This window comes from Natator depressus, chromosome 11 (genome assembly GCF_965152275.1).
Source record: "Natator depressus isolate rNatDep1 chromosome 11, rNatDep2.hap1, whole genome shotgun sequence".
Lineage (NCBI taxonomy): Eukaryota > Metazoa > Chordata > Testudines > Cheloniidae > Natator > Natator depressus.
This window is the reverse complement of record NC_134244.1, coordinates 39971231-40104523: the sequence shown is the minus strand read 5'-3', so window position 1 is coordinate 40104523 and position 133293 is coordinate 39971231. Positions and strand designations below refer to the sequence as shown.

Sequence of the window (133293 nt, the reverse complement as noted above, 5' to 3'; positions counted from 1 at the left end):
AAGCTTTAACTTTTTTGGGGTAATATTTATAAAGCTATAGTGCAACCAAGTGGACACATTTAGAAAATACATACATTAACAACTACAATACCCACCTGCTGAAGTGAAGAAACAGATTGACAGAGCCAGAAGAGTACCCAGAAGTCGCCTACTACAGGACAGGCTCAACAAAGAAAGTAACAGAACGCCACTAGCCGTCACCTTCAGCCCCCAACTAAACCTCTCCAATGCATCATCAAGGATCTACAACTTATCCTGAAGGACGACCCATCACTCTCCCAGATCTTGGGAAACAGGCTAGTCCTAGCTTACAGACAGCCCCCCCAACCTGAAGCAAATACTGACCAGCAACCACACAACACATACCAAAACCACTAACCCAGGAACCTATCCTTGCAACAAAGCCCATTGCCAACTGTGTCCACATATCTATTCAGGGGACACCATCATAGGGCCTAATCACATCAGCCACACCATCAGAGCCTCGTTCACCTGCACATCTACCAATGTAATATATGCCATCATGTGCCAGCAATGCCCCTGTGCCATGTACATTGGCCAAACTGGACAGTCTCTATATAAAAGAATAAATGGACACAAATCAGACGTCAAGAATCATAACATTCAAAAACCAGTCGGAGAACACTTCAATCTCTTTGGTCACTCGATTACAGACCTAAAAGTGGCAATTCTTCAACAAAAAAAAACTTCAAAAGCAGACTCCAACGAGAGACTGCTGAATTGGAATTAATTTGCAAACTGGATACAATTAACTTAGGCTTGAATAAAGACTGGGAGTGGATGGGTCATTACACAAAGTAAAACTATTTCCCCATGTTTATTTCCCTCCCCCCTACTGTTCCTCACATGTTCTTGTCAACTGCTGGAAATGGCCCACCTTGATTATCACTACAAAGGTTCCCCCACGCCCCCGCTGGTAATAGCTCACCTTACCTGATCACTCTTGTTACAGTGTGTATGGTAACACCCATTCTTTCATGTTCTGTGTGTATATAAAATCTCCCCACTGCATTTTCGGCTATATGCATCCGATGAAGTGAGCTGTAGCTCATGAAAGCTTATGCTCAAATAAAGTTGTTAGTCTCAAAAGTGCCACAAGTATTCCTTTTCTTTTTGTGGATACAGACTAACACGGTTGCTACTCTGAAACCATACGTTAATCAGACCAACATAACAGTGATGGCTGTAGGCAAGAGGCATTGTCAGACTCCAGAACTCTGGAACAGGGGGTCCCAAACCCTCCCTCCCCCCCCGAGGCCCACCTGTGCAGCTGCAGTAGGCACTGTGGCTCACTGTTAACAAGCGTCCATCAGGGAGATGGGCAGCTCCAAGCACGTGTGGCCCCTTACCTCAGCAGGGACCAGGACCAGCGAGAGGGCAAAGGGGCCAGGCAGGTGCCACAGCCAGCCCCTGCCAACACCCTCCACTTAGCAGCTTGGTGAGTGCCTTGAGCTTGTCACTTGGCAGCCCTGCCCCAATAACCCACCCAGCCACGCCTCACAGGCACCCCTGCCTGGGAATGAGGGAGGAACTCGGGGGCTACCAGTGCCGGACAGAGGCAGGTGCTTGGCACATCACCTAACAGTCCCGATCACAGCGTTGTCCAGGCAGAAATAAGGTGGCACTGCCCAACCCCAGTCCCTGATGGGGGGTGGGGGGGTTGCAAGGCCGATACTCCAGGGGGCCCAACAGCCATGGATCACAGGGCGCGGTGTCTCACAGCGGAAATGGCCACAAATGGACCAGCCTCATCCAGCCACCATGGGAGCTGCTGCCTCTCAGGGCCAGCCCCTTCTCCCCACCCTCTGACTACAGCCCAGTTGCTCCACTTCACCCTCTGCTGCCTGCCAGGGGTGCTGGGCTCCCCTAGCCCTGGGCAGTGGCCACCACCAGCCATCACTCCACCAGCAACACCCCTTCCCCCCAAACTCTGCCCATGGTGGACTACCCAGGACTGCTTCATGGCCCACCTTTGGGCCGTGGCCCACAGTTTAGGAACCCCTGCTCTAGAGCAGAGGTTCTCAAACTGTGGTCCGCAGACTACCAGTGGTCCGCGAGCTCTATTCAGGTGGTCCGCAGATAGTTCCCTCAAAGGTGCGCGCCTGGACGACCGCACCCGACAGAATGAAGGGCCACCCACCTAATTAATGGAGCCACACCTGCCTGGACCGTGGAGAAGATGTACATGTAAGATGAGGTGGTAGCCTCGGGGGGGGGGGGGAGAGGGGAAATATGGGGTAGGTGGGAGGGGGCAGCAGGGGCAATTTGGGATGTGCAGGGCTGCAACGGCCAGAGAAAGAAAGAGGCAACTCCCCAGCACCTGCAGCTCTTGAGCTGGGGAAAGAGACCCCCCCTCCTTCCTAGCCACAGCTGCCACGGCGGGAGAAAGGGCACATTTATCGCCTTAGAAAGGTAAAACTACTGGATTAAACAAAAATATGAGTTGTGTGCTATTTGTAGAACAAAAAAGTTTAAGGTTTTTTATAAATATTGTGCTTTTTATCCAAAGTGCTTTACAATAGTTAGCTAATGGTACAAACAACATTTGGAAAGATCAGTAAGTGGTCTGCCGAGACCTTCAGCAATTTGCAAGTGGTCCACGGGGAAAAAAAAGTTTGAGAACTACTGCTCTGGAGGATGATATGGAAGCATCCACTAGGTGTATTTGGAAAATAAAACCTGCTTTTAGGAGGAAAGCTTTCACCCAAGTAAAAGCTCAGACATTGTTTTTCACTTGTAAAAAGTGTGTTAATACCAGTCTACTGTATTAATGTTATTACTCTGATGCATACTCGCACACATATTGGCTACAGATGAAATTACACACACACACACACCCTTCAGTGGGTGTGTAACTGGAGGCAAACTAAGCCACATGTGTGTTGTAGCACATACTCTTTTTTTTTTAAACCCCTCACACACACAAACAAACCTGAAGTTCATGGTACTGTATAGTTCACTTTATTTATGAACCCTGAGGTCCTTCAGGGAATCTCCTTTGTATGCTCTACAGGGAAATTGGACTTTTCAACTATATCCAACGTGTGTTGAGGAAAACAATTGTGACAACTGAAAGTTTTCCACTAAGACTATTGAATTCTTACCACCACCTCTAAGGGTGACTATTTTCACTAACATTCAGCTAAAGGCATTAAGGATCCCAGAATATCACCGCAGTTCATTGCAGAAGAGGATTTGCACCCAGTTCTCAGTGTATACTCTTCTCTTTTCACTTCCCTAACTCCCACCTCTCCACAGAGAGAGGACAAGCTTCCAGAACTGGTCATCAAAACCACCTGTGCAAGTCTCACACCTGTGCCCATGAACGGATACTCACCATAGTTACCCATTCTGTACATAAACGGGAAATCTGAGCACACAGTTTAGATCAGTTTTGAAAGTGCTTTCCCAACTGTCTCCTCAAGAGACTAAATTACTATTTTTTTACTTCCAATACATTAGATATTTGAGACTAGGACCTCGCACAGTTTGTTAGGGAGTTTTTAGTCAGAAAAAGGTGACAGATCCTGCCCCCAAAGAGCTTCCAATATGAAAGCACATCTGTGAATCTCCAAGCACTTTACATGTGTTAATTAAGCTTCAAAAGAACCCTGTGAGGTAGGAAAATATCCTCCCTTCCCCTCCGCCACAAAAAAAAAAATCTGCAGATCAAAAAGATAATAGTCTAAGTTTCCACAAGTGATCACTGGATTTTGAATGCCTCAATATTCTCAAGAATGACAACTTGGGCCTAGCTGACAAAGGTGTGTGTCCACTGCTTCCACTGGACTTCAGTTGCAGTTCTGACTTTTCAGCATTTCAGGAAAAACAGATCTAATGTGCCTCAAGCTGGCCACCGAAGAAGAGTGGCCACTTTTGAAAGTTTTAGTGCAAATGAATTACCCAGGATCCCACAGAAGTCTGCATCACAGCTGGAACTTAAACTACAGTCTCCTAGCTCCGAGTTCTTGGTCTAACCCCATAAAGCCTTTAAAAATATATACACACAAGTTTACAAAACATTCATGAATGGGATAGAACCTTAATTCCTCCTTGATGCTACCAGGCAATAATATTGATAGAATATGCTGTCTGAAGGAGACTATGCATCACTGACTGACTGCTTTAATGGACTTGAAACATGGGACTTACGTTAAAGATAGCATGTCAGATGTGTCAGTCTAGCCTCTGTCAACAGTAGTAGGAGAATGAGTGAGATGAGGCAAGAAAACTGCTTGATGTCAAATACATCACCTGAAACAGGAAGTTCCAATTTGTTTGACTCCAATGATATGCTTAAATAACTGCTAGTTTTGTAACAGATAGACAGGACAGATACACAATAGCTTGTGTGTTTACTCTGCTATCCATTCAAGATATTACCAGCATTGACTTCCGTAATGAGGACTAAATACAGTGAAGTTGAATGACTCTTTAAGAGCACCTTTTACCAACATGATTATTGTAGAACCTAGGCTAAATACACAGTGCCACTGCTAAGGAGTCTGAACTATAGGTAATTCAAGCCAGAAATTAAGGCAACCTCAGGCCTAATCGACACTACAAAGTTAGGTTGAAGTAAATTACCTAGCCTCAACCTATTGCCCAACTATCTACACTCAAATTTGTTTATGGCCAATATAAGCATCCATTTTAGCAGTGCAGTAAAACCACCTCCCTGAATGGCACAGAGCCATGGTTAACCTACTGAGGTCAACACAGTGCAAGTTTAGACACTGCATGACTTTGTGTCAACCCTTACAGTCCTCCAAGCAGGGGTCCCACCATGCCACTGTTGCAGGAAATGGGGCAGCTCTGGTCACAGTTATAAACCACTGCACAGGAATCAGGGCGACTATCAGCGACACAACACTTTAAGAAATTATGTGTATTTTTGAAATGCCTTCGCTTGACTGCCCACCTTGGCAAGCACACCTAGCAGCTCTCTTGTTGCTTGCAACTGCCCAGCCGACCATGCTGACGCAATGCAGTAGACGCATTGGATCTCCTGGGCCTGTGGGAAGAGGAGGTTGTGCAGGCATAGCTATGGACCAGCTGTACAAATCCTGATACGTAGGAACAAATTGCATGAGGGGTGCAGACAAAGGGACAGGACAGCGATCAGCAGCAAGGATATATGAAAACAAAGAACCTTTGCAAGGCATACCACAAGCCTAGGGAAGCCAACAATCGATCTGATGCTGAGTTACAGACCTGCTGCTTTTACAACAAGCTGCACACCATACAGGGCAGAGACCCCACCAGCACCCCCATAGAGCACCATGGATACCTTGGAGGAACCTAAGGCAGAGATCCCTGCTGTGAACAGCAAGGTGGAAGAGAAGGAGGGGGAGACTCAGCAGGGTGAGACTGTTCGAGACTCTGCTACAGTCTAGCCAGTTCCGCCAGCTGAGCACAATGAAGGGAAAGGGACCTTGGAAAAGCGTGTGCATGTATTTTGGCTTGCAATGTTTAAATTTAAAGATGGCATCCAGCCCATCCCCACATTAACAAAACACAGTATTGACTTTCATTGTTTTACTCCTATGAGAAGAGGCAGCAGTACAAAAAGAGAGGTAGAGTTGGCATCTGCTTTTCACTCCCCATTGGGTTAGGCAGTGGGGATGTGTGGACCACTCAGTTTATGTGAATAGGGATTCCCTTTTATCCTCCGGAGACCTTGATGAAACTTTCATGGAGATACTCTGCAATAGTCTCCCAAAGATTTCTAGGGAGGGCTGTCTTATTTCTTCCTCCATGGTAGGACACTTTCCCAGGCCACTGCACAATGAGTTCAGCTGGTACCATCGCAGTAAACAGGCGAGTGGCAAATGGGCTGCACAGCTTTGGGACACCAAGAGCAGCTGTGCTCTCTGTACCTTTTCTACCCTCAGGAGTGAGAAATCACCTACAGCCACCAGTAATAATGGAAAACACAGTACTGATATTCAGTGTCTTTGCCCTGTACTTATACCCAGGGACTAGGGGCTGAACTTTTACTGCTTCCTGCAAGTGAAAGTCCTTCCCCTTCTTACCCATGGGGGGGCCATACTCACCATGGCGGGGACTGGAGAGCAGTGCCATGCACACATACTCTAAAGTGTCAAGTTGTCTTATTCAAAACTCCTTTCCCTTAGGGTATATCTACACTACAAAATTAGGTCGAATTTATAGAAGTCAGTTTTTTAGAAATCGTTTTTATATAGTCGATTGTGTGTGTCTACGTGCATTAACTCGGCGGAGTGTTCCACAGTACCAAGGCTAGCGTCAACTTCCAGAGTGTTGCACAGTGGGTAGCTATCCCACAGTTCCCGCAGTCTCCACCGCCCATTGGAATTCTGGGTTGAGATCCCAATGCCTGATGGGGCAAAAAACATTGTTGTGGGTGATTCTGGGTACATGTCGTCAGGACCTCCCTCCCTCCATAAAAGCAACGGCAGACAATCGTTTTGCGCCTTTTTTCCTGAGTTACCTGTGCAGACGCCATACCATGGCAAGCATGGAGTCCACTCAGCTCACTGTCACCCCATGGCTCCTGGGTGCCGGCAGACGCAGTACTGCATTGCTACACAGCAGCAGCAACCCATTGCCTTGTGGCAACAAATGATGCAATAGGCCTGAAAACCATCCTCATCGTGTCCGAGATACTCCTGGCTGCCTCTGTAAAGTCAGTTAGGAGCACCTGGGCAGACATGGGCGCAGGGACTAAATTAGGAGTGACTCGACCAGATCATTCTCTTTAGTCCTGCAGGCAGTCCTATTGTACCATCTTATGGTGAGCAGGCAAGAGATGAGGATGGCTAGCAGTCCTACTGCACCATCTGCTGCCAGCCAAAGATGTATAAAGATAGATGGAGTGGATCAGAACAAGAAATAGACCAGATTTGTTTTGTATTCATTTGCTCCCTCCCTCCCTCCCTCCATGAAATCAACGGCCAACAATCGTTTTGGTGAGGTCTGTCAGGGGCACCTTGAAACCTTTAACAGAGATTCAGTCCTGCCTGAAATACCAGAGGGAGGGATAGCTTAGTGGGTTGAGCATTGGCCTGCTAAACCCAGGGTTTTGAGTTCAATCCTTGAGGGGGCCATGCTGTGTGACAGTTGTTTTTGTTTCTCCTTGATGTAAAGCCACCCCCTTTGTTGATTTTAATTCCCTGTAAGCCAACCCTGTAAGCCATGTTGTCAGTCGCCCCTCCCTCCGTCAGAGCAACGGCAGATAATCATTCCGCGCTTTTTTTCCTGTGCAGACGCCATACCATGGCAAGCATGGAGCCCGCTCAGATCATTTTGGCAATTAGGAGCACATTAAACACCACGCACATTGTCCAGCAGTATATGCAGCACCAGAACCTGGCGAAGCGAAACTGGGCGCGTAGGCGACATCAGCGCGGTGACAAGAGTGATGAGGGCATGGACACAGACTTCTCTCAAAGCACAGGCCCTGGCAATGTGGGCATCATGGTGCTAATGGGGGAGGTTCATGCATAAGGGCACTTTCATGGAACTTTGTGACTGGCTTTCCCCTGACCTGAAGCGCATGAATACCAAGATGAGAGTAGCCCTCACAGTTGAGAAGTGAGTGGCAATAGCCCTGTGGAAGCTTGCAATGCCAGACAGCTACCAGTCAGTCGGGAATCAATTTGGAGTGGGCAAATCTACTGTGGGGGCTGTTGTGATGCAAGTAGCCAACGCAATCAAAGATCTGCTGATATCCAGGGTAGTGACCCTGGGAAATGTGCAGGTCATAGTGGATGGCTTTGCTGCAATGGGATTCCCTAACTGTGGTGGGGCCATCGACGGAACCCATATCCCTATCTTGGCACCGGAGCACCAAGTCAGCGAGTACATAAACCGCAAGGGGTACTTTTCAATAGTGCTGCAAGCACTGGTGGATCACAAGGGACGTTTCACCAACATCAATGTGGGATGGCCAGGAAAGGTACATGACGCTCGCATCTTCAGGAACTCTGGTCTGTTTCAAAAGCTGCAGGAAGGGACTTTATTTCCAGACCATAAAATAACCGTTGGGGATGTTGAAATGCTTATAGTTATCCTTGGGGACCCAGCCTACCCCTTAATGCCATGGCTCTTGAAGCCATACACAGGCAGACTGGACAGTAGTCAGGAGCTGTTCAACTACAGGCTGAGCAAGTGCAGAATGGTGGTAGAATGTGTATTTGGACGTTTAAAAGCGCGCTGGCGCAGTTTATGGACTTGCTTAGACCTCAGCGAAACCAAGATTCCCACTGTTATTACTGCTTGCTGTGCGCTCCACAATATCAGTGAGAGTAAGGAGGAGAAGTTTATGGCAGGGTGGGAGGTTGAGACAAATCGCCTGGCTGCTGGTTACGTGCAGCCAGACACCAGGGCAGTTAGAAGAGCACAGGAGGGTGCGGTGCACATCAGAGAAGCTTTGAAAACCAGTTTCATGACTGGCCAGGCTACAGTGTGAGAGTTCGGTTTGTTTCTCCTTGATGAAACCTCCTGCCCCGTGGTTCACTCTACTTCCCTGTAAGCTAACCATCCTCTCCTCCTCCCTTCGATCACCGCTTGCAGAGGCAATAAAGTATTGTTGCGTCACATTCGTGCATTCTTTATTAATTCAATCACACAAATAGGGGGATAACTGCCAAGGTAGCCCAGGAGGGGTGGCGGAGGAGAGAAGCACCAGGAGGGGTGGTGGAGAAGGGAAGGACAAGGCCACACAGCACTTCAAGACTTATTGAATGCCAGCCTTCTGTTGCTTGAGCAATCCTCTGGGGTGGAGTGGCTGGGTGGCCGGAGGGCCCCCCCCCCACGTTCTTGGGCATTTGGGTGAGGAGGGCGGTTGGTTACACAGGGGCTGTAGCGGTGGTCTGTGTTCCAACTGCCTTTCCTGCAACTCAACCATATTCTGGAGCATATTAGTTTGATCCTCCAGCAGCCTCAGCATTGAATCCTGCCTCCTCTCATCATGTTGCCACCACATTTTCAGCTTCAGCCCTCTCTTCAGCCCGCCACCTCTCCTCCCGGTCATTTTGTGCTTTCCTGCACTCTGACATTGTCTGCCTCCACACATTCATCTGTGCTCTGTCAGTGTGGGAGAACATTTCATCGCGAGTGTGTTTTTTTCACCTTCTAATCTTCACTAGCCTCTGGGAAGGAGAAGATCCTGTGATCCTTGAAACACATGCAGCTAGTGGAGAGAAAAAAAGGGACAGTGGTATTTAAGACGACACATTTTTATAGAGCATTGGGTACACTCTTTCAGGGTAAACCTTGCTGTTAACATTACATACATAGCACATGTGCTTTCATTCCAAGGTCGCATTTTGCCTCCCCCACCGCGTGGCTAGCCCCTCACCCCGACCCCTCCCCATGGCTAACAGCGGGGAACATTTCTGTTCAGCCACAGGCAAATAGCCCAGCAGGAACAAGCACCTCTGAATACCCCCTTAAGAAAAGCACCCTATTTCAACCAGGTGACCATGAATGATATCACTCTCCTGAGGATAACACAGAGAGATAAAGAACAGATGTTGTTTGAACGCCAGCAAACATACACTGCAATGCTTTGTTCTACAATGATTCCTGAGTACATGCTACTGGCCTGGAGTGGTAAAGTTTCCTACCATGGTGGACGGAATAAGGCTGCCCTCCCCAGAAACCTTTTGCAAAGGCTTTGGGAATACATCCAGGAGAGCCGTGAATGCCAGGGCAAATTAATCATTAAACATGCTTGCTTTTAAACCATGTATACTATTTTAAAATGTACACTCACCAGAGGTCTCTTCTCTGCCTGGTGGGTCTGGGAGGCAGCCTTAGGAGGGTTCAGGGAGTACTGGCTCCAGGTCCAGCATGAGAAACAGTTCCTGGCTGTCGGGGAAAACTGGTTTCTCCACATGCTTGCTGTGGAGAGCTATCTTCCTCATCCCCAAAACCTGCTTCCGTGTTGCCTCCATCTCCACTGAAGGAGTCAAACAACACGGCTCAGGTAGTGGTGGTTGAACCCCCTAAAATGGCATGCAGCTCATCATAGAAGCGGCATGTTTTGGGCTCTGACCTGGAGCAGCCGTTTGTCTCTGTAGTTTTCTGGTAGGCTTGCCTTAGCTCCTTAAGTTTCACATGGCACTGCTTCAGGTCCCTGTTATGGCCTCTGTCCTTCATGCCCTGGGAGATTTTGACAAATATTTTGGCATTTTGAAAACTGGAACATAGTTCTAATAGCATGGATTTCTCTCCCCATACAGAAATCAGATCCTGGATCTCGCGTTCGGTCTATGCTGGAGCTCTTTTGCTATTCTGGGACTCCATCATGGTCACCTCTGCTGATGAGCTCTGCATGGTCACCTGCAGCTTGCCACGCTGGCCAAACAGGAAATGAAATTCAAAAGTTCGTGGGCCTTTTCCTGTCTACCTGGCCAGTGCCTCTGAGTTGAGAGTGCTGTCCAAAGTGGTCACAATGGAGCACTCTGGGATAGCTCCCGGAGGCCAATACCATCTAATTGCGTCCACAGTACCCCATATTTGACCCGGCAAGGCCGATTTCAGCACTAATCCCCTTGTCGGGGGTGGCGTAAGGAAATGGATTTTAAGAGCTCTTTAAGTCAAAAAAAAAAAAGAGCTTCGTCGTGTGGACGGGTGCAGGGTTAAATCGATTTAACGCTGCTAAATTCGACCAACTGTTAGTATAGACCAGGACTCATGCTCATAAATACTTTTAATCTTTTCTTTCCCTTTTCATTATGACTGTTAACCCAGTGATACTTCTGTCTTTTTTTTTTTTTAAATATATATTATTAGCAGCTTCTCCCATTGTGGCCTTGAGGGATGTCCCCTCCACATCCACAGAACACCTGAATCCGATGAGAAAAAGAGGTGGAGTAGGAAGGATATGTTCAGCGAGATCTTGCAAGCACCGTCCTGCTGAGACAGTAGTTGAATCTTTCCTTGGTGCTGTGGCCAGTGTGCAGTTTCATGAGCCACGGTAGCCAGGGGTAGGCTGGGTTTCCCAGAATCACTCTTGGCGTTTCAACATCGACAATGGCAATCCCCCAGTCAGGAAAGAACATCCCTACTTGCAGCTTTCTGAACAGGCCTGTGTCCTTAAAGACATGAGCATCATGCACTTTCCCTGACCAGAGTACATTGGTATCAGTGAACCGTCCATGGTGATCCACCAACACTCGTATAACCACAGAAAACTAGAGCCCTGTCAGTTAATATACTCTGTAGCAAGGTAGGCTGGTGCCAAAAATAGGGATAGGCATGCCATCTATTACCCCAACACAGTTTGGGAACCCCACTGCATCACATCCATCTTGTCCTGCACATTGCCAAGAGAAGCAGGAGCCCTACACAGTTACATGCCAGTCACCCCCCTCCATGTATTTTCCAATTCCAAAATAGTTTCCCCCTGACTGGTAGCAATTTGGAGTTGCAAGCTTCCAGAATGCCATCACAACTTGCTTTTCCACTGTCAGTGCAGCTCTCATTCTACTGTCTCAGCACTGGAGGGACAGGGTGAAATCAGCAAGCAAATCCAGAAATGTGACCTTTTGCATCCATAAACTCTGCAGCCACCGCTCATCATCCCAAACCTGCATTACAATCCCACCAGTTGGTGCTCATTTCTCAGGCCCAGAAATGGCACTCCACAATCTGCAATTGCTCCCTGAATGCCAACAATACTGAATTGTTTTCCACTATGTCCCTCAGTAAACTGTCCAAGAAATCATTATGTCTCTAGTTGTTGCAGTACTTCCTAATGGTCTGCAAATACAGGAGAATCCTGTGTTTGCTGTATTCATGAGAATAGTTCAGAGCTCTGCTGACTCCATGCATCTGTCAGAGATGACAGAGACTGAGAAGTGCCATACAAGTTTGTAGGATTTATTTTTATATAATTTAAAAAAAAATAGATGAGTAAATCATAGAATATGCAAGGCATTATGGGACAGAAAAAGTTGCACATTGGGAACTTGACCCTTAGCTGCCAGAGATCCCTGTACAAGTCACTTCTATTCCACAACACATTGCCAACATTTCCCAAAAGGCTTAGCACGGGACAGCAGCATGTGTCATACTGGGATACCTACACTCATACATGCACTTTGCAGTGACAAGCACTCTTTGTGTCAGTGCTGTGTGAACTCACCATCAGCCAACTATGCACACACCCAGACTATATACAAACTTGGCGGCTGTATGCCAACATAACTTGCATTGACCAAAGTTTGTAGTGTAGATATGGCTTCATTCTCAGCCTACAGACAGATATCTTTACAAGTTAATAGATAAGAATCCAATCCTAAAGTTATATCCAGCCCTACTGAAAATCCTGACAGCAAGTCAAGGAGACCAGAACCCTAAGAGGTTCAGAAACATTTAAAGTGCCCAATCTGGCACAGCCTGGTCTGACATACGACAAAGATGATATTCAATAAATGCAATAAGTTACCTACTACAGGACAGGCCCAACAAAGAAAACAACAGAATGCCACTAGCCATCACCTTCAGCCCCCAACTAAAACCTCTCCAATGCATCATCAAAAATCTACAACTTATCCTGAAGAATGACCCATCACTCTCACAGATCTTGGGAGACAGGCCAGACCTTGCTTACAGACAGCCCCCCAACCTGAAGCAAACACTCACCAGCAACCACACAACACACAACAGAACCACTAACCCAGGAACCTATCCTTGCAACAAAGCCCGTTGCCAACTGTGCCCACATATCTATTCATGAGACACCATCATAGGGCCTAATCACATCAGCCACTCTATCAGACCCTCGTTCACCTGCACATCTACCAATGTGATATATGCCATCAATGCCCCTCTGCCATGTACATTGGCCAAACTGGACAGTCTCTACGTAAAAGAATAAATGGACACAAATCAGACAACAAGAATTATAACATTCAAAAACCAGTTGGAGAACACTTCAATCTCTCTGGTCACTCGATTACAGACCTAAAAGTTACAATTCTTCAACAAAAAAAACTTCAGAAACAGACTCTAATGAGAGACTGCTGAATTGGAATTAATTTGCAAACTGGATACAATTAACTTAGGCTTGAATAAGGACTGGGAGTGGATGGGTCATTACACAAAATAAAATTACTTCCCCATGTTTATTCCCCTCCTTCCCCCCCGCCCCGCCACTGTTCCTCAGACGTTCTTGTCAACTGCTGGAAATGGCCCACCTTGATTATCACTACAAAAGGTTCCCCCCCCCCCACTCTTCTGCTGGTAATAGCTCACCTTACCTGATCACTCTCATTACAGTGTGTATGGTAACACCCATTGTTTCATGTTCTCTATGTATATAAATCTCCCCACTGTATTTTCCACTGAATGCATCCAGTGAAGTGAGCTGTAGCTCACGAAAGCTTATGCTCAAATACATTTGTTAGTCTCTAAGGTGCCACAAGTACTCCTTTTCTTTTTGCTTATACAGACTAACACGGCTGCTACTCTGAAATAAATGCAATGTAAGATTTAGTTAGTCTGCAGCATCTCTTTTCATTGTAAGGAAGTGAAAGTCTTCTATATGGCAAAAATATATGGTTTGATTTTCCCCACAGCCTTCCTCTCCCTCCAGTATACCATTCTGTCTGTAGGGTTCTCCCCCAGCTCACTAATACTAAAACTTAGAATTTGTGAGTGTACTATGTTAAGTGTTAACTGGCAGTCACAGCTAATCACCCCTTGCTGAATATTCTCAGTAGCTCTATTTTATGTTTAGGGAAGTGGAGACCATAGGTAGAATGCTTTGGCCAAAGCTACATATTAAAGATGGGTCAGGACAGGACAACTCCCTTGCTCTGTCTCACAGCTAGACCATGCTACATCTCACTACTGAGCTGCCCCCTCCCCTCTTGTAGCCAGAGGGCACATTGCCTTTTCTGCAGGTGGGGAGGGAGCTTGTGAAGGGACGTAGCACCATCTGCGACAGGTTCTAGTCCAGGGGTCTCAAACTCAAATCACCACAAGGGCCACATGAGGACTAGTACATTGGCCCGAGGGCCACATCGCTGACACCTTTTAAGATACAAAAGCCCACCCCTCTGCCCCCGGCCCCACTCCACCCCTTCCATGAAGTCCCGCCCCTTCCCCAAATCCCCATCCCGGCCCCGCCTCTTCCTCCCCTGAGCATGCCGCATCCCCACTCTTCCCCTCTCCGACCTGGAAAGTCCCAGCTGTTTGGCGGTGGGAAGCGCTGGGAGGTAGGCAGAGGAGCAGCGCACTTGCGGGATGAGGGGGAGCTATGGCGGGCTGCAGGAAATAACTCTGCGGGCCGCATGCTTGAAACCCCTGTTCTAGGGCCATATAATGGCTGGGATTCCCCACCAGGGACTGCAGGAACTGCACATGATTGTTGCAATTCTCTCTCTCTCTCACACACACACAAATTCCCCCCAGGGTGAAGAGAGACAGGAAGGTTTTTGAAATTACACACACAAAAACACATGCTGCACCATTTGCTTATAAGCATTTTTAGTCCTCAACCAAGAGATAGCACAGCTTACAGTTCTGCAAGGAGGACACGAGTTCAGACTGCCAGAGTCAGGCCTCCTCCTCTTCATTTGTTTACTTTTTCCAGCACCAAATCTATTATGAAGTTTTGACCAAACCAGTACAAGTATACTAGAAATACACTAGTTGAGGAACTGGCCAGAGAGGACTGCAAGGATCTTAAAATATTACAGTTCTGAATTTGACTGTCCTGTGATCCATAATTCACTTCCACCATTATTTAATACATTGCACAAATATTTAAAGAGCCTGAGCTAGAATTCTGGCCCTTCAGCTCCAAGAACACAGTAAAAAGCTTGTCTCCCTCATGATCAGTTTCACCAAAGAGATCATCTCACAGCATATTTTCACAGCTCTTATTTTTATGTTATATCTGAGCTGAGATTTGACATGTATATGATCACAAGAGTCAGAGCTAAAGCTGTGGGTTTTGTGAGCCCAGATGCCAACTCACATCAGAGTTTCTTTGTTCCATGCAAAGCTACTACTGAAGCCAAAAGAGCCAAATCTATCACTGGTGTAAGGGGACTCAATTTAAAGGCAGTTATAACCAGATTAGTTTGGCCCAATGGAAGTCTTGTGCATACCAAGAGGGATGCTAGAATAGGATCTACTGATAAAAATCCACACCCAGCCTTGAAAACTACAGCCATAAAATTCATGAAATATACCCCAACATGAATGTGCACAGAAGACACTGTTTGTTGGAAGAGAAGCCACAGCTAGAATCCCTCTCTCCCCCAGTGTAGAGTTTCTAACCAAGACCTTTCAGTTATAACCCAACGTGTACAGTCACAAATATGAGTTAGACGAAGTCCTCCATGGAAAGAGCACAGTCTCCCTACATGTTCTTTCAGTGCTGTGCACACAGGCAGCTATTTGAGTGTCAGTTTGCATTCAGATTTTAAAAACAAAAAAAAAACAAAAAAAAAAAAACTCCTAACAAGTGAAAAGCCAGCCATGGACTGCAGCAGCTAATGAATTTCGACGTTGCTCACAATCTACTCACCGTTACTCAGACTCAGAGAGATCTGGTCTATAGTACCATTTAAACTAGGCTAGAAAATCATGTATATACACACATACCATTGCTAGATAACTGTAGAGTTAACAAGGCTGCAGGGTGCCATAAACATTGTGCTGTTATCAATGGATGATCCCAGATCAATGAGAAAAGCGCAATTGCAGTAAGGACATAGAAGCATAATTAAACAGTGGTATACACCTAGAGGAAAGAGAGAAAGCCAGGACCTACTAGGAACAGAATAATCTCCTCTTGCAGTTCTCCCAACAAGCTGAATGGTCACCATATTACTATTCACCCACCCCTTTTTTTGCTAGGCAGATTAGTCAATCCAATAAGACTTTCTGGGCAGGACAGCTCTACAAGAGTCGCTGTGCTCCTCTGTCATATACACAGTACCTGACCTCTAGGATTCCACTGGAACTATGAAGGCACCACTCATTTGGGGGCTGAGGTAGTCTAACCCAGCAGATCCTAAGCGTTTAGAGACAGATATTCAGAGGTGATGAGAACTTTCAGCTAACCTTAAGCTCAGCTGGATTTATACATACTTGCTTAAACTAAAAATATTCAGGTTTATGTTGGCTGACTCATTGGAGTTCTTCCAAGGTATCAGGAGCACATATTGCAAGGGTCACCACTACACTTTTAAGACCCTCAATAGGAGGGGACCTATGGCCCTGCCCCTTTAGGGGAGTGCAGTGTCACTAGCTGTGCTCCACTCTCCCAGTCCTAGTACTGAGCAAACACGTTGTGCTCCTTACTCTTCCCCTTGCATATCCATGTAGAGACAACCACAGTCTGGCCCATAATGTATAATTTATAAATAACTTTGGGGACCCGTCTGTTATTTGGATGGCACATCCTATAAGAAACCTTCTCTTATTAGCCATTCCTATTCATTATCTGCAGCAGAAAGAACCTGAGTTCCATATCTGACTGCTAAAGGAACTGGGTAGTTATAGCAGAGGACTGAATCCGGAAACTTAGGTTCTCTTCTCAGCTCTGCCTTAAGCTTTGTAGGTCTGTCTAGCTAGTCTGTATTAGAAGATATTTGCCAGTATACAAGTTCAAGTTCTGCTCTCACTAATGCCAGAGGAAAGCCATTAAAAAAAAAAAAAAATCAATGGAGCTGCCTCAAGTTTTCACAGCATAAGGAGTTTAGCTAGCATAACACAAGCCAACCAACTACAGCAGCCCTGGTCAAATCCAAGGGAAACTTAAATTGATTCTTTCCAGTATGATCTTCCAATCATATTTTGTCTATTCACAACAAATGAATAATCTTAGTAAAAACCTCAGACCTTGTCTACTTTGTTCTGTATGGTTCACTGAACTTCCTAATACAGAAGAGCTTTGGTTGGCTCACTAAATTTCTTCCTTCCTCCCTCTATAAGCAGCAGTCACTACTGAACTTAATCCTCAACCCAGGCATAGCTAGCTATCTTCTCAGTTAGTAAAGGCGTATCACATGCAGCTCAATACAGTGCACAAAAGAGTACATTTCAATCCTTAAATCATGGGCCAGGGTGGGCGTGTGTCGGATAGTTAAGTGTGAAGCTTTGTACTACAGGATAAATGCCCTGATACATTAGTGTGGAACAGTGGTGACATCCAGTGGCCAGTTAGATTATTAACACTTAAGTGTTTTTATTATTATTTACTTTATTTATTCAAAGCCATGTTGTCTGAGGATTCTATTCAGATCCAAATTCATTTCATAAAGTTATGAGCCCTAAATGCAATGGGGTTCTCTCAGCTCGTCTCCCACAAAGCCTTCTACATAACCCTTTGTTAAAAAAAGGTCACTCCACGCCACTTTACACACCCCACATTCCTGTTAACTTTTCCCTTAATTCTCTTTCAGCTAGAATCCATGTATACTAGAAGGCCCACATAAAGAAGCTGGCCTGCTGTTATGACATAGTGCTCAACTGTGACAGGCATGCATCCAAGACAAAAGGGACGTTATTTTTCTTTGATTTGTTTAGATTTATAACATCTTTAGAAAGCCCCTATCCTCAGCTCTAGGCACCCTTGTGAACATTAAAAATGCAAGCAAATTAAAAATAAAGCCAGCAAGTACTTCCCATCCATAAGCCCAAAATAACTGGCCTTGAGTTGTACTGTGGCTAACAAATCTTCCCCGTCTGAAAACAATAATAGTCCTTTTCATTCCCCTCCCTCCAAAAGACTATTTCAGACCAAGGTTGGGCAAGTTTCAAAGCGGAGAGAATCCCATGACAGCAGCTCCCCCTGTTTTCATACTCAGGGGTCTGACTCCAGCTCAAGCACCTTAACGGATTTCAGTTTTGGCAGCGGGACACAAGGAGAAGGTGGTCTCTCAAACAGAGAGTTTACAAGCCAGTTACAATTCTCCAGGTCAAGATCAACACCTTACAATGAGAACTGATTGAAAAATGTGGGAAACTTTAATGAAAAAATGTTGATTTTTGTGTGTGCAATTTGTCTAAATTTTGACTTTGAGAACTGTTGGCCTCTTTATATACCAATACACAGCCAAAAAAATTCATTAAATTTCCTCCCCCCCCAAAAAAATTGAAAAGCTGTATTTAAAATACACTAGGAAACCAACTGGCTGCCAGCATAGGTCCTGGAGCATTGGTGTCCTATGCCCCTACCAAGAGGCACTGCTTAATAGGCTGGCAGCTGCATTTCTACTTTACTTTCTGAGCGGATTTAAGGTGTAGTGCCATGTAGACTGCAATGCAATAGTCTATCTTGTCAAGAGCGCATGGCAGCAGTTTAATCTCCTCAAATAATGGTGTATTGAGCAAAGACTAGTAACCATTTCTTGAAGAAAAGCCAACATCCAGTCCTCCCATAGGAGGGTTCATGGTTTCCACTAGCAATGGACCCCATTTCTTCACCAGCCAGGAAGGACACTTGTCCAAAGGACAAAACATAGGATAAAACACCTCAGATAGTATTACCTGCCTAAACTCAGCCAAGAAGATTGAAGAGGGCAATGCTAGGTCTTCTCAAATGTCTGTCTGTGTCAAGGAACACAGACAATCTGCTCAGTTTTACCTACAATACAATCTGAAATTTCATCACAACAGAAGAGATGAATATCAATTACCAAATCAAGGCAGTTTAGATTAACCAAGCTGTTCACTGTGAACAAATAATCCACTGACTGAGATTTTGTGGCTGTTAAGATAGAAGCAAAGAACATCTTCTTTGCCACCCATCCAATGATGATGCAGGAACTTCAAAGCCATTATGATATAAATGAGATCAGCTTCAGCCTGAGACTGTCACCTTTACTCTGGCCAGCTTCCCTCATGCTTCATCCAGCACAGGTCATCTGTAAATCAAAGCATCATAAATTCAAGTGCCTTGTGATGTTACCCCATAAAATGAGTTTTGGGACACTGCTACACTAATCTGCCTTAATCTGTTCTTCCTGAGGTAAGAATTCCTAGGGTTGCTAAAGAAGCATTCTAAAGGACAGATATACAACCTACCGATAAAGTAATTGACATAGGCAGTTATCTTTCCAAAACAAAAGTATTATCTTTTCATTAAAGTAATAATCCCTAATACAGTGTATCCTAAAAATCCTAAACAATGCACAAAAGCCCTGAGACACCAATCCCTTATTGCAAGTTAAAGGGCACTTAACCTACAATAGCATATAGTACAAATGATACTAAGCAAAGCAATTTGTTGCAAGTGGCCAGTGCCAGTGCAACAAAATTACTGACAGGAAATCTTAAATTGCTTTAAAGTGTACCTAAGTAAGTAAAACGCACATAAGCATCTCAAGCACACACATATTAAATACTATAAAACAACCCTAAACTAATATCAAAACTATAATTAAAAGAATGTTAAGCTTACTCTATAAATCCATTGCTGCTTGCTTTTTAAAAAATCAAATCACTACTGCTGTTGTTCAGCTCCTGGTCAATCAGTTTTGCTCCACTCCAGCTTTCTTTTCTCTCTCTGCATCAGTTTGTCTTTAGCTTCTCTTACTAGCTTCCCAGCTCCTTCTGCACAGCCCTCCCCTTCTCAGATGCACTTTACTAGCAGGTGGCCTTTTATGCAATGTTCTAGCTCTTTCTTTATATAACTCACAGGCTCTAACTTTTCAAAGTGGGGGGGGGGAAGCCAACCCCTGGCCCAGCCCCCACTCCACCCCTTCTTCCAGGCCCCACCCATGCCCCACCTCTTCCCACCCAGTTCCATCCCCTCCCCCAGACTCCTGCACAACAGGAAGCGAACAGCTGTTTGTGGCAAATGGGAGGCGCTGGGAGGGAGGAGGAGGTGCTGACCGGTGGGGCCCACTGGGGCAGGTGGGAGGGACTGTGGGGGAGGAGCTGATGGGGGGGGGCTGCCAGTGGGTGCTCCAGCCCCAGAGTCAGCACCTATGATATAGCTTTCTATTCTTAGCTACAGTTACCACACTCACATGTTCAGCCTTGACCATTACCTCAGAATTCTGATTGACAGCTCTGACCTTTAAAACCAGTTGTGACTGGTATGAGTGGGTTCTGACCCCCTAGAGACCTAACTGACTGACCTCTCTCTCTCACCCTTCCCTTTACTGCACATGCTCAGTAGTACTATACCAGGGTTCTCAAACTGGGGGGCAGGAGCCCTCAGGGGGTTGCAAGGTTATTAGGGGGGGGTTCGTGAGTTGTCAGCCTCCACCCCAAACCTTGCTTTGCCTCCAGCATTTATAATGGTGTTAAATATATAAAGAAGTGTTTTTAATGTATTAGGGGGGTCACACTCAGGGGCTTGCTATGTGAAAGGGGGCACCAGTACAAAAGTTTGAGAACCACTGTACTATACTATTGGCCGTCAGGTCTTTGCCTGGGCATGATTTTGCACCTGCTCACTAGTTGCCAATCTTCAACCTGCTCACTGAAGTCCTTTACTTCAGAGCTGTGATGCTGCCTAGCCACACCCACATACACTTGGCTCTTTGTCAGGGCACCTTTTTTTTTTTTTTTTTTTTTTTGGTAAATCCTAAATTCTTACTCAGCATGCTCTGAGTCTGTAGCATCATCTCAGAGTGGAGTGCTGTCAAGGTTCCTTCCCCACTCTGAACTCTAGGGTACAGATGTGGGGACCTGCATGAAAGACCCCCTAAGTTTATTCTTACCAGCTTAGGTTAAAAACTTCCCCAAGGTACAAACTTTGCCTTGTCCTTGAACCGTATGTTGCCACCACCAAGCATCTTACACAAAGACCAGGGAAAGAGACCACTTGGAGAAGTCTTCCCCCAAAATATCCCCCCACGCCCTACACCCCTTTTCCTGGGGAAAGCTTGATAAGAATCCTCACCAATTTGTACAGATGAACACAGACCCAAACCCTTCGATCTTAAGAACAATGAAAAATCAATCAGGTTCTTAAAAGAAGAATTTTAATTAAAGAAAAGATAAAAGGATCACCTCTGTAAAATCAGGATGGTAAATACCTTACAGGGTAATCAGATTCAAAACACAGAGAATCCCTCTAGGCAAAACCTTAAGTTACAAAAAGACACAAAAGCAGGAATATACATTCCATTCAGCACAGCTTATTTTACCAGCCATTAAACAAAAGGAAATCTAACGGCATTTCTAGCTAGATTACTTACTAACTAACAGAAGTTGTGAGGCTGCATTCCTGATCTGTTCCCAGCAAAAGCATCACACAGACAAGCTCTTTGTTCCCCCACCCCCTCCAGATTTGAAAGTATCTTGTCCTCTCATTGGTCATTTTGAGTCAGGTGCCAGCTAGGTTACCTTAGCTTCTTAATCCTTTACAAGTGAAAGGGTTTTGCCTCTGGCCAGGAGGGATTTTATAGCACTGTATACAGAAAGGTGGTTACCCTTTCATTTATATTTATGGTAAGTGCTTTGCTATTCAGTATAGAGATCAGAAATACAAAATTGAGGGTAGAGGATTTTCTCTGGTAATAGTAAGGGCAATTCGGGAAAGAAAATGCTTAAGGGCCACCCTTCCAATGGCTCAGGATAAAAGTTTATGATTGCATCCTATCAAACCCTTGAAAGAGTGGTCTGTCATAGCAAGAATACCTTCCTTCAGGCCTCTAGGATCCATTAGCCTTTGAGAGAGCTCCAGCAAAATGGATTCTTGGCCCTGACTGAGGGGTGTTCCCCAATCTGAGAATACAGAAGATAATGGTGGGTGTATGTTATTAGCTAATATACAAGTGTCTGTGTCTAGCCTCTAATCTGAGCCCAAACACCGGATCAGTGGTTCAGGAGCCAAATTACCCATAAGAGCCATAGTAGTGTGAATGCATTGTTACTATAGTACTATATATTCAGTATGATAGGGGAAATATTTAATTTTTATATATACATATGTTATTCTCACAGCAAAATGATTGACCAATTATTATTTTATCAACTAGAATTGGCTAATAACATAGTAAAAGCATCCTGACTGGTTAACAACTTATACTGGTTAATAATTAAATCACACAATATTTTAATATGTACTGCAAAGAGCCACAGGAGACACAATAAAGAGCAGCTTGTGAGCCTCAGTCTGAGTATCACTGAACTAGATCAAGAGTGTGACTAGCTGTGTGAGTTAAATCAGAAACCACCCAGGATAGTCTGTGTTTTTCATGGTGGCCATAGAAGCCTGAGCGAATTCTAAGGATGTTAAAATCATTGAATACTATCAGTGTCTTTAATGCCACCATGTAGGTAATATTATTGATCACACAAGACATTTGCAGTGAAGTGAGGAAATGAGTACATTAAAACTAGTCCCATTTTGACATAGTCTTGGGACTCACATACAAGCTAAACTATATTTGATCTAATTTTGGGGAAGGGAGTTTCCACCATTTGAGGCTGCATGCAAACAGCACAACCACATCAGCTCCTCAGAAATATCCTTTAGCTTCATACTGCACTGACTATCCAGTTCTGACATGGACAGCAGGGGAGGATTCTGCAAGGCAGAGCAACAAAAAAAACCAACTCATCACCTTTAGAAGGAAACATACATCTGCCAGGGCAACCACTAATAATATTTTCCAGTTTGGGGTTCTTGCTAATAACCAGATTGTGACAGAGTGTGAGTAGCGTATGGCTGATTCATCACTCTGTACTCTTGGGAAGTGTCCCCACATGAGGTAAATTGACAAGGTAACAGTTTAAGTACTAAATGATTAATTAATTAGCTGGTTGAGTCAGGTCTTCAGCTGGAAACAGTTAAAGGAGAGGCAGGAAAAAACTGTAGGGAGACAGAAGGCCCAAAGAATTCCAAGAGCAAAGCTTCCCCTCCCACTGTCCCAAATAAGCCTTGGTGGTAGGTACCGGCTTGGGGAGAAAAGCCTTATGCTGTGAGAAACAAACACTTGTAGAGCATGTAGTAAATACAGCACATGGCATTGAACTGGTCATTGGGGTGGGTGAGGACTGTTTGCAGCAAGGAATCCAGGGTGAGGAAACCCTACCCTGTGACCAAGGTTTTGTCAGCCTACACAGACTGACTTCACCTAGGAGAGCGGTGGTGGCTGACCACCACCCTGCCCACCCCTACACCTTCCCTGCAGCATTTTCACTGTATAGTTCCATGGAAAGATAAAACCAAAACAATATGGAGAAAGAAGACAAGATGCAAACAAACTTAAATGCAGTCAGTGCAACCGCTTAATTATGTGCCTCCCACCTCATATCTCTGCTGTTTTTCCTCTCCAGGAGTGTAGGATTCTATACTTAATTAGTTCAAAATCTCCACTCCTAGCCTCCAGCTCCAATTACTCTAATCTGATTGCTCCTGTTTTCTTGTGCATTTGCTACCCCTTCAGTTTGACAGTGCCTCTGGTCTGGCTACTCAACTAAATCAAAGAATAAATGTAATAATATACAGGATGTGGGCTTGATTGCCAGGAACTGGCCAAGCAGACTTGGCTAGCCCCTAGGGCAACAGAGAGTAGTTCCCCTTACAACAGCCTTCCTTTGCTTTCTCTTTATAGGACCCCTCATTAGGAAGAAAGTGAGGCTGCCTGTAGTGAATCAGGCTCCCCTAGAATGCAGCTGTCCCCTCTCAGTTCTCCTGAGGTGAGAGAGAAAAACTTCTGGAGTCTAGTTTCTCCTGGTATATTCCTGTCGAACAGTCTAAATCAGTGTCGCTTTCTGTTATTAGGAAGACACGAACAGTAGAAAGTTATGACCATGGGATCCCTCTTTCTCTATTGACCATGATTTAGTTGATCAAAAAGCCTCTGGAAAGCCTAACAAAGATTCAGACTGCCAGGAAGCATCACCGTCTTAAGCCTGACTCCATCACTGTGGGAGAAGAAACTGCAGGGAGCTCCTAGACTGACTGACTGATCTGCATATGATCCGTGGACCACAGACTGAAAACCGCTGTTCTAGCATTTTCTTGTCTCTTGCTCTGTGGGCAGAACAGTTTCTCTTTCTGGTTACACCAGTGATTACATCCCAGAGTGTACTGATGTTTTACTACCATCCCATGCAGCAGGTAGTGCAGCTTTGAGAGCCATTGCACAATATGAATTTCCCCAACACAGTGCCTGGAAACAAAGTAAAGAAACACCTGTTTTAAATAACACTGGGCTAATCCACTATTAAAATTCATAAATTGTCCTCCAGCAGAGGTTTTCATTGTTTATAAGTGCTGAGCTGCCATAGTATCTTCAGTGAAGGAGATAATCTGAAGTCAAGGTGGCTTAATAAACAACTCCAGAAGGATTTTGCAGAGCACATGTCTCAGACAAAGCTTGAATAAGCTGTTTACAACAAGGACCAAAGAATGGAAATTCTGGGAGAGCCAGGCAAGGGGGCAATTCCCCCAGAAGAGTTTTGTGATTTTTAGAATAATCTGGTACACAGATGGATGAGAGAATAAACAGTTTTTAGAGAGGAAAATGATAGCACTGGATTCTGAAACTAAACACAGCAGGCAGGAAGATTCTGGATGGATGTTAAAAAAAACTATCCCAGGGTCATGCTATTTTCTAAAGCTGATATTCTTAAACCCTCACAGAAGGAAGTGTAACTGTTATCATTATTTCAAAATGAAGTGCCTGATCTCCTAGTTATAATGCAAGTATTAACCATCCTCAAGACTTAATTTTGCACATTACTAACTAGTTACCCTTCTGTTATGTAGGCAGAGGCCTAGGATTGTATGAAATGCCATTACTCATTCACTGGAAACTGTTTGCTACAATCCTGGAAAGAAGAAGACTAGATCAGCTGATGGGGCACTATTATAGAAATTATTGCTGTTTCTATAAGAGAGTTTATAACTGTGTGTGAGCACACGTATTCCATTGCCACCACATTCCAAATTGTTGCAAATCACTGACACCCCATGGAAAACTTTGAAAAAATTTCCATTTCATAATAATTCCACTTATACATCATCTATATTCTATATTGCCCATCCTTCTTTCTTTACTACTCATGGCATCTGATTAAACCACGATTTCTGTTTCTCAGGAGCTCATCACCTACTTATTCTTCACCTAAAAGCATAATCCTTTGTGATACCACAGTTACTTCAACATAAACCAGCTGTGATGTGTCAAGCAGAGAATTAGGATTTCACATGAGGAACAGCATGAGATATTTATTCTTAGTCTTCTTAATACTGTACTAAAACATGGGAGGAAAACAGTGGCTCAGGGGATAGGTAACTGGCTATTGAGTCTTTCACCTTTGAATCAACTCTGCTCCAGGATGTTAGTAATCAAAGGTTACTGCTATCCAATGGCTCTTTAGTAATCTTATGGATAATGAGTTGATCCATTTGTTAAGCCTGATCCACTGAATGGGAGTTAGGTCAGAGTTGGACCTCTAATGAGCAAAATAATGCACCACAATAGGCATCCTCACTAGAAAGGCCAAAGACTGATTGGGTATTAAAAGTAAACTACTTTCTCAGTGCTAGATCTAGTCCCCTCCAGGTCAGGGTTGAGCCAGATCTCTGTAGGACAGCTTGCATTGCTCGTGCCTGTGTTAAACCTATTCTGTACATAGAGGAATCCAACCTCCAATGCTATCTTTTAGGGGCCTTTTGATAACATTAAATTCACAAAGGAAAGAAAGGAAATATAACATATATTGTGCAAGAAAAAAATGTTTTTAATAATTTATGTGAGTCATCTGCAGCCAGACTGTACAAAAATTGATGCACACTGAAAGGATTGAATGATCAGCCCCGGATATGCCGATTTTTAGTAGGAGCTGGATGTTTCTTGGGAATGTGTACTGTTAATTTAATAAACAAAACATGTCACCGGCATTCTTACTAACCAGCTCTAACTGGGTATGTGGATGCTTCTAAAACAAACAAATTAACAAAAAGCAGTTCAATTCTCTTGCAGCCTTTGGCACTGAATGATTCACAGTACATATGAATCTCACAGCTAAAACCTTTGACAGTGCAGCTTTCAGTGATCAAAAGCAATGTCAGGTTTCAGAGTAACAGCCATGTTAGTCTGTATTCGCAAAAAGAAAAGGAGTACTTGTGGCACCTTAGAGACTAACCAATTTATTTGAGCATGAGCTTTCGTGAGCTACAGCTCACTTCATCGGATGCATACTGTGGACATGCTGTATGCTGTATGCTGTATGCTGTAGCTCACGAAAGCTCATGCTCAAATAAATTGGTTAGTCTCTAAGGTGCCCAAGTACTCCTTTTCTTTTTGCAAAAGCAATGTGTTTCTCTCCCATTTGTGACTGCCTGATTAAAGCCTCTAAATATTTTGTGTCATTTACAGTGCACCTTCTGACCAAACTATTAGGTCACAAACAACTGACCTATAATTCCAAATCCATTCAACACTTCTGTCATTGCTGAAGAGTTAAACAATGTATACAAAGCATTGATATTTTCCTCTCTGTCTCCCTTTAAATCTCTCCTCATAATCCCCATTTTCCACAGTCACTCCAACAGTATTCCACTATGTTGTGCTAAACTTCTCAACTAACCATATAAAGCAATGAGAGGAAGAAAATAGACTATGATTAATTTCATATCAAAAAAAGCAACTGCATAAGCATAGGCTATGTCATGACACCAGTTTTTAAGTAGAACCCCTCACTGATTTCAGTAGGAATTCTGTTTAAAAACTGACGGTACAAAACCACATTAATTTCAGTGTAGAGTTTTGATTGAAAATCTATAGTAATATAAGCCCCCTTGTTTTGTGTATTCCGCCCTCCTTTCTTCCCCTTGCCTGATGTAATCTCCCCTGCAATCAAAGTTAGCCTTTACTTAGGGCTTGGTCATGCAAGCCCTTATTTACAGGAATAGTCCTCTAAAGTCAATAGAATTACTCACGTGAGTAAGGACAATTCAGCTGAGTAAGAATTACTGGATGGTTTCCTAAGGAGCCAGTCCTGCCAATGTAGATGAATCACTTTACTGATGTTAATGGTCTCATTCATTGATTTCAGTTACATTATTTGTGTACGTAAAATCACTCACATATACAAGGAATTGCAGAATTGAGCCCTAGGAGTGTAAGCCCCTTGGGCAACCACCATGCGCTCATTCTTGCAAACTCTCATACATGTGCAAAGTTCCATTGACTGACGTTGGGCTAGGTGTATAAGTAAGAACTATTCAGAAGAGTGAGTGTGCGCACCATGCACACATAAGGAACAATACAAACTATTAACAACCTCTAATACCTTATAAAAATATTTCATATTTTTAGACAACTGAAGCCTGCCATATAAAGACACAGAGAGACTATGATTAAAAAATCTTTCTCAGCCCATTCAGAAAGGAGTAATAAAAGGTGTAATTTTTTTCCTTTGTACCTCACCTTTAATGAGTATTTTGAGGGCTTAAAACTGTGGTTTGTGATCAAATTGTAAAGAGTACCATTTTGATTACTCTGATCACTGTTTTTAATCTCTGAACATTTTCTCCTCTTTTGTACTATTCAATGGCTGTTTTCAGCTGCTGGTCTCAAGCCAACAATGAGGGGAAATATTATTGTCAAGATCTAAGGATTATGCAGCTGGAGTACATTGGAAATCTAGAACATGCACTTTGGAAATCAGCAAACCTTGTGATCTGTATAAAATGTACCGGTTTTTACAAGGGACAATAATAGATGAATTTATTCTCTACATTTTTCTGAATTTGCTTTGATATTTACTGTTCCACCCATACACTGAACAAACTGGCTTCTGAGGCCCCCTAGGTAAACACTGGATTTAACTAGATGCATCAGGTATGTTTTCTGTCTCTTATGGGTTTGAATACATTGTTTATTTTAGATCAGATTTAATTAATAATGTGTGGTTTGTTATTAATTATATTATTATTTATTATTATATCTGAGGATTTCAAACTGTTTTACAAACAGGAATTGATTGACACTTCCCAACATCCCTGTGAAAGGAAGGAAGTATCATTATCTCCATTTTGCAGATGAGAACACTGGCTGAGGCAGGGAGAGATTGGGGCAGAACATGATGTCAATGGAAAGACTTTGATTAGCTTCAGTGGGAGTGTGAATCGGGCCCCAGGTCTCCTGCCTCTCGATGCTATGACTTAACCACAAGAGCTTCTCGTCTTAGTTTTCTCTTCTTACCCTCTCTGTATCCTCCCCTGCTGTGAAAAAAGCACCGTGAAACTCCTGAGAGCACATGCGTGCAACGTCCAGAATAGGTCCCGCTTACCTTAGACCAGGGCATTTCTGTGAGCTGCAGATAGAGACGGAAGCTGCTAGCTCTGCCCTGAAAGGAAGCAAGCGCTCAGCAGCCAAACAGAGGCTTTCAAACTCCTTGTTCAAAGCAAACACGTCGGGCACAGGGCCTGGGACAGTGAGGGGTCTGCAGCATTAGGAGCCTTGTCGTCCATGTAGGGGCATTGAGGAGTCTGACTCAGCATCTAGGAGGGAAATCAGACCAGGCGTTTGAAGAAACCGGAGTTAAACTCGAACCTAGGGCTCTTGGAAAGTTCGTTTGTTCTCTGGATACTGGTAGCAGCCCGCAGCCCCTTCCCCCGCCCCTTTTCCTCTCCTCGCGTCCTCACAAGCCCTTCGTACCAGAGCCTTGCCCGGGGTGTAGTTTGCAGAGGAAGGAGACACGCGGTTACCGAGCTGCTGGTACAGGTGCTGGGGGATCCGGGAGGATGAGAGGCAGTGCTCTAGGTCCCACCGGGCGGGGACCCTCTGCGATGGGCACTGAGGGAGAGGGGGAGCTATTGCTAGAATGATACACAGCTTGGCTCCTACCCTCTCCGTGTCCAGGTGGCTATCTCTGGCAGCCACGGGAGACGGAGAGCAAAGACACAGGGATGCTGGTTGTTTCGCTCTGCAGCTTAGTGACATGACCTGTAACAAGTGCAATGGCTGAAGAGTAAACAAGGGCGATCTATGGCAAACAAACCGCTCAGAGGGCCCAATATTGATCTCATTGATCCCACTGTCCCTCCGATTTACTCCGCCTTTACACCAATGGCAATGCAAGCAGAATGTGTCCCAGGAGTGGTGAAGACCAGGGGAGCATGGATCTTGGAGCATCCTAGGGGCGAAGAGGGACTGGAGATAATGAGTCTCTTGCAAAAGAGGATCCTTGAGAAAAACAGAAAGTTAAAATGTAAAGAAATCAGTGTCACGCTGAGAAATCTCCCTTACCTCGAGGTTGCTTCCTAAAGATGGATACAGATGAAATTAATGCATTTGGGCAGAGGAAACAACATGCAAGGCACTGGTACTTCAACAGAAATAAGTCCAGCCCCCGACCTAGACATTGTCAGAGCCGCACGGACGGTGCCGATGGGAGCTTCAGCTTTGAGTAATTGCGATTGTTTTCCCCAGTACTTTATATTTAAAGCTCTCCGAAGGTCAAAACAGCATCACTGCATAGGAGGGATCATAAACTCGGCCTGAATAGCAAGGAGAATAAGCAAAAGTATAAAGACACAAATTCCTTTTTAACACCCCCCCCCTTCCCACAGCTAGGGTTGCCACTCCTCCAGGATTACCCTGGAGTCTCCGGGAATTAGAGATCAATCTTTAATTCGAGATTATGTCATGTGATGCAACCTCCAGGAATACGTTGACCACACTTGGCAACCCTACACAGCACACTCACCCACCCACCCCTCCGGGACAGCTGGCCTCGTGTAGGAAGAAAACGGATCTGATCTTCTGAGGGTGGGGGAGGAGTTTGGGGGAGCTGAAGAGACTGCTCCCTGTAGCCCCCCCCCCACCTTTAGATCCAGCCTTAACTTGTTGACCAGTTTAAAACTCCGCAAAGAAAGCAATTAACCGGGTTTTATTCCATTTTTACATTATTAAAAATCAATTAACGCATAAATTTTGCCGGCGAAGTAGCTGCCTTTCTTGTCAGCTTGTCTTAAAATAGAGGACATTAGTACTGAAAAGAGTGGGTTTAACATGAAATGCACGCTTATTAGACTTCCAGAGGCAATCGCTTCTACCACAAACGCAGCTGAGCTACGTGTGTGTTTTACAAGGTCGGATCGATACAGGGATTAATTTGCATTTATAAATTCCTCTAGGAAACAATTTTCTGACAAGTAGCATTGTATTGATCCACACACGATTTAGCTATTAATAAAGTCAGAGGGGGAAATACAATATTTCAGCTATATCACTTTGCTTGTGCTTTTACAGTGAAGCTCTGTATCTGTATAGAACCGGGGGACTAACTGAGATCTCGTCATGAAATGAAAAGGAGGACTTGTGGCACCTTAGAGACTAACAAATTTATTTGAGCAAAAGCTTTCATGAGCTACAGCTCACTCCATCGGATGCATTCAGTGGAAAATACAGTGGGGAGATTTATATACACAGAGAACATGAAACAATGGGTGTTACCATACACACTGTAAGGAGAGTGATCAGGTAAGGTGAGCTATTATCAGCAGGAGAGCGGGAAAAAACCTTTTGTAGTGACAATCAAGGAGGACCGTTTCCAGCAGTTGACAAGAATGTCTGAGGAACGGGGGGGGGGAATAAACATGGGGAAATAGTTTTACTTTGTGTAATGAGATAATATTTTTCACACCACCAACTTGTTTTCCTTTACACTGTTGATGCAACAAGTTGGTTCAGTGACACAATTATGTCTTTCCTCAGAGGAACTTCAGGCAGTGAGTTCTAGCACAGTTTTGTGGCTTTTAATTGCCATTTTGTAAATTGTTCTTTTGGGTGTTTGGAGAGACTGGCGCCTCGGTAGGAATAGACTGTATGTCTATCTACTCTACCTGAACGCAGAGACACAGTGTTTTCCCCGCTAGGTGGCGGTACAAGGCAATATCATAAATTTAACTTGGGTATCCATAAAACGTGTTTTCCTTCCTCCCAGTCTGTACTTCCCACTTTAAGAAAGAAGAGAATCAAACCGGGCTTTTACAAATTACAAATGTATGTTGTAAACAATCGTTAATAAAAAGTTATCCTGAGACCGCAACAAAACATGAACATGCAGTTCATTTAATACCGGTGCCGTATATTGTTCAATGGGAAGTGCCCTAAAGAATTTGGAATGGAATCTGACTGTTAAGGATACGAATTATGAAGCGCAGTTCCGTTAAGAAAATATTGTACATCTTTAGTTTTTCATCTTTCTAATTCGATCTAATAACTGTAACAATATGCACATAAAAATAGAAATGATTAAGGTAACCAAGGATGTTCCCGAATTGACATAGTAATAAATATAATAATTTGTATGTTATATAGAGTCTTTCATTTTAGATTCTCAAAGAACTTTATGTAATCCAAACATTCGTTAACTGGGAGTCAGGGCTACACCCACCCCTGCGAGGTGCAGATTATTGACAGCTCTAGGTCCATGCAGATATTAAAAATGAATACCGTTTGACACCTACATAGCAGTTTTTACTCCCCAGATCTCAAAGCACTTTACAAACAGGGATGAGGGTCCTTATCCCCATTTTACAGATGGAGAAATCAAGGCACAGAGAACTTGAGTGACTCGTCCAGGGTCACAAAGCGACTCAATGGTAACCCTAGGTATAGCACCCAAGTCACTTGTCTCCCATTCTGCCCTCTTGTCACTGAATTACATCTATCTGTCTATTTAGATTCTTGAACGGAACCCATCACCTTGTATCTGAGGGACACGCTTTATGTGCGAACTGTATAATATTCTGGCTTTATATCATCATCATTCCAGTAATAGCACCCACCGCTCCACTCTAAACTCAGCTCTCATGAAAAGGATGTGTTTAAGTGGGAAACCAGAACAAACGAGCGTTTGCGGAGACTCCAGGGGTTTCTTGCCTCCGTGATAACTATATCAACAAATATACCTAGGGCTTCACCAGGGACATAACCAGACCTGGCTAAAGTAGAATATGACTAGGCTACAGTAACATCTGATTAGACTAGAATCTTGCTGGGCTAGGATCTGGCCGTGGATCTGACGGGGCTCAGATCTAACTGCTCCATCTTCCCCCTAGTTTGCCGTATTTATACATACTGCTGCAGTGTGAATACTAAAATGGCAATACTCTGTTTTGTGTAAACCCCCCTGTAGGCTGGTTCCCTTTTGTATTTGTTCCCCTTCCCCGCACGCACCCCTCCCTTTCAGCGCACGTGTCACATGTGAGGCGCCTCCTGTGTCCTGGGGTTCTATGGAACCCGAGGGGATACAATGTGATTGCGCCCTTGATTGGCTGTTGCTAGGTGACGTCGCCTTCCCTCACGTGACTGGTGTTAAATGCCCGCCTGGCAGCTTCCACCGCGGCAGACAATCGTAAAGCTGCTGGGGAGCCGAGTGAGCTGCTGCGGCCGCCGCCCGGTGTCTGGGAGAGTGTGTGACCGGGCTATAATGGTGACTCCTCCAGCAACAGAGTGGGACCTCCAGTGATCTCCTCCTCGGGGCTTCCAGCAGCAGCGTCTCTGCTCTCCCTGTACTTGTCCTGAGGGCTGAGGCGCCTTTCTCCCTCGCCCCCTGCTGCTGCGGCTGCCTCCCCCCCCCCTACATTTGGGGAGGGAGGATCAGGATGACTGGAGTCTTTGACAGTCTAGTCTCAGATATGCATTCAAACCAGATTACCTCCAACAGTTACCACCAGCACAGCAGCCTGCACAAGTCCCAGGAGTCCCCCACCTTACCCGTGTCCACAGCTACCGACAGCAGCTACTACACCAACCAGCAGCAGCAGCACGGAACAGGCGGCGGAGGAGGCGGGTCGCCCTATGCACAGATGGGCTCTTACCAGTATCACGCCAGCGGCATCAATACGGTTCCCTACTCCGCCAAAGCCGGCTACGACCTGGGTTACACTGCCACTTACAGCTCCTATGGACCTTATGGAACCAGGGCTTCCCCGGCTAACAATGAGTCTGGTAGGGCTAAGCCTCTGGGGGAAATAGTTTGGGGTCAGCTGGTGTCAAACAGAGCAGCTCCATCGCCTTAGACAGAGCTTGGTCTGTTTACACCGGACGAGGATTTGGTCCATTATTTTTAAATGTGCCCCTCCCTCCCCCTCTCCTTTTTAAGGCAATCAAGCCGCTCTGGCTGCGGATCACTGGTTTGGCGGGGGATGGGAGCAAGAGGCTAGCAAGGGGATGGACTGGCCACGTTTCTCCCGGTAATTCACGCAGGGCTTATAGGAATAGGCTGCATGGGGAACAACGTCTTGCAAATCAGCTGCCTTTTGTTGATTCCAGGTTAACTTTTCCCTACAGCATGGCTGGTGAGTGATGGTGGTGATTGTTGTTGTCATTATAGCAGAGAAGGAAGAATGCGAGCCCGAGGTCAGGATAGTAAACGGGAAGCCAAAGAAAGTGCGGAAACCCAGGACGATCTATTCCAGCTTCCAGCTGGCCGCTCTACAGAGGCGTTTCCAGAAGACCCAGTACCTGGCACTGCCCGAGCGAGCTGAACTGGCGGCATCCCTAGGCCTCACCCAGACGCAGGTAAGATGCCCCGGTACTTTTCATCCTCAGGGTGAACTCCTGGCCCTGTTGAATTCAGTGGGAGTTTTGCCATTGACTTCAACAGGGCCAGAATTTTTGCCCTTTACGCCTTGCACCCTGCGTCCTGCAGCACAGGGTCCGTGCCTTTTAGCGCTGGCTCAGAGGGGCACGTGGCATATTCCCTGCTGTGTCTCACCGTGTCTGGTCTGTTTTTCCTGCCCGCTGTTACACATTCAGTAACGGAGAACCCTGTTTGCAGTTCCCTAGTTTGCGCCCCCGGGATGATGAAATGGGCCGTGGCCCCTACCCCACTCGTATCCGTGGGAGGGAGGCGCTGGGATTAACAAAACTCTCAGAGAAATGTTATCTGCGCTTCGTCTGCTCTCCGGCATACGGAGGGGTTGAAACAACTGATTGGCCCTTCTAACTCTCTTTAGCGCCCGGTTCCCCACTCCCACTGCCCTCCAGCTCGCCCACCCGCATGCTCTGCCTGGCCCAGCGGAGGATCTTGGAGCAAGCCCTCTGCTCATAATAACCTCTGGCTTGCCATTACCCTGCCCTGCCAGCCGCCCCACACCCAGCACCTCCCCAGCCCAGCTCTCACGCCTGTCCGTCTGTCTCCCTTTGGAAAGGTGAAGATTTGGTTCCAGAACCGCCGGTCCAAGTTCAAGAAGATGTGGAAAAGTGGCGAAATCCCCTCGGAGCAGCATCCTGGAGGCAGCGCCTCTCCCCCCTGCGCTTCGCCCCCGACCTCGGCCCCTACCTGGGACTTTGCTCCACACCAGCGCATGAGCAGCGGAGGAAGCTCGGGATCCAGCCCCAGCGGCGGAGCGGCCGCTTTCCTCGGTAACTACTCCTGGTATCACCAGGCGGCTAACACCGCTTCTCACCTGCAAGCCGCCTCCCCGATCCTGCAGCAAGCGCAGCCCCATCACCATCACCACAGCGCGGCCATCAGTGCAGGGACGATTTTCTAACTCGGCAGAGACTGAGCAAACAAGCCCCGCTGAGCAGAGATCCAGGGGGATCAAACCCAACACACACCCGAGCGGACTGAGGTACAGACACTGGTGCTTTGATGAAGAATTTCTTCGGCATTCAACGCCTCCCTCTCCCTCTGGCACATTAAACAGGCGAATAACTCTTCCCTGCAGACTTTGCTTTGTTCTGATCCGGGCTCGGTTACCTCTGTGTCTCCCTCACCCCGTGTCTTTCTCTATTCCAACTCCAGTTCCTGCCTGCGGTTTATTTTCCCCTTCCCGTGTAGTTCACAGCAAACAGAAAATAAAACTTCCCCTTCCCTCCTCTCCTATTTTTCATCAAATCACCAGTGGATAACTTTTGTTAATTTTATTTTTTAAAAGTTTATAGGTGCCTTTGCGGATGACCTCATTTTGATGTTGAAAAAAGATAAATAATTTTTATATGTAGATTTAAAAAAAAAATTCCCGAGTTTAAATTATCTTTTTTAAATGGGTGCAGGACTATCGTTCCCGAGGAAATGGTTGTAAATAAAGGTGTCTGTGCAGATTTTTTTCATGTTTTCTTTGTATAAAAAAAAATTCCATTGGATCAGCCTGTATTTCATTTTTGGTTTTTGTGACCAAAGTGTGGAAACTCCCAGCTCTCTGCGTAGGCGCCACACCTTCCTGATTATTTTCAGTTTGATACGTTTTCTCTTTGCTGTCAAAATAAGCTACTGATTTCCCCCTCACCGTCGTTGTTTAAACCTTAAAACAAAAAAAAAGGTACTGTTGGTTATTTATTATGGACACAAAATACTCTTAATGTTGCTTTTACAGTAAGAGATTATTTAAATAAATTATTTTGTTTTCACTGTACTTGGTCTGTATTTCCTTCGGGATCCAGACTCACACACATTATAGACACCTATTTACACTAGCCCCTGCCGCTCTGCAAACTTACCTAGCATTGCCTTACAGCCCAGCCCTGGAGGAGGGGTCTGTATGTTTCTTACGTGGCTTTCTTTGCCCTCCTTACAACTGTTGCATTGAGTAATTGACCGTCCCCTCCCCCTTCGCTTCCCTTCCCTTCCCCTCCACAGTAAAATCTCGCCCCTGCCACTCTGCAGCAGCCATGAATCACTCAGCAAGCCCCTAGCAATGCCAGACTCGGCCCCTCCTCCCAGCGCGCTGGCGCCACAGACATTTAGCCCGGGACTGTCTCCTGCCGACTTGCAGCTCCTCCGGGCTCCAGTGTGACACACGGGGCGGCGACACTGGTAACCGATTCCAGCCCTGACCAGTCTGCACTGGGCGCTGCACCCCCAGCTCCAAGAAGCTTTTAAAATTCATTGTTAACTACCTAGTGCCAAACTCGAGGGCCCTGCAGTGCGCTGGGGCTGGCTGCTAGGCAGAGCTGCCCTAGTTTGCCTGCATGATTGCTGCTAAGGGGAAGGTTGGGATCCTACAACGTTATTGCTGTGCGAAAGCCTGGGCCAGTCGAGGTGTTTTGTGTGTTCCATGGTACCTGATCAGTGACCTCCCTTCAAAGTAGCCCTAAATCCAGCTCCCCACCAGCCAAGGGGGAGCTGTATGGAGCTGTATCAGCCTCTTCCAATCAGGCCCAGTCAGTGCAATGTGCAGGCTGGTTAGATTGCAGGCGGGTAACCAATTCTTTACCAGGCTTCCCTAGTTTGGTTACCAATAAAACAAAGATTTTTTAAAAAAATAAAACCAACTAGGTAGGCCTTAACTTTGCTCAGTTGCACCAGTGTTCATCTGGAGTAATTTTTATTGAAATCAATGGAGTTATTCCTTTTAAACTGGTCTAATTGACCCCCCTTTGGCCCTAACTTGTTACCAGGAGCATTGTTTAGTCTCAGCTTCTGGCTGCAGGACAAGCACAACTAGTTGGTGTCACTTGACTTTACTGTCCAAGAGCCCCTATGTTTGGGTTGTGACTATTGCAGGGGGCTGTTTATAGCCCAAAGAGCGCTGTTCGCATTGCAGGGAAAAAGATGGAAATGCTTCTGCTGCCACCAGCTTTTGCAACAGCTTTTATTTTTAGCAAAGCCTAACTGTGGGTCCGAACCACCGGCCAAAGTCCCCGGAAGGGAGTCCCGCTCTCACCAAGATGCATGAGTGTCAGTGCTAACATCTCATGCCTCTGGTGCTGCTTTTTGACACAGGCCTTTTCGGGCAGACAGCAGCTCTGAAAATCATGCTAATATTTGAGGTAGCCCCCAAAGGGCTGTAACATGAAAGAGCCTTTCGGCAGGATATGAAGCCATGCACCAAAGAGGCCTGTCCGGAAGCAGGCTTGGGTCCAAATCCCAGGCGGCCTTTTTCTCTGTTGAGCCGCTGTAGATCTTGCTGCTGCTGCTCAGCAAGTGGAACCTTCAGCCCCAACTGGCGCAGGGAGTAGAGGGAAGTGGCTGGTGCTGAGGCCTCTGCTGCAGACGAGATGATTAAGAGGCCTAAACCACAGCGCCTGGGGCAGGGAATGTGCAGCCCCAGTTGGAATCACGCAACAGGCCTTGGCATGAGAGCGGGGCGGGCGGGACAGGCGCTGGGTGGGCTGGGTTGGCCCGTAGACGCGGCGGAGTCTTGGAGCCTGGCAGGGCAGATTGCTCCAGGGAGCTACGAACACACTCACCCCGGATGAGACGGAGACAAGGGAGGAGGGAGGGAAAAGAGGAGCGAGTGAGCAGAATGAGAGAAGAAAGGAGAGGGGGGACGTGAAAAAGAAAGGGGAAGTCAGGAGAAGAGCGGAGCGTGGGGGAAGGAGAGAAAGATGGGAGCCGAGGGGGAGAAAGAAAGAGACAGAGGAGAGAAAGGGAGCGGGAGAGCATGGGAGACAGAGAAGGGAGGGGAGGAAGCGAGAGTCTCCATAGCCGCCCCAGGCAAAGCTCTTGGAAACGTTTCTCACAAGTTGCAGCTCTCTCCAAGACACAGGGCCCTGTGATCCGGCCCCTAGCAGACATCCCCTCCCCCGGTGATGAACGGGCCTTCCAAATGTGCTGATGACAAATGGAAATGGGAAACAGTCAACTCCCCTGCATCCACCGGGAAACATCCCGACTTTATCAAACCCACAAATCTTAATTGTAATCCCTCTCGACCTGCACCAGAGCAGTGTCAGGGGAGAGCCAGGCATTGGCAGGTGCTGGGAAGGGCAATCTAGCTAACTAAGAGCCTCTGCCTTAGATAACCACGGCAGGGCCACAGGAGTTTCCAAACTTCCAGACATGATTATTTGTGGTCAGGGGTATACGTTTCATGTTTCGCTTGGAAGCAAACCACTGAAATAAAACCAGGCTTGCGAGGAGCTCTGCAGGCGCTTTGGAGGCGAAGGAAGAGTTTCAAATTCAAATACCCTGGAAATGATGGGCATTGAACCTTCCTGGTTTCTTTGCAGTTCAGCAAGGACCGAACAAAAAACAAACCCCTTCCCCCAAACTTTTCAGTGTGATCAGCAGAGACAGAAATATGGGTTAGATTTGACGGCTTCCCATTCCACTCAGCCTGGAGGGTAAAAAACTGGGAATATCCCTCTGTGTGTAACCATTTCCGAGCCTCTTTAGCGAGGTTTTGAAGGGACACTTGAGCCGTGTTTGTACAGAAATGGAGGAGCCCTTTTACATTCTGCTTTTGCTTCCTAATGCCTGCTTTGAAATGCACCGTGTGTACAGCGCGCCAGGCGCCAAGAGCTCATTTAAAAGCAGTCCCACCTTTTGTATCTTGATAAATAAAAGACGTCTCTCTTTCCACTGCCTTATTTCAGCCGCGGTCATCACATACAATACCGAGAGGGGCTTGCTCCACGAGGTGAAAAGTTCGCCAAGCATTTCCCCACTCGCTACTCACTCCGCCAGGCTGCAACAGGCCGCTAGGGTCCGGGGTGGATTTACACCTGGAACCAAGAAAGTCATTTGCTAAGCTGGTATTTTGTGTAATGAAGTCCCGACACAGAGCAGCCAGGCAGAGCGTGCACCCGCCGCACCCCGGAACCGCGCGGGGCTCCTGCCGCAGCAGCGAGTGCTGTTAAGGTCTACGGCGCTGGAGACGAAGATTGTCCCGGTTGATTGGATTCAAGCGCCCGCCACGATCGTGACACTGCGTAACAGCAGGATGTGGGGAGGGAGCAGGGTTGCGACGCCTCGAGGAGCGGGACCTTCTGCATAATAGGGATGTACTTTGTCAGTGATTGCTACATTACAAGATGCTACATTACGCCCTGGGGCTGTCAAAAATATATAGCCGTGTAAGCGCCCCCACTGAGACATAGGAAAACTAGACGATCGCGCCAGGAAGACAGACAGACTGACTGACTTGTCCTGAGAATCCTTTTCGTTTATTTGATTTCCGTGTAATCCAGATACCACTTGGACTGGCCGCTCCTTGGCATTTCCCAGTGTCTCGTCTTTCAAGCCATTGCTTCCAGTTCCCAAACCAGCCCCCCTCTCAGTCACTCGGGTGCTATTTATTTTGCGTTGGGCTTGCTTTACACGAGCTCTACACGCACGTAACATTCAGTAGGGGGAAGGCGAAAACACATTGCGATACTTTACATTCAGACACCTCTTTTATTATTGTTTCCCCCTCTTCCTGTCTTATCCGGGCTAAATGAGGCGCCCCCAGAGCAGTGAGCCCTGTCCAGCCTGGGTCCCAGCGACATTGAGTTTAGGCTTTGCAAGGGGCCAGCGGCGGGAACACAGAACACTTCCCATGCCCGGAGGAAGAGCTGCGCCCTAGAGCCGCGAAGCATTGGCGGGCAAATCACGTTTGCAGGCGGAATAAAGGGGCTGAGGTGGGGTGGGGGCTGATCTTGGAACGTGCAACCGCTGGGGCGCTTTCAAGGTTAGTCTCCAAAAGTGCGGAGGAAAGTGAGGCTGGAGATTTCAGTTCTCTCCCCCACCCTCTTGCACCTTTAGCAGCAAGCGTGCTCGGATTTGCCCGAACTGCTCCTGTGACTTGCTGCTGAAGGGCTCCTCCCGCCGCGCCCTCTTTCCCTGTGGGGTGGCTGCCACCCTAGGGCTCCTGCAGTGGGTCAGAGCTGTGCAGCACGCTCGGATCTCCCTGCTGCAGCCCGGGTGGGGAGGGGGATGGGGAGCCGAGCCAGAGAAAGAAGAAGGGTGGGAGGGAATCTGGTGTAATTAACTTCTCCAGCTCAGTTACCAGATTGAGTCCAGGGGGACTCAGCCCGGAATCCAACCTGAGCCAGGGGAATCATCTCCCTGGAAAATTTGCAGGGAGAGGCTGGTGAAATTTTGCCATGGGTAGGCAATTTACTCATTTGCTCCTATTAAGGGAAAAGGCATGAGAAATTGAATTAAAGCAGCTCTGGCAAAGGAGTTACTTGAGGCATAAATGTCTCCCCTAAAGCTGTAGCAATCATGTGGCATTAGACACTTCCGGAATCCTATAGCCAACTTGAAAAATCCCAGACCCCCTTTTTCCCTAATTTTTGCTCTGATCTGTAATTTTATCCACATTTGCACTAGTTTGAGCATTCTGGCTCTCCCATCTGAAAGCCTGCAATTACTATATAATTCTTCGCAATTTCACATGTCCTAATATGGACTGTAATTTTTGCGCAAGACAATTTCCTGCTATTTCAAGCATCAACATTGTCAAAGTTGTATGTACATAATAAATGGGAATATCAATGCATAGTTTTTAGCATAACATCTTGACTCCTCGGTAATTATATCCGTTCGGAGCCTACGCAGAATTAGCCTGAATTGCATGGTAACTGCTGCTGCTTTAAAATTTTTAAAAATTACTCATAATTTTCCCAAAGATTACCAAGATCTCGAGTGCACAATGTCATCAGCGTAATGAAGAGTAAACATTTATGCTAATAATCTGCAATTTTTTTCATCAGCTATAAAGACAGAGGCTATATAGCAGAAAATTTCAGTCATATTCTGCAAGAGCGGAGCTGCAAAAAAGGCTCTCCTCTCCGAGGCATCTTCATCTCTGGGGGATTTCAATCCACATTTGCACTCTCGGGATATTATTATTGTGCTTGGCTTCTTCTTTTTCTTTTTTTTTTTTCTTCTTCCTCTCCATCCTCTCTCCCACTCACTTTCTCTTGTAACTTTCATAGCAAAATGCCGCCTTCCATCCTTTGAGTTGTTGTAAAGCACAGAATTGTGTCCAGATTAACTGAAATTGAGACTGAAGGTAAGGGTGGCAACACGGTTTCATTTTTCTGAAGGGTGGATGGATGCGCTGTGTCGATAAGTTTCCCAGCGCGGGGAGTAGGGGGGTGGGGGAGTGATTATATATGCACCAACTAATTCTTCCATCAAAACTTCGTGTCAGTTGTGTCAAGATTATTAAAAGGGGGGAGAAACCTTGATGCTAGATCCCTTAAGATTCATAGTGCAATGGGGGGGGGGAGCGGTAGAGGAATCTAGATGTTGCTGTTCATGGGGTCTCTGGTGGATGTGTACAGCATATACTGTGTGTGCGGGGCTGCTGGATTTCAGTGTTTGCTTTGGAAAAAATCAGAAATAACAGAACTACAGACAAACGTGCAGCGGTGTGATGATCACAAGCTGCTGACCTGTGCGATCAAATACGATATTTCCTCCCACCTGTTTTAATAAAGAGGCTGCGATGCAGAGTGGGGAAATTTGTTAGGAGGGGGAAACCTCACGCACAAAAGAGGAACCTGGTTTTATTGATTACCGTTTCTTCTTCTAGTTGGTGCTCAGCTGAACAGTTTCCTCTTTGATATTTTTAGTGAATTAGGGTGTATTTTCTGGTTTCTGTGATTTTTCGCAAACGTTAAAATTATTCACGGATTAATAAATATCGGGGGTAGCCAAAAGCCAAATCAAACTTTTTCTCTGCTGTGAAACTTGTGAGGGAGCTGCAGGGAAGCCAGCGGACTATGGAAGGATATTTGATCTGGACAAAATGTGGATTTATTTTTAACACGTGGGGGGAGACATCGAATGTGAACTGGTTTGGACTCTGATTTTTAAAACATTTCTAGATTCAGAGGCTGTGCGCTGCTCTGCAATTAGACTGACATATGTACAACAGCCATTCAGGGAGTTCTAGAAGACACGCCAGAGGGTTTTTTCTTCTTTTTTTGGTAGAAGATATTAAAGAGATATCTGTTGTTTGGCAATTTTGCTAAGTCTGTCTTCATTACTTCGACATTGTGCATTTGCTAATTTGGAAGCCCCTTCCTATTGACAGTCTGGCTCCATACACCTGCAAGCAATTTGCAGTGCTCCAATATAGGAGAATTGCAGAGATGGCAGCTCGCACCTATTTTATTTTTTTTTCCTTCCCTTTTCTCAATGCACAGCAAATTTGGCTTTCAGTGCGTTATCTCTTTTGTTAATGCAAAAAGATTCCCTGGGCGAAAAAATTGCTCATAATTACCAGAGAGATGGGGAAACTGCATTAGAATAAATAAACCTGAAATTACTGTAATTATGTTGTGTTTGATGGGCTCGGCTTGTAATCAAGAAGAGAATACAGTGAAATGATGCTGACCCTCTTGGGTTTGCAGCTGTACGCACACTTTGGGGTCTTTTTTAGCAGAAAAGAGTCATTTTGATCATCATTAAGCGGTGTGTAGCCTAGTTCAGAAGTGTTTGAAAATGAGGGCCACATTTTTTTCCGACAAGAAAAAAAATGTCCCAAAATTGCATTTTGCCATTTACAGACCCATCCATACGGTTGTGTTTGCAGGGTGACAATTGGTAAAGGTATAATATTCGAAATCAGTATTTAATCATTGTAATGAGGTATTGTTTCAATATAAACACCTTTGGATTATTCATAGTTTAATTAATATCCTCATTATGAAAATCTTCGAATCAGATATTTGATGAACTACTTGTCAGCAACAAGGCAGAATTAATTAGGTCTTTATTGAGATTAACATTTTCAAATGTACAATTATAATAGACTCTAACTCAAGACCGCCTAGTTGAGAGAAAACTAATAATTTCTCTATTTGAACGGTTAGCAAGACGTTATTGAATTAGTAGAAGCTAATATATCTTAAAGTGTTCCAATATGCTTGACCACACCGTTCCTGTCCGGTCAAAGGCATTTGGTCTCTGACTGCATTAGGCTGGGGCGTGTGAGATTTGCATTATTATCTGTAAATAATGTAGCCACTGAGTCAGACAATTACTGTTCAGATAGGGGCTGTTCGTGTTCACATTTTAGCCGGTGGCATTGCAGGAAATACAGTGTTTCTTCAGTGTTTCTCCAGGCAGAATCTTTCATTCCCTGTGAACTCAAAATGCAGCGGATCTCCCTTATCTCTCCCCTTTAGTCTCCTGCTCCAATCCTGTGTTTACCGGTAACTGCACCCCGTGCCTTATCTTTTGAACGTACATTAGACATGACCGCATCATTTGATCACTCATCACCAAGAATTGAAAAATGGGTGCGTGTCACAACAAAATCGATACAATTTATCATTACCTTCCTCCACACAACCTCCCGGGAGGGATTCCCCCCCACTATGGAAACTGCATGCAGATCCCCACATTGCAATCGGAATACAAAGCAGATGCAGCGACTTCCCAGATCAAATCTACCATGTGACGATTCTGCTCTGATTTATAAAGCTTTAACCAAAATTACAGCTGTGGGCATCTGATCTTTGCAAAGCCGCTTTAATAAGTTGGTATATCTGAGCCCAAACCTCGGTCTTAATAACTCTTTAAGTGGCCAGATTAGTTTAGTCAGAAAATTAAATTTTGCAAAAAAAAAAAAACCTAGCTACTGTGAGCTACAGAACCACGTAGCGGGCTCGAGCTCCTTTCCCATCACATCTCCATTGAGTTGCATTTGTGACAGGACTCTCCTATTGTATATCTATTTGATAGCCTTATTAGCTTGCAAATTTCCAGCGGCGATTGTTTTGCTTCAGGTTGGGGGGTTTGAGGGCAAACTGTATCCTTCAGAGCATCCCCGTGATTGCTGGCGGCTTGCTCAGAAACATGCTCCTTCATTTCCTGCCCTGACCAAGTGAGTTTTCAGGGACAGCAAATCTCCACCGGCCCACACAAGCTGCGTGTCAGAACTGCTCAGATCCAACATGGGGAGGAAGGGAAAATCTCCTCTGCATAATAACGACTTGCCAAATCCTTGTACCGGAGTCCCCACCACCACCACAGACACACATCAGCCTGCCCCCGCCGCAGAAAAACGGGAAAGCTGGCAAGGCGCAGTGCAGCTCCACTAACACCGGGAGACATTTTCGGAGCCTACAAACCCTGTGGTGCATAATTTGCCGCTGGATAAACTCTGCTTGGGGTCTTTAAAGCTAGGCCTGTGCCCCGCTTTAGTACCAGGGCACCCAAAACTAGGGCACCCGCTTGAACAAACGATCCAGCCTCCCGCGCCCCCTCCCACACCGGGGGACTACGGGGAATATTTCCCTTTCTCCCCTGCTCAGCCCTTCTCCCTTCTAGCCGGGCAGGACGGCTCCCACGCCACCCCCCAGCAGCCCCTAGCTTGGCCCTGAAGGGAGGCACCAGGTCCTAGAGCTGGAACTCTCCGTACCAGCTGATGTCCTGACGCTCCCAGCCTCGCTTTACAACGTGTCGGTCCAGTGAAAGGCGAAAGCAAAGCCCTGGGCCCCAGGCCGCTTGGGACACCGGCTCGCTTCGGACGCAGCTCGCCCTCTGCCATGCCGGCGCTCCGCTTTTGACGTCTGGTGTAAACGCACCTTGTGTGGTTAGAGAGCAGGGAGCACGTTAGCCTCCTTTTAAAGCCCAGAGGGGGCTGCCACTCAAGGTGCTCGCTCAGACCCCAGTATCCAGCCCAGGCCCCTTTGAACTTGTCAGCCCCCCTTTTTTTTAACCTGAGCTCCACTTTAACTTTCTTTCCTCCAAACCGCGGCCTTTTCCTGCAGCACCTGCTTCTTCTTCTAACCATTCACTTAAAACACATCATAGCTTCCCCCGCCATTCAGCCTAGGGGAAAAGATTGCGCCCAATCCAAGAGAGGCAAAAAGAGGAAGCCGGGAGCACCTCCGTTTGCAATGAACAGGACAAAGGATGCATCAAAACAGAGACGGGGGACGATGGGGCAAGAGGGCGGCAGAAATGAGTTAAAGAGGAGCTTCGGGCCGGAGAATTGGGACTAAACACGTAGCCAAAGCTGATGTGAGTAACATTCCCCACTGCGCTCTCGAGGTCTATTTTCTCCCCATCAAAACAACAACAACAACAAACAACCAGTGACTATGGGCAAGTTGCAATGAAGGGAAGATAAAACCCAAAGGAGTCTGCACGGTGTGAGTTGTCTGTATCATCTCCCACAGACAGGATCGCTTTGAAATCGGAAGGCAGGATATTCTTAATATTGCCTGTGTGAAATGCCCGCTGGGATCTTACATATATATCACTTATATCATATCATATGTATATTTGCACACACACACACACACACACACCCCATGTGTGGAACACACCGAGCCCCTTATTTAGATGCCGATAGAGATCTGTCAATGAGACCTCTTGATTTATTCGCCCGGTTAAAATCTCTCTCTCTGGAAAGTCTCCCACGTGGATTGGTCTCCACGACGCTCAGATATATAGAAGAGGCCGCAGGTCCCTTAGCCAAGGCCTAATTCCCAGGCTTGAAAGAGGCTTGCACTTTCCCTTGCTGAGGAAAGAGTGTGAAACCTCAGCTGACAGTGTCTGTCAATGTCCCTTCAGATCGGATTGCAGGTTCCCATCCCCAGTGCTCTTGAGTCTGCTACAAGCGCCGCACGTGAGAAAATGCGCGGGCGATAAACAGCACAATGCAGAGGCTCTTTTTCCAAACCATAATTTTACTGTCTCAAAGAAACTTTATAACTTATGTACAAAGATTTGTGTTTTCCCCCAGATACAAAGCAATAAGTTAACATTCTCAATATAAAACTAAACTTTGACATATAGAACGCTAAACACGACTGATCTCAGTTTATCACATCTTCCGAACTTCACAAGTCAAATGTCAAGATCTCAGGTCACAAAGCATCATGTTTTACAGCCACACAAAACGGAACGGAAAAAAGGCTAAATTTGTGCAACGTGTTTACAGAACAATAATAAAATAATAATAATAATTAAGAATAAAATATGTACAGCGATCAGATCCTGCACTTCAGTAGCGCATGTAGACTTCAGATTGGCATTCTGTGGTAAAGCCTCGAGATTTCGTTTAAAGCTGAATTGTGTCACGTTAGAGCCAATTGGCATCTCTTCTTCCCTGCCATCTCTTTCCAACTGCTGAGTATAGGGAACTATTGCCTTCCTTTCCCTCTCTTCACATTACGTAAAGCGATCAACAGCTGCCGTGATTCCACTTCCATTAAATAATGTGTATTATTTTCTTTGCTAAATAACTCTAGAGATGTGAAAAATGCAGACCACTCGGAAGACACCTCTCCACACCAGCAAAGTATAAAAGTTATTGTAAAAGTTAAAAATCACATCCTTCTTTTTGCTGTTTTTGTTTTGTTTTGTTTAAAGTAAACTGTGCGTTGAAACAGTGCCCTTTGCAAACCAGATAGTCCGTGTGTTTCTAGCACTCTTACAGTGGTAATTTAAGTCAATAAATTAAATCCCCATCTCTCCCTTTAACAACAACAATAAAAATGTACACAGACGAGTCTGAAGGGTACAGGCAAATGCAAAGAAAAAATATCTGGCTATAGTACAGGTTGTTTTCGCATTGCTGTTAAAGAGGAGTGGGGTAGTAAATAAATGACCTACATTTCATCAGGCTAGACACAGACAGACAGACAGGACAGAGGAGAGCTTTTTTCCTCTACAAACATATTTTTCTGATTGTCCCACAAAGCCGAGGGTCGGATTTTCTCTCTGCTCCCAGGCTGTTCTCCGGTTGAGCTAATGGCTGCTCTGTCAGCTGTCAGCAGTTGGGAACCAGCCCCGCATCACATCTGTGCTTGTCTGCACCACGCTATAGTGCAGTGTTAATGGCTCTGTGGGCAAGAGACCTCTTTCCCGATTGTTTGTTCTTTTTATTTCCCCCTCTCTTTTTTCCCTCTGTTTATTGATTGGGCTTATTTATTTTTCTGGACCGATAGTGCTTGAAATGGGGAAACTGGTTTGTAATCACATCAGCTGAGGTTGCTGCATAGCTTCTTGGTGGGCTGAAGGGTACCACGATGTGTAGCTGGGTATGTAAGTGCCCGGGGTCCCCGTAGAGGTCTTACCCGATGACGAGGTGGTGTTCCACACTGGGGGGACTGGGGGCGAACTGGCCGAGAGCGCCCTGCCATTCGCCAGAGCGCTGCTTTCCAAAGCTGCCCCTCCCTGCTTCATTAGCTTCTTGAATTTAGATCGCTTGTTCTGGAACCAGATCTTCACCTGGAATACAATGAAGCCATTACTGAATGGGAAGAAGGGCAGAGGGAGACGGGATTGTTCATAGGGCTTTGTGGAAAAGTCCGGAGACAGTGTGCCCAGAACAGAGACTTGCCAGCGCCTCTATTGCAGAATAATGGAAAGTTCTTAGCTCGCCCTGACTCCTAATCTCAGTGCGAGAAGTTTGATACAAATAAACCCCTAATACTGGCCAAAGGACTAGGACAGCCGGGATCAGGCTTTGAAATTTCCAACCAAACTGCCTTTACAGCAGGAAATCCTTTCGCAATCTCACGGCATTTTGCTATCAAAGCAAAGATTTAGGGATTAGCAGAGCCCATTTCCCCCTTTCCCCTCCCAGAAAATGGGTGCGCGTGGGCAGAAACATACATTGGAGTTACAGTTTAAGCACGGGCTTGAAACAGTAATGCAATCAATAAACAAATCGTCCCTTTTGGAAATGAACTCAAGCCTCCCGCTCCCGGTCGTCTCCGGGCGAGCTGTTCCTTCCAAGCAGGCTCCTTTCCAGGGTTTCCTTCCCCCTGCCTTTGCTAGCGGGGCGGGTGAAACCGTATTTTGTTTTGATCGATCTCTTCTCCCGGAGCAGGCAACTTTGCTTTATTGTTATTGCTCCAAACTAGCCGAGAGAGGTAACACTAAGCCGACCCCAACCGGCCAGGCGCCCACAGCTGGCAAAACCTACCCTCCGCTGTGGGAAACTTCGCGTCTCCCCTTTCAAAAATGCCGCGAGGATCAATTTAGAAAGGCTGTGGCGAAGCACTTACAGTGAATACACAAATAAACCCGGCCCGAAGGCTGGCGGGGAGGAGGAGGAGGGCGATGCTGGTAGATTTGGGGTGTGGAAGGCTGAGTGATTAGCTCTATTGCTCCAGCAGTCCGGCCACGCGTGGCCCCCAAGCCCCCAGACAGATCCTGGGCACAAGCTTTCCACAAGCCGGGCTAAGGCGGCTCCCGGTGCAGGGCAGGGCCACTCGGTGCGAGGGAGAGAGAAGGGGGGAGAGAGGAAAAAGCAAAGCGATGAGGCGGGCTGTGTGGAGGGTAGGACGGAGCGGCGGCGGCTGTACCTGTGTCTGGGTAAGTCCCAGCGAGGCTGCGAGCTCGGCTCTCTCGGGCAGAGCCAGGTACTGCGTTTGCTGGAATCTCCTGTTCAGAGCCTGCAACTGCAAACTGGAATAAATAGTCCGGGGCTTGCGGATTTTTTTCCCTTTCCCATTAAAGCGAACTTCCCCTCCTTCTACTACAGTGCTTTTCTCCGAGTCGGCCCCTACAACCACAAACGATGCACAATAAATAGGAGTAACAAGAGAAGCAGCATCAACAATAACAATAATGAGAAGGAAGAAAAGAAAAGTGAAGAACAAGTCGAGCTAACAAAGGCTCCAGGCGATTATGGCAGTCCAGGCTCCTTCCCAGAGAAAGTTTGCTATTTTTACAGGCTGCAGTTTAGGTTTAATTACCCATAATTGCATACATTGTTTATAGCGCTACGCAATAAATAATTACGAAGACTAATACGTGCACATCTGGGTTGATTTTTTTCCAGCCGGGCATTGTGTGCTCTGTGTGCTGATCCTCGGTGAGCTTCAGCCTTTTCTGACTAATTATTTTTATTTTATTTTTATAGATATATTTTGATACAAGCAACCTCCCTCCCTCCCCCCCCTCCCCACCCCTCCCCCCTCCCCAAAGCCAAGTGCACCTACCTGTCTCCTCTAACCGGGTCTGAGTCAGGCTGGAGCTGTTGGGGTAGGATTGCACTGAACTGATGTAGGGGTTAGACGAGTGGCTGCTGACCGAGTTGACATAGGGGTAGCCCAGCGGTCTGGAGAAGGACGAAGCTGTGCTGTACGAGCTGTCAGGCTGAGAGTGGCCAGCTGAGTGTAAACAGTGCATGGAATAGTGTCCGTGGGACATGGGAGAAGGAGACATTTGCTGGCTGGGTGGCCCAAACTCCATAAAGACAGCCTTCCCTGAGACAGGGCTATTAAGACTCTCTGGCATGGTAGTCATGGTCATTTCTTGTCGCTTGGTCTGTGTGTGGGTTCTCTCTTCAGCCTGCCTTTTTGGGGTCTGTTGTGTTTCTCAGGACAGGAAAGAACCCAATTTAAGCGGAACAGGGCTTTTCACTTTCCATTCATAAGAAAATGGAGTTTGTCTCTTTGAAAAGTCTAAGCATGATGCCGTAGATCTACACAAACTCGCCTAAAAGCTTTGACTCAGCCAAGCCTATGAATATTCATGAGCTGGTGGAGCTGATTGGTCCGCCGTCTTGCATAATCGCTTTGGATTGGTCAAAGGCGCTTGGGGCTCGCCCGGACCCTAGTGAGTGAGACGAGCCGGACTTGGTGAGCTGAGAGTCCCCCGTCCCCTGTGTGTGATCATCTGGAACAGACAACGCCGGGGAGCACAATGAAGGCGGCGAGAGAGAGACTTTCAAGCCAGGGGCGGGCGGCCCAAAGTTACTCCAGGCGGGAAGCCTGCCAGCCAGGGGGCCTCACATCCTCCTGGGAGACCCCAGTGCACCCCCCAGAGCCCACTCCCCAGCCCGGACACCCCGTGATTCGCTGCCTCCAGAACCTATTAGTAAACAAGCGCGCGGAATCGCCTTGTCTGCGTTAGATGGAGAGAAACGGCATAGGACGCAGTCAGGCAATGAAGGGAACGCAGGAGTCACAGCAACTCCCCTGCGATCTCTCCCTCCTCCCCCTTCCCCGGCCTGAGGGTCATCACACCAACCTCTGCTGCTCTGCTCCTCAGGCAGGACAGTCCTGGTCCTTCCTGACACACACGGGGGGACGAGTGCTCTGGGAAAGGTGGCCCTGCGTGTCTCCTCACAGCAAGACTAGATCCAATGGATCCTGTTAAAGGCCTCTTGCCACCCACTGATTTCTACTTCACCATAAAGGAGCTAGTACCTCTAGACAATTGTGTGAGCTAAGCTGCAATGAGCATACTGTTAGTGTTATATTTGTTTTAGCATATAGTTTTTGTGTCTATATGTGAATGTGTACACACACATACTCGCATATCCATAGACACAATGCATGCTTCTTTGCATTCTTTGCATTCATACACATACACACACACACACACACACACACACACACACACGCATGCATTCTGTACCCACACACATAATATCTGCCACACTGATTTATACCATCTCATAAATTATTATTAAGTTTTTGCTATCACCTGAGCTGGACCTTTTCAATTTTTTTCCTCCCTAAAGTATCTAAATTGTGCATTGAAACCCAACCTGGGATGAAAACTTCCGTGTACGTGCGTGGTGACAAGGTGCGACTTTGGAGATCCTGCACAGAAAGCCTACGCTGAATCCCAAATTACTTTGTTAGATAATTAGAAAGTGTTGATAATTATTTCTTTCATAATTTAGTGGTGTGTGGCTGTAACAGGAAAATGATCTTGTGAAAGTTCACACGTGCAGATGTATTAGTTACTGATTCATTTGATTAAATGCTAGTCTCAAGTGCTCTGATCCACAGCTGAAGGCGGCCCCATTAGCATAACACTGATGTTTAATTTTCATACGCATAATTAGCCATATATTTAACACTAATAGCAACATGCAGCCTTTCAGCATTAAACAGCCTGGGATTTGATCTGGCCTGAGCTGAACTTTCTCGGTTACACCTAGATTGTCTAGGGTGCGCAGTTATCACAGAACCAAATCTATGTAATCAAGCACATTTTGGCAAAGGGAGAACACCAATAAAAATGAACATTCAAAACAAATCACATTGCTGATGTCGTTACAGATATTAGTGGAAGCTTCTCTTCCCTGAGCTCCTGCAGCTCCTGCTCACGGTATTTCTCTCTCAGGGTGTCTGATGGGGGCACAAATATGGCAGGAAGCGTGGCTGGAACTCAACTAACTCCCAAAATACAATCAGAGACCTTTGTCGGCGTGTAAACTCTTCGGGCAGTGGTGATGTTTGAAGCAACCAGCTAATGACCGTGCAAGCTGACAAGTCTAAGCCTCTCTGCTCTTTTTTTTTTTTTTTTTTTGCTTTAGTGGCTCTGTCGGTTTTAATTGCCCATTTCCTAGCGCCTGTTTTATATCCTTTTTGGTTGCGATGCGAAAAGTTCATTTTCATAAAGTAGCTGCGGATTGGTGCGGGAAGAAGGGGCAATGGTCTATCCCCCCATGGACTCCGCTGGCCATCAGCTCTCTGCCCCGTGCTCATCTTGTCAGCCCTGGCTATGTAAGTGATCATTCGAGGCGGGTTTGAGTTCTTGGACAGAGAGGGAATGGTGACCGTTATCCGAGATCTAGGAGAGGTGTGATTAATAAGCAATAATTAAGTAATGTCTATAGTCAAACTGAAGGGAACTGGCTAGCCAGACTGAGTAATTTATTCCAGACAGCTGCAGATATGTCAACTACTAAGCAACAAGAGTGTGCAGTTGAGGATGTTCATTGCTAGATAAATGCGGTGCCTGAGTGTTTTCACATCTGGACCATAGGATGGAGGGACTCCACTCTGGGTACATGGGCGTCACATTCTGATCCCGGTTACGCCGGTGGACATTCGGAGTAACTCAATTGTCTTCACTATCTTTATTCCGGATCCACAGTGGTGTAAAGGATCTTAATCTGCCCCATTCTGTTAAACGTGCGCTACATAAACGAGCTCAGAATGTTGACACTGGGGCTTTGATAGCTGCGTGTCCCACAAGAGCTAAAAGCGCAGGCTGAAAACGCTTAGCTTTTTCTCCTCTCTATTTACTGGGTTTGGTGTTTTGTGTGTATAACACACACACACACATACACACACGCTCCAACGTGTGTGTGTGTGTGTGTGTGTGTTTAAATCCTCACTTAGTCAAAAAGAGCGTTATGATTCTCAACCAGTACTGTGCTTGGTTTTATACCCTTTGGAAGTATGGGACACAAAAGCCCACTGTAATTGTACATAACACCTGTTCCCAGATAGCCTGTCTTTATTTGCGTGGTTCTGAACACAGACTAGAGATATGCTCTTCCATGCAAAGACTCCCAAATATTTACTTGTTTGGAAAGTCACTGGGGAGTAGCAGGACAGCCCTAGCTAAAAGTGTACCTGGATGTGATAGCATCCAGGTGCATTGTGAAGCCCATCCTCGAGCTGAGAAAAGTTTGGTGCTAGCAAATCAACGGGGAAAAAATAATTAAAACCTTCTAAGCCTCCTTCATAATGTCTGCTTGAAACATATAGCCTGCGTGAAGTATTTTAAAACGAGTTGGTTTCCCATACAGCCGAAACGTTTTTACTTTAGTAGTCACCTTTATAATTAGGATTATAAATGTGTACCCTAAATACCATCACCTCGGTATAATTGCTACCCAAACAGCTTGTTACCACAGCAGTTGGTAAAATCCTGCAGTCCTAATAAATTTATACTTGGGAAAACCTCAGAGTAAACAGAGACTAAAACAAGAGGCTGGACTAATTGCTAGCAATCCGATTACACTTTGAGGGGAGAAATCACTTTTTGGTTCAGCAGTTTATCACATCGAGACGGTCTATCTATCTCCCTATATTGTATTGTTCGTGCTGATCACCCACAGAGCTATGCAGAACGCTGCGGCTCACCTTTATCACTAGACATTTCTGTAAATCGCTATTTGTGTTTTTGTCAAACTAAAGTCCATTGCCTGTCGCTTTTGAACAGCTCATCTGGGAGGCTGAAATATTACCATTCTCGATTAATAGTCCAGGCCAATACAAGTGGCCGATTTCATATTTACAACCCAACTGTTGGTAAAGAATAAGAAATGAGATGAAAAGACACATATAAAGGGGAAGGTAGTAGGATATTTTATTGTTCCACCTTTCTACTTCAACATTTAAGGCCGATTCAACATCCCTGACGCACCCAGAACTCAGTGGGAATTTGGGGGGGATGTATTCTTTTTATTTCATTACTAAATTGTCGTTACTTTTTGTAGGGATTAAACCTTTCAACACGGCGAAATAGCAAAGCGTTTTTCTAAACACAAGCACTGGTAGCCCAACCTTCGTCTTCAGGAAACAAAATCTATTTCCCAGTATACTGTATTATGGATTCTACGTCTTCCTGGGATCAATGACTATTTAACTTCTGGGTATTAGTAAAGTTGTTTGATCCATCATTTCTTGTACAGGTTTTAAGGGCCAGCTATCTTCCAAATTAATCTAAAGAACGACTGTGCAGTGCCTAAAATATCACTTTGCATGTCTAAAAATATCCCTTTACACGGCTCCAGGAGTCGGAATTGTGCTTTGCCAAAACCGCTGTAAGAAAGGAACAGAGTTGACAGCTTTTTGTGTTCCAGAACAAACAAACAGCAGAGTAAATCTAGTAGTATTCGGTTACCTTGACCCCCCGCCCATCAGTCACGACACGCTGGGCTGGTAAGAGGCTAACGGAAGCAGTTCGCAAAGAGAAGGCAAGTGATGAAGAGTAAGGTATCAGTAACAAAACCAGATTGGCGTTGGCAAAAAGAAAAGGAGGACTTGTGGCACCTTAGAGACTAACCAATTTATTTGATTATGAGCTTTCGTGAGCTACAGCTCACTTCATCGGATGCATTGGGTTTGTGGCAGTTTTGAATGCCACTTGTCTATCTCTGACTTTGCAGTGCCGGGGCTGGGGATCTGCAAGCTCAGCAGCAGCACCCAGTGTATTTAAATACCAGATTCAAAACACTTACACATTCGGGCAGGGTGATTAGCAGCCACCCAATGGCAGATCAAAACCTTAATCTTCAGGACAGGTCCGGCCTGAGATTTTAGCAATTCATCTTGGAGTGGTGCAGCTGGATTAATTATTAGTTATCAATATTCATGGGATCAGAACAGTTGCAGTTCTTATTAAAAGTCCAAACTCCCCCAAATAAGCAACCACCGGAGGGGAAGCTGGGGTCATCTAACTAGGGGTCTAGATCCTAAAACCCACTTCTTAATTTTTGCTAAACGTTCAAAAATGCGGAATGAGTTTCTCATAGCTGGAGCTGAGATCTTTAGAAAAAGGAATGCTCAATATAACATGGGCAAGCTAGCTAATTCTCCAATCAGGGCGATGGTTGATCCTAACAAGGGACGCTTTTTAGCTCACCCGGAATCTCGTTTTCATCACTTTTTCTTGTGTGCAAAAAAAAAAAAAAAAAAAAAAAACAACATTAACCGAGCCAAGAGGGCAGAGAGCAGCTGGGCAGGCCCGCTGGAGGAATACGATCTCTGTGTTTGATAGCACAAACGCCACATTTCGGAAATTAAGTATTTGAATTTATTTATTTAGTTTTCCTAGTAGCGTAGATCACAAGCTTGGGAAATAGCAGTGTGCTCATCACAACGAAGGGAAATTGTTCCATAGCTCTCCACAGTTCAGATATAATAGGAAACTACCATTTCCCTCTGTCTTCTCAATTGCATTTACTAAGTATCATCCGATACGTGTTTGTCCAGTGTAAGCATCTGGAAGTAGGAGTAATAACTTTGCGTATCTGCCCCCTTCCCCCACCCTTCATAATTAAGAACCCAAACTCTTCTTGCTTTTAGAGTGTGCACGGTAGCTTCAAGATTTACACAAATCAACTGATTTGTATTAAATACTTATCAGGCAGTGATCCGCAGTATGTGTCACTCACATCTGCTCTAAAAGCTGTCCACTCCATTTCCTCTAACGAGCCACAGCACCTATTCCCCGTAAAAGTTCCAGAAACCTCCTCTGGCTTGGTAAAGCGGACAGGCATTCCAGGAGCACAGTAACTTCAGCCACTTCTTGAGCCAACCTTAAGATTCTTCCAATACTTTAGTAAGGCTTTCTGCTCCTCCTGATGTAATTACAATGGTATGCTCAAACTGGGCTGATCTGAAATACACATTTAGCCATTATTAGGGGGCAAAGGTGGCTAGCAGTGCCTATGAAACTCACTCATTCCTTCCGGCTGTCAGTGATCAATTCCACAGTTTAAAATACATAAGAAGTAAATTCAGGTACCTTTTATTGTCGACAGAAACTGCAGTCCATTTATCTTCTAGGATCTTAAATTCAGGGGATCCTTCCATTATTATTGGCTCTGTAATAGGGGGGGAAAAAACGTTTGCTAAACTGGCCACAGCACATCGTTGTCCTGTTTCTGAAAAGAAAGGGTCCCCAAAGGTAGAGTTTTGAAATTGTATCGCTACGCTAACATAAGAACTAACGAGGAGGAAGAGGAAACTCTGAAGTATGATGTTATTCATTTATTTTTTTTGGTGAAAGACTAAAGAAGGGCATTTTAATCAAGCTTTAATTCAGACCCCATGGATAATAACCAAAGCACCAACCACTCTTAAAAACAGCAGATAGTTTTAAAATATTTGAATTTTTAAAAACAGGCTTAAAATGTTCATTAAATCAGCAAAACAACAATTTTCTTATTTCCCTCTAATTGCTGCGCCATTTAGGCACACAGTGAGAAGAGGGCTTTTTCCCCCCTTAAGCTTTCTATGATTGGTATTTAGCACATTCAACCTTCCAGGGAAAGGATTCTGACTGGTTACCTAGGATGTAATACATCAAAAAACACACAACAGCTCCTGTCATGAAGCAAATGACAAAATAGTCACCAGACAGCTTGGTGGTAAAAACATTGCTTTGGTAACAGAATTAGATAGTACTATTTCTGCAAAGGCAGCTCCCAAATGTGCTGGATAAGTCTCTACCCTACAAAAATATGGAGCAAATCTGTTATTTAATAAGATTTGGGGGGGGGGGGATTTTCCAACTATTTCCACGAATTATTTCACAAATGAAAATTTAAAGGATGTTTTCAATTTGCTTCCCATGGGGTTAGCCTAACCGAAATCCCAAAATCTGAAGAGTAGATAGTCAAAGAAAGAGAAGGTAGGGATGTGGTTTTAAAAAAGAAAGCAAAAGAATAACATTCGCAACTGTTACTAACCTATTGTAAACGCCATTCCCTCTTCCATTAACAAATCACTGTCATTGTCTACAAAAGAAAACAAAAATGCTTTTATGGTGGGTGGGTTTTTTGTTTGTTTTTTAAGTAAATGTAACCAGCACTTGCTTTCAGAAACCCTTTTTTGTCCCGCAGGTACCATGTAAGGCAATTCCCTTTAAATATCCGAGGAAAGTGTTTAAAATAATCTTCCCAATCTCAAAGCAAAGCAAACCACGTATAAGATCTGGAAGATCACTCTATTATGCATAGATGAAACTATTTTGAGTACCAGCTCACTTCTAAGGGAATTACAGAATTTTAAAATTTAATCAGTACAGTCATTTGTTTGTTTGTTTTGCAATAAACTTTGCCCGTTTCGATCAGCTTATGACTATGAAGAACACTAATAAAAATAGGGACTGTATTCATATTGATCTTTAGTCTTTCTGGCTTTAAACAAGTTATCTGTTGTTCCTGAAGAACAAAACTGACTATAAAAGAGGAAAGCCTGCAGGTAAACTTGCATTTGGTCAAACAGAAAAGTTTAACCGATTCTTATTCTTTTAACCGAGGCTTTTTGTTGCAAAACAAAATCAAATATATTTGGCATAGGATAGGTCGTCATCTAGGGATGGTGTTTCAAATGTCTGCTTCCGAAGAGAGCGCTGCCCAGGCCCTACTTTCCACTTTGCCGTCTATTGTGATCTTAGGTATTATTTAGACCGCTTCTAAACATGCTCTGCAAGTCACACCTTCTGAGTGTCCTCCCAAGAGAGCCTCCGCTGGAAGGGGGGGTATGGCCAAGGAAGGCCCGGCAGAGGGGGAAGTGGTTTACTCCTATTCAGAGATACTGAGCTGCTGAGCTTCCGCTGGGACCTTCTGGGCGGTTTCAAGGGGCCTTCGAAATAGTTTGCAGACTGTATTTGAAGGCCTTGCAGAGCCTTGTGTGTCTTCGTCCTGGCCTCTGTCAGCCTCCTGAAGCATCTCTTGTCATCAGGTGTCAGTGGCCGGCCAGCCATGCTGTGAGCTGGCCCAGAGGTTGGCAGTGGGAGGAAGGGGTGAGGAGAACAGCAAACACTCAGCCAAGGCGGAGCAGGCAGCGCTGATCACTGCTACCCCCGCCAGCCCCTAGGAAGCGCAGAGTCTGGGTCCGATTCTGCTCCCGGTGAACTCAACGGCAAGGCCATTGTCTATTGATTTCAATGGGCGCAGGGACCTGCCTGACAGCGACGCCGGCCAGGCCAGTGGGAGCGCCCGGCAGGGCTGCCGGGGGGGGGGGCCCAAGCCAGCGCTCAGGAGAAGGCGGGCTGCTGGCCGGGCCCTGCAGCCTAGAACTCCCCGCAGAGGAACCTGCTGCTCCATCAGCTGTCAGCACGGGGGAATGTAATGAAGCTTAACAGCAAGAGTCAGCGGTTATGCCTGTTGGGATATTGATGCAGCGAGGGTTTGTTTTTATTAATTTTAACTTTTCTCCCAAACAAGTAATCCCAGTGCCTTCAAACCACACCAGCCTGGGGATCCGGCAGCAATCTCCCGAAGTCACTAATAAGGAGGGGGGCTGTATTCGCAGGGAAGAAGAGCTACTGCTGTCTCAGGGCTAGTAGATTGCAATGACCCCTAGGCGGGGGGGGGGGGCGGGTTTTGCAGCTGGGTTGCGTTTAATTAAAATACTTCAGTAAGATTCCTACGTAGCTTTCACAATGGACTTCCTTACCATGATGCCAAACTTCAGGGTGTCCATGGAAGTAAGATCCTATTCCATGCCCAACAAAGTAGGGGCAGACTCGGAAATCATTCTGATGTGCTATGCAGCTTTAAGGGACAGCAAAAATAAAATAAGATAAAAAGAGAGAGAGAGAGACAAAGCCCATTTCCAATTAGACATCAGACCCTCGCAAACCCCGCGTTTCGGACTGTGTAACACTCACAAACGTATTAGCCCCAAACCGTAGCAGTGACACTGCGATAATTCCAGGCAATAAACATTTGTAACACAGTGTGGCTGGTGATAATCTTTTCGGAATGTAACACAATGACACATTCACACCGTTAGCGGAGGCTCCTCCCGGCATTCTTTATATGGGGGGCAGAGACCAGGTGCACTCAAGCCCCGCCCACAATTCATAACTCCACCTACAATCGAAAAGTAGCCGGGCGTCTCCGGAATTATCAGCAGTGGAACAGGGAACCATGTCGCCAGTGTAATTGTCATGGTTAGGCTTCAGCTTTTTTATACCAATACACTGGAATCTGGAAGCTCAGAGCTATTGGTTCCGACCTTCTCTGTGGACTCTAAGCGCTAGATCAGTTTATATTCCAGAGGGTTGTCTTGGCAAACAAGTGTGCTAGAATCTTATTTGTTGTAAATAAAACTTAATACAGAAATTGAGGCAGGGCTACCCAATAAAGGAGACTCCTGTATACCAGCACGTAGCAGTCTGAACCCTGCAGCAGATCTGGGAAATGGACACTGAGGCATTTGTTTGGACTCTACACACACAGATTTACAAATATTTTTGCAAACACAGATTTTTGCAGAGATAAAAGAAAAAGAGCAGGTCATATTTGGGGTCTACCAGTCTGGGGCCCTTTAAAAAAGTTACAAGTCTAGCAAATCCATGTAATGCTAATTAAACAGTCCACCTGTTTCTAACATGTCCATAATCACAATATCTGGGCACCAGAACATCAGTAAGAGCTGAAACAGGGCCAGATCACTCAGCTCCTCTCTATGCCTTTCTAATATAGGCTTGTTCCCGGTGGTTGTCTTTCAGAACAGAAACTGCTAGGCTATTCTGCAGTCACCATTATCTGTTTAAGGGAAGGCCTGTGTGAAGTTTTACATTGCATCCAAAATATGAGAAATTTGGGATGAACCTGTTCTCGGGAGGCATACGGTTCGATAGCTAAGGGCCCTTCCTCAAGAATGTCCTACCCCAGTCCCCAAAAGTTTCATCGTAGGGCTATAGATTTCCATCCGTTCACAGCTATTTGCAGAGAGAGAGAGAGGGTCTTGTTAGGTAGCTGTGCTTTCAAAGCTTTAAAGATTAGATTCAGAACCACAAGCGGAGCCTTTACAATCACCAGCCTGAGTTACTGCGAAAGTCAAATTATTACTACGATATGTATCAGCATTATCTTAGACCTACAAATAAGTCTTTGTCTTATTAACTTGAGATCGGCCATGATGGCAGCTGTGCTCATCCATATCACTTCCATCCAATTTCTAAAACCACACAGGAGTACTGTAAAGAACAAAGGATTAGTTTTACACTTAAAAAATGTCACCTAAAACACAGAAAAGCGGAACTTGTTGGTTTCAAATCCAGTGGACCTGGTTGTTTCTGTCAATATGAAAGGTAAGTACTTAAACACACTGCTAAATGATTTCCTACAGAAGCCGGGATATTCACACCTTTGTGCATCACAGGCCAAGAATTTACCGTTGCTACAACTGAAGTAAATGGTGTAATGCTGCTGTAAAACAAGCGTTAACAGGGTGGAGAATCAGGTCAGTGGTAGTTAATAATGTTACAAAGCTCAGATCTAAAATGGATGCTTGAAAAGGTTCCATATATTATCTAGTACCTGCCTTCCAAGCTAACAAGCATGTTTGATAGTACTTCATTTGACTTTGAAGGGAAACAAGGTCCTCAGTTTAAGATATCCCCAACTTCTTTAAGACTCTCCTAATTATTGGCATAAACGGCTAGTAATGGTACAAGATCTTGGGCTCCATTCTGCTGGGATTTTTATCCCATGAAGTACACAATTTAAATAACATTAAAAAAATAATGTAAGTTAGAGATGGAAAAGCCATATAGGATGCATCTTGGATATGATGATAGTAAAGGTCAAGGAGGAAGCAATGGATGTGGAGAGGAATTAGAAAATTACAGTTTATTCACTAACATATAAAGAACAAAATGTGAAATGATGTGAGTTGTAGAAAACCAGAATTAGTGCAACACAAGCAACACTTCATGTAACGATGAAATATTCTTAAACAGTTACCCTAGGGGAGGAGAGGAGTGGAAGATCATTTATGCAACATTTGGCAAGCTTTTGTTCCACCTCTATTTTTCTTAAAGTATGTTGGCCAGTGCAAGAGCAAACCCATTCACTATTCAGTTTTGCCTGTCCCCCCTCTGATACCATTCAAAGAGGTTGATAGACCCCAGGGTCATTTTTTTAGGCTTACAACTTTGCTATAGGATGTCTTTTCAAAACTCTTCTACCATACCAATACATAGTCTTCTTCTATCTAGGAGCTACGTCCTCTAAGTACCAAAACTAATTATCCTCATCTTGGCATGGAAAGCTCCAGTGTGCACCATTCAACTAGCCACTGAGAGAATAATGTTCAACACTAAGACTTTAGAAGCAACAGCAGTTGCTTTGAGGCATCAAAAGTAGGAGCAACATGGTCATCATCATGAGAAGACAAGGTTGAGACAGTTTTTCTTCCTCATACAATGAAAGTAGTTCTTGTGCACTGCATTGATTAATTCTGCCTCTTCCTTGCTCAAGAGCATGAAAACAACTCTATTAGCATCACTACTTATGCTATTACAGTCTGATCAAAATAGGAATCTTTGTGCTCATATGTATTTGACATCTGCACTGAAGTACTCAACTGACCTTCCCTCTTCACCCATAAACAGTGCAGAGTATGGATGTTCTTTACATAAAATGTAATGTAACGTATGAACCTGCATTGTTGTACAGAACATCTGTGGAGAAAAAAGCTGTAGGTATGAAACTCAGCCACTTTCAACCTCTTTCTAATATTTACATTTACATATGGTAGCACCTCACATCCGAGAATTTTAAAAGACTACAAGTGTTAACACCTGTGAGGGGAGATCTTCAGGGTCCTGTGTATTCCTCAGTTCCACATTCATGGAGTTAAGGTTTTGCTAACAAACTGTGCTCCAAAATCCCTTCATTCATTTTTAAAAAAATTGCTTTTAGTCTTGATAGTGCAGAGGTAACCTTGTAAATATGAACTGACTGTAAACTGATCCAGTGATGTCTTCCTGAGTCGGTAGAGAGCTTGAAACATCGCTCAGAGAGGTGCCCACCTCAGTCAGGGCCCTGTGGGCTCTGTGATGCTGGGGCTGTGGAATTTGTCAAGATACCATGGAATTCAGCATTTTTGTCATGGAATTCACCATTTGCTGCAGCCTGGGACTCAATGTTTTGTTGTCTGGCTCCCTGCTCTACCAGGATTTGCCTGCACTAGCCTCACTCTCTCTCCAGCTTTCTCCAGAAGCTGTTGTTAATCAGACAACGGTGCATGCTTCTGCCACCGTTCCATAGCACTGGGCAACAGATCAAGGAGCCAGAGGTGAAGTCCAGCTTGAAGTCAGGCAGTGGAGGTAGCTGAAAATATAACTGGTGAGCCAGGCTGCCGGAAGTACATCCCTGGTGCTGAGGCCCTGGTTGCCAAGGAGATGAGCTGTGTAAGTTCTCCCGTCCCTTGGGTCACACAAGGGGAAAAAGGTCCTGAGTCTGGCTACTGGAATAACATGGCGGAATGAGGGCTGGGGAGCAGAGCCAGGTTGGCTGGAGAGCACAGAGAAAAAACACGTTCTTCAAAATAATCCCTATTGAAAATAACTATTGACAAGTTTTACCTCAATGAGTATTTTCAGCTACGAGCCATAGCTGTGTTAGGGAGTAGGAAGGACAGGAGTGACAACACAGTAATTTAATGTTGCAGCAGACTTTAGTCTGGTGGTTGCCATGAAATGTTATCCCAGTGTGCTGCAGAGTGCACAGGACCCTGGGTATTATACCTGTTTTACAGATGGCAAAGAGAGGTTAAATATCTAAAGCAAGGTCACACAGCCAGTAAGCAGCAGAACTGTAAGCAGAACTCAGGACTGCTCACTATGGGTCAGATCCTCCCTCCAAAATGCCTACATGCAACCGTTTGCACTCAGATATCACCCTTCCTATGAGTGGTAGGGGAAAGTGGGACATCAGCCACCACCAGAGCATCATCTTCCCAGAGTCGCCCAAACTATGGACAGCCCTCTGTGAACAGAGGAATCCATACAGAAGGATGGGACAGTAGGCAGATACACATCATCCCTCCACAAACCCTACAGGTAAGCCGCAGAAAAGCTACAGGCAACTAGAGGCAGGACTGGATTCTCTACAATGCTATCCCTTGATGCTGTAGAACCTCTCTCAAAGGTCTTCTGGGGCAGAGGTGGCTGAGGTAAGCCCCAGAGCCCTCCTACCAGGAAGCTGCAGAGCAGGCTCAGGGGCTCCAGTGCCAATGTGGTGGCACAGATCCCTCGTACAGCTGGTCCTGTGCCTCTAGCAGATCCCCTAAGGTCCTGGGGGATCAAGAGGGATCTATGGCAAATCCCATCCCTTGCCAAAGTAGGGTGAAAAAAACTGCCAAGTTCTCCCCCTCTTGAAGGTTTTTCCATAGGAGGGCAGATCTGGCCCAATGCACTAAGCAATCACCCAAGAAACACAACTGAAACAAATCCCATTGTAAGCATTTATAGTGGTACACTCTAGCTGCTTTACTCCGTGCTCTGGTGACACAAAGCAGCTGTTAACTAGCCAGTTAAGACAGGTTAAGGCTGCTTCATAAAGCAGTTGAAGGCTACTGGTGAATCTGACCCTCTAACTGTAGATTCCAGTTTCCTTACTAAAAAATTAAAACTTAACGGAAATGGTGTTAAAGAGCAACAACAACAACAACAGACTAAAATTCCTAAATAGATCTGATGAGGCAGGAAAACTGCTCTGCAAACAGGGACAAGAATATCAAAGCTATGAAAATAATTCTTGCGTAGGGAGTAATATGAAAGCATAATGCACCTTAGAATTTAAAAAAATCACATTTTTCTTTATATTATTATTTGTAAATTATGGTTATTGAATGACATTACTATTTTTTGCACATTCTTAAAGAGACATCACTAGTTTAAATAATATTTGCTCATGAATAAAATATTTATTTTGAATGCTACAATATAACCTCATTTGGTAAATTACAAAATCCAACTGCACGCTTCTAAAGGTATTTTTCTTTTAAGTAGTAATCTTAGATTGAGGGAATGCACAAGTTCAGGGATTCCCTTTAATGACAACGAATGTTGAAGTATAATTAGTAATATTTTTGAAAACCAACAATTGTTTTTTGAAAGAAAGGTACATTTTGGTTTCAAACTGGAACACAAATTACTGTATTTTTCTTACAATAGTGTTGAACTTTTATTTGAGGTTCTCTGTTTCTGAAAAGCAGACATGATGGATTGAAATAAAAGATAATTTATTGCAATGCTTACTTTCAAGTGTAGAGAGAAGCAGTGTAATTGTAATTTACAGTAGCTGTCAAGGAAAATCTATCACAGATGACATTAAAATGACTTATTTTGCCTGAGCCACTTATTGTTTAAATGTGCATAATCTGATAGAAACAGATTTTTTTAAATCTGCTTTATATTGTTCTAAATTAATATCAAAACATATACTTATGAGTTAAACATTTAAAAACCATTTATTAATACTTTCATCGCTGCAATTTTTTCCTATGAGTTTGAAACTGGTTTATTTAACTATGCCACATTTGCATTGTTTGGATCAATATATTCACAACACTTTCACATATCTAAACTCACTACATAACAACTACACTGTATACATGTATAAAGACTATAATTCAAACTATATTTAATCTTAAAGAAAAGCATCACAAAGGGTATAAGAAAATAGAACATGAGGGCCCAATCCTGCTTTCTCTGAAGTCGATGAGACCTTTGTCATCAATTTAACAGGAAGCTTAGCAAAGGATTAGCAATTTGCTAGGCAAAGGAAATTGATCCATTCATGTAATGTTTTTATTTGTAAGTTCCAGCTGATGACACCGAAGAGCTACTATATACTATATATTCCATTTTGATGGGTCTGAACACTTCTAGCTTTAGGTGTTTGCTTACAGGTATTTATATTATATATTTTTCCACTGAACTAAGATTTTTACTGCATACGTAAATGTAAAATGACAAATATACAGAAAATGATGATTCAACACATCAGGACATTCCTTCATCAGAGTTAATGTTAGAGTAGTTTTAAACAAAACAGAACATTAAAATAACGTGCACAATAAAATCTTTTTAAAAAAGTTCACGATCTGTTATTTTGTACGCAGTTTTGAACAAGCACTAGTTCTGATTAATTTGCTTTTCAGTGGAGCCTTTGCATACATATTTACACTCTGTGAGAAAACTGACCTCTTCTTCAACACAGCGAAAATCCAATGTCACTTTCAATTCTGCTCCTGTTTTTTTTTTTTTTTTTAATATAGCTAGAATTAATGTAGTGAATCTGTAATGAAATGCATTATCTTGCATGGAGATTTATCAGATTTTCCAACTGAATGCCGTGCTTTGCTAGCACTAGCTGGAGTTCACCTGCACGTTGGTGTGGCGTGTGGCTCTTTTTTGTGAAGAGTTAAGTTGAACACAAAAAAAGGGAAGAAAGGTCAGCACCCAGCCGCCACTTGAATGTGAGATTTTTCTTTTTATTCCCCTTGATGTATACTAGGCTCTGTGTTATTAGTCTTAATGATGGAAAATTGTAGTGTTGATACAAATCTTTTTTTCAAAGTAGTAGGCGGGAGCTCCATTTGTTAGTAAGTTTTTTTGTGACTAAAAGCCACGGACAGTACATTTATGTAGCAGTAAAAGGCCTAGATGCTCTTTCCATAGCAGAGCTAATTATTCCTACTGTGACCTTACTGATCTACCCTGTTCCTAGTACATCTCATCTGCACGCCTGTTCCTCTGTGTAGATGGTGTCAGAGAATATGAAAAACCCTATAATGAAACCATTTTCATGATGGAGAAAGGCTACTGGAGTTGCACTTGCTACAAAGAGGCTCAATTATATGAGTAATTGTGATAATTTTCTACATTCATAGCCTTCAATGGGGAAAAAAGAATGAGAGCCACAAAGGAAAATTACTTTAACAAGAAAGTACAGAGAGTAAAAATGGAAGAAGAGACAAAAAGGGGGAAAAAAATAACCAGAAAAAAAAGTTTAAAAAATAGATTTGGAGGGAGGAATAGCAAGACAGTGAGAACAACAGAAATGCTCAAAAAGCCTATGTGCAGCTGTGTTGCACAATTAAATTGAATTTTTTTCTGCAGTTGATGAATGTGACTACTGCAAATGTGCCTCTGTAGTTAGCTATCATTTGTTGTTCCGTGACAGGAAAAGGATAATTACCTCTCAGAGAGAATCAAAGGCTGACATGCCCTTTAGACACAGCCATGAATGCAGAGCTCGATAGAATGCTTGAATAAGAATCTAGTGTTCTGTGCCCCCTTCTACTCAAGAATAAATTTTGTTAAAATGCAAGAGCACCACCAGTAAATCTGTTGAACCCTAGGTGTTCAAAAATATGAGGTGCCTCTATCGACTCATCCCATTTGCAAAAATAAAACTACATTTTGAATTCACTTCTATTATATTCATGGACAGTAAGATAGTGAGATATGCATTAAATTTCTTTTCCCAGTAGGGGTCTGATTCAACATTTCCTATGAAAGAACAAAAAGACACTATCCTTTTTCCCCAGGCTAGTTAGCCTATAATTTAAAACTGTCAAAAACACAATTTTGTACAAAGTCTTCAATAAAGGCTTCTCAGACATAACCCAAAGAGGTTTTACTAAAGTTCGATTCAGACTCTGTTACAATATTTTTAAAGCTATAAATACATCTAACTGATATTTTGCCTCTCTCTTTTTTCCCCCTTAAAGTATTTGAAGATTTACAAAGAAAAAAAGGCAGTACCTTTTCAAAGTGACTAAGCCTTGCAGCTTTTAAACAATAAGAATGCATGCAATAGTTTGTCATATCCATTAATATTCACAAAAGTACCAGTGAGGTACCTGTTAAGGAAAATGTATATGACGTGTTTATTTAAAAAAAAAAAATTGTTTAAAAAAATCAAAGAAATAGATACATTCAGGAAATAGTGACATATTTTAATTCAAACCAACAAGAACAAAAGCAAAGATTACTTTTATATAAAAGAACAAATGCAAAATAGGAAAACTTCTTCAAGAGGGTGCTCTTTCCTTTATGATATTTGTATGCACTCTGGTTTGAAAGGTAAGAATTTCCTGAGCTAAATATTTTTGTACTTTTTTAGCAAAGTGACTTATTGATGTTGACTAATTCCTTCATAACATTATTTGCTATACAACAAAAAGAATGTAGGTTTTTCATCTTCTTACAGTGATTCTATTAAAGATGTGATGTTTCAGGTAAAAATAATAATAAAAAAAAGGGACTGTAAAACACTACAAATCACACCTCTTAATCTAAAACCACAACAGTCTGATAAATATCTTTGAGTCTTTCTACAGGTATCTTTGCTGATCCCAGTGTAATTCACTTTTTTAAATCTTTCTTATCCAAGGAACAACATTATAGCCTAGCAGTTCACATACTGATATCAGACTGAAATGATGGTTCTGAATCATAAAACATGTCATCAGCTTTATACCAAACCACCAATAACCTTTGTCCCACTTGCCAGCCCTCCCTTTACTTGTCAGTATAAGGCTTACCTGATTGTGTTTCCAATTACAGAGAAGGGAGCCCCTGGTCTGCAAGCTGCAATTGCTTCATCTCTACATTTCCTGGCAACCTCCACTAACTTTTGACCAGATTTATCCACATTGCCCACCAAAAATGTTTCAGAAGTGTCACCATGGTAGCCATTGTAATATACCTAAACACATGTAGAAATGTAAAGACATTTTCTTGTTTTACATTCAGAAACAGATTTCCTGTTAGTTAAATTCATCCTATTTATTTTAACAGACAGGTTTTCTTTTAGGTTGCCTTCAAGCTCAATTTGCAAAAATAAGGTAGAGGAAATAAAAGATTAGAAATTAGACCTAAAAATGCAACTTTGAGGTACAATTGTAATGATAAATTATATGTAAAACCCTTCAGTTTTATGTCTAGGGCTGAACATTTGAACAAATACTGGAAATGCAAAAATGGAAGGTTCTAAGAGCCCTAAATACACAAACAATTAAATTCATTTAATCTACAGGAAGTTAGGTCTTGTCTTCACTACCGGAGTAACTCGAACTAAGTTTTGCTACTCCAGCTACGTGAATAATGTAGCAGTAGTCGACGTAGCTTAGGTCGATTTACCACGGTGTCTTCATTGCATTGCTCCCGTCGATTTACCTTAATCTTCTCAGGGAGCTGGAATACTAGGGTCAACTGGAGAGCGCTCTGCCATCAATTTAGCGGGTCTTCACTAGACCCGCTAAATCAACCCCTGCTGCATCGATTGCAGCAGCATGATCTCCCTGTAGTGAAGACCAGCCCTTAGAGTAATTGACCTTTATGTCAAAGATGTGCAAGAGGTGGGAGTGGGTCTGAGGAGGATGAAAACCACTTCCCAAAACAGGGCCAGGGTGCAGGGGTACAGCACAGCCCTCCCAGAGATACAACATCACCCTGTGGGCTGGGATAGTAGCTGCTGCAGCTGCTCGTCCATGCCATCTGCCTATATAGTGTATGGTGGTGTCACTGGATTGACATGACTGCAGATCCCATGACTTCTCTGACCTCAATGCCTTCCTACACACTGGCTTAGGCAGTGCAGAGACCCTACTCATGGCATACAGGGGGTGCTCAGACTGTCCTTACACCTGGAGTTAGTGGCTGGGAAGACCTTTTATTGGCTCCTCACACCACAGTGAATATCATCCAAACTGAATTTTAAAATGTACATTTAACAGCCTGAGTAGAAATCCAAACTACTACAAAGATGTAATGTGTGTAAACTAACATAGCTATAAAAAACTTAGGTCAAATTCATTGTTAGTATAACCCAGTACAGGGCCACTGTTGTTGTGCGCATTTCACTTAATTACTTTTTAAACTCCAGTTTCAAACTGTAACATTGCATTAGCATAGGTTTTTGGATTTAATTTCCATGGTTTAATTTAAAAAAAGAAAACACGTAGCTCTGGCACTATGAAGTTGCCCACAACAGAAATGCAGCATTCTGTTAGATACACAAAACCTCTACCTTTTTGACTATGCAATTATGCAACTGTTCTTCAGGAGCAACATAGATTGTGAACTACAGCACCCTATAGATTTCTCTACAAACACAGGAAAACCCCGCTCTTTTACTGTGAAGTCTTATAATGTGGCATTAAAAAGGGTTTTGCAGCTCCACAGTACTTCAGGCAATAATGTAACTGAAAGACTATTCGAAATTTTCCTGTGCATGTGTAAAGGACAATTCTAATTGCATATAACTTTGGTGTTATAAAATATCTTTTTCTCAAACTTAGTAGGCAACTACTCTTCAGAGACTAACACACTTCAGTGCTTAACGTTCTGCTACTTGTGAGCTATTTGTGAAAGAAGGTTTGTGACTCTTTTTTTAATGGTCAGGTATTCTTTGCCCACTCCCAAACTCAAAAAATAGCTAATGATATTTTTCCTCACACTTTTCTGCAAAAAAAATATTATACTCAACTTGAGACTCGAAACATTTTTTAGATATACTTATGGGTGACTGGTAACAGGGTTATAATGAAAGTTGAATTTCAACAAAAAGGCCCCACTTGCTCTCACTGGCTACAATGAGAGTGGACTCAAGCCCTTAGTTATACACCTTTTTCTGCCAGTTAAGAACATCACTGCAGCTTTTCATTATGTTGTTATATGTTATAGGACAGTTTTTGTTCTAGCAGGTTCACTTTTAATAGGACCAGATCATTTTTAATAGACAGGTTTCAGAGTAGCAGCCGTGTTAGTCTGTATTCGCAAAAAGAAAAGGAGTACTTGTGGCACCTTAGAGACTAACCAATTTATTTGAGCAGAAGCTTTCGTGAGCTACAGCTCACTTCATGAAGCTGTAGCTCACGAAAGCTTCTGCTCAAATAAATTGGTTAGTCTCTAAGGTGCCACAAGTACTCCTTTTATTTTTAATAGAACAACTCTCAATCTATCAGAAACCAAACTGTAAAAAATCTGATCATTACCATGTCAGAAAAAGGAGCACAACTGTAATAGAACACCGGGGGTGGGTCGGGGGGGGTGGGGGTGGGAAGAGTTGATCCTGCAAGCTCTGCATGACTTTAATAAGAACTGCATGCACTCAGGGTTTGGAGGATTGGCACCTAAATTAATGAAGCAGGGCTCATCTAATACTATCAAAACAATTTCTTAAATACAATTAGGGTTTACTACAACCCACTTATCACAATTACATATTTTTGACATTAATAAATTACCATAACAGAAAGTAAGATATGGTAGCTCTATAACAGCCAGCGCTCGAACTAAGACGTAGGACACGATATTTGATAACGGATGGTTGAGTGCTGTGTAGTATGTTGGTGAAGCACAATGTTTTTTTTCCATAATTCTTTTGAAAATTTAAAGGCAACATGATTTAAGTCAATAAAATGCCTTTATATTTCATCTATGACATTTCACAGACCCACTTGTGTAAAATACATTTAATTTTTTATTCCCAGATAACTTGCACTCACTGTGAAGTATTTACATTTGCTAGCTGGCAGATTATTATGTAATCATTTTATAGATCCTGTACACAGCCATAAACAAATTATTGTAGAATGTCTACTGTAACTGTACTGTTATGTCCATAATTGTTTCCATCTGTGAAATGTCCCAGTTTTTCTCATTAAAAATAAACTAATAGGTCAATTATAAACACTACAAAGCAATATTTTTTCCTCAGACATATTGGAAATGAACAATTACCAAACACAATGTTTATTTTCAGTGATAAATACACACACACACACACACAAACTCAAAGATAGGTAGTCAAAGACACATGAGCGCTGTTCCCACAACTGTCATATTCTTGGATACTTGCAAGATTTACTTTGTTTTATGAGGTTAAACAGAAGAAAAACTCAATGTATTTTCAAAAAATATCCTTCTTATTTAATCAAATGTTATTTGAAAAGAAGAGTGGAGAAAGCAAAGAAAAACAAGTGTAAAAATGCTTAGAACAGTCACCGTGGAAAATACTTGTATGAATGTGAATTTCGTTATTAATCTAAGGAGTCAATGTTGTCTTTGGGGGCAATACAAAAAAAAGGAAAATTAACTTTAAACCAGATTTGATTTAAAGAAAGAAGAGGCCAGATCCTCTCAGCTGCTGTCAATGGACATAATTCCACTAACGTCAGTGAAGCCACACCAATTCAAACCAGTAAAGGATTCGGGCCAAAAATATATTTTGAAGAATACCGATCATCCTGTGTAAATCAAATAGAACAAATACCTACAGCTAGAAAGTGTAGAGTAAGGTGGAATGCAGTAAAATAAGTTAAAAAACCCAGTACAGAATCACAAGTGAATGGTATAATGGGGCAAAAGTTCAAGTTGACTAAATGTAATGTAAAGAGCTATCTAAAAAGCTTTAAATGTGAGGTCAGAGTTATGGCACTTTAGAGCTGCTCCCACTTATGCCAGAGGTGAATTTGGCCCATGGTAAACAATATCAAACAATTGGTACAGATAAGTGTATCAGGAAATTCTTTAATGGTTAAAAAACTTTCCCTTACAAAACATTACTTTATTCTACACCATTTATTATTGTAAAGTAATGTTTAGAATTCAGGAATACATTTGTGTATTCACTAGAAATAAATTGCCAAAGCTTTGGGGAAACTTACCACAGGGGGACAAAAATAAGAACCACAAAATATGATTAATCCCCATTTCAATAAATGAAAATACCAAAAAGCATCACAATTAGGTTTTCTGTTTCCATATTTTTTTGTTCTAATGCTAATTTGGTCAGCCTTTATTTAAATGGTATAAGTGACCATTCTGTGAAAATATTAAGTCAATGGTTATATCACACTATCTGTTTGTGAGTAAAGGGTTCACGGCTCTTATACCAGAAATGGAACACAACACTACCTTCAGGGATTTTAATAAATGTAGGGAACACTGCTAGCAAAAGAGTTGCTGTCCAAATAGACTGACATACACAGGCCAATGTAGCCTCTAATGACAGAGTAAGATAATGACAGGCCCCACTCAAAATCAGCAGGAAGAAGAAGATCAATCTTGGCAGAGTGAAGGAAAAATGCTGGCTTTCTTCATGTTAGCTCATCTCATACATATCTGTCTTCAGCTGCTGCCCAGTACTGTGGTGCTCTGCATTAACTACACAGTGGATCAATAACAATTACACCTTCTCAAAAACATGACACATAGCAGGATTGGGTTGACATTTCACTTAGGCCAACATTGATCTCAGTGCATCTGATTCCAGCCCTAAATTCAAGTCAGGCCTGGGTCTAGTTGGAATAAACACAGAGTTAAAAACAAAAAAGGAAACCAGCTGCTTGTGCCTTGGATTAGAAATAAACAGCACATCCATCTGTGCATTCCACATTTTCAATCTACTGCTCTTCCTGTTGCTACTAGCAATTGTAAAGTTGATCAAAGACTATTTTTTATATGAATTACTCACTGTGACATCAATGTTGATAATGTCTCCATCCTGAAGAGGTCGACTGAAACATAAACAGACAAAAAAAAAATAATGGTGACAGACAGTTCTCAACAAAGGGAATATAAGAACAAACACCTAATGACACACACACACACAAATCTGGGGATGGAGGGGAGAAGATATTTTTTGGTGGAGGAGGATGGAGACAAATGGAATAACCTTTTCTAATCTTCAGCTCTTGCTACTTAAAGAACAAGTACAGATGAATATAATGTAATGACAAACAACTGACAGAAAACATTATCAGTGTCTGAAAATCTACCACCATACTTACTCTGATTTATAGTGAGCTGATTTTACTTTGTGAGCAGCCTAGTGTATTGCTAATAATAAAAATTTACATCAATTCAAATGTCTTCAATTCCTTAAACTACATGTATTTTGCTGAAAAATTAGAAGCATTTACTGTACTGTATTTTTTCAGACTCTAAACTCTGGAGGCATTACACCACAATTTATGAGTGTCATGACAAACAGTCGATTATGTTTTTATTATTATTAAACAAACTCCCAAAGTGCCCATCGCCACAGTATCGTTGCATGCTATGCAGCTGCAATAGGTTTATAGGTGTTTTTTAGGTAAACTGAAACACGTTTAATATTAACCTCTAAGTTATGAACATTAACATAACATTTTTGTTTGCAGTGGTAAAATGTGTGTTATTAAGGGAATACCTGTCAGGAATACCATGACATACCACATTGTTCACAGAGGTACAAACAGATTTGGGAAAACCTCCATAGCCTAGAGGTGAAGGATAGGCATTTTGTCTGATTATTTCGTGATGAACAATGGAATCTATTTCTTCGGTTGTCATGCCAACCTAAAATATAAAATAAAAATTGTGCTGAAAAAAAACTATTGAAGACATTTTCTTTTATTTACTGAATGTGATCACAGTCATGCACTTCAGTGAAATCTAGGATGATACAAATCAAATACTTTGATACAAAACACTAAACTGTTTGATACACTTTATAGATAGATTATGTTTTATTTAGAGAGAAATCAAGCATGCAGTAAAGGGAGCACTTAAAAGCTTCCAGAAAACTGAAAATACTGTCTACTTTCTTTCTTTATCCATTTTTGCCTTCTCAAGGCCACTATTTTCTATTGGCCTCTCTGTTCAGTAGCTGCTATAGAAGTGTCTGCTTTTTTAAACTTCCTTCCTCTCTCTTTCCATCCCCCTTACATAATTAAAAATACAGTAGCTTCAATTTGTACTTACAAGTATTGCATTTAATGCTTTCAACCTTTTAAAACATTTGCAGCCATTTCTAGATAAATCCTTAATTCTTATGACTTGCAAATAAGATTACGGTCATATTGTTGTCAATTATTTTTTCCTTCAAATTATTTTTGAAACCATTTTAATTCATTTATACATAATTTTAATATTTGGTTTCATACCCGGGAGCTGTTTGTATTACAGTGGGCACAGCAGTGACTTTAACAGTGAAATCTGCATTAGAATTTCCATTCTAGCACCCTTATTTCAGTGACCTACAATTTTCAGAAACACTCATTTTTTGACTGAAATTTTCTATACTCAATCCTTTTCTGAAGGTGAATTTTTTTGTAAGATTAACAGAAATGGTTTAGCCGTTTTTGACTTGTGAAAAAATGCCACACACTTTAAATATTATTATTCCAGCTTTTCTTTTGGATCAGCTTTAGTTCTGAAATGGTTCAAGGTGAAAGTTGAAATTTGGTAGCGAAACCTCCCTCATTGAGAAGAAGTACCCTGGAGTGTTCCTGTGAAAATTAGTTTTTATTTGAATGAGTTTTAAGCCTTTGAAAATCACACTTCGCACATATGCACTACAGTGGCTTCGATTTTTGAGTACTTTTTAGTATCGTTTGGAATAAAGGACGGCTGCAGTGCAGGTGTTCATACGGCTTTCCTAGCGGTGCAGTGAAAGATTTAGCAATTGTGCATGGTGAATGAGGCAGCATACATAGCATGCAAGGAATAAAGGCTGTTGTGGACCCCTTACTTCATTCATGATGAACTTGTGGTTGGTCAGGTGAAAACTACTGCCCACTTCCCCCCCCCCCCCCCACAACAAGGGCAGGATGCTGTGTTGCTCCCCTATCTCACAGCAACTATTCCAACCTATGCGCTGGAATCGTAGTCACAGCCCCTGCACACAGACTGTATTGGATACTAGGGCCACTGGATCAAACACAGACCCATAGTTCCCATCCTGTGTCACCTGCATAACACCTTTGACGCACACGAAGCATGAGCCTTCTGTACCCGTTGGTGCCCAGCTCCTTTCTGTGGTGCACAAAGAGTGCCTGGGCACCTGTGCATGGTCACTCAGTGGGCAGATCTCCTGCGTAGCATGGGAGTGGGGCTTATGTGTTCCAAAGAGCCTTTTGCCACCACTTCACACAGCAGGCAATTTTGCTTTAATTGAAAATACTGTCTGAGGGGCAGTAACAGCATCTTCTGGTGGACCATTTCTGCTACATGGGATAGGGTATTCTGGTGGTCTCTTGCCACATAGTTCCATATTGTGGAATTTGATTTTTCTTTCCAAAAAACACTACAAAATTCCATCAAATATAATGTCAAGAACATGTTATGATTGCATGGTTAAGCACAAAAACGTAAGGAAATTACAAAGTTAAGACCATACATTCAGTGTGTATGCATTACAATATAGTCTTTAATTTACATAGTGACATACTATTTCTCAAAATATACTCCCCCCACAAAATGTAACCCACACATACGTGGCATCTCCTATTATTTTGTACATTCTAGCCAAAAAGAATAATCAATATGAAAAGTACACCATAAACTACACTTACACAGAGCACTACACATTACTACACAAAATCAAAGAGTAATAGTGAGAAACTGCTGTTATTTATAATCCAAGTAAGTTTGGCGCTAAGTCCCTGATTCTGCAAACACTTATCCATGGGCTTAACATACATATGAGCTGTTCCACTGCAGTCAATGGGATTACTCACATAGAAGAAGCTAAAAACACCCACAAGTGTTTGCAGGATCGAGGTCTAAGTTACTTTTATTATTTGCTGCATCATCTCCTGAACTACCCCTAAGAAAAGCTGTATTGATGGTTGAAAAGCAAATGCACACTAAATGAATTCTGACAAAATTTTTCAGGTTGAAAGCACTGAACTAAGAGTAGTAATATAAACATTTTAAATTAATAAAGATATTTAGATATTAATAAAGATATTAGATATTAGATATTAATAAAGATATTTAGGAAGATTACAGTGATCTTAATTAAATTAATGTGAATATAAATAATGAACAAATGCTACATATGCACTTAAGGTTGCAGAAAAATAGTATATTATATATTGCCATCACAGAAATAGTATGTAATTAAAAATTGTATTATAATGCATATGCATGAGGGGGAAGGGTACATAATTTTGTCATTTCCTGACTTTTGAGTGCTTAACTGTGCAATATTAATCTTTTCTCAGTGTCTTTTTTTGATAAAATACATTTTGTACCTCCACATGCTCTGAACACCCTTTCTATACCGCCACACTCATATCCACTGACTATAGAATATATTTCACCCTATCTTGTATGTTATTCATTAAAGAAAGGGAGAAGCTACCAAAGCATTTTTCCATCTCCAAAGACTTTAAGGAGGTTCCCCTTTATTATGTGGGAGGCATCCCACAAAAATGTTCTCTAGAAAACGTTACTGAAAACCAAGAGTTTTCCTTATCAGTGCACTCTGGCAAGGTGCATGGAATTTTACAGTGGCACTCTTTAACAGTGGTTCTGTAGTTTGTGACGTGTCTGATCAATTGGCCAGAGGAGAAGGAGCAGCAGAATGGAAGGAACAGCCCAATCCGTCAGATTTATGGAAATGTAGAGCTGGAAAGCAGAAAGTGTGAATCACAGGATTTGCTGTGTCACAAAATCATATAGAATCCCATGTGCCTTATGACAAACCCATGCAACTTGGCAGGTCAGAATGCAGACGTAAAAGATTACACTTCAAACAATGAGTAAATGTAATCACGCCCCACACAGATTTCAATGATAAAAGAAATTAAACAGGTATCTTATATAGCAAAAAAACCATTAAAATTAATCCCCCCCCATTTATTCAGTATGTAATTTAATAGCAAGTTAGCTGTACATTAAATAAAAACAAAAACAAAGCACAGAAAGCATCCAAGTTGTTACAGGACCTCATGTGACTGTTACCTTTAAACTCTTTCCAGCTAGAAGTAGAATATGACAGGCCAGTTGACAAGCCTGATGAAGCCCTTGAATCTGATCTTCATTCTTAATTTCTATGTAGTCTCCCCAGTCTGGTACAATGCCTGTCGTCACATAGTCTGGCTTCTTTATGTGCTTGGAGAAGAAGGATTGAAAATGAAGATCAGAAAACTGAGCATGACAATGGGATCATTTTCTCAGAAAGTGCCTCCTGCTTCATGGCAGTTTGCCCTTTCTGTCATAGTACTGACCTTCCTAAGCCATCAGGGCAAGCCCTCAAGGCTGCCTCAGTATTTCTTCCAATGTCCTTTTGAACTTAACATTGCCTGTTACTATTGACTTAGATAGTGCATTAACCTTACAGTACTGAAATCCAAGATATTGCAGTCGTCTTTCAGTCCAAATAGCTGTGAGCTTTAAAACTATCAGAGGAAGACTTAAAAGCTCATTATTTTATTTTTAAACAAAGGTAAATTTTATATAGAAGCCCATTACACACACTCTCACTGAACAAATAAATATATGTACAGTAGTACAGGAAAGTCCTGAGCTTCTTACTCAGACAAAATTCCCATTAACTTCAATGGGAGTTTTTCCTGATTAAGAACCTCAGTATTTCTAGCTGTCAGCCTCATTCAACTGTAGTTGTAGCCGTATCAATCATAGGATATGAGAGAGACAAGGTGAATTTGGATACGTATGTATAGTATTATAAAAAGAAAAATGTATGTGCAGCATAATAGATATGAATGAGAGACAAGCTGCGGGAGGTAATATCTTTTATTGGACCAACTTCTGTTCTCTCTCTCACCAACAGAAGTTGGTCTAATAAATGATATTACCTCCCGCACCTTGTCTTTTAATCGCATTGATATCTATTATGTTGCACACACATACTTCTTTTTAACAGATTTAATTTTTTTTATTAAAGCTAATGTTAATAAAAATATATAACACACAGGTTAAGAAATGTACATCTGGCTATAGTGATTAGATTATCCACAAATACCAAGTTTGTTTTAAAAATCATAAGATACATATAGTACATAATCAGCAATAACCCAACTGTACAACCATGTCCTAATTCATTGTCTTTCAAGGAAAACTATAATATATTTTTATTTCATGAAAAGGTCTCAGGCCTCACGCATGTAAAATTCTATTTCCATTTAAAAAAAACCAACAACATTATAATTCTAAGACGAATATATAGTAACAACAACAAAAATAACTTACACATATATACAAGCACATTTCATCCTCCTAAGGATTCCAGAATATTTACAAGCTATACATAATTATCACTTTACCCATCACAAAGGGCCTGGTGGTCCTGCATCGTTCAAGTCATTGCAAGAGTTTTACAATTGACTTCAGTGGAAACAGGATCAAGCCCACAATGCACACAGGATTAAACGGACACAGGACCCAGGCTGTAGGGTAGTTACATAGAAGCTGTTTAAATAGCACACAGCAAGACTACACAACATTTTAGTGTAGGAAGTGAAGAAGAATGGCGTATCCAATTAACTCTAAAGGGGGACTTTAGGTAGGTAGACTATAGTTACCCCAACTGGTGTTTGGCCGTCCCTATGCTTACAGAAAGTGTCATAGGATCTTTAATGATCCCAAGCCATCAGGACTTTAGGTTTACAACGTCCTTCATTCAAACACACAGCACCCCCAGCAGCACAGAACCTGTTCACACCATACTAGGACATTAATTTATTTCTAAATTGGAGGGAAAAATCCCACCTCCTGAATTACCAGCTCCATGCCCTGCAGCACTCTGAGTTTTCCCTTGGAGAACACTCATCCAATAACTGCCTAGACTTGACACTGTTTAGCTTGTAAGATATGATGAGATAGCAGCTCAAGATGGTATAGCTGCAGATATTTATGTCTACCTTTTCTCACCATTTCTCCTTTCCTATAAAAATCTGTAAAATTCATATGCCATTTTTAATATAAATATTATTTCTGCGATATTCTGTAGAAAAAATGCTCTTTCCCCCCCAATAATATATATTCCTGTAATAAGTTTCCCTCATTATTTAGATATTTCCTAAATTATTCTTATATCCTAGTTAAATTGTAATTTTGTAGGTAGATGAAAAATGAACAGATTATTAAAGATGGGCATTGCTACCTGTGAAGATTAGTTTTCAGCATGACAGTTTATTTTTTGTATTCATCCTGAAAGAAATATGTACACGTGCTACAACAATTTTTCTAATCTTTGAAAATATACAGGGTCTTGATCCTATATTCATTGTGTATCCAAAGCTTCTATAATATTTTAGGCTTAAGAACTCTATAGTAAGCATCCTCAATTTTTACTATCACCTTAGGAAAATGTAAATATTTTATATTTTGTGCTAGAAATCTACTTTCTTATAAAAGAAATAAAAAACTACTTATAAACATCACTATAAAATACTATCCAAAATTATTTTCATTAAATAAAGGGTATGAAACAGCCAGAGTACATACTACAATTAAAGCAGAAACAGGGAAAGGGCAATAGCACACCTGTTAGAACAGCTCTAAATAAAGTCATAATGGATTCAAAAGCAGACAAAAAATGTATTTTCCAAAAAAACAACATTTAGTCAATGACAGAAAAGGTTAGTTCGTAAGTTACATAGCAGGGCAGCTGGCTGACATTTTGATGTATGCTTTCATCTAAGCCTGAAATCACCGAATCACCAAAACTGCAGGAGGATGTAAATGTTTGAGACTTAATGTGTTAGAAATTTACATTGAAAGGGCAATATTTTGCCCTCAGATGAGCATGTGCATCTCATGTTGACTTCAGCTGGAACTATCTGCTTCTATCAGAGGTGCTGCTAGCCCACTGTGGGCCCTAAGCAGGAATATTTTTCCACCTCCCTTATCTTCTTCACCCACTCCCTAAAAATACTAATTGCATTATTTTCGCAAACCAAAAAATACACCAACACAACACATACTAATACACTGGTTAAAAACTCCATATGAAATTAGAGGCATGGTATTTTGGGGGTAAAACTAAATCAGGGACCCCCTAAGCTGCCTGGCACGCTACGCAATTGCTGCGTATGCCTAATGCCACCACTGCCCGTAGCCAAAGGGGTTTGGATCTAAAAGTGTTAAATGTTATAAGGTGATCAGTTACAGTAACAAACATAATATATGAAGAACTGCCAGTTTTAAACTCCCTAATGGCGTATTTACACCACGCTGTTTAGCATGGCAGGGAGCTGAAAACTTCTCACACCACTGTTCCTATTTCAAATCCCAAATCAAGTAACAAGACCATGATTCAAACTCCCAGCTGTCAGAGGATGAATGTACTTCATCACTCGTGCAGTCAATCTTTATACTGACTGGAAAAAGGATCAGATAATAGAAATTACAGTACCTTAGGAACTGGGTGAGCTAGAGAAACTATAGCCGGCCGAACTATGCTATAAGCAGTATTTCTTTGTCTCTGGAAAAAGAAATATCTTCTTTGTTGACTGCATGACTGCTTGTGTAAGCAGATATGATTGACCGGTGAAGAGAAAACTCCACGGCAGTGAGTCACACACCCTGTGAATAGAAATGTTTTTTTTTTTAAAATGGTTCAAGAAGTCTTTTTATTACTACCAAATTACTAAGTGGTGACTATGCCAAAGAAAAAACCCTAGATAAAAAAGATAATCAGATTGTATACAATAGCAAGTTCCAGTTCACTAATTTAATTATGATTTTGCTAACATATTTCTTATTTATCTGTAGTTTTATATAAATCTACATAATGAAAAAAGTGTGTTAACATTTAGAAGCACTGAGAACAAAACCACATATCAAAGCCTTATCTAGCAAAATACTGGATCTATTTTGGTGCGATGTATGAGAAAGTTGTGTAAATCCCCAGAGCATCAAGAGTAGAATTGACCCTATAATTGGGCCCTGTTCTCAATGACTTGAATTACTAGTCTGGACAGGCCAACCCTTGGGGCAACAGTAAAACAAGGGACAGTATCTAGAAGTTAAGGGAGAGAAAAGGATGTAGAGATGATAGTACATACAATTTTTCCATTTGTGTTTTGGTTTGGATTGTGTCTGCATCAGAGTAACCAACAGGTTGGTTCAGTGTACTTTGCCATTAAACTTTCAATAACTCATACAAGAATGTTTGGAAGCATTATGGAGTAAATTTCACATAATAAATTAATTGATCTTGAAAGGTGTCATATATACACGAATACACTAGCAACATTGATGTGGCAGAGAACCAACACGGACAATGACTCCTCAATAAAGGGGCAGTATTTTTTGTTTTGTTTTTTAAATCTGAGCTAACTATTCCGGTTAGATTCAGAAAAATTAGTGATGGAAAATCTCTTGAATCATCTAGTTCAACTCGTTGTCAATGCACCATTTCCCCCTACTGCACATTTCCTATTGTATTGTGTAATCTAGTTTTAAATGTCCCAATTAAAATTCTTTATTTTTCTTAGAAAATACCCATTTCTTCCATATCAGGGATGCATGTTCTACCTCCCCTCTAAATACGCTTATTGTGACCAGTGCATGGAAATTTCACTCTACTTTTACGTTTGGCTTCTTAGATAGCCTTTGTCAAGGTTCCTTCCCCACTCTGAACTCCAGGGTACAGATGTGGGGACCTGCATGAAAAACCCCCTAAGCTTATTTTTACCAGCTTAGGTTAAAACTTCAAGGTACAAACTATTTTACCTTTTGCCCCTGGACTTTATTGCTGCCACCACCAAGCATCTAACAAATATATAACAGGGAAAGAGCCTGCTTGGAAACGTCTCCCCCCCCCCCCCCAAATCCTCCCAAACCCTGCACCTCCTTTCCTGGGGAAGGCTTGATAAAAATCCTCACCAATTTGCATCGGTGAACACAGACCCAAACCCTTGGATCTTAAGAACAATGAAAAAGCAATCAGGTTCTTAAAAGAAGAATTTTAATTGAAGAAAAAAGTAAAAGAATCACCTCTGTAAAATCAGGATGGTAAATCCCTTACAGGGTAATCAGATTCAAAACATAGAGAATCCCTCTAGGCAAAACCTTAAGTTACAAAAAGACACAAAAACAGGGATATATATTCCATTCAGCACAACTTATTTTAATCAGCCATTTAAACAAAACAGAATCTAACGCATATCTAACTAGATTGCTTATTAGCCCTTTACAGGAGTTCTGACCTGCATTCCTGCTCTGGTACCGGCAAAAGTAACATACAGACAGAAAGAACCCTTTGTTTCCCCCCCTACTCCAGCTTTGAAAGTATCTTGTCTCCTCATTGGTCATTTTGGTCAGGTGCCAGCGAGGTTATCTTTAGCTTCTTAACCCTTTACAGGTGAAAGGGTTTTCTCCTCTGGCCAGGAGGGATTTAAAGGTGGTTAGCTTTCCCTTTATATTTATGACAGCCTTTTTACAGTGTTCCATGGTATATGTAAAGTACAGGAGTAGTAGGACACTCTTTCAGGAGCCCAAAAGTATAGAACAAATGGAATTATTGAATAAGCTCCGCCACAGAAGGGCTTTTAATGATATTTTCATATTTTGACAAGTGACAAGGTTAATGAATATTGTTCATATCTTTATAGCCCATACATTACTGTTTAGATCTCCCACAGGGGTACAGGGTAAAGTAATGAAGTAGCGATGGGGGCTGAAAGTTCAAATCAGGCTCTCAGACGAAAGCCAGGGAATTCTGTGAAAGTTGTTCCACAATAGTTAAAGAGCATAGAGGGGCCTCTGAGGAGGCAGAGCTGCACAGTTTTTAGATGGCTGGGTTGTATCCCGAGCTGGGTTCATTCTGTTTGCTTTTTTGTTTATGTAAAATCCTTTTTTTTTTTTTTTTTTTTGAACTGTGTACCTTGGATTCCAAGAATGGTACCTAAGAGAGAAAAACCTGCTGGTTTTTCTTTTTTACTTGCTGGACCATTTAACCCAGCCTACCAGTTGACACACAGCATTCATCCCCAAAGAGCCAAACACACAACTCAGTGGCCCAACTTGCATCAGTTTTCAGTGGCACTAAGTGCAGAGTCTGCAGAAGCAGCAATATTTAGGTTATCAGAAGTAGCAGCAATGAGTCTACTGTGTGTGATCAGTGTGATCAGACCACAATAAGACAGTTCTTCTACAGAGTGTAATGAAGGTATCTTGCTCTTAGTACAAATAGAGGCTCTTTCTGTGCAGTTTTATACAAACATAATAATTTTCCAATCCATTTAAAATCCACCCTCATTGATGTGGTCAGCTAGAGTCCACTCAGATATCAGGATGTGAATGTGCATTTCAGATGCTCTCCTTCATGAATGGCATGCTGCCAATGCACGTGTCCTGCCACATAAAAGTTTAATTGGGGAAAAAAGATGCAAGTGCACTTTTCAATTATTTGACAATAGAACTCTAAACGTTACAAATGGCATGCTCTGAAATACACCGGACCCTCAATAGAACGCGGGATTTGGGATCCATGCCAAGTACCGCGTTATAGCAGGGACCGCGTTAAAATGAAATTACTGTATACAGTAAATGTCACATCCAGAAAATAAACTCCTACTTGAAGGAAACAAACAAGAAAAAAAGTGTTGCTTTACTAGAGATTTAAAGTAGACATTACAATAAACTAGTCTAGTTTTTCTTTAAAAAGTCGGTGAGTTGCTTCTGCTTCTTGCTGCTGTGCTGCTTCCGCTTAGCAAACTGCAAAAGACTATGTAGCTGCATAATTTTTATAGGCTCAACGTCTTGCATCTCAAACCATCTTAAAGCAGTCTCTAAGCCGGCTACGGTTGCAGTTGACGTTGGAACTATGTCCACTTCATCTTCCTCTTCTTCTTCCACAGTGAAGGCCAATTCTTCAGCTTCTGGAATGTTGTTTGGTCGTAATGCCTGAAGAATTTGATCATCCGTTAGACTTTCAGCAACGGGACAAAATTCTTCTGCTTCATCGTCACCTCTTATCCAGGACTTGATATTTTATGGCAGAACAGTTACCCCGAGCCCGGACAGTTGCTGGCACAGCTCCTGCATCCACTCCATGTCTGTTCTTCCAACTTCCTCCTCTGTAAATCCCTTGAAGTCAAATTCCTCCTCAGACTGTGATTTGCTTTCTTAATTTTCTTCCAGGAGCGGGTGGCCAAACGACTCTCTCGGTCCCGCCATCCAACAGTGGTTTACCATTTCAGCGCATAATAAATTCCAGGAATTGCCGCCAATGTAAAAGAAGTCTTTTATAGTCAACTTCTTCAGAAAATCAGTGACAGACAACTCGCTTTCTATCATTTGTCGTACCAAGTTCCTTCGATAGTGCTGCTTAAAAATGGAGATAACAACTTGATCAAGCGGCTGAATTTTGGAAGTCATGTTTTTAGGTAAGTATTCAACCCATATTTTACCTTTACGAGTTCTGAGTTTTTTGGCCAGAGGATGCGCTGGACAGTTGTCTAGCAAAAGAAAGGCCTTTTCATCTAAGCTTTTTGCCCGCAAATGCTTTCGCACAGAAGGGAAAATTCGGTGAAGAACCATTGTTCAAAAATCTCTCTTGTCATCCAGGAATTTTTGGAGTTCTTGTATGAAAACGGCAGGAAATTCACATTTACGTGATGAAAGCACTGAGGCATGCGAGACGTTCCAATGCACAATGGTTCTACTTTATGCTTACCTGTTGCATTCACACAAAACAATAAGGTAAGGCAATCTTTTGCCCGTTTATATCCTTCTTTCTTACGTTCACCTGTTCTGACAGCCAGGGTTTTATCGGGCAACATTTTATAATAAATTCCTGTTTCGTCTGCATTGTAAACCTGTTCCTCTGAGTAACCCTCTGCCTGTAAAATTTCCCTCAGCTTCTCAGGGTACGATTGTGCATCATCGTCGTCAGCAGAGCGTTTTTCTCCCGAAACTGCAATCTGAGAGATTCCATGTCTTTTCTGAAATCACCATAGCCAATCCGAACTCACCTTAAAATTGCTGAATTCACCATTAAGTTCCCGGTTGAATTTTTCCGCTTGCATGGCTATAAGCGGACCAGAGATCGGAATGCCTTTCTGCTGTTCTTGCACGAACCACGTGTCCACCGCAGAACCAAGATCAGCATCATTCGCTAAACAGGCTCATTTTCTTTGAAGGCCATGCTCTTCATCCAGGTTATGAACGTAAGTTCTGAACTTGTCAGCATCCTTTAGCCATCCACGAAAGGTGGACTCGTTAATGCCAGTACCACGGCTAATCTTTACCTGGGTTTCGCCATTTCTAAGTCGTTCGATAGTGTCCAATTTCTCCTGCACCGAGTAAGCCTTCTTTTTCCCCAACATTTTTGACATCTTTCTAAAGATAAATACAGTACTGTACCTGTAAATTTTTATTACATTACATTTGCATGGAGTTCTAGGCCTACAGCAATCGTCATAGGGCTTCTCTACACTACCACGCGGGGTCAATCTAAGATACGCAACTTCAGCTACGTGAATAGCTGACGCTCTCCCGGCAACTGCGCTTGCGCTCCTCGTTCTGGTGGCATACTAGAGTCAACAGGAGAGTGCTCAGCGGTTGATTTATCACCTCTACACTCAAAAAAATTGTACTGTAATTACATTTGGGATCCATGGCTGCGACCGCATTATATCTGAATTTGTGTTATATAGACGCACGTTCTAGCGAGGGTCCAGTATACATCAAATCAATTTATATTCACTGGTGCACTCCTATCAGCTACCCCAAAATCAAAGGGATACCTCTTTATTTAGAGTGAAAATTTTACCTCTGTCCCATAAAAGACATACTATAGGTGTTGTCACAAGATAACAGGATAATAAGGTACTGTACTGTGTTGTTATTCCACTAACTATTCATTACAAACCAGAAATTTGTTTTACTTGCACTGGTGAAATGCATAAACCAAATGAATGCCATTAGATCATCACAAGAGCCCTAAAATAAATTGGTAAGAAATACAAAAATAAGATAACAAAACCTTTATTTAAAGGAGTAAATATAATATTAAAATATTTTCCTCTAAGATTTCTTTAAAAAAAAATAGAATGGCATTACAAAAATAATGCACAGTGTTTGTTTAGGGGAGAAAATATCTAGTTACTGTCACCATGCTTCCTTTACAAAGAATGCATTTTTAATGTCTCTACAACTACTCTTAATTTTTAAGCTTCCCTATTCACAGCTAATTTGATACACCAACATCATCAATCACTAGACACAAGAACAACTGGCTGTGTTCCATAACTCTTGTCCGCAGACTCCCAGAGCCGCTGACACACATGGAGGCTGCTGTCTGTCAGAGTCCTGTTTACTTCTATTATTCTACAGTTTGCAGTGCATTTTCCTTGTTAAGCTGTTTTGGGCCATAAGTGTGTATATTAATTCTTATAAGATATAATTTTATAAATGTAGAGTTTATGATGTTTCCTGTGGGAATTATAAACATCTGGGAGATATCAGAGTGAGAAAGCAGTAGCCTTGTAACACACAGATCATCATAGCAAGGGTGTAATGTTGACTATTTACAGGGTTTCTTTTTCCCCCCAACACTAAATCTGTGTTATTTGCCATGAATAACAGAATATTTACTATCAGCTGCAATAAGGAGACTTATTACCAGAGTTACCAAAAAAAAAAAAAAAAATCACCTCAGCACAGTTTGTGCTGAGCACAGAAAATTATAGACAACTGCTTCTTTTACTCCATGGTGAATCACACTGTGCAGCTTGTATGTATGTATGTCTTTGGAAGCTGCTGGATCCCACAGCATATCTTCCATGCTTTAATTTGTATTAATAATATAAATATGCACAAATATGTGAGTTATTGCAATTTACCATATGAAATTATCTTTTATGGAAATTACATTTGATTTTCTTTTAACTGATTCAGCCAGAAAGGCTGAATACAAAAATCAAGAATGATGATGGGAGGGAAGCATTTTAAGTGACTAATTTTGCAGCACAATGTGCCCCATATTTATTAGCCTTTTACTCCAGGTCTATTTTAATTGTTATCTGTTCATGCATGCTATACTATATAATGAAATTCTCCCATCTCACCCACTGAGTAGTGAGGTTTTTTATATGTACCTCTATTAATGACCCTTAATTAAGTTGATTTTAGTAATTTAAATGTAATTTTTCTTCTGGTCAACAAGTATTTTTAAGGGAGAGGTCAGGAATGAACTGTTAAATGACTGCTTTTAAAATGTTTCTTATTTAATAGTAGAAAGAATAAACGCTGTATGTTTCAATGACTGTGGCCTACCAACATCAAAACCGTAAGTCTACATTATTCAACAGATTTGAGTGCCAATACTCTCACGTCATTAAGCTCTTTAATACTCGTTTAGTCAAGATTTCAAATGTACCAATTAAGAAGCAGAAAAATTACTACAGCATAAGCTTCAGTCTGATTCTACTGTACAATAACTAAAACGTACCTTTAAAAAGATAGACACTATAAAACATATATATTTTAGGAGTACTTGTGGCACCTTAGAGACTAACAAATTTATTTAAGCATAAGCTTTCATGAGCTACAGCATCCGATGAAGTGAGTTGTAGCTCACGAAAGCTTACGCTCAAATAAATTGGTTAGTCTCTAAGGTGCCACAAGTCCTCCTTTTCTTTTTGCGGATACAGACTAACACGGCTGCTACTCTGAAATATATATTTTAGAATCTTTTCAACTATTACAATGATCAGTAGACTACAGAAGTGTACCAGCAAAAATATTTATGGGATATCAGAATTAACATCCAACTGATTTAACAAATATAGGCAATTAATTCTTGGTGAAGTGAGCCTTGCATAAACACAAAATAATTAGCAATTACCAACATCAAAACCAGTGTTTTGCTAACCTATTTTCAAATATTGGGCATTAGTTCATCTGAATTCAAAATGGAGTTTGGCGATTTACATGAAATATACACGAGGGAGTAAAAAATGAGCATTTAAAATTTTTTATATGCTCTATCAGATAATTTTAACCTTGATACATAATTATGCTGCTTCTGCCAGTTTTGATTTTTAAAAGAAAGGAATGACGTTTGAAGTGGCTGATTTAATAAGCACTATAGCTAACAGCACCTGGACTTCAACCAGCGTAACTAGAGTAAGAGTACACAATTTTTTATTGTTAATTAATTACAAAATGTTTAGATACAAATTTTCAATGACCCTATCTAAAATACTGGAGTTACGTTCCAACTTTTTTTTGGCAGATCTTTCGTGGCACAGGTTATTGTAATAAAAATTTATTCATACAACACTGATTTTGTAATGCCCGTGTTACAGAGGTGCACATGTGCTTCAAAAATAAAATGCGAAAGATTAAAGGTTCTTTCCAACTCTATGTAACCTGTACAACAGAAGAGCAACTCACATTTCACAAGCAATAACCTGTGCATTTGCTGAAGAAAAGAACAACACAGAAGAATGCCTCAGGCAGAAGTTGAAACTGATTGGGCAAAGTAGAAGAACAAGAGCCCTTGAAACTAAACAAAAGCAAATTCATTCTGTTGACAGATGTTGATTACATCAAAGCAATGAAGGACTTTTTTATTTAACAAATATCTCTGCATTATCTGTACATGAGAGATGTAACATGTCTTAATCAACATAATCTAACATGTAATAATTTTTAAATTCAATAAAAATATATTGTAATGAGGTCTTAACTACAGGCTTCTGTAAACAACAGTGTATTCACATGGTCGCGTCTCCATACCCGTGCTGGTAACGCCACCATCAGTCCCTTACTGCCAGGGGTTAACTGCTCTGGCAGACAAATAAAATACAGAGAGAGCCGTATAATTATGGAGACAGTCAAAGGGCAGGCTCTATTTTGAAATCTATTTGCACAGACAAGGTCTTCCAATTTGGCTTACAGGAAACTAGCTGGTAAAGGGAGTCTCCTTTTCTCCAGATGCTTTCCACACTTTTCCCCCACGTCAGGAAATCATGGATATGGACACCATACACCACTGTTTCCTGGGTTACAGGCCTATGTGTCATTACAGGAAGAAGACCAAATCCATAAAACAAGCTTGTGAGAAGTATTTTCCTCTAATTGACAATATCAGGAAAAAGCAAAGCATAAAAAGACTACTGAAAATGTTAATCTAGCAGCAGTTCTACACAAGATTTAGCCAGAGCTGACAATAAGGTGTTGACAAGGAAAAAATAAAAATGCATGATAAGCATGTCTGTGTTTTAAACAACATGCCTGGGAGAAACATAACATTCATCAGCATAGATATGCCTTTGGTTACAATTAACAATATATTAGTATAAATCTCTACAATTATGTGGTTCTGACTGTGCAAAATATTGACCTAAGGCCAAGGTCCTTAAATACATAATGCTAAAACAGAATTTATTTTTATTTAATTATTGAAATGAAATAGAAATTTATGACAGAAGTTGGTTATTAAATACTGTAACTAGAAGTCTTCCTGTCCGACTTACTCAGACCCAATGAAGTTGTCCTGTTTCTATCAAAATCAATAGCAAAACTCTCACTGACTCCAATGGTGCAGGATGAAGCCCCAAACCTGGCATCACTGGGATTCCTCAAAGGCATGAGGCAAGTTGGATATTGTTTTTAGGGCCCAATACTACTCCCCACAAATTCAAAGTTTTTCCAGTGACTTCATTGGGAGCAGGAGTAGACCTTCTTTGACAATATTTGAATTTGTAAAGTATTATATTAAAATTCACTTCGCATTTTCACAAATATTGACATACACTTTCTAACTATACCTGCTTATTATTTCTTTATATATCTTCCATATTCATATTAAGATAATTCAATACTATCTTTTCTAAGATAATACAGTTCTTGTAATTCTTCACTGAGCCCAAACCTAAAGCCAATAGAATAGATATCTTAGAAGTAGGTAAACTGGGAAACTATGAAGAATCAGAACCTCTTCCATGTACAGGAAGGATGACAGCCCGAGGGTACTCCAGCCCAATAATAACAACATTCAAGTACTAGCACCCAGGTCATGACAAGCCATGACCCTTCCCCATTGCTCTTTCAGGAAGCTGGCTCTGTGCCACACTTTATCAATAGCAATTAATAGTGTGTAACAAGTAAAGAGAAAGAGAAAAACTTCTAATTTTACATGTTACAAACCAATAGCCTTACAACAAAAATCCCCAGATCTTCAACTGGTGATGATTCCCTGAGCAGCTGTACCAAAAAAAGTCACACCAAAAAGCCAGTAAGATAAGTTAAATTTACTGCTTCACTAAGAAAATTCTGGTATTGTCAGAGCATATTGCCACTACATACTAGGGTTTAGGAAATACAAAACCAATAACTGAGTATAACTATGTCTGAGTATTACAACCCGGGCTCATTCATTCATTCATACCCCAAAGGAACTTCATTGTCCATTAAAGTGTGACTAGATTCCATATGTTTCTATTATTAAAAGCAGGATTCTTAACATTTCTGCAACACACAGACAGGCAGCTTCTTTGACAAAGAAATACTTTATCTTCCCTGTTGGGATAACTGGGTTTATTAAGATTGTACATTCTAGTGAGGTTCTAAGAAAACAACAGAAGTAATCTTACATCCAAATTTTTCTGTCTTCAACATAACAACATAAACAGAAAACAAAAGACAAGTGTTGTTTACAGCAGTAACAGCAGCAAAATGAAACAAGTCAGATCCAAAAGCCTGGACAAGGCAATATTAAGAGTTTCACACACAGTTAATTCCAAGGAAATATAGGCCCCGAATCAGCACAACACATCTGGCAAATTTCAACTTTTCTAACTAACAAATGAACCATTCCCATTAACTTACTACATTCCTGTTAAGATGAAGAAAATAAATGAATTCATCTTAAAATGCACAAATTAGAACCAGAAACATATTTGCTCAGGCTTGCACATTGAAATACATCTTAAGAATGGTTTCTAAGAATTTTATAAATAAAAAGTTTAGTCCAGCTTGAAAGAATAGTTGATATATTAATTACTTTGCTTTTCTCAAGGAACTGATCATTGTTTGGCTTAAGTATTTAACTTTAAATAAAACAAAATACCCAAGCCCAGTTCTGATTAAAATAATAAATGATTCAAAAAATCACACACACCCTCAACACATACACAGTATAGAATCTCATTGTTAATATGCACACAGCCACAGCTGTAACATCTATTGAATTCTACTGTTATAAAATAATTTCAGATAGTATATGGAACACAACTGTTTTTCAAACAACACATTTATGTCCAGTATACTGTATCACTATTCTGATATACTATTAAATGTTATGGTGCTAAAAAAAATAAATCTTGCTATAAACTACTTGTTTCCCATTGAACTTCACAAACCTATATCCGTATCCTCACAAAAATGCTTTACACATCATTTCTTTCATTGTGCAAAACCATGACAAAGACTGATAAAATAAGAGCATAAGTTTGCATAGAAATTTTGTGGACTATCATGATAATTATCTGAATATTCTCTATGTAGTCCCTCTAAGCTGAAGCAGTGAGAGTTTGTAGTTGGTAATCTTTTCCCCAAATAAAAGATACCACCCACTACAGTAATGTGTCATCATACTAATGTAGTTCCACATTTCTGCAGTTGAATCTCTGAGGAGTTAAAACAAAAGGATTCTTGAATCACAAGCCAGTGTTATCTCAACAATGAAGATAAGTATAAATTATGTTAGCAATTTCTTCTGATAGAAATCTTTCAATAAAATACTTATAATTTTACTCTTGTTTGGAAATAATGACATATAACCATAGGTGTTTCCAGCTCTATGTCAAGTTTTGTTAATTATCTGTATTATCTTGTTTTATAAGCAGTGGCTGCAAGCATCTAAAAACACGATTTATATATTATAGGGGTTAGTCCCCCATCGAGAGACTTTACAAATGTAAGTTACATGCATCCATCCCTCAGCACATCTATGATGGAGAACAGACTTTAGGATATCTGTCATTCCACTACCAAAACTAATATTAATGTCACCAGCTTATAAACTATGAGTCTGATTCTGCACTCCTTACTCAGGCAAAGCTTCCACTAAAGTCAATGAGAGTTCTGCCTGAGTAAATATTGCAAGGTTGGGCCATTACACTCTATAACCTATTCTTCCAAATATATGAGCAAATGTAATATTTTGCAGGATTACAAAGTTATGTTAGTGAGAGTTGGGAGGCAAGCTCTTATTTTGTTATAGGAAGATACACTGTGTAACAAAGATGTCCCAATCAAGAGTTCACTATAGCTAAAACTTGGTAGCTTTATCACAGTATTATTTTTCTACCAACTATTCATTAAAATGCACTATTACATCACTGCGTAACTAGGACGTTTATTCATAAATGTGACATTTGATTCACTGAGCGAATCTGAATTATAGGATTACAGATCCTGTTTAGAAGAGTGTAATAAATATTTTGTTTGTTGTTGTTATTGTTTTTAAATAGAAGATTTCACCCTACCTTCTTGCTTAAAATATACAAAGATCTCCTTAGCATAAAAGTGCCTGTTTATCAAACAGTGATACAGGAAGAAGTTGTTTACATTTTCAGCACAACCAACATACATCATTTATGACAAAAAAAACCCAAGCACTCAATAAGAAATGCTCAATCACTGTCAATCAGACACTAAAATATACATAAACCAAAGCATGCAGTATGAACTGTATTAGATTCAAACTGAACACAGAATTACTAATATAACAAACAAAAAACAAATAATTATAAGTGACTCATAGACCTATTTGCACATCTCACAAAACTGTTGAAAAGGTGGATAACCACAGAAACCTTTTGACAGCCTAAATTAAATATTTTAAAATTTGTATTCATTTAAAAATGCTGGAAATGACGTCCCTATCTAATTAAATTAATATATTTTCAAAAGCCCCAACTCACCTTTGTTTCCTAACTAGTGCTCAAAATGACTTTCCAACTCAATTACTAATAATTTGCCATTTAAATTTGATTTTATTCAAATAAAGAAACAATTTAGTATCATTGTGCTATAAAGCACATCAATATATTTTAATCCTGCAAATTAATATTTCTAACTTCCTTCTTTAATGTTTGAAAGTAAATAATAAAATGATACAAAACAAATACTCTGATTTTAATGCTTTATTACAAAATGTGTTTTGACATATAGACTTTTTTAAACTGCACACTTGCAAAAAAAAAAAAAAAGACTACACAAATTAACTGTTATAGCTGAAATGCAAATAGCCTTTTCAATTTATAGTTCTTTCTCACTGACAATTACAATTTGCATGGCTTAATATTTAATACTATGATTAGTACTAATGTCCTATATTATACTTCATAATCTAAATGAGTAAAATATTATTTTGTAGTTCACTGGTTCCTATACTTAAGATGTAATGTTCGGTGTGTATTTCATTATGCAGATGAGCAATGGATGTTGTCTGACATGATTTAAATGGGTCAACAGTATTTTCCTATTCACATTAATCATTTAGACAGCTAGAAGAAAAATGCTTTGAAAACTAAACTAGAAAATCTGTTTTACCACGGATACTTACCACTAGTTGGTTTACCAACAGTACAGATGTGCTGTGTGAGACCAGGACTGCAGAAATCAGACAGAAGTCTGACTCTGCTGTTCTTGCTCAGGAAAAACTGCCATTGAAGTTAATGGGACAAATTCACTCTTGGCATAAGTGCATTCAACTCTGCTGAGTTCAAAGGAGTTGTGCCCATTTGTGTCAGAAGTGAATTTGGCACAAAGGATGTTTTACGCGAATACAGATTGCAGAAAAACTCCCATTGAAGTAAATGGGAGCAGGATCAGGCCATTTATTAGCAATTGTTCCCAGAGTGCATGAAGACCACAGGCTCTATTCTCAAACTATGTAACCATCATCTAAGGCCAATTTTGATATATGGCAAATTGCAAGGAAAATTGTAATTTATAAATAATGTAGTATTGCTGTGCAAAGGGAAGATTTTCCACTAAGTGCTAGGGGAAGTGCATAAGTACAAAACAAGGTGGAAATAGATGGGGAAAGGAGGATTAGGTATGAAACACTAGTTTCAGCCATTCAGTGAATAAAGAATTTACAACATTTAAAAAAACTGAAAGAACAAGCCAGTTTCCCCAGCACGCAAACTGCATTACATGACGGAAAGTGCGCACAGAGCCAGAGACAACATATTTGGTCTCATCACTGTGTAACAGCATTATCTGAAAATCCTGCTGTTAAGAGGAGATGATCCTGCTGATATAAAATGGGTTTTTACTGACACTCTGTTGCAGCTGGCTCTTTATTCCACCTGGATATAAAGGAAAGGGGAGACCAAGATCTAGTGTGTGGGCTGAATAGTCCTTTTTGAGGAACCCTAGAAGCAACCACACAGAAGGAGAAAGCTTGGACTGCATTATATATTTTTTTCAAATTCCTTAGGTGAACAAAGCCAAACCCTAGGATGGAGATAAAGTTTGAGTCATTGAAACTTGTATGGCCTATGTTTTGAGCAGTCTGGGAGAAGCCACCTACTCACACTAGGGTTATAATTTATACAAGAGTTAAGCTGGTCTTATACATTTTCATTAATAGTAGACACAAATCATTTTTATTCTTGGGGGCTGCAGGGTGAGACTTATGCTGGTTTTCATTTTCTGGTCCATGTTTTCAGTGCACATTTTATGGCCACGAATCTGATGCTGCATGAGTCTAACTAGTGGATCACCCCTTCTAAAGGCAATCAAAGCACAGGCGTCTGGGCTGATTTTTTTTTAGATCAATTAGTAATCTCTGCTACCACTGACAAGGTGGCGTTGAGTCATCTGTGGACGCCAAGTGGGATACATCAAAGTGTTTTGGTTCTCTCTTATCATTTGGTTGGTAACTGTTCATCTGCTCAAAGGGCTCTTGCCTGTAGGGGTATGTGCTGTGACCTTATCCTGTTCAAACATATATGAGGCAACTGGGGGAGCCCGTTTTGTGTTGCAATGCCATCAATATGCAGGTGACATACAGCTCTACCTTTCCCCCCCCCGCACAAAATGGGGAAGTAATGCAGTCTCTTTGTTTTCCCAATGCCTAATAGATGATGGGGCTTGAATCAGGGTAAGGGCACATCTACACTACAAACCAGGGCTTTGGAGCGGAGCCCAGAGCTGGAGCGCAGAGCAGCTCCCGAGCAGTAGGTTTTTGCCTGGAGCTGGAGCAGAGCCGGAGCACAGCTCCAAAGCCCTGCTACAAACTGAAGTCAACTTCAGTTAAGTGGACATCCAGTGGCCGCCGTAATTAATTCAGTTGTGTGTCCACACCACAATTCTTGTGTCGATGGAGTGTGTCATCAGTTGCATCGATGCAGAGAGCCAGTGCTTAATTTTTGCCTGGGCTGACCAGGGCTGAGCTCCAGCACCTCCAGGCTTGCTGCATCAGTAAGGCCCTTCATTTTCAGTTTTTATTTTATTTAATTTTTCCCAGGAATTCATCACTATTTATTACCGCAACAACAAAAACAGGTGAAAATCAGTGCAAAAAACTATTAATAATTTTTCTAGGTAAATACTGGGGTTTATTTTGGTGGACGGAAAGACAGGGGGAAAAAGTATTCAGTAGATTAATGCTATGAGTTCCATTCATCAATGTGGCTCGCTACAGAACTCAAACCTCTAAGTTTAAGAAAACAATATATCTCTAATCCCCAAATAAAACTTCTCATTTAAATAAACAGTGTACTGTTTTAGACTTAGACCTATTAGCCTATAAATATTTACATTTAATAATTGGGCAATACCATTTGCAGCACATACATTCAACTTCATCCTTTTCTCCTGGTTTTTGTTGTTTTTAAACTTTCGAATACTTCCGTGTGTTCTGAAACGTATTCTGATATAGATTTTCCTTTTCTTCCCACTTTAGTGTGTCAAATCTTTAAACCATTATCTGCTAACAGCTTGAAATCACAGTTGCAAACTTTCACGTGGTAAATAAGCACCCTGACTTTCACAATAAGCCAAAAATCAAGCTAATCTCATTTCAAAACAAGGTCAAAACAAGCCAATCCCTAAGAACCCCAACTCTCTATGTGACTAGATCCCCCTGGTGTGCAGTCTGAGACTGTGGTGCACCTGCTGTGGCCCCCAACCCTTGCCCCTGCTTGCTGGAACCCAATCAAAAAAAAGAAGCAACAAGCTACAACCAGGGTCTCAAACACGCGGCCTGCGGGGTTATTTTCTGCGGCCAACAAGCTCCCCGTGGCCCTCCCGCTCCCCCAGCGTTTACCTAAAGAGGCTCCAGCCCAGCACGCACCGGGGACAGGGCAGGCTCCCTCCCTGCCTGCCTACTCTGCTCCCGCGCCGTTCCGGAAAGCGGCCAGGACCTGGGGGAAGGGCGGGGGGCACAGGGGTCTGTGTGTTGCCCTGGCCGCGCCTCCAGGTACCTGCCCCGTAGCTCCCATTGACTAGGAACGGGGAACCGCGGCCAATGGGAGCTTTGAGGAAGGGGTTGGAATGGGGGCAGGGAAGGGGTGGGAAGAGGCAGGGCAGGGGCAGGGCCTCATGGAAGGGGTGGAGTGTGGGCGGGGCAGGGGCAGCGGGTGGGGGTGGTGGTCAGTGGTGCGGCCCTCGGGCCAATGTACTAGTTCTCATGTGGCCTTCGTGGTCATTTGAATTTGAGACCCCTGAGCTACAACAAGCAACAAGCTACAAGCCAAAAACTAACCAACAAGCAACTCCCAAGCCAATTAAGCCAAAAAAAAAAAAAGCCCAATTTCTGCGTTTTTTTCGTGGGTTTGCCATGTATGCTTGAAATGTGTACGTGGTGGGTGTGAGATTCATCAATACATACGGATGCGCATGCACTTCAGAGCTAGAGTGCGTGCCTGTTTGTTTATTGTGTGCATCTTCTAGACTAATACATAGCTTTACTTCAACAGGCACATACACTTAGCCTTGGTCTACACTACGAGTTTAGGTCGAATTTAGCAGCATTAAATCGATTTAACCCTGCACCCATCCACATGACCAAGCCATTTTTGTCGACTTAAAGGGCTCTTAAAATCGATTTCTGTTCTCCTCCCTGACGAGGGGATTAGCATTGAAATCGACATTGCCAGGTCGAATTTGGCATAGTGTGGACGCAATTCAACGGTATTGGCCTCTGGGAGCTATCCCAGAGTGCTCCATTGTGACTGCTCTGGACAGCGCTCTCAACTCAGATGCACTAGCCAGGTACACAGGAAAAGAACCAGGAACTTTTGAATTTCATTTCCTGTTTGGCCAGTGTGGCGAGCTCATCAGCAGAGGTGACCATGCAACCCCAGAATCGCAAAAGAGCTCCAGCATGGACCGAACGGGAGGTACTGGATCTGATCACTGTATGGGGAGACGAATCCATGCTATCAGAACTCCGTTCCAAAAGACGAAATGCCAAAATATTTGAAAAAATCTCCAAGGGCATGATGGACAGAGGCTATAACAGGGACCCGGAGCAGTGCCACATGAAAATTAAGGAGTTCAGGCAAGCCTACCAAAAAACCAAAGAGGCAAACGGCTGCTCCGGGTCAGAGCCCCAGACATGCCGCTTCTATGATCAGCTGCATGCAATTCTAGAGAGCGCCCCTACTACTACCCCACCCCTGTCCATGGACTCCTGCAAGGGTGGAGTCTCACACAACAGGGATGAGGATTTTGGGGACAAGGAAGATGATGATGAGGATACCACACAACAGGCAAGCGGAGAAACCATTCTCCCCGACAGCCAGGAACTGTTTATCACCCTGGAGCCAATACCCTCCCAAAGCGGGCTCCCGGACCATGAAACCGGAGAAGGCACCTCTGGTGAGTGTACCTTTGTAAATATAATACATGGTTTAAAAGCAAGTGTGATTTAATGATTAATTTGCCCTGAAGACTTGGGATGCATTCGCAGCCAGTACAGCTACTGGAAAAGTCTGTTAACATGTCTGGGGATGGAGCAGAAATCTTCTGGGGAGATTCAGAGGTGGCCGTTCCTGCTCGGCTGTTTCCCTGCAGCTGAAAATAAATCATCCCCGCTTTTAGCCACGTGGTGGCGGGGGCCCCGTTCACACTCAGCTGTTCACGTTTGGCTGGCAGGGATCTTCCCTGATACTAGTCACGCGGTGAGAGGAGGGGTGAAGCGATCATCCCAGAGAATTCGGGGGGCGGGGCGGTTGGGTTTGTGCTGCACGTTAACCCAAAAACCGCAGACCCTCCTTTTAAATGGTCAACCCAACAGGCTTTGCTTGTTATGGGAAATGAGGGCGCTGCTGTTTGAAACCATTCCCACATGTTATGAAGGTTGAAGAAGCTGAAAGACTGTGGATTATCATGGCTACCTGCAAACCAAATTCTGTTGCCTGGCCCTGCGTGTGTGATTTCTCACACCAAACCGGCAGGCCTTCAATATAAGAGGCAAAATGCAACCTTGTACCAAAAGCACATGTGCTATGTAATGTTAACAGCTTGGTTCACCGTGAGTCTACCCATTGTTCTCTAAAATGTGTCTTTTTAAATACTACTCTCCCTTTTTTTCCCCTCATGCAGCTGCAAATGTTTCAACACTCCCCCTATCATCTCCGTCCCAGAGGCTAGCACAGATAAGAAGGCAAAAAAAACCACACTCGCGATGAAATGTTCTCTGAGCTCATGCAGTCCTCCCGCACTGAAAGAGCTCAACAGAATGCGTGGAGACAAACAATGGCAGAGTCCAGGAAAGCAGAAAATGGACGTGAGGACAGGAGGGACGAGCAAGATGAGAGGTTGCGGGAGCAAGAGGAGAGGTGGCGGCAGCGTGATGAGAGGAGGCAGGATGCAATGCTGAGGCTACTGGGGGATCAAACTGACATACTCCGGCATCTGGTGGAGCTGCAGGAAAGACAGCAGGAGCACAGACTGCCGCTGCAGCCCGTGTAACCGCACATCCTCCTCCCCAAGTTCCATAGCCTCCTCACCCAGACACCCAAGAATGTGGGGTGGGGGGCCCCTCTGGGCACCCAACCACTCCACCCCAGAGGACTGCCCAAGCAACAGAAGGCTCGCATTCAATAAGTTTTGAAGTGCAGTGTGGACTTGTCCTTCCCTCTTCCCCTCATCCACAACTCCACCCGGTGCTTCCCTCTTTCCCCACCCCTCCCGGCCTACCTTGGCAGTTATCCCCCTATTTGTGTGATGAATTAATAAAAAATGCATGATTTTGAAACAACAATGACTTTATTGCTTCTGCAAGTGGTGATCGAAGGGGGGAGGGCAGTTGGCTTACAGGGAAGTAGAGTGAACCAAGGGGGCGTGTTTTCATCATGGAGAAACAAACAGAACTGTCACACCGTAGCCTGGCCAGTCATGAAACTGGTTTTCAAAGCTTTTCTGATGCGCAGCACGCCCTGCTGTGCTCTTCTAATCACCCTGGTGTCTGGCTGCGCGTAATCAGCAGCCAGGAGATTTGCCTCAACCTCCCACCCTGCCATAAACGTCTCCGTCTTACTCTCACAGATATTGTGGAGCATACAGCAAGCAGCAATAACAATGGGAATATTGGTTTCGCTGAGGTCTAACCGAGTCAGTAAACTGCGCCAGCGAGCTTTTAAACGTCCAAATGTTTATTCTATCACCATTCTGCACTTGCTCAGCCTATAGTTGAACAGCTCCTTACTACTGTCCAGGGTGCCTGTGTATGGCTTCATGAGCCATGGCATTAAGGGGTAGGCTGGGTCCCCAAGGATAACTATAGGCATTTCAACATCCCCAACATTATTTTCTGGTCTGGGAAGTAAGTTCCTTCCTGCAGCTGTTCAAACAGACCAGAGTTCCTGAAGATGTGAGCATCATGTACCTTTCCCGGCCATCCCATGTTGATGTCGGTGAAACATCCCTTGTGATCCACCAGTGCTTGCAGCACCACTGAAAAGTACCCCTTGCGGTTTATGTACTCGCCGACTTGGTGCTCCGGTGCCAAGATAGGGATATGGGTTCCGTCGATGGCCCCACCACAGTTAGGGAATCCCATTGCAGCAAAGCCACCTAGTATGACCTGCACATTTCCCAGAGTCATTACCCTTGATATCAGCAGCTCAGTGATTGCATTGGCTACTTGGATCACAGCAGCCCCCACAGTAGATTTGCTCACTCCAAATTGATTCTCGACTGACCAGTAGCAGTCTGGTGTTGCAAGCTTCCAGAGGGCTATCGCCACTCACTTGTGAACTGTGTGGACTGCTCTCATCTTGGTATTCTTGTGCTTCAGGGCAGGAGAAAGCAAGTCACAAAGTTCCATGAAAGTGCCCTTACGCATGCGCAAGTTTCTCAGCCACCGGGAATCATCACCGACCTGCAACAGTATGTGGTCCCACCAGTCTGTGCTTGTTTCCCGGGCCCAGAATTGGTGTTCCATGGCATGAGCCTGCCCCATTGCCACCAGGATGTCCAAATTGCAAGGTTCCATACTTTGGGAGAAGTCTGTGTTCATGTCCTCATCACCGCGCAGCCGTTGCCTCCTTGCTTGCTTTTGCAGGTTCTGGTTCTGCACGTACTGCAGGATAATGCGCGAGGTGTTTACAATGCTCATAACTGCCGCGGTGATCTGAGCGGGCTCCATGCTTGCTGTGGTATGGAGTCTGCAGGAGAGCAGAGTTGCAGCGGAAGCAGTGGCTGACGACGGATGCCACGATAATAAATATTTATAAAGAACGACGAGAGGACCTGCAAGGTGGATTCATGAGAGCAGGAGAGCAGAGTTGCAGCGGAAGCGGTGGATGACAACGGTTAGCACCTCACACATTTCCCGAGGAAGAACACACGTACCCGGAAGCCCATGACAGACAACATGGAGACATTCGCTAGTGAGACAAAAGCAGCAGAGTAGAGCTGCAGCGGAAGCGGTAGATGATGACGGTTAGCAGTCTGACTGCACCATCTGCTGAAAGCAGTATGGCGTCTGCATGGAAAAAAAGCATGAAACGATTGTCTGCCGTTACTTTCACGGAGGGAGGGGTGACTGACGACATGTACCCAAAACCACCCGCGACAATGTTTTTTCCCCCCATCAGGCATTGGGAGCTTAACCCAGAATTCCAATGGGCAACAAGACTGCAGGAACTGTGGGATAGCTACCCACAGTGCACTGCTCCATAAGTTGATGCTAGCCACGGTAGTGAGGATGCACTCCACCGACTTAATGCACTAAGTGGGGACATATGCAATCAACTGTATAAAATCAATTTCTAAAAATCAACTTCAATAATATCGACCTAATTTTGTAGTGTAGACTAATGTATTATCATAATACATATATCTCATGCAATGTATTGTATTTTCCTAATAACACAAGTTATTTTTATATATTTAATGATACAAAAGTCGGGTGAAAATCAGAAAAAAGCTGAACAACACTTTTTGTAAAACCTGTGAATGTTTTGGTAAAAATGGGTTTAAACTGAAAATGAAGGGGCTTTTGCATCAGTTATGAATGTAAAAAATCTGCTTGAGCCTCAGCACCTCTTTCATTACAAATTAGGCACTGCAGAGAGCAGCGCACTGTGGATAGCTCTTGCACGGCACAGCTTGCCACAGGGGTTTGGGGAAGGGCTTCGGAATGCCTCTTGGTACTAAAACATTCTCACAACTGCAACCCATAATATTTCATGCCTTCTTTCAACAGGCTGGCATAGCCACGCGTACACCATATCCCGAGAAGCGTGGACCCCGCTCAGCTGTGCACTCTAGTTCTGAGCATTACAAATACCACATGCTTTATCCTGCAGTATTCCAGAGCTGGGAGAGGAGCAGCCACGCAGAATATGGCAATGTCCTTCAAGCAGCCCTGCTGGAAGCCACAGAACAAAACAATTCCTGGTTGCTGCTGGCAATCCCATAGCAGCCAAACATGGTTGAGCACCATTTTGGACCCAAGAAACAAGCACTGACTGGTGGAATTGCATCATTATGCAGCTATGCAATTTTGATCAGTGGTTGCAGAACTTTCATATGCACAAGGCCACTTTCCAGGAACCATGCGCGGAGCTCTCCCCAGCCCTGCAGCACAGCGACACTAAAATGAGATCTGCTCCGACAGTGGAGAAGCGAGTGGCGATTGCTGTGTGGAAGTTTGCAATGCCAGACTGCTACCAGTCAGTGAGGAATCAATTTGGAGTTGGTAAATCCACCGTGGGGGCTATGATCCAAGTATGCAGAGCCATTAATTGCCTTTTGCTAAGAAGGGTAGTGACTCTTGGCAATGTGCAGGACATACTGGATGGTTTTGCTGCAATGGGGTTCCCTAACTGTGGTGGGACAACATATGGCACACATATGCCTATCTTGGCACCAGACCACCATGCCAAAGAGTACATAAACAGCAAGGGATACTTTTCATTGGTGCTGCAAGTGCTGGTGGATCATATGGGGCGTTTTATTGACATCAACATGGGATGGACAGGGAAGGTGCATGATGCCTGCATCTTTAAGACCACAGGTCTGTTTAAAAAGCTGCAAGCGGGGACTTTCTTTCTGGAATGCAAAATAACCACTGCTCACGTTGAAATGCCAACAGTGATCCTGAGAGACCAAGCCTATATCTTGTTCCCATGACTCATGAAGCCATATACCAGCAGCTGGAACAGCAGCAATAGGCTGAGCAAGTGCAGAATTGAACGTGCCTTTGGCCAGGAAAGATCCTGTTAAAGGGTTGCTGGCGCAGTTTATTTACTAGGTTAGACCTCAGTGAAAGCAATATCCCCATGGTTATAGCTGCATGCTGTGTGCTCCATAATATCTGTGAGGCCACAGGTGAGAAGTTTCCACAGCGGTGGGCTGTGGAGGCGGATAGGCTGTCTGCTAATTTTGAGCAGCCAGATACCAGCGGAATAAGAGTGCTCAGCATGGAGCACTGCAACTCAGAGAGGCTTTAAAAACCCGATTTAGTAATGACCAAGTACTGTGCACTGCTTCTTGAGTTGTGTCTTCCCATACTGTGAACCTTGCGGTGCCTACTGGGTTTCTGTCTGCAGCAAATCCCTTCTGTTGCCTCAGTTTCCCTGTACCTTCCCTTTCTCCCCTCCCCCTATTGTGTGAAGTAATAAAGATTATTTCATTCTCAGGACCTGCACTTTTATTGCACAAACATATTGAAACTGAAAGATCAGAAAGATAATTTAATCTTGGACAGACAGTGGAATAAAAGTGGGAGGGGAAAAACACATCAATATTGTCTTTAAAAGCACAGTGGCCTTGCCTGTCAAACATCATCATATGTGCGGCTTTTACTCTTAGGACCCTCCCCCAGTGTTGAGTAGAAGGGATATAGCATTTTCCCTCCTCACCTCCTGGAGGATTTGCGAGAGGGGGAGGGGGAATACAGAGCTGCAGGAATGCCATTCTGCAGGGGCTGCAGAGGGAGTCTAGCCTCAGGTGTTTCTCCTGAAGGTCTACTAGAAACCTCAACAGAATCCTTGCAGAATCCACAGCATTTCCTGCTGCACGCCATGCTCACTCTCCTGGACTGGTCTCCTGCTCGCCATGTCCATGTCCAGTTTTTCAGAGAGAGAAATCCTCTTCGCTCTCTGCTCAGTGTCTGCTGTCCCAAAGGCGTTCACAATCTCATTGAACATGTCGTCAAATGTTCTCTTTTGCCTTCTTCTAATCTGGGACAACCTCTCCACCAGTGTGGAGGAAGAGCTGAAGACCACACTTTCAGCTGTAAGACATGGAAAGCACAAAGCAATCATTGTCAGTGCAGACCCAAGGTCTAGTGCACAGCTGGTATATAAAAATCACTCCCCTTATTCTACTGAAGTACAAGGCAGAACATTTTCATTTACACAAGGTATTCATTGAACCGGCTTGCTGTCCCAGTCATGGTGAGTATAGCCCAGGGACATGGGCGCCGGACCACCTACAGCATTGGGTAGGCAACCCATGGTGGGAGCACAAGTGGGCAGGGAGCCAATGCCACTTGTCCTTTGTAACATGAATGTTGTGTGGAGAACGGAGACCACTGCTGACCCTCCCAAACCACAAGCCTTAGCAGAGGCAGCACTGAGGGTGGGCTTGCGATGGCGAGAGTGCACAAGAAAATTTCCCTTCCCTCAAACCCCCGCAGTGCCACTGCTGCTAGCAATGGCCTGAGGCTTGCAGGTGCTAAGCTCAATGCCAACCCCTGCCACTCAAACTACCGGCATGTCTGGGAAACCACGAAGGAGCGGAAAACCACAATGGGGATGCGATCACATGCACTACTGTTTGCAGTCTGAACAATTGAAATGAAAACTGCCATCCTCTCCCTAGGTGAGCCTAGCTGATAACACTCTCCTGAGGGTAACAGAGGTGGCAGGAGAACAGACACGGCAAGCGTCCAGGTACAGACCGGGTCCTTATGCTGCTATGCTGTGTACTGCAGTGATGCCAGCAGAGTTAATACTGGAGTGACGTGGGAAAGAGTCCTACCATGGTGGAAGAAATTAGGCAGCCCTCCCCAGAAACCTTCTGCAATGGATTGCAGAGTACCTCCAGGAAACTTTCTTGGAGATTTCTGTGGAGGATTCCCAGGCCACCCCTCTGGACATCAACAGTCCTCTGCCTAGCTGGTTTGGCCACTGGAAAGCAGATAGCCAGTCTACCTCACCTTTTTTTAAAAAAAATTAAACAGACTATAAGAATGTGTGACCCCAAAATAGGAATTGGAATTGCATACTCACCGAAGGTCCCTTCCCTGACATCACGCTTGGCCACGATGCTGTTCTGCAACTAGCTGGACTGCTCTGGAGTTTCAAAGAGCTCCTGGCTCTCTGGGAGAATGGATCCCCCCCTCGCCTGTTTCCCATTCACCTCCTCAGTGTTGCCTGCAGTGGCCCAGGACTCCGACTCCTCAGAGGTAGCCACACTGCTCTTGGGGGTCGTAATGGGGTCGTCGCTGAGGATCACATGTAGCTCACTGTAGAAGTGGCATGTCTGCAGTATATAACCAGAACGACTGTTCACCTCCCTTGTCTTCTGGTATGCCTGCCGAAGGGCTTTGATTTTCACGTGGCACTGCTGCGTGTCCCTGGTGTTGCCCTTGTCCCCCATGTCCCACGTGACCCTTTTGTAGATGTCTACATTTCTACAGCTGGACTGGAGCTGTGCCTGCACTGACTCTTCTCCCCACAGACAATAAGATCCACCACCTCCTGTGTACTACAGGTTAGAGTGCGTTTGGGACACTGAGTCACCCGATCAGCTGGGCTGGTGAGCTCTCCTCACTGATCAAACAGGAAATGGGAATTCAAAAGTTCCCAGGGCTTTAACAAGGGAGGGGCTGTTTCCTGTGTACCTGGCTGCTGTGCAGGAGTTGAAATCGTTCACCAGAGTGGTTACAACGGAGCATTGTGGGACACCTCCTGGAGGCCAGTAAAGTTGACGTAAGTAATGCTGTGTCTACCCTGCCTCCGCATCAACCTTACAACATTGATTTAAGTGCTACGCCTCTCACGGGGGTGGAGTAATTAAGCCAACATGGCAGGCAAGTTACGTCAGTTGAATGGACCTGGCAGTGTAGACACAGATATGATTAGGTCAATGTAAGGCAGCTTACATCAACCAAACCGTGTAGTGTGGACCAGGCCTGAGTTAGTTAAGCTTTAACCCAGATGTGATGAACGTGTTTTTGGGAAGCATGGGGAATCAAATGGAAAAAGCTTGACAGGGTGGCATCTTTCCTGTTAATGCAGATGCTTTATATGTCTGGTTAGCAATCTGTCGGTGTTTATGAATCCCTTATTGCTGCTGGAGTCCCAGGTAGCATGGTAGCAGTTTGGTGCTTATTTGAACATAATGGATCTCAACATAACCATTAATGCCTGTGTGACATTACTGCAATAAGTTCTACTTGTTCTACATGTGAAGACCATTTGGAGGCTTTGATTACTGCTGAGTGTGGCTCTGCTTGCTGAATGTTGCTTGTGATAAGAAACCCAACATCTCTTCTCCAGAAGCTGCACTGGCTTTCCATATACTTCTAGGTGTAATACAAGGTGTTTGGCTTGCAGCTATAAAAGCTTGTATGGTTTGGACCATGGCTACTAGTGAACTACTGCAGTGCTTTCATTAACCATCTCTAGTTTTCCAGTTCATTGAACTGCATGTGGTGGTGTATTATCCAGCTTCCTTTCTTGGACTGTACCATCCTAGAGATGCTAAAGGACACTCTACACCAGCTATCGCCAGTTCTCTGATAACTCCACTTCACAGACAGCATTGTTGCCCCAGTGCAGGTGTTTTGCCATTGTCTTTCCACAACCACCAGGAGTGTACCATAAGCAAACCATTTTATTATGATAAACAATAGAAATGAGGGGAGCTTGGTAAGTATGGAATATATTCCTGCTCAAATTAATGAGGCATTACTACAATGGAGAGAGTCCAGGATCCAGAAAGATATGCAGGTACAGCGTGAAACCTCCATCAGCACTGACTTGGTAGTTTATTTTTAGGGTAAATAATATGCCAAAACAGTAGCCATTCAAAAAGCAGCCCTGGGTTTAGTCATGACCATCTACTTCTTGGAGTTCTTCCTGTTGTTTGTAGCATTTAAAAAAAAAAAAAAAGGATCCACAATAGGCCCCAGGTGTGCCAACCTAACTGAAGTGAATGTGATCAGCTGCCACTCCAGGAGTTACCCTTGCACGTAGGCCAACCAAAGTTAATGTGTCTACTGTAAACATGAAAATTTATGGCTGATGCATAATATTAATTCATTTGCAATGTGTGTTCCTGGGCTTAACAGCAGCACTGCCAGTATTTTTCAGGTGAACAAGATTCAAGCCTTGATGCCAGGAGTCAACAGAGGGCCTTCCGTGGTACCATGGCCCATCTGCGGCCATGGAGAGTGAAAGACAGCTGACTAATCAGAAGATCTTTTGTTCTAGAAACTTGAGTCACTGTGTGAGACTCAAATTTTGTATTGTTGAAACCAAGTTATAAGCTGCCTATCACTCTCTCTTTAACCTAGGAAGACAAAAGAATCCTTCTCTTTGACTTTGGGAGCAATCCTGACCTGAAAACTGGTCAGTAATGCTGCTGGGAGCATGTGGTAAGAATTTTACTTTGAACCAAGCCTAGTTTGTTAAGTTGAGTACTAAAAAGCATTTTATCTTTATTCTTCCTGTAACCATTTCTGACTTTAATGCCTTAATACTTGTACTCACGTAAAATCTCTCTCTTTGTAGTTAAATAAACTTTTTTGTTCTTTAATCACCATTAATTCAGTTTTGTGAGCTGTGTGGATAATTCCATGTAAGGTGGTGTAGTGGTTCAGCGGCAGGGTTCCTCCCCCTCCAGGTCCATGGAAGGCCACTCCACCTCACTACATCTCTGGGCGTTGCCTGTCGTGGGGAATTAGTGGCGTGGCAAGAGTCTATAGCTCAGGCCTGTGGTCAGGGTCAAGCAACAAAGACAGTTAGGTAACCCAGGCCCTCAAGTCAGGGCAGGGCAATGAGTCTATAGCTCCAGCATGTGTTCAGGGCCGAGCAGCAAACACAGTTAAGGCGCCCAGGCCCTTAGTCAGGGTGGGCAACAAAGATCTATGTCTCGGGCCTGTATTCAGAGCCAAGCAGCACTGGGTTCGGGCACCCTAGCTCCAGTGGATGGCTGACAAGCACTGGCTTTTTGGCCTAGAGAGAGGAAGACTGCCACCCCAAGGTTGGGATGGCGGGGGAGGGGGGCACAGGCCCACTCACTCCACTGAGCCCCTGTCCAAGACCCTAACAGTGGCAGCGGGATTTGCCACTGAGTCAGAGGGGATCCTGACCACAACACACTGACCTAAATTCAGGCAGTGCTGCAGCCAGACTAAGGTCTGCTGCCCCTGGGCCACTTCTTAACTCACCCTTGGATTGTACCTGGGTCTGTAGATGGTAGTCCAGATCATCAGGGTAGAAGGCCTTTGGTAGTCCTGGCAACTCCTCTGTGGTCGGGTCGGTGTATGGCTTCAGCGGCTCTGGCCAGTCCTCAGCTCCCCAGGGGTCTGCAGCAGTCTCCCAGCTCGGAAGCAAGCAGGAGGCATCTGCCTCCTCTGGCGGCTGCAGCCCAACTGAGCTCCCAGACCCGCCTTTTCTACTTCCTCTCCTGCCCACTGACTTCTGGGGGGAGGGGTGAGTCTGGCTTGGCTCCACCCACCAGGGCTCAGTGAGGGGTTCCTCCCCCTCCGGGTCTGTGGGAGGCCACTCTGCCTCACTATAGCTGGCAAGTTGTATATTGCTCCCTTATAGGGAGAACGGACCTTTGTTACCTGAACTGTCAGGAGAGGGCTGGACAGCGCAGTACAGAATACACATTTTTTGGGGGGTGGAATCCGGGATTGGGGATGAGTTGGGGTCACCCTGAATATGATAACCAAGGCTGCTGGAAGCCAGAGTCTGGCTGGTGTTTGCTGACGGGATGCTGGAGTCAGAATTGCAAAACCAGGACTGTGGCTATACACAGACACTCCAGGAGTGACCTGCTTGCTGTCTGTGAGGCGCTCTTGTTGGGAGCCACAAAGTCAAAGCATTGTAAGGCATCCAAGGCTGCAAGGCAGAGGTGCCACAGCCCCTCACTCATCTGGATTGCACCCTGGAATGTCAGATCTTCCCACATTGTTAAGATCATATGCCAGTCCAATATATAAAATATTACACACCTTTTTGTTTCAGAAGCGAGGGTTGTGTTATTAAACATTATCAGATGAGCTATAGTTGGCCAGATCTTTTTAGGGAATGGGCTGCATTTATAAGACACAGGGACTGATTAAAACTTTTATGGCTATCTGTGGATGGTGAAAAGTTTTTGATTACCCACCAGGAATTGGTGGGAATCACAGCTGTGTTTTGCTGACAGTGTGGAGGGAGACGCATTGTCCTAGCCCCATCTCCAAACTTGAATATTGTTTTTGGAATGGGAGACCTTGTGGTATGTACAGAGGTGGGAAATTGAACATGGGAGCAGGCACAAGTACAAGGCTTGTCCTATCAAAGAACCTAATACCCCTAGAGGAAGGCTTGACCCAAGGGCTGTAGCAGAGGACCACAACTCATGCTATTGGTTAGTAGCTTACAGTAATTGGTTCTTTACTTTGCAGTGATCTTAACTGTGACAGCAAGACTAAGAAGTGTTTGGAAAACTTTCTTTAGGCTTTTATAAAGTTGTCCTTTTGTACAGGCTTTAATAAAGTTATGCTCCCGGACCTTGAAACCCAAACATCTGTCAGTTTTTAATGGTGATATTAGATGCAACAGCAATATTACTGAAGTCATTTATTTAAATTGAAAAAGTCAGTTCAATAAAGTCATTATTCAGTACATTAAACAAAACCAATGCAATTAACTGAGTAGGATTCATCATGTCCTTGCATTTACTTAAAGAGCATAAAACAAACTGAATGGAGAGTTACAAGCATAGCCTAGAGAGTGCTAGTATTCTTGTTTTTTTCCACTGCATGCATCTGATGAAGTGAGCTGTAGCTCACGAAAGCTTATGCTCAAATAAATTTGTTAGCCTCTAAGGTGCCACGAGTACTCCTTTTCTTTTTGCTAGTATTCTTGGTCTCTCAACTTTCCACAAATGAAATGAAACAATGAAACTTCACTGAGTAACAGTTAAGACTGGTAAGTGTTACTCCAAAGATGGTTACTCTTGTACGTAGTTCATTTAAAACACATTAAAAACTGGAAATAACTAAGTTTAAACAAACAATTTTGACACTGCTTAATACACTATATAGTAACACAGCCACAGACTGGAATTTTTTGTTTGTGCAAAAATCCAAAGAACCTTAACTCGGCTCAGTAGAGATACTTACTGCCTTCTATTCTACCTACCTCCAGTCCTGAAAGAACTTACACAAGTGCACAACTTTGCTCACAAGTAGTAATAGAGAAGTCAGTGGTACTTCTCACATGAGTAAGTGTAAACATGTCTTTAACAAGATTGGAGCATTTGTTTTGTTGGGTTTTTTTTTAATACTTATGTCCTGATCCTGAAAACCCATACTTACAAAAATAAGCATTTGCAAGATGAGGCCCCTAAGCTGAGGAGTTTACAATTTAAATTGGACAGACCATACAGTGCAAATACATAAAGGTGATCAAGGACCAGAAAGTCCAGTCTCAGAGTGGTGCACTGTTGCTTTTGGTTTGAGTTTTGCTGTGTTGTTTTCTTCCTGGGTGGATTACTGTCGGCAGGATATCCAAAAGAACTGTGTCTCAAGGATGGATCCTTACAAACTGAATGTGGTCAGAAGTGAGCTGTAGCTCACGAAAGCTTATGCTCAAATAAATTGGTTAGTCTCTAAGGTGCCACAAGTACTCCTTTTCTTTTTGCGAATACAGACTAACACAGCTGTTACTCTGAAACCTAGAGAAGGAAGACGGTTCCAAGGACAGGATGCATCATGGAAGAAGACACAAAACCAAGAGTAGAAGAAAGATAAAAAGGAATCGTGGGTAGAGCAAACAGCATGAGGTGGTGGGAGTGAGATAATGCGGAAAGTGAGAAGAAGACAGTAATCAGTCATGCTACACCTCCTGGACCCAGAACTATACAGGGGAGACTTCCCACACACACTCTAAGGGCATTAGGATCCAGGTGGTGCTTCTCCCTCATACAACAGCCTTGGGGAAAAGGTGCAGAGAGGAGCCAGCCAGACTCCAGCCAGTAGCAACAAGCAGCCAAAGCAGGGACTTTCTTCACATTAGGACATTCCAGTCAAAACTGTAGAAACTTCCCTGACTTTCTCTGCCCTGTGTGGATTGGCTGCTTCCCCCAATCCTTCCTCTCCTTCATTGTCTTCTTGGTTGGCCTTTAGGCATTGCCATAATGATAAATATGGAAAGTGAGGAGAGAGCCAGTGAACAGACATAATGCAAGTGACAAGAGAGGAAGAGGATTTTAGTGGCAGTCTTTCAGACGGACTGAAGGCGAGCAGGCCACTGGGATGGGAAAGATTGCAGTAGTCAAGGCAAGAGATGGACAAGGCTTTTGGCAGAAAGGAAGGAGATGAAACATTTGAGAGATGTTAGAAAGGAAGAAACAAGAGTGTGCAGTGAGGGAGAGAGAAGGGAACTGAATGAAAATAGATCCCTGTCCTATGAAGATCTAACTTTTACAATTCTGAAAAAGAGTTCCTGTTGTTCAATTTTAAAAACCATTTTGAAGTTCAGATTTTTGCTATAGACAGCATAGGAGGGAGATATGGACTAACTTCCATGTTAAAAACTCCTGGACACAAAATATGAGAGAACGTTTGTAAATGACAACAGAAAACTAGACTTTGATTTCATGTAGTGCCTTTCATACTTGGGGTGTTACAAATTGCTTTAAATATTGTGCAGGCAAACAGCCATTATGCACTTATGAAGAGCTCACACATAATACTACTAGTTAGCATTTTTACAGCGCTTTTCATCTTCAAGTACTTTACAAACAAATCGTTAACCTTCACAGCACACTGGTGAGATAGGTAAACATCTCCATTCTGTAAGTAGAGAAACAGACAAAGAGATTAAGTGATTTGTAATTGTCACATATTATCAGAGCAAAGATTTTTGGCTCCTAGTCCTGTGCTCAGATCACACCTTTCACATATGTACAGCTGTGGAAAGGAGAACCTGTCCTATTGAGAGGGGATGCTGGGCAGGATAACAAGATCTCCTATCATGTCTGAAAATGAGCAGGATGGTCCAATAGACACGGCACTGGAAAAGGTCTTGGGAGAACTGATTTTTATTTCAAGCTCTGTCCTGATCTACTGTGTGATGGTGACCATGGTCAGTTCATCTTTCTGTGCCTATATTTTCTCTCCCATGCTTTGTCTGCCTTGTTTATATAGAATATAAACTCTTCAAGGCAGGGATTATATGTTCTTATAGGGTTTAGTGTTAGGGGCCCCAATCTAAGATGAGGCCTCTAGGTACTACCATACTACAAATAATAAAATAACTTCTGCATAATGTCTCAGACCTCCTGTAATTATCCACAATTCTGTGATGAGCATGGCTCTACCTTTATCTAGCAGCCACAACAACTCCCCATTATTGTTCACCTGCAATGGATATTTTTTTTAAATGGGATTATGCCCTCTTTGTGGTTATCCTGTTTTTTACCTCAGAAATATTAAGTACATCAAGACTGGTCTACTTGAAGGGGTGGGGAGGAGGGTGCTAAAGTATTCTGCAAAATGTTTGTTAGACATTGGAGTTAAATATGTAAAAATAAAAGTGTTAAGTAGTCTGACAATTCTTTCCTCTCCCAACAGCTCAACTTTCAGCCTCTTGCCTCATGTGATACCAGAACTTCATAAGTGCTCCAGTCACTGTAGAGTCTTCCAGAGTAAACAAAACCCAATTTTTTTTAAAAAGCTTTCTTTGTAAATAAATATATATCATAAAGAAGGAACAATGGGCACATGCCCAATTTTTTCCCATCACAGATCACCTTTAACCTTTCAAATGTTATGGTGGTTGCTGTAATGAACACTTATTTCGATATTTCTCAGGCTATCAGAAAAACGCCTACTTAATTATTATATGTACAATCCCCTGGGGGACTAACATGAAGGGGAAAGGAGTCCAGGAGAGCTGGCTGTATTTCAAGGAATCCCTGTTGAGGTTACAGGGACAAACCATCCCGATGAGTCGAAAGAATAGTAAATATGGCAGGCGACCAGCTTGGCTTAATGGTGAAATCCTAGCGGATCTTAAACATAAAAAAGAAGCTTACAAGAAGTGGAAGGTTGGACATATGACCAGGGAAGAGTATAAAAATATTGCTCGGGCATGTAGGAATGAAATTAGGAGGGCCAAATCGCACCTGGAGCTGCAGCTAGCAAGAGATGTCAAGAGTAACAAGAAGGGTTTCTTCAGGTATGTTGGCAACAAGAAGAAAGCCAAGGAAAGTGTGGGCCCCTTACTGAATGAGGGAGGCAACCTAGTGACAGAGGATGTGGAAAAAGCTAATGTACTCAATGCTTTTTTTGCCTCTGTCTTCACTAACAAGGACAGCTCCCAGACTGCTGCGCTGGGCATCGCGACATGGGGAGTAGATGGCAAGCCCTCTGTGGAGAAAGAGGTGGTTAGGGACTATTTAGAAAAGATGGACGTGCACAAGTCCATGGGGCCGGACGAGTTGCATCCGAGAGTGCTAAAGGAATTGGCGGCTGTGATTGCAGAGCCATTGGTCATTATCTTTGAAAACTCATGGGGAACGGGGGAAGTCCCAGATGACTGGAAAAAGGCTAATGTAGTGCCAATCTTTAAAAAAGGGAAGAAGGAGGATCCTGGGAACTACAGGCCAGTCAGCCTCACCTCAGTCCCCGGAAAAATCATGGAGCAGGTCCTCAAGGAATCAATCCTGAAGCACTTACATGAGAGGAAAGTGATCAGGAACAGTCAGCATGGATTCACCAAGGGAAGGTCATGCCTGACTAATCTAATCGCCTTCTATGATGAGATTACTGATTCTGTGGATGAAGGGAAAGCAGTGGATGTATTGTTTCTTGACTTTAGCAAAGCTTTTGACACGGTCTCCCACAGTATTCTTGTCAGCAAGTTAAAGAAGTATGGGCTGGATGAATGCACTATAAGGTGGGTAGAAAGTTGGCTAGATTGTCGGGCTCAACGGGTAGTGATCAATGGCTCCATGTCTAGTTGGCAGCCGGTGTCAAGTGGAGTGCCCCAGGGGTCGGTCCTGGGGCCGGTTTTGTTCAATATCTTTATAAATGATCTGGAGGATGGTGTGGATTGCACTCTCAGCAAATTTGCGGATGATACTAAACTGGGAGGAATGGTAGATATGCTGGAGGGCAGGGATAGGATACAGAGGGACCTAGACAAATTGGAGGATTGGGCCAAAAGAAACCTGATGAGGTTCAATAAGGATAAGTGCAGGGTCCTGCACTTAGGACGGAAGAACCCAATGCACAGCTACAGACTGGGCACCGAATGGCTAGGCAGCAGTTCTGCGGAAAAGGACCTAGGGGTGACAGTGGACGAGAAGCTGGATATGAGTCAGCAGTGTGCCCTTGTTGCCAAGAAGGCCAATGGCATTTTGGGATGTATAAGTAGGGGCATAGCAAGCAGATCGAGGGACGTGATCGTTCCCCTCTATTCGACATTGGTGAGGCCTCATCTGGAGTAAGTGTGTCCAGTTTTGGGCCCCACACTACAAGAAGGATGTGGATAAATTGGAGAGAGTCCAGCGAAGGGCAACAAAAATGATTAGGGGTCTGGAACACATGACTTATGAGGAGAGGCTGAGGGAACTGGGATTGTTTAGTCTGCGGAAGAGAAGAATGAGAGGGGATTTGATAGCTACTTTCAACTACCTGAGAGGTGGTTCCAGAGAGGATGGTTCTAGACTATTCTCAGTGGTAGAAGAGGACAGGACAAGGAGTAATGGTCTCAAGTTGCAGTGGGGGAGGTTTAGGTTGGATATTAGGAAAAACTTTTTCACTAGGAGGGTAGTGAAACACTGGAATGCGTTACCTAGGGAGGTGGTAGAATCTCCTTCCTTGGAAGTTTTTAAGGTCAGGCTTGACAAAGCCTTGGCTGGGATGATTTGATTGGGGATCGGTCCTGCTTTGAGCAGGGGGTTGGACTAGATGACCTCCTGAGGTCCCTTCCAACCCTGATATTCTATGATTCTATGAAATGTACAATGGGATAAACAGTTAGTGCAATGAATGTATATGAGAAAAGATAAGGGAGTAAGGGGATTAAAACCTGTTTGGCAGTGCAAACCATGAACCTCTCAATTTCATCTGGCAGAGGGCTCAAGGAGCACAGAGTTTCACAAAAAGAAAAGGAATACTTGTGGCACCTTAGAGACTAACCAATTTATTTGAGCATAAGCTTTCGTGAGCTACAGCTCACTTCATCGGATGCATACTGTGGAAAGTATAGAAGATCTTTTTATATACACAAAGCATAAAAAAATGGGTGTTTACCACTACAAAAGGTTTTCTCTCCCCCCACCCCACTCTCCTGCTGGTAATAGCTTATCTAAAGTGATCACTCTCCTTACAATGTGTATGATAATCAAGGTGGGCCATTTCCATCACAAATCCAGGGTTTAACAAGAACGTCTGAGGAGGGTGGGGGTAGGAAAAAACAAGGGGAAATAGGTTACCTTGCATAATGACTTAGCCACTCCCTGTCTCTATTCAAGCCTAAGTTAATTGTATCCAATTTGCAAATGAATTCCAATTCAGCAGTCTCTCGCTGGAGTCTGGATTTGAAGTTTTTCTGTTGTAATATCGCAACTTTCATGTCTGTAATCGCGTGACCAGAGAGATTGAAGTGTTCTCCGACTGGTTTATGAATGTTATAATTCTTGACATCTTATTTGTTTCCATTTATTCTTTTACGTAGAGACTGTCCAGTTTGACCAATATACATGGTACAGGGGCATTGCTGGCAAATGATGGCATATATCACATTGGTGGATGTGCAGGTGAACGAGCCTCTGATAGTGTGGCTGATGTTATTAGGCCCTGTGATGGTGTCCCCTGAATAGATATGTGGGCACAGTTGGCAACGGGCTTTGTTGCAAGGATAGGTTCCTGGGTTAGTGGTTCTGTTGTGTGGTATGTGGTTGCTGGTGAGTATTTGCTTCAGGTTGGAGGGCTGTCTGTAGGCAAGGACTGGCCTGTCTCCCAAGATTTGTGAGAGTGTTGGGTCATCCTTCAGAATAGGTTGTAGATCCTTAATAATGCGTTGGAGGGGTTTTAGTTGGGGGCTGAAGGTGACGGCTAGTGGCGTTCTGTTATTTTCTTTGTTAGGCCTGTCCTAAGGGATTCTGGATCAGTTATATGCATAATAATTCACTGAAGGATGTCATGTGAGGTCTCTACTGAGAGCCAGTAACACCCTGGTCATCATAACCATTCTGAAATGTATGCAAAGACAGTATTTAAGGAGTTATGTACCTATACTGCAAATTATGTTATTAAGGTCTGAGAGTTGAAGCAGGTCACCAGGAGAAGACATACATGTTCCTTTCAGGCACGCAGGGGCTGCTTATCTATCTGTTGGGCTATATGCAAACTGAATATTGTACATGCAATGGATACCTATCTGCATATTAATCCACCAGCTAATCAAAATTCTGAAATTAACAAGAGATGATAAAATCTACAGGAAGAAACACACAGCAGGAGGGTGTCCGGTTTATGGATAAAGCTCAAAGGACTGTTTTGATATATCTGGGGTTGCAAAGGACCACCCTGGTGTCTTTTACCTAAGAAGTAAGCAGACAGTGGGCTTGCTTCATGAACAGAACATCCCAGCCAAACCTGGCTATAGTACGCTGGAAGGATTTGGGGTGAGCTTTTGCTTTTATGACATAATAATGTCCTATTACTGTAGTTAAGTTTGGGCTCTAATATGTGTGTTATGATTTTATTTTATATGTAATTCTGTTTCAAATATTTCTGCTTGCTATCATTTCAATCTTCTTTCTTTGTTAAGTAGACTTATATTTGTTTTCACTACAAACAAATCTAAGGTTAAGCCAAGATGTGGTCTAACAAGTAAGCTGTGGTGATCGTGTACTATTCCTTTGGGAGCAGTACTTCTGAGAATGTCTAGTAGATCAGGGCCTTGACACTGCAGGGGGATTCTCAGAGGACTCAGGGGTTGGAGTGTGCCTATCACTAACCTGCATGAAGAAAGAGAAAGGGGCCTGTGAGTGCTAGTGTTGCCAATAGCTGGTGGAGTCAGGGAGCTGACCCCAGCAGGCACAGACAAGATGTCCTCACACTAAGGGCAAGTGGTAGCAAGATGCCTCACAACCAGGGATTCTAGAAATCTGTTTGCCATGGAAAAATGTGGAATTTGCGTTTTTACACAGAATCTTTAGTTTTTACATTTTGTGAAAAATAATAACCATATACATTAGAAACCTGTTTATCTGAGCCTCATTCTCTGGCGCTCTGTGTTAACTGAAGCTCACCCCAAATTCTTCCAGCGTATTATAGCCAGGCATGGCTGGGATGTTCTGTTCATGAAGCAAGTACATGATAGTCTGAGCCCCAGTCGAGGGAAACTAAAGTTCAGCATTTCATTTTAATCATGGAAAAACATGGATTTTTATGTTTTTCTGTCAGAGAATTTTGGTTTTTTCATCATGGAAAACTAGGATCCCTGCTCACACCCCTGGGCATCCCCAGGAAGTGTCACAGGCAGAAAAAGTAATGAATGTTCTCTGAATGGATGCCTGGCTCACCTGGACAGAACAGCTGATGTAGGGAAAAGAAGCCACATCATATTGGCCCTCTAAAACTTTAAATAAAAAACATAAAAAAAGAAAAAAGAACCAGCAAGGAGACAGAGTCCTAAACAACATGAAGAGGCAGCTGTTGAGTATGCAAGCAGTTACAAAGCGTCCTCTAAAACTAAAGTGGTTTTTATTTTGTTTTAAAGTAGTATGGCCTGAGGTTATAATTATGGCTTATTTTTAAACAAAATTCTACGGCTTTTGCTTCTGCCATACCAAATCCATATTTTCCTTATATATGCACAACAAACTTACAGCCCCAGATGAAAATAAAGGCATGTAGAAGCAAACTAAAAATAAACCAAACAGGAAATGCAATTAAGTTTAATCACATTGAATGCTAACACTCACCCTGCAATCATAACAAATTTTAAAATATTTTCTAATGAAAGATCCACCAAGATAATATTATGCAGCTAATAATAATATATTTGTATAATGTCTAAATAGTATACCATTATAAAGAGACTATGAACCAGACTAGAGAAATAAAACATGTAAGAACAAAATTAATGTAATTGTGTCTACCAGTTAAATTCTGTTAGTATAAACAATGGTAGTAATATTGTCAAAGATCAGCAGATAACTACAGAGCTATAAGTAACATATTTATTATTTTATTTAATAATTTGTCACTTTTTTGGTAAGCAGTAATCAAGAGATATCAAGGTAACTTCTTTCACTGAATAAACTGTTGACTGTGTTTGTATTTATTCTATTTTAAAAGAATCCTTTTCCCTTAATTACCAAAAACCCAAAAGAGGTTTCAGTAGTGGTGATGTACACTAGCCCATGGGTATACCAGGATACCATGTAACACCAGCAAATAAAATAATAAAAGCAAGAGCCAAAGCTTGAACACAGTTTTCTTTCAACTTCCTTGGGAATTCTGGTACTATAGGTCTTAGATTCCTTAACAGAGGGGATCATGTTCATCAGTTACAACAGTCCATCTGGGCCTAGGTCCAGGTAGACTGTTTGATGAAGTCTAGGCGCCACCAGGTAACAGCAGTGGTCAGGGATCCTGCCAGACATGTGTAACTAAAATCTAAAAAATGAAATTAAAACACTACTTTAGTCGAACAGTCTCTTTCTATAGGATGTCATAACTGTAAAACAGAGACTGTACACAACACAGACAACTCCTTGTATACTTTCAGTAACTTTCTCATGTATTTAATAAAAGAAGTTAGCCACTAACACTTCATTTTAATTGCAAAAGCCTACAATAGCAACAACCACCAAAAAACAATTGAAGGCTCGAGATCTCACCATCCAGTAAAGTGGCATGAAAAAGCAAATAAGCAATGGAATCTACTCTTCCCCTCCTTCATTAAAATATTTTTAAAACAATTTCTAAATGCTATGAAAATGTGTTCATTTAAATTTTTTTGTACCTCAGTAGACAAACTGATAATTATGAAAATTACCTACAGCTATGGATTCTAGAAACAGTTCTAATGTAAACAAACATCCTCTGAAGTTATAGATCACGTAAAATAACATTTGTTGCTTTTAAAAGAATATCCAATTGGGTTGGGACAGCAAAATTGTGACTGTCAACACTCCTCACGTTGAAAACTGTGAGCTTTTGTTTTCATTTGCTCTTGGTTCAAGACAGTCAAAAACCACACTGGATAGGATCTAAAACTAGAAAACTATTTTCTTTCTGGTTCTATTTCAGCTGTGGCTAGATTTTACACAGAACAATTCCACCATGTAAAGACAAAAACTTCAAAAGTCAGCCTTATCAAATACAAATCAGAATGCTGGCATTTTTGTTTGCTTGCTTGCTTGTTTTTTGCTTCTATCAGCCTTGAGAGTGCACAAAACGAACTTGGAATTTTGTCAGAATGAAACAGTTTTCCAGAGCTACAAAACATATGCGACATAGTATATTAGAACTCCTCTGGTACATATATTGTGATATTTTTGCCTATGACTGTTATAAGTGACTTCAGGACTAAAGAATGAAATTCAGTGTGAAAGCTAAAGCGAAATGAGGACACTATCAAAACACAGAAAGCTGGTCCCTATTTTAAAGGGGCACAGTCATCTTACTTTAAGCCCATTTTACTTTTGTTTAAATGTCAGTAAAAACAGTTGTTTGTTCATTTTAACATCGCCCTGTAATGCTGGAAATACAAACACCACTGTACTAGGTTAGGAGAATCAAAAAATGAAACTGAGTGATCTAGTGTCATCATTCAGTCGAGAGAGATGGATGTAGTAAAAATGGGCAAATACCTAAACCTTGGATTTAAACACTCCTAAATTTTGAGGAAGTTCAGATCCTAATCTGGACAAGTTGGGCCTATCTCTATCAGAAAATCAAAAACAAACAAACAGTGAAGAGTAAATTAGATTTTTATTTGTTCAGTTTTAATAATGTAAAATCTAAGAACTGGTAAGGATATATAATTGGAGGAAAATATAGTTTGCAGCTGCTTTATTTTCCCAGCTAACCGTAGGAATAATATATTTTCAAAATTGGAGCTTGCAAGTTTTCATGCCTATTTGGTAAAGATAAATACAGATATGGGCATCCTGTAGAAATCAGTCTGTTTTCCAGCTGCATAACTATTATTTGATGTGACCATAACTAACCATTTCATATATGCTGTATCTTTAGTATTACACACTGTATCTTCACAATATATGGTAGCTTAAGTAGAAAAAACTATCTTTTTTCTTGCATATAGGAATATGATCTATGGATACTTCCACTGCAAGATATCTTAATTTAGATGAAGAAAATTTGAGGGTAAGTATGTGGTGAGCATACTAGAGTTTACAGGAATATTCTGTTATAGTGTCACTAGAGGCAGGCCCTGAAGTCAAACCATTAATTCTCATTCTCAGAGAAATTAAGTGAAAGCCTGTGGTAGGGAGTTAAAAAAGAGCGGTTGGAGAGAGTGTAAAGGGGAAAAAAAAAAAAGCATTTGAGATAGTGTTGTTTTTTCCTTCTTTATAGTGTATACCGAAGGCCTGGTTTTATTATTTTAATTATATCAATTCCCTATCCCTATTTTCTCTATTAGAAATTCAAATCTCTTCCAGCCCGATAGGCTCTATGGTGACTGAAGAACTAGTGAAACTAGGAGAACTAAGAAAGTGACAGTTCAGCAACTGAGTGGAAGACATTTTTAGTCAGGCTGTTTAAGAACTTTTTTGTTTGTTTGTTCAGGGTTTTTGGCCAGCTATTTAACATCAATGAGTAATTTAAGGGAAGGGTAGTTTAGTGGTTAAGACACTTATGTGGGACTCTGGAGACTGGCTGTGCCACAGACTCTCTGTGTTTCAATTCTCTGTCTGTAAAATGGAGATAATTCCTTTCCCCCCCCCTCTTTAGTCTTGTTTATTTAGCCAACGAGCTCTTTGGGGCAGTGGGCGTTGTACTATATATATGTTGTCTGAAGTGTTGTTGTAGCCATGTTGGTCCCAAGCAGGGGTGTGTACAGGAATAAAAATTTGGCCGCTTTTGGAGGGGCACTTTCTGTGCCCCGCAGGACCAGAGGAGCTGGCTTGTCCCTCTCCCCTGCAGCCGGAGGAGCTGACTCTCCCTCCCACAGCCAGGCCGGTGGAGCTGGCTCTGCTCCCCACCCTCCACAGCACCAGGGCCAGTGATGCTCACTCTCCCCCAGCAGCTGGAGGAGCTGGTTTCCCCCCGCCGTGGCTCCAGGGTCAGAGGAGCTGTCATCTCCCACCCCAGCCCAGGGCCAGAGGAGCTCGCACTCCCTGCCCCAGCTCTGGAGTTCTCTGCCCCTACCAATTGGGGAGCAGGGGGGGACACGTGCCCCTGCTTGCCCCCACCCCCTCCTTGCACACTCCCCTGGTCCCAGGACAAGGACTAAGAGGTCAAATATGAAGTGACTACTGTTTTGTGAAAGCTGTTCACTCATGGGTGATATGGTCTTTTTGCCTTTTATCATTTTTTTGAGAGTTCATTCAAGAACATAGTGATATTCTTTTATCACCCACAGAGTTATTTAGTGCACTAGATGAGGTACACCACATGTTGTGATAGGCATGTGGAGGACCCATGGATCTTGAAAGGTGTGTTGTGGGGGGTATTTCATCACAGCACTGCAGAAGGTCCCTGGGGGATGGGGTTGTAGAGTTTCTCTTGGAGTTGTTTGGGGAAAGATTTTATGATATCCTTAAATTCTTGGGTGAATTATGGTATGGGGTATTCTTTGAGTTCTTTATAGCAGGTGGTGTCAGAGAGTTGTAGGTTGGCCTCATTGATGTAATCATCCTGGTTGTCATCAGAGAAATCACCTCTACATTAACATCCCTCACCATGATGGCACTGCTCCCTGCCTCAAATAGCCACAAGACAACGGAAAACATTCAGATATCCACCCCAAACACATCGCCAAACTCATCCATTTCATCCTCACCCATAAAAATTTTACATTCAGCAACAAGCACTGTCCAAACCATGAGAATAGCCATGGGGACTAGAATGGGTCCCCAGTAAGCCACCTTGAAGAAGAATTATTGGACAAATGCACCATGAAACCAATGATATATCTCAGTAACATCAATGATATTTTCATCCACTGGACAGACAACCTATACTCCTGCACAGATTTCCACCACAACTTCACCCTCTCTCTAGAACACTTCCAAACCAACATCAGCTTCAGCAATGGAATCCTACAGACAACTATATACAAGAAACCCACGTATCACCACACTTACCTTCACAGATCCAGTAACCACATCGAGCACACCAAGAAATCTGTTATCTACAGCAAAGCTCAGAGATACCACAGAATATGTTCCAAGGAGAAGGCCCAGGACACCTTAACACACTTAAAACCCTGGTCACCAAGCAAGGACACACAAATGCCCTGAAAGAACCTGCTTCAATACAGAAGAAAGAAAAAACACAAAAAACACCAATAGCATACCCCAGCAGTCACCTTCCATCCCACATTGGAATCCATCTGGGGTGTCATTAAACTATTATAACTGATACTCAGTGGGGCCGCATCCTTAAAGAAATCTTTCCCAAACTCTCTCTTTGCGCCTCCAAACAAGCCCCCAGCCTTGCCAAGCCCATCATCAGAAGCAAGCTGACCAAGACACACCATCTCAAAGCAGCACCAGACTCTGCCAAAACCTGCAGAATATCTCCATTGCTACGATGATCAAGACGCTCCACAACCCATCATTCAGGATTCTTGAGTCCTACACATGCCTATCACAATATGTGGCATACCTCATCACGTGCACTAAATGCCCCAATAACAACTATGTGGATGAAACGAGAGAATCACTAGACTCTCAAATGAACTCACACAGAAAAATGATAAAAGACAAAAAGACAATATCACTCATGGTCAAACACTTTTCACAAAACTATCACTCTATATCTGACCTGTTAGCCCTTGCCCTCAAAGGCAACCTACACAACACCTTCAAAAGATGAGCCTGGGAGCTTAAATTCATAACTTTGTTTGACACTAAAAACCATGGACTCAATAAAGACACTGGATTTATGGCTCGTTACAACAAGCTGCAACCCACTAACCCTCCTTTGTCCTCGGACAGCAGAGGTGTTAACTGCCCACTTCACCTCGAATGGTCTCTTGCAACATGTACATAAGAACAACCATCAGACTAAAGGTCCATCTAGCTCAGTATCCTGTCTTCCAACAGTGGTCAGGATACTGGGCTAGATTTTAGTAAGAGTATGATTACCTGTTCTGATCCATTCCCTATCGCCCATTCCCAGCTTCTGGCAAAAACATAACTCCTTATGCTTAACAATGTGTTCCACCTTGTATTTAGCTGTGACACTCTGGAGTACCTTGCCCAGACCTGAAGATGAACTCTGTGTAAGCTTGAAAGCATGTCTCTTTCACCAACAGAAGTTGTTGGTCCAGCAAAAGGTATTACCTCTCAACCACCTTGTCTCTGTACTATATATACATATAGTGTCTAGCACCATGATTTTAGTAAGAGTATCTAGGTCGTACTATAAACACAAAATAAATAATTTGGGATCCAGGATGTCTTTGTTAAAGACACAGCACTTTCACCTTTTCTATTAAGTTGTTAAATTGGCAAATACAATTAGATCTTCTCTTCACTGGCTGTAAAACTCTCATTAAATATGGTTCAAACATAGTTGTAGCAAAATTGAGTTTAGGATAATTGTAAGGCTTGTCTCAAACAGTTTTTTTAAAGTGTACATCTAATGCAGTTCTGCCCCCACCTGCATTTGTGCAGACCACTCATACTATTGTAAACCAGTTCTCATTGCACAGGAGTTTCAATCATGTTTTAAAAGTTTTAAAATGCAATTCTACAGACAGTAAAGCAGGCGCTATTTGAATTTGTAGTAACGTTTACTTTTAGAATATAAAAGAGCTTTTTATCTTTCCACAAGCATACCTATCACAATAATTCAACTTTTATTAACATTAAAAAAATACACAATTTTCTTAAAAAAAAAAAAAAAAAAAAAAAAAAAAAAAGTATGCTCCCCAATCAAGTTTCTTTGATAATTGGTGGAGGGTATTTACCCAGCATTCAAATTCCCAATATCCAAGGTTTTCAGATATGCTTATTTTCCCAGTTTCTAGAAACAGTTTCATCACAATGAACAATCCTTTTTCATAATTTATCAAAATATTTTTAAAAATCCATTAAAAGATATCAGTAAGGCACAGCTGACAAAAACAAGGTAATTTATATTCAATTTAGATGGAATAGATTCCCTTAGCTCAACAGCAATCTTTTAAACTGGGCTGTCCAGTTCAGGGAAAATCAGCCCTACATAAACGCTCTGGTGGTTTTGGTTTACAAATGTCTCATAAAGCAGAACTGAGAAGGAAACTAGATAAAGTAAGATGCCCTGAGAGGAGGTTTGATATCTAAACAAAATAAAAATAACTTTGAACAATAAAATGGATAACAGACACAAGTTTGCACCCACAGGGAGAAAGAAAGTGCCAAGCAAGATGGCTGCAGAGGTCCCAGCTACAAAAGCAGAAATTGGTGAAACAAAGCACTCAAAGCAAGACATGCTAGACTAGAAGCCCTGGAAAACCTTGCCAGGTTTTGAAGCTTCTGAAATTTAGAAAAAAGTGACAGTGTGAAGCCCTCTAAACTGTTACACTAAAACCCAATTAATTTGAGACTCAAGCCAGAAAATAATTCTTTATACACAGAGCAGCGCTACTGCATACTTCAGGGAAAAGAATGGATGTGAATGACAGAGGGAAGATCCAACAGGTACCAGGAATAAAAATAAACAACTAAGAGTTTGAATCTGAAGGACAAACAGTGTGGCTTTTTACGGACTTGAGTAAAGTAAAATTTCCTTACTGATACAAACATTCATCACTAAAGAAACTGACATTTCTGCCCTTCAAAGTTCAGGGTTATATACAAAGGACTTTTATATTTTCAAACTCAAAGCCTGCTCCAAAACTGTTGTATAGACTTAAAACAAGAAGTATGGCAGAAGATATGGGCTCCTTATACAAGAGAAAGGAGACTGAACTTTTGTTATGTATTAGCTCTAACCTTATGCTTTAGTTGGAAGCATGCAGAGTTTGGCTTAATGTTACAATTTAATGGTTCTAATATTTTCAGTTTATGCTCTGTTATTGTAACAGATTTAACAGACTTTTCCAGAACAACATGAAAGAATTTTTCCTTCATGAAAGACCATTATTTCTCACTCCTTACAGATTTAGAGACCAATTCTTACTCAAGCAAGTACTTTGATAGGATTATTAATTTGCAACCCCTCAAAAGCATGGTTGCCTGAAACAGCTTCCAATCTTATATCATGTGACACAATAAAACAAAGTGGGGAAGGGGTTCAGAGAGAAAAACAATAGAAATCACAGCAATAAGATTATACAGTTACTCAGCAAAGGTAAGTGCATAGCATGTCTGAACAATTTTTTAAAATAGTTTTTAATCAATATGCTACTTAAATAAAAATAAATTGTCTTGGCTGACTCACTTCTTATGGGTTTCATGTTAGAAGTGGTGCTTTTAGGAGGGATTTGAACAAGGGGAGAGCGATGACCTGGCAAATAAGTTTGGGGAGCATATTCTGCACATAGGTGGCAGTGTGGAAAAAGGTACGGAGTGAGCACTAATCATGAGGGTTTGCAAGATTGGACCCTTATTAAGGAGACAAGAGGTAGCTGAGATGCATGCACACACTTCTGTCAATATATGGAACCTATTGCTGATACAAACAACAGCTGAAATTATAACTGAATGGTTAGAGGAAAATAATTATCCTGTGTCTTTATATTATGCATTCAGTAGTACTTTGGGCCTGATATGATTTTAAGACCGCATCATCTAATCCTGCTCAGAGCTGGTTTAATAAACACAGACAGTAATACCCAGTATGAAGGCTGCCATTTTATATTAGGGCTCCCAAAGTGACTAATTCTGGTAGAGCTGATGCAGCGCAAGCAACAGAAGAATTTTTTTGAAAGTTATCCTGATGTAGACTGGGACCTTCTGTAGGAATGAGTTTGTTTGTGCCTTGTGTGTAGTAGTGTGTCGGGGTGGACAGCACTGTGTCCCCCTCTCCCTTGGGTATGGTGAGTTTTCTATATCTGCGTAATAGTTTCTCTTGTAGGAATGGGTTATTTTGGGTCACACTCTCTGCCTGCAGGGACAGGAAGAGAATCCCTCCCCTTGAAAAGATTTTGGAAGAGGGATATTTTCCTGTGTGTTTTACACTCACTAGAATGTATAGGTGGGATTTTACTCTCTGTATGTGTGCATCTATAAAAAGCATTGTCTACTCTAGAAACTCACAAATAAAATTTCTGTTAGTTCCACTAAAATGGTGTGAGCATAACAGAAGAAAGCGTACACAAGCTTCCCATGGCAGGACCAATTTTTACCATTGTTCAGTTACACTTGCTTTTAACATTAATTACAATGGCGGTAAAGAGGTCCAGCCGTTGAAACCTTGTCTGCACAACATCTCTCAAGAATGTTAAACCTAGTGGGAATTTTCCCCCAAAATTTCTACAGCGTAGACACAGTCTCTCCATCAAGGGAAAGGGGACGAGGATGAAGTTGTTGCGAGTTACACCACGTCTCCTAGGAAAAGGAAAATGACAGTGTTCGTTACTGTCTGTCTCCCAGGGATCAGTGATTTTGTTGTGTGTGTTACACCTTCTTCCCATGGGGGAGCCCAGCAGTGGGCGTTAGCGTCTCTCAAGCAAGGAAGGGTGGAGAGAAGAGCATTTTGCTGTATAGGTTTGTTACAGTCGGTCTCCGGGGTGGGGGGAGGATTGTGTCTCTCTCGGGGGCGGAGGAAGGATTCTGCTAAGTGATGTTTTTGGTAAGGCTGCCACCTCCGGGGAAAGATACGTTAGTGGGTTTTACAAGGAAACTTTCACTGCCACGCCACCTCCCCTTCCCTACACATCCATTCACTAGCCGCCGCCAGGCACAGAGTGGGGAACTCACTCACCTCCGCTCAGCAGCGTGCAGGCAGCCCTGGGCGCCGCCATCTTGAACAGGTGGGCCAGGGTCACGTGGGCACGGGCGGCTGGGGCGGGAGGGGCGCGCAGCCCGCCCCCTAGCCTGGTCGCGGGTAATGGATCCTGCAGCGCCCCGACCCCCAGCCCAGCCTGGCTGAGCCACTCTGCCCGCCGAGGCTCGGAGCAGGGAGCGCCTGGGGCCCAGCCCGGCGGTCCCTGGAGCGCGGCTTTCCTGGCCGAGGTTCCTTGGAGAACGGAAGCGGGAGAGCGAGGTTAGAGGAGAGCCCGCCCCCGCCTGGGGCTGCCGCCTCGCCCCGCCCCGCCCCGCCCCGCCCGCTGCCCCACCGGCCTGCCGCCGCCTGGGCCAGCTGAGGGCCACTGTCAGGTGTCATCATGCGCCCTGGTCACTCGGCTCCTTGCCCAAGGCCTCTAGCCCCCGCGGCCCGCTCCGACAGTGCTACGCTTCGCCGGGCAGAAATCCCCAAGCCGCCTCCCTACAGCCCCCAGCTGAACGGGTCGCTGGTGGCCCACCGCCCTTTCCCGTGCCCTCCCTTCCCTTCCTCCGCACCCCCCTCCTCACTGCCAGTTCTCACAGGGGAGAGCCATGAGCCTGCTGGGGCCTCCTGCTTCTAAGCCCCTGTAGCACTGGAGGAGGCAGCTGGCTTGGCCTCGCCCCTGTTACAGCCGCTTTTGCAGACATCCGACTGAGCTCCTCTTGATAATATTGAGGTTAGACAGCTCTTAAAGTGAGGAGGTGGAACAAGCAGCACTGGAACCTGCCAGACCTTCTCTGAGCTCTATTCAGAAAGTGCTTCACAGAGCTGGGCTTGAAAACTTTTCTAAGGCCCTGTCTCCACTGGCAAGTTTGTGCGCAGTAAAGCAGCTTTGAGTGCTGTAACTCCCAAGGTGTACACACTGCCAAGCCACATAGTGCGCAGAAACCACGCAGATGCAGTGCTCTAAAAAAACCACCCCAAGGGACGTAGAGCTTTCTGCGCCAGGGCTACAGCGCTGCATTGCCAGTGTAGACACCGTGGTGATTACAGAGCTGCGACTAGAACTCCGGGAGGTGTCCCACACTACCTGTTCTCACCTCTCTGGCCATTGGTTTGAACTCAGCTGCCATGCCCACAGGTGATCAACCGTCAGCCCTATCCCGTACATTCCTTTGCAAATTTGAAAGTCCTTTTCCTGTTTGCTCCATGATGCATGCCGTGGTCTCAGCGCATCTTTCCAGGTGGGCATGCCTGCTCCATGCACCAGGCGATCCTCTGCTTGGAGCAATGCTGAGCTGCTGGACCTCATCAGGACTGGACTGTTCAGGAAGGATAGGCAGGGCAGAAAAGGTGGGGGAGTAGCACTGTATGTAAGGGAGCAGTATGACTGCTCAGAGCTCCGGTACGAAACTGTGGTAAAACCTGAGTGTCTCTGGATTAAGTTTAGAAGTGTGTGCAACAAGAGTGATGTAGTGGTGGGAGTCTGCTATAGACCACCGGACCAGGGGGATGAGGTGGATGAGGCTTTCTTCCGGCAACTCACGGAAGCTACTAGATCGCATGCCCTGATTCTCATGGGTGACTAATTTTCCTGATATCTGCTGGGAGAGCAATACAGCGGTGCATAGACAATCCAGGAAGTTTTTGGAAAGCGTAGGGGACAATTTCCTGGCGCAAGTGCTAGGGGAGCCAACTAGGGGGGGCGCTTTTCTTGACCTGCTGCTCACAAACCGGGTAGAATTAGTGGGGGAAGCAAAAGTGGATGGGAATCTGGGAGGCAGTGACCATGAGTTGGTTGAGTTCAGGATCCTGACGCAGGGAAGAAAGGTAAGCAGCAGGATACGGACCCTGGACTTCAGGAAAGCAGACTTCGACTCCCTCAGGGAACAGATGGCCAGGATCCCCTAGGGGACTAACATGAAGGGGAAGGGAGTCCAGGAGAGCTGGCTGTATTTCAAGGAATCCCTGTTGAGGTTACAGGGACAAACCATCCCGATGAGTCGAAAGAATAGTAAACATGGCAAGCGACCAGCTTGGCTTAACGGTGAAATCCTAGCGGATCTTAAACATAAAAAAGAAGCTTACAAGAAGTGGAAGGTTGGACATATGACCAGGGAAGAGTATAAAAATATTGCTCGGGCATGTAGGAAAGATATCAGGAGGGCCAAATCGCACCTGGAGCTGCAGCTAGCAAGAGATGTCAAGAGTAACAAGAAGGGTTTCTTCAGGTATGTTGGCAACAAGAAGAAAGCCAAGGAAAGTGTGGGCCCCTTACTGAATGAGGGAGGCAACCTAGTGACAGAGGATGTGGAAAAAGCTAAATGTACTCAATGCTTTTTTTGCCTCTGTTTTCACTAACAAGGTCAGCTCCCAGACTGCTGCGCTGGGCATCACAGAATGGGGAAGAGATGGCCAGCCCTCTGTGGAGATAGAGGTGGTTAGGGACTATTTAGAAAAGCTGGACGTGCACAAGTCCATGGGGCCGGACGAGTTACATCCGAGAGTGCTGAAGGAATTGGCGGCTGTGATTGCAGAGCCCTTGGCCATTATCTTTGAAAACTCGTGGCGAACGGGGGAAGTCCCGGATGACTGGAAAAAGGCTAATGTAGTGCCAATCTTTAAAAAAGGGAAGAAGGAGGATCCTGGGAACTACAGGCCAGTCAGCCTCACCTCAGTCCCTGGAAAAATCATGGAGCAGGTCCTCAAAGAATCAATCCTGAAGCACTTACATGAGAGGAAAGTGATCAGGAACAGTCAGCATGGATTCACCAAGGGAAGGTCATGCCTAACTAATCTAATCGCCTTTTATGATGAGATTACTGGTTCTGTGGATGAAGGGAAAGCAGTGGATGTATTGTTTCTTGACTTTAGCAAAGCTTTTGACACGGTCTCCCACAGTATTCTTGTCAGCAAGTTAAGGAAGTATGGGCTAGATGAATGCACTATAAGGTGGGTAGAAAGCTGGCTAGATTGTCGGGCTCAACGGGTAGTGATCAATGGCTCCATGTCTAGTTGGCAGCCGGTGTCAAGTGGAGTGCCCCAGGGGTCGGTCCTGGGGCCAGTTTTGTTCAATATCTTCATAAATGATCTGGAGGATGGTGTGGATTGCACTCTCAGCAAATTTGCAGATGATACTAAACTGGGAGGAGTGGTAGATACGCTGGAGGGGAGGGATAGGATACAGAAGGACCTAGACAAATTGGAGGATTGGGCCAAAAGAAATCTGATGAGGTTCAATAAGGATAAGTGCAGGGTCCTGCACTTAGGATGGAAGAATCCAATGCACCGCTACAGACTAGGGACCGAATGGCTAGGCAGCAGTTCTGCGGAAAAGGACCTAGGGGTGACAGTGGACGAGAAGCTGGATATGAGTCAACAGTGTGCCCTTGTTGCCAAGAAGGCCAATGGCATTTTGGGATGTATAAGTAGGGGCATAGCGAGCAGATCGAGGGATGTGATCGTTCCCCTCTATTCGACACTGGTGAGGCCTCATCTGGAGTACTGTGTTCAGTTTTGGGCCCCACACTACAAGAAGGATGTGGATAAATTGGAGAGAGTCCAGCGAAGGGCAACAAAAATGATTAGGGGTCTAGAGCACATGACTTATGAAGAGAGGCTGAGGGAGCTGGGATTGTTTAGTCTGCAGAAGAGAAGAATGAGGGGGGATTTGATAGCTGCTTTCAACTACCTGAAAGGGGGTTCCAAAGAGGATGGCTCTAGACTGTTCTCAATGGTAGCAGATGACAGAACGAGGAGTAATGGTCTCAAGTTGCAATGGGGGAGGTTTAGATTGGATATTAGGAAAATCTTTTTCACTAAGAGGGTGGTGAAACACTGGAATGCGTTACCTAGGGAGGTGGTAGAATCTCCTTCCTTAGAGGTTTTTAAGGTCAGGCTTGACAAAGCCCTGGCTGGGATGATTTAACTGGGAATTGGTCCTGCTTCGAGCAGGGGGTTGGACTAGATGACCTTCTGGGGTCCCTTCCAACCCTGATATTCTATGATTCTATGATCAGCATTTAGGGAGAGGAGGTAGTGCAGTTGCAGCTGCGCTCCAGCCATCAGAATTATGATACCCATGGACAGATTTCTAGATGCATGACAGAAAGGGGCCATGACTGCGACACACTGCAGTGCAGGGTCAAAGTGAAGGAGCTGTGGAACGCCTACCACAAGGCAAGGGAGGCAAACCGCCACCCCGGTGCTGCGCCCACAAGCTACCAGTTCTACAAAGAGCTGGACACAATACTCTGTGGTGACCTCACCTCCACTGCAAAGGAGCCTGTGGATACTTCGTTGGCTTGTGTGCCAATTGAGAGTGGACCGAGCCAGGAGGCGGCGGCAATCTTGGACGAAGAGGGGGAGGGGGTCCCAGAGGCAGAGGATGACTTGTAGGCCAGAGATGCATGCAGTCAGGAGCTCTTTTCTACCCTGGAGGAGCTTAGCCAATCACAGCAGTCGGATCTTGGCAAAGCGTAAACAGGAGAGGAGGCCCCTGGTAAGTGGATCTGATTTTGGGAATTGCTGAAGCGAGTTTTTGGGGATAGGAGAGTTGCAGAAAGCAGGCTTGACTCCCACCTCATGCCTAGTCTGAAGGGCAGAACAGGCTGTTGATACACTCCCTCACTTCATGGGAATCTCCCTCAGATCTCCAGGAAACTCTCGTGGAGATACTGGGCAATCTGCTGCTACAGTTTCTTCAGCAGAGCTGCTTTTTTTTCTTGCCCCATGAACGGTAACTTTCCCGTGCCTCTTTGCCATGATGGGTGGGGGGAAAATTGCTGCCCACACGCTAGCTGCATAGGTGCCAGGACGGAAGCTGCAGGCTTGGAGAAGACCCTCCCTTGATTCCCTGCTCCCTTGACCCTGAGCAGCAAGATATCTTCTATAATGATCACCTCCTGTGGAAAGTGTGGGGACAGGAATGATTATCAGGTCCACGCTACAGTGCTGGCTCTCGTCAAGAGCCACGTGCCCAGTATACAGCAGGGTCCGGGAACAGTGATTTACCCTGCCCCTGCAGCTACTCACCATTTTGGGGGTCTTGTGGCTCATGTGTGCTTGCCTGGGGTCAGCCAGTTAGTGACAGGTGTGTGAGTACTGGCTGTGTTTTAAAGCACTGAATCAGTGTTGTCTGTGTTGCAAACAATACTGCTTCTGTAAAATGTTGCATTTAAACTTCACAGAGATGACCTTCGGAGTACAGCCTCCCTCTTTGTTATCGGCGGCAGAATGGCTGCGCAGAATTAGAAAGCGTCCAAGAAGAACTAAGGAGGACTTTATGCATGAGGTTATTATGCACTCCACCACAGAGAAAAAAGAATTGAAGGAGTGGCGGGATAGTGAGAAGAGGGACTGAAAGGACAACGCGGCACACCAGAAAGAAGCTATGGAGTGCCAAGTAGTCACACTAGAGGCAATACTAGCTCTTCAAACCAAGCAGCTCCGCGCCTGCCCTCCCCTGCAGTTGCTGTCACAAAACTCTTTCCCATGCACCTCCCACACACCAGCAACACACGGTTATCAACCTCCTGGCTCCACTCTCTACCCATAGCATTCCACTCCTCCCTCCTCACAATCCAGCAGTGTGGAATCCCACTACCCACTGCACTCAACACCCATCCATCTGCAGTTTGGTTCTGCTGAAGTACAGCACCCGCTGCATCATACTCCAAAGGAGAACGTTGGGTATGATCCCTGGACATACACAAATCTGTAGCCATCCCAGGACCCCTCCTCCTCCTCTTGAGACCTTCCCTTCCCCCATCCCCACTGATGATTTTTTTTGTTTGACTCTCTCCTCTGGTGGTTGTTTTTCAAAGAAGAGTTGTGTTTGTTTGAAAGCAATCTTTATTCTATTAACTGAAAGCAAAAACAGCACTGCAAAACAACATACAATTATGTTAAGGCTTCTGCTTGCATCATGTGCACCAATCACCTACTAGCATTACAAGCACTGCAATCCCGAGCATAGCAACAAATATTAGTAGCTTTCAGCATCAAATTGCTGCCTCAAAGCATCCCTGATCCTTATGGCCACACGCTGTGCCCCTCTAATAGCCCTGGTCTCTGGCTGTTCAAACTCAGCCTCCAAGCGCTGAGCCTCTGTGGTCCAACCCTGAGTGAAGCTTTCACCCTTCCCGTCACAAATATGGAGCGTACCGCACGCGGCTGTAAGCATAGGAATATTGTCATTGGCCATGTCCAGCTTCCCATACAAGCATCGCCAGCGGGCTTTTAAATGGCCAAATGCACACTCCACAGTCATTCTGCACTTGCTCAGCCTCTTGTTGAACTGCTCCTTGCTGCTGTCAAGTTGCCCCATGTATGGCTTCATGAGCCACGACATTAAGGGGTAGGCTGGGTCTCCCAGGATCACAATGAGCATTTTGAGTTCCCCTATGGTGATCTTCTGGTCAGGGAAGCAAGTCCCTGCTTGCAGCTTCTTGAACAGGCCAGTGTTCCTTTCTGGACCAGCCTGCGTTAATGTCTGTGAAACGCCCACGGTGATCCACAAGCGCCTGGAGAACCATTGAGAAATACCCCTTGCGATTAATGTACTCAGTGGCTAGGTGGTCTAGTGCCAGAATTGGAATGTGTGTGCCATCTATCACCCCTCTGCAGTTAGGGAAGCCCATTTGTGCAAAGCCATCCACAATGTCCTGCACGTTGCCCAGAGTCATGGTCTTTCGGAGCAGTATGTGATTAATGGCCCTGAACACTGCCATCAACACGACTCCAACAGTCGACTTTCCCACTGTGAATTGGTTAGCGACCAATCGGTAGCAGTCTAGAGTAGCCAGCTTCCACAGTGCAATCAGCACGCGCTTCTCCAATGACAGGGCAGCTCTCATTCTCAAGTCCTTGCACCGCAGGGCTGGGACAAGCTCATCATGGCAGTCCCATGAATGTGGTTTTCCTCATGCAAAAGTTCTGCAGCCACTGCTCATTATCCCAGACATGCAACACGATGTGATCCCACCACTCAGTGCTTGTTTCCTGAGCCCAAAAGTGGCGTTCCACTGTGGTCAGCACCTCCATGAATGCCACTCGCAATCTTGTGTTGTAGCTAGTGTTATACCAATAAAATAAAAACCAGCAGGATCTTATTAAAGGGGAAAAGGCAAAATACCACATTTATTGTGAATACAGAAAGAATCATAGTAAGCAGTTAGTTATAGCTATAACATTCTATTCAGTCTCATATTTATTCACACATTCATTCATACATACACACACACACAGTTTCTGCAAGGTTGTTATCATAGTTACCAGCCTTAGAGTTGCTCATGCCAAGCCACTGGCCAGGTGGCCTGGACATGAGGAGGGAGCAGGGCCTCGTCAGATGCACATCTGATGCTCCTGGAAGTTGGTTTGCAGAATGAGACCCCCAAAGTTCTCACTTTCTGGAGTCCATTTTTATAGGAATTTCTTCCTATGCCAGTCTATGGGAATTGCTTCATCATGCTGTTGCTGAATCAATCAGCAGATGTCACATTCCTGACGGCTCCGTGCTGCCAGATGTTATCTTGTTCTTTGGTTCTCCCATTCTTGAGGCTGTTGGGTGGATTCCAGTCTGCCCTCTGGTTATTTCCACTTGACGCCTTCTTCAGCCGATGGACACTGCATTCTTTGGCTGGCACCTCCCTGATCATTCAGTTATCCACACCAAGCATCCATCCACATACATCCTCTATCTCTATTTTAATCACAATTGTTAACAAAGCAAGATGAATACAACAAAAGGGCACGGAGTCTCTGGGTGCTGTTTCTGTTGTTACAGAGTATTGCTTTGAGTCTCTGTAACAACCACCACTCACACAGACAAAGAATTGCTTTGAGAACAGACTCTGTCTTAGAATGTACTAACACAATTAGCAGCTTGCAAGTTTCACACAGAGGGAGAT

At 43.3% G+C, this 133293-nt stretch overlaps 3 protein-coding genes and 2 long non-coding RNA genes across 7 annotated transcripts; 3 read left to right on the top strand and 2 right to left on the bottom strand.

Moving 5' to 3' along the window:
- Positions 1–32299: 32299 nt before the first annotated feature.
- Positions 32300–35247, top strand: DLX2 (distal-less homeobox 2). The gene is made up of 3 exons (XM_074966838.1): positions 32300–32912; positions 33298–33485; positions 34118–35247. Exons 1-3 carry the CDS (start codon positions 32567–32569, stop codon positions 34460–34462), a joined length of 879 nt encoding a protein of 292 aa, XP_074822939.1. The 5' UTR covers positions 32300–32566; the 3' UTR covers positions 34463–35247.
- Positions 35248–40369: 5122 nt separating this feature from the next.
- LOC141995976 (uncharacterized) lies at positions 40370–87198 on the top strand. Of its 2 annotated transcripts, none has more exons than XR_012641449.1 (4): positions 40370–40636; positions 82449–82976; positions 83158–83292; positions 83451–87198. It is a non-coding gene; the product is annotated as an uncharacterized LOC141995976 (long non-coding RNA). The 2 variants fall into 2 exon arrangements; XR_012641450.1 differs by lacking the exon at positions 40370–40636 and having other exon boundaries at positions 82629–82644; positions 82732–82976.
- On the bottom strand, positions 45847–49090 carry DLX1 (distal-less homeobox 1). The gene is made up of 3 exons (XM_074967588.1): positions 48543–49090; positions 47904–48103; positions 45847–46821 (listed from the first exon to the last, which is right to left on the bottom strand). Exons 1-3 carry the CDS (start codon positions 48853–48855, stop codon positions 46567–46569), a joined length of 768 nt encoding a protein of 255 aa, XP_074823689.1. The 5' UTR covers positions 48856–49090; the 3' UTR covers positions 45847–46566.
- METAP1D (methionyl aminopeptidase type 1D, mitochondrial) lies at positions 53981–125666 on the bottom strand. 2 transcript variants are annotated; one of them, XM_074967585.1, is made up of 10 exons: positions 125381–125666; positions 78998–79167; positions 75580–75729; positions 72038–72186; positions 71321–71363; positions 66384–66547; positions 57486–57583; positions 55772–55819; positions 54826–54904; positions 53981–54696 (listed from the first exon to the last, which is right to left on the bottom strand). In XM_074967585.1, exons 1-10 carry the CDS (start codon positions 125418–125420, stop codon positions 54618–54620), a joined length of 1020 nt encoding a protein of 339 aa, XP_074823686.1. In that variant the 5' UTR covers positions 125421–125666; the 3' UTR covers positions 53981–54617. The 2 variants fall into 2 exon arrangements, with proteins under 2 accessions (XP_074823686.1, XP_074823687.1); XM_074967586.1 differs by lacking the exon at positions 78998–79167 and having other exon boundaries at positions 125381–125664.
- LOC141995977 (uncharacterized) lies at positions 118603–124068 on the top strand. The gene is made up of 3 exons (XR_012641451.1): positions 118603–118666; positions 121705–121805; positions 122857–124068. It is a non-coding gene; the product is annotated as an uncharacterized LOC141995977 (long non-coding RNA).
- Positions 125667–133293: the final 7627 nt, after the last annotated feature.

What these genes read in the sequence shown, in the direction of transcription:
- DLX2 (XM_074966838.1), top strand. Translation starts at nt 32,567, where the DNA reads ATGACTGGAGTCTTTGACAGTCTAGTCTCAGATATGCATTCAAACCAG. An exon ending in CCCGGCTAACAATGAGTCTG is followed by an intron (nt 32,913 to 33,297) that starts GTAGGGCTAAGC and finishes TTGTCATTATAG; the next exon opens with CAGAGAAGGAAGAATGCGAG. An exon ending in TAGGCCTCACCCAGACGCAG is followed by an intron (nt 33,486 to 34,117) that starts GTAAGATGCCCC and finishes CCCTTTGGAAAG; the next exon opens with GTGAAGATTTGGTTCCAGAA.
- DLX1 (XM_074967588.1), bottom strand. Translation starts at nt 48,855, where the DNA reads ATGACCATGACTACCATGCCAGAGAGTCTTAATAGCCCTGTCTCAGGG. An exon ending in GACCCGGTTAGAGGAGACAG is followed by an intron (nt 48,104 to 48,542) that starts GTAGGTGCACTT and finishes TTGTGGTTGTAG; the next exon opens with GGGCCGACTCGGAGAAAAGC. An exon ending in TGGGACTTACCCAGACACAG is followed by an intron (nt 46,822 to 47,903) that starts GTACAGCCGCCG and finishes ATTGTATTCCAG; the next exon opens with GTGAAGATCTGGTTCCAGAA.
- METAP1D (XM_074967585.1), bottom strand. Translation starts at nt 125,420, where the DNA reads ATGGCGGCGCCCAGGGCTGCCTGCACGCTGCTGAGCGGAG. An exon ending in TTATCAACATTGATGTCACA is followed by an intron (nt 66,548 to 71,320) that starts GTGAGTAATTCA and finishes ACATGTGTTTAG; the next exon opens with GTATATTACAATGGCTACCA. An exon ending in CCCTGAAGTTTGGCATCATG is followed by an intron (nt 55,820 to 57,485) that starts GTAAGGAAGTCC and finishes TTTCTTTTGTAG; the next exon opens with ACAATGACAGTGATTTGTTA.